Source organism: Pelobates fuscus, chromosome 2 (genome assembly GCF_036172605.1).
Source record: "Pelobates fuscus isolate aPelFus1 chromosome 2, aPelFus1.pri, whole genome shotgun sequence".
Lineage (NCBI taxonomy): Eukaryota > Metazoa > Chordata > Amphibia > Anura > Pelobatidae > Pelobates > Pelobates fuscus.
In genome coordinates, this window is record NC_086318.1 from 408,721,297 (window position 1) to 408,853,996 (window position 132,700).

Consider the following 132,700-nt stretch of genomic DNA (forward strand, 5'->3'; position numbering starts at 1 on the left):
GCTCTTCATATCTGGTCTATAATACATTCTGTACATGATGGCAAACGTTGCTACTATGCATAGATTTGTATTTTGATTTTATAGAGATCACCATGAATTTTAGTTCGTGCCATTACACTGCGTGCTAAAGCTTTCAGCTATTTACAGGTGTAATAATACTGTTCAGTATATTATTTCACCAGTCATATGGTTAACCTCTCTTGGATAAACCTATACATTTTGTCCAGAGCACTTTTTATATTTTGGAATTTTAGGAAAGGCAAATTGGTTCTTTTTATGAGGATCAAAGTCATTGAGTCTTGATATTTTACCTTTATGTTGAAGGCCCGCATTATTGAATAAAATGAATTTACAAGTTTTTAAGTTGTTTTTATATTTAAAAAAAAAAAAAAAAAAAAAAAAAAATATATATATATATATATATATTTTTAAATGAAATGGAAATAGGAAGTGAGGCTTTGTAAGAGGTTAGAATTTAGCATGACTGGATGGAAATGGTGAACGAGTGTTTGAAAACATTCGGTTCCTATGGCAATAAAAGTACAAATAATTTGTAATCTACACATTGCCAAATAGAGCATGAGAAAATATGCAAGTCATCTCTTCATTAGTGAGATTGTAAACTCATTTGGGCAGGGCCCTTTAAACATACTGTTCCTGTATGCGAAACGTGCTCATCAGAATTCATTCTTTGTCTTTTTTTAACGATCGTGCAGCACTGTGGACTATGTTGGTGCTATATTAATAATTATAATAATTATAACCGCACTAGCAGAGGAGGAACAAATAAGTGACTTGTTGGCACCATTCAATAAATTACATTTTGCAGTTCCAGTAATGTATGTAAAGGAAATGCATAAAATGGGCTTTAAAAAAAGAAAAATTATCTAGAATTTAGGAATAGAATGATAATTCAACAACGTGTGCACCATGTAAATCAGTGGGGGATAATGTTTGGTACTCTGATGCTTATGAACTAAATCTCCCACAATCCGTAGCTAGACTAAGCATCACCAGAAATGCCATATGCAGGATAGTCTGGGTTGCCAAGGTTAGCAATTGCTGCCATATACAAAATACCTAATGCTTGCCTATGAAAGCATGTAATTGTATAAGTAAAGTTCCACCGTTGATTGCAAGATCTATTATTCTCTCTTTCAGATTCTGACATTGATGCTGCCACTGCAATGATGCTGTTAAACAGTTCCATCAAGCAAGAAGCTTTAGATTGTAAGAACTTGACCTTCTATGTTCATTTCGCATTCAGTCACTTCATGGGAACAGAACGAGAACAGTTAAACCTAAGCAGCATTATGCTTCAGTTTAGTTGCGCTTGTTTGGGAATTTGCCATGTCTTGACATACAGTCTCCAGTTGCATGGAACCATTATTACACTGCTGCTGCTACCGATGTGTGCATAGTTGTAGTGTTGCATTTGTGCCTAATCATATGTCACGTTGAGTCGCCTCTTCAAGGTGAGGAGAGAAGTGCCTATATAATACCTGCCCGCATTCTATGACCTTATTACTCGAGATTTATCATTTGCTGTCTTTGTAGAATGTTTTACATAACACTCCACTGCTCAAGTACAAGAACAAAAAAAAGCTCAAATAAAAATGACTGTTTAGTAGATATACCCCATTTGAAAACATGCATTATTTCATTGGAGTTATATCTAAAAAGAGCTTGCAAAACCTGAAGATTACTTTTATGAAGCTTTTGCAAGCCCTCCCATTCTAACCCCGCCCAGACTTTCTGTGGTTGTCCAATCATAGAGTTCATAAAGCAGTGCAATGAGAAGTCTTGGCAAGGAAGCATCAGGATCAGTTGTCTACTTTGAAGCCAGGATGGTGTACCAGGTTTTATTTATAAAAGTGCAAATTTCTTTTGAAATATGCACTTTTTGTAAAATGTGACATTCAAGTCAAAGTGCTTTAGATGTGGCAGAAAAAAAAATTACTTGGTGCCACTTTATAGGTAGTTTGATTTCATCTACACATTGTACTAACCTGCTTGCATGAATAATAACGGCATACAGATTAAAATGTATATCATTATCTGCTTGGCAGATATTACCAATATGGAGTCAATGCTTGGCATGTATGTAGCCGTTGTCATTATGGGGCAGCAAAACCACTCAATTAGACAATACATTTACTGGTGATTGTGCTAGAAAAAGATATGTAAATGTGTTAAATACTGATTACAGGCATCTCGCGTGTCAGGGCCCCTAACTGCGTTGCAGTTCAGAACTTGAAGCTGCTGTGTATCTTGGAGGCAGCACGGCTTGCCCACAACCTGTGCTCTCCATATCTCGGCAAAACGTTAAATGGAATAAAGTTGCATTTCACAGCACTACAGAATATTTAGAAACCTTTATTGATTTAGACAAACATGCAAGTACTGAGGTACGTTGTGTAGAAAATGAATTCCATCGGTGGCTACTTTATTCATAAAATAGTCTGTGACCTTTTGTTAAGTGTAGATGTATTCTTTTATAGCTCGGCTTTATGTGGTTATTTTATTTTATTTGCTAATGTTGGTTCTTGCATAAGTGCTTGGAAATTCCCAATATGCCATGACTTTAGTATGGAGATTGCTGGGACAGATACTGTACTCCCAAGGACTGGTTATCCTGCATACTGAAAGCGTTTGTTTTTTTAGGTGTTTGCTGCAGTATCAGAGAAGATGTTAAGATGAGTGTTATTGATGGTGAGTTGACTTCTTTATAGTTAGATTAGTGTATACTTGAAATACAATATAGCTAGTGCGCTGTCTGTATAGTCTGTCAGATAGAAAGGTCCCCAAATAAAGGTAAAGTAAATTACAGATTTGGGTGTCTGTTCATAAACCATATTATGTAATTTGAAAGCAGTAGATGTTCTAAAAAGATGTTGGATGGCTTCCAGTGACAACCTAACCACTAAATTGCATGTCCCATAAATCTCTGCTGATTTTCACATATGCACATAATGTCTGTTGGAAGCAAAGAGAAAACCAGGTGTAACTAACAAAGCTCAGCCTCATTCTATCCTCTCTGTGTTGTTCACAATTCAGCTATATGTTATGTAATTATGGGTGAATTACATAATTTTTTGTTATTATTTTTATTTTTTTTTTAAATAAGTTTTCAATAGATGTGATAAAAGAACAAAAAATTACAACTTGGAGTAGCAAATAATAATCTACTGGCAGGCAATAAATGTATTGTATAAGTTACAGATGTTGCTTGGGAACAGAAATTAAATTTAGGTCAGAGCAGTGGTTTCATTGGAAGTCCATCAGCCAAGGCTCCTTTGAGGGCAAAAAAAACGTGATCCCGGCTTAGACGAAAGAGGAAGAATTAGAAGGGTGTAGTGGTGGGTTCAACTGTTGTGGCATAAGTCTAAGGGGAACTACTCTGCACTCTAGATAGGGAGGTACATTGTATATTTAAAACATTTTTTATCATGTTGATATTTTCAGTTTGAAATATTACTGTTTGACGCTGTTTATTTATTTTTTTTTTTTTATATACTTGATTAGGCCCTAAACCTCAGCCTCTGAAAGTGATGTTGCCCAAGAAACGCAGCTATGCTGGCGCATTCAAACATTGCGCTTCTCTAACTTTTCAAGAAAATGATTCTGTGGCCATTAATATTGATCCCAAGGAGGATCACAATTACAGTGCAAGTGGCGCAGACTCTCAGCGTTGCGAATCCCGGTCAAGCGTGTCTTCCTTGTCATCCGTCGATGAGGTGTACGAATTTATTCCAAAGAACAGCCGGGCAGGAAGCGACGGCAGCGAAGGTTTCCACAGTGAGGACGATACGGATATGGACTATGAAGAAGATGCCCTTGGCGATAGCGGCTATGCATCCCAGCCATGCAAGAAAACCTCAAGCAAACATCTGCATGGTAAAAAGCTTCGGAACGAGGCGTGCCAAGATATTGACGAAGAGCTGAAGGAAGCAGCCGGTTCTCTTCTCCACCTGGCTGGAATACGCACATGCTTAGATTCACTTTTAAAAACTGCTAAAGCCCAGTCACAGAAACACAGAAAATAGTAACTCTGTCAGCCTGTAACATTTTGCTATATATATTTTCTCCTTCCCACTGCCCCACTGCCACAAAGCGTGGCAATATTTTTGACTATTGTTCTTCGTGTAGGAGATCAAAGCCATAAAAGACTTGTGAGGCATATATATAATATTATAGTTTTCCCCAATTTGATCTGTTTTATTTTGTTGTCTCTCTACATTACTGCCTTAGCTTAATACACAGAATTTATTTCAACACAGTGGGAATGCATGAAAGGCTAATTTCCCCAAAATAAGCTATTTAAATCCCTCTGTAAAAATCTTTCCAGGGCAAAGGAGTCCTTGAATTGTTACCCAACCTTTACTGAAAGCTGCTGACAAAACGCTGACTGCTGTATGTCCGTCTTTTTGCCATGTTGTGACAAAGTGATAAAAATAGCAGTATTCACAATCCATTTGCCAACTATTTATATGCAGGGCAGGTTAATAATAGGTGCCGAAAGCACACTCGAAATGTAATATTTGTAAGGATTTCTTTTATTTTTATTTATTTAAAAAAAAAAATTAAAAAAAAATGTGTACATCTCCCCCACCTCCTCCTTTTAAAAGTGGTTTGGAAAATGTACACATAGAGAATGAAGCTGCCCATATCATTATCTTAAATTCTTCTTGCGGAACTTGAACCTACCACTGCCATAAACCACGATACACAATGATGTTCCTTTGTAGTCCATTTTTTAACTTTGTAGGTGACTGTACTATTGCTCATTTCAGTGTTTCCCATTGTCCCATTGTGTGTCTTTAATTTTGTGTATGGTTTTGTTTATTTTTGTTGTTTGTTTTTTGGCTTTGTATTTCCTGTTAGCGGAGTGAGAGTGAATGAAACACATTTTACCGCATGTATCTTAAGATGTCTCAAAAGATATTCTCTATTTATGAATGCAATACAAAATGTCTGCATGCATATTAGAATAAGGTTTTGTTATCTTACATCTCAGCACTTAGAATCCAGTACATAGTTTGTGAGCTATTGGAGACCATTCTTTATATTGATGTATGTGATTTTATAATGCTGACTGTTTGACAGGTTAACTTATTCAACATCAGATTGCTGTAGTGCAGCAGACAAGCTGCCTCTTATATGTTGAACAGGGTATTTTCTTCATTTAGAAACCAAGGGCATATGCTTCTTTTGCCCTCAATGTCATCTGTGTGGCTTGCTATTGGGAAATAAAATGCTTAATTATACCCCTGCACAATGCATAGCAAATACTCAAATCCTTCTTAAAACACCACTGCCTTGAGTACCGTAATAGTAACCTATTTTGCACATTCTGTATCCTTGTGCGGTCTGCAATTATCAGTCATTTGGAAAATTATTTGTAGTGAAAATCAATTTAGTTATTTTGTCCTCCCATACTGTTAATGATATTTTATATTTATGTTTTGTATTTTGACAAAATCATACAATGTTTACAGTCACTGTCAGCATTCAGAGTTTGTAGTCAATATACCAAGTGTAACCACAGCACAGATTTTTCATACTGCTGCCCAAACCTGGTCTGTTAAAAAGAAATTGCGCCTCCTGTTGACTTTTATCATTATTTGAGTAGTTCTGATATATATATATATATATTTTTTGGTTTTGTTATATTTTTCTTTTTAATTGTTTGGGGAACCAGGAATTGCAACAGTCTGCCATTTGTACAGTTTATAATTCTTGAGATTTTTCCTTTGTAAAGATTAAAGGGGCACTCCAAATGCATATTTGGTGCAATATATAGTTGAGACCACCGTTAGTTATGATAAATGGACTTGTGGTTGTTTTATTTTATTTTTTGATTTTGTTTTTGGGGAGGGCGGTTAACGGTTTGCTTTTTAATCCCGCTCTTCTGTGTCTCCCCTCCAACCCACAATAGTTCTGATTCGTTGCTCCAATGTTACATCTGTCTGTTGTGATTTCCTATAGCTTTACAATCCTGAGAGACTGCACAAGTAGGAGTTACAGTGAATTGCAGTTTACTTGTCAGATTTCTAATGTAGAATGATAAAAGCTGAACGAACACTCCTAAAATCACCTGCTCTATACACCTTTTATGGGCTATGCTCGGCAATCCCATAACAAATCATGAGAGCATCAGGCTAGGACGAGCCACTTATTGAATTTTCTGCAAGTCTCTAGGATCTACAGTTTCTGCAGTGTGTTCTCATTTTATATATTGTTCCTTATTTTAATACATTATTATATACATATTAACAATAATATGTAAACTCCAGCTTTTATCTAATGTGCTGGCCACTTGCTATCAGTCCAGTAAGTGTTTACATATGTGTGCTTACAGATCTCTTAACAAAAAAAAACCTTTAACACACAATTTGCCCACCCAAAAGCCTTTTGCCTAACCTAGTATGCAGGCAAATCAGGCAGCCCTGGAATGTGGCCTCTATTCCATCTTGGAACCCTGTCTTTACTGGGTGTACCTGGGTGTCTACTGAAAAGCAAGAATCATTTTCCCCACCTATTGGCAAAAAAGACCACGACAAGGGGTCACTTTACTTTTTGGGGTCCTAGGTGATAATCCGCAATCAAGGGACCACTTTCCCAGGTTGTCCGAGTTGCTTTAGGTGAGAAGTTCACTTTCCCAGGTTGCCTGGGGGCAAATGACTTGGAAATCTGAAAGGAAATAAAACAAACTGTAAAACTATTTGCCTGAATACTAGTTAGGCAAAAGGTTAGTGCCTTGGCAAATGGTGTTTAAAGGTCAATTAACTATTCACCTAGATCCATAGACAAATATTTATTTGTTTTTGCTTGAAATTACTGTTTGCCTACTACATACATCCTTTTCATATCAGATTGGCTTACGCTTGTGCAGTTCAGGTCTATTGTGCTTTTAAGGGATGTTTTATAGTACACATGTTATTGTCTGGCAATGTTCCGTTGATTGGCTTGCCTCTTATTGCAGAACTATTTGTGTCCTGCTATTACAATAATATTCAGAATGGATATCGCAGTCCTCCTGTCAAGGCTAAATATCTAAAAAACTACATAATATCCAACATTAAGAATGCAGTTTTTGTCTAGTGTGCTGGATATTGTGCATACTAGATTTTTAGTGATAATTGCATATTCTTTTGCCATGTAATTGTGTGTTGGTAGGAATCCTTTGTAAATGCTCTGTGTATCCACTCCTGCTAAACCCTATGTAGGTTGTTTCCTTGGTGACTAGTGCAAGCATCTCCTCTGTCCCTCTGTCTGGAGAGATTTCTCCTTCCTCGTTCAACATCTCCGTGTGTAGAATTGGTTTTCAAGTCCTTTCAAATGTTTTTCTAAGTATTATTAGGATGTGGATGTTAATAATGCAATATCTTTTAATTTTTTATATCATACCAGGTTGTAATCAGAGTTGGGCAACATAATTTGATAGATTATAGGAAGTGTGACAAAGAAGACATGGATATAGTAGATCTGTATTATGGTTCTTCTTTGTTCCAGTCATGTATGTAATCACTCAAAACTTTTTATTTTAGATTCAAATGGGTAGCTTTTAATGTTTGATTTCTGGCAGGGGCTGTTTTTTGTTTGTTTGTTTTTTTAAGTTTTTTTTTTTTTTCTTTTTTAAATCATCTTTGATAGTCTGATTAGTAACTTAAGAGTTGTTGGGCTTATGAGATCTTTAAGCGGGGGGAACTGCCACTTTTTGGGATTTTTAGTACTATTTGTACTTATCTCCTATATTTAGCAAATGTGTTTGTGAGGTCTAAAAATAAATCCAATCATTTTTGCCGTATTCTGCCATTGAACAGTTGGTAAAAGAGGTGTTTTGTGCCCCGGCTGTGCATAGGCCAAACTGGATGGCGATGTTAATTGCTAGATCTTAAAAGGGTTACTCCAAGCAAAAAAAAAGTGTTTTCATAAAACGCTGTTTTTGGTTAAAGTAATCCTGCCCCTCCCCCTTCATCCACACACCAATAAAATACAAACTAAAAAAACAAAATGCTAAAACTCATTGCTATTCCATTGTCGATTCCAGGCTGTCCACTTAGCCCGGTACTCCATTGCTGTCATCACTGCCCCTTGCGGGAGAGTACGGAGATTGGTGGCAGCATGAAGTGGGGGGTGGAAGCATGCCATTGTCTGTCTGGCCAGAATGCTGTACGTGCTGGCATCAGACACCAGTTTTCAACTTTGTTCTGGGCTGGCTACACCTCTGGCAGATATGGGATAAATATGTGCGGCCTTTTAAAGCAAAATGCTGAACGTATAGGCTTCAGGCACCATGACCACTTCAAATCACTGAAGTGGTCATGGTGCTTGGAATAACCCTTTAATATGAACATAACAGAAAACTGAACATCACATAAAGGAGAACAGGGGTTATGTGATATTTAGTGTTTGTGTTTGTTTTTGAAATGGTGGTATTTCCAGATGAGACATTTCCCCTATTAGTATAATTGGACTTTTGCAATGTGAACAAGTTTTCTGCCTAATTGAGATTGTATTAAGTACAGTACAACGCTAGATGAATTAAGCAGTGGTGGACTAACTCTTTGTGGTGCTATGAGAGTTAAATGGTTTGCTGGCCATCATCAAAATGTAGACCACAACAGCTCCTGTAACTGTTGTTTAATGGGCTAGGTGTTGGGTGCCCAAAAGGTAGATTCCCAAATGTTTAAGTACCAGAATTTACATGATGCGCTGCCTCTCTAAAGTCTCACAAATCATCATAGGATTTGTAGTTCAACAGCATACGGGAATCTACGTTGTGGGCCCCCTATATTGGTAATTAAAGTTTGCACCATGTCGACCGTCTGTTACAAAGTCTGCATTGTTAATACAATTTATAGAACAGCCAGTAAACATGTGTGCATCTATATTCTCAAAAATAGTTTTAAAAAATTCCTGAAGTACTGGTAAACTACATCTAGACACTGTGTGTCGTGATATCCATCAGATTATGAATGAAATGTTGCTGTGAGTGCTACTACTATGTAACAAACTTTTTAGACACAATCTTCACATGAGACACTTGGCCCAAATAAGAAATTGCTAAATCAGGCTAATTCTCTGCATAGTTCCTCCCAAAATCCTTTACAACTCCTGTCCTTTGTAACAAAATCCATTAATCATTCTTAGTTTGGCATCTTACAATCTCAAAAAATATCTTTGACATAGAAGAGTGTTTAAACAGGGTCTGTATTCAAGTGACAAAAGGGTTTTGTTCTTTTCCTGTTTTAGAATTGTGTCACCTGCTTTTTGTTTCTGTTTTTTTGGGAGTTTGTTTTGGGTTTTTTTTCATTTTATTTTTTTCATTTTTTTTTTCTTTACATCTGTTGATCAATGTAACTGTCATATTTAAAAGTACCTTGGTATATTATGTTATCTTTAATCCTGATAAATACCTGTTGTATACTTTGTAGGGTCTGTACAAGTATTGTACCCAAACAAAATCTTTTTTGTTTTTTTTGTTTTGTTTTTTGTTTTTCCTTTGTTTACTTGAGTGTCTGTTTACAGCTGGAATTAACTTATCTTTCCAGCTGTGCGGTGGGTTGTCTTAATATGAGTCTGCAAATTCTAGATCAAGTTGATAATGTCTCTAAATGGAGAATTATTGGAGGAAATTTGGTTTTACATTTATTGGAACAAGAAATCGTCTGATGCTACATATACAGGCACTTATGAAGCCTCTTCCTGTATTTTACTGCAATGTTTATGTTTCTACAAACTTGTTATTGCGCATGTATATAGTGTAACTATTATAACTGGGAATTATCTAAATAATTTTAAAGGGATCCTATTCTGTGATTGACTATTAAACAAAGTACATTTTGGTAACCTCTCAACTATGAACTGTTTTTGGTATGCAACCAAATCAGTTGGACGTATCAAGGGATGTCCTTCCGGAGGAACATTTAAAAAGAAAAAAGAAAAAAAAATATTTGAGAAAAAAAAAAAAATGTTGAGTAACATTTTGTAAACATTGACCTATTAATGTTTCAGAATTGTTGAAAATGTACTAAATATTTATTGTCGAATTGTGTTTTAACGGATCTCTTAAAATGCTTTATACAAAGGCAAGCCCTTCAAATGGGCGGCTAAACACTTTTCTTTCCAATTACTGCCAGTGCCATTATTTCTGTTTATCATAATTTTTTTGATCTAAATAAGTGCTTATGTTAAAAAATATAAAGTATTATGTTGCCATTCCCTAGTGATATCAAACCATTTGTGATTGCCAATTCATTGTATCTACTATTTATTTGAAGTGTAAACAAAAATAATTTCTGATTAAAGTGAGACAATTGTTAAAATATTCTTAGTTTTATTTTAGTTAAAAAAGGTGGATAGATTTATTTAGACTACCCATAGAACCCCCTATTTTTTTTGTTTTTTGTTCAAAGTTAAACTTTTGTCCCCAACTAATGATAGTTTACAGATGTTTAGTTTTTTGTATGCTAACCTCTGTTAATGGAAAGGTTTATAAAGTTTATTTTTACCAAAGATATGCAATTCATTCTGATAAAGTATTGCAAAATAAACTTTTGTTTTATAACATTTTAAGAGTTGTGTTTTTATTTTTAAGATCTATATTGCCTCTGGTTATATAATTAAGCATCACTTATGCTACAATAACTAAATTCCATCCCAAATTATTTGTCCGTATTTCCCTTAACACACAACATTTCTAACCGCATACTTTCATCATTTAAAGAACATTTACGAAAACTCTTCAACATTATTTTTTGCATAACCGTATACAAAGAAGTAGGTCATTGAACTCCGTTACCAAAGCGACACTGGATTCTGGTCTACAAACATTTGTTTCTCACTACAAACCTGCTTAGACAAATCTATCCACAAAACCTCTCCAAACTACCTCTCCTTATTCATCTACTGCAAAGCACCTACTTGTTCTGTCTGTTCCCCGTCTGCCATTTTAATTAACTTATTTTGGGCACCTTTCTCGTTTTTTTTTGTTTTTTTTAACTTCTGAAAACTGTTCTTTTCAGAATTAATTTTCTTGACCTTTTAAAATTCAAACATCTAACTGTTTCTAATCTACTGACTTGTCTTCAGCCTAAATGATCTGACTTTATTGCTTTCTTCCATTAGTTCAGCGTCATGGTACTAACAAATATGAACACCGTAACTTTCCTTCCTAAAACTGCTTACACTGCTCTGATTTCACCTGATTCTTGTACTCTGTTCCGATGATTGTGCTCCCTTGTTCAATGTATAATATGCTTAGTGTGTTCCTAAACTTTGACAAATTCCTGGGATAAAAACACTATGTGAGAAATGTTACAAATATATGTATCGAAAAACTAAAATACTATATATATATATATTGGGGTTTAGAGAAACGGCGCATTCAGGGTGCTCACAGGTCTGTATAGGTGTTGCGTGGTGTGTATATATATAAAAAAAAAAAGAGCGAGAGGTAGAATATAGCGTAATATTTCTTTAGACTGGTGAATATAAGAGTAAAGGAAAAACACAATTTTCTGGAGCTTATGATCCGCTCCAGATGTATACGCCTGAACAGTATGATCCCGGCCTGTGGATATATGGGTGCTTCTGGTACTTTGAGGGTGGGTGTCCGAGGAAAGTGGGTATATTTATCTTAAATAGCAGCATGAAATTCTCCAGAATAGAAATGAAAGTTAAACCGGATATACTGCTGTTATATAGAAAATAATAAAAGGAGGTATACTTGCATAGGGAGAGCAAGCCAGATTTTGCTCAATCCCATTCAGCATAGGTGGTATCTTCCCCACCAAGGAAATTAAGGGTGAATCCTCCAGATAAAATCATCAATGGTAAAATCAGAAAAGTCAATTTTTTGTGAAAACTATTTTCACTTAAAGACCACTCAATAAAACCAAAATACAGCTAAAGGCACTTATAAATACAATAACGCATTTCGCTGATACATTGAATTTATTTTTTTAATTATGTATTTCCTTGGTTTATATAACTGACTCAGACTTTTGATTTTGGATAAAGTTCCTTGCTACTGTGCTGCTCATCCTGTCAACATCTGACACGTGCAGAGGGATTATAGGATATTGTGACGCCAATGTGTTGACTTTGAAACTAGTGTTTTGACATCATTAGTGAGGATTTGCTTGTGGGAAGTGACCACAAGCCCGATCAATAGCTAAACAGAGGGGGCAATAGCGGAGTGTGGGTGCTAAAGCCATAGAAGACCTACATCTATGGAAATGGCTGCGTTGGAGCAAAGGGCACCAGGTAAGTTAAACAAGAACAGTTCCAAAAGTAAATGTATCATTTCTCTTTATAATAAATGGTATATTCACTACCTTGGTAACTATGTATATGCTAATTTAAACCTGAAATGACCGGGTATATATCTATATGAAGCCTTTACCAAACCTTTTCAATCTGTCTATACTTTTATTTCTATGTTTGTTCAAGATAGTTTTGTCTCTTTACTTTATGTGGATATTGTAAACCTGTTTTAAAGCAGTGGCTCTCCGCCCCGGGTCTCCATGCTGTTTTTCATTGGGTCCCAATGGTTGAAACAGGTGCTCTGTCTTAACTGGCAGCAAGCAACTGCCCACAACAAATGTTTTCCTGTAGCAGTTCTGACATCCCCTGTGTAATGGGAGACCTGTGAAACTGGGGAGATTCTATGAAGGAATGCGGTTACGATGTATTATATTACAGCTGACTGATGCCACTGATAAAATGTGATTAACTGTCAGTAAGACTCAACCCCTGAATGACATTGGGTGTACAACGTACGTCTGTCATTATCAATTTAGTGACCCATTCTTACAATGTATGTCTGTGGCAAAAAGTACTTTTCAAAAGTCAATCTCAATGTGATCAGTAGGGAAGATAGGGCTCATCATGGTGCCATTGATGGTGCTCCTTCACCAAATAGCATCTCTGGAAAGAAAGCACAGAGGTAGGTCAAAATTAAAGGCTCCCATACCACTTCATCTCAAGTTTGTATTCCTAATAGCGTTCCTTTAAGGTGTGTCTCGTATTTGACAATATAAATTCCTCAAAATATGGCAAAGGTGTACATGTGGGGTCTTGCTGTACTCTGAGCAGTAGCAGAGTACAAATCTGGGGTTTCATGGAAGGGGAAATACACACAGCGTTGTTCTCTAAACTGCGAATTGTTGGGAATTGAAACAAAATTAAAAATTTACAGCACAAATGGCTGAACTGTAAAAAATAAGTGAACTGTAAAAATTCACTTTGCCTTCCCAACAAATCTCATTTTAGTAAGTTACTAAAGTTAAAAGGATCTCAAACCCTTTGTATATTCTATTATTAGCCCTGACCTGCCACTCATGGATGAGAACTGAGGGAGGGACATTGGGTACCCCCTTGTTATTATAAATAAATCCTCCACACACTTATCCTATGGGTGGGGACACTTGGTCTCCCCCGTCCACCCCCTATTCTCTTTATTTAAAAGCCCATGCCCACTATGTCCCCCCTGCTTGATTATTTATTTGTAGACCTATTTTGGGTACCCCTTTTTATTTCACACTCTGTTCTCTCCTGAACTAAGCGTGCAAAGTTATTTTAACCCATTTTTAAATTATCTGCTTACAAGGAGGGAGCCTGTACCTCCCTCCATGCAGTTGAATATATACTGAATGTATGGACCGCATGGATGTTTTTTGGGTTTTGTTTTGTCCATGTTCACTTGCTCGCTTGATTTGTCTGTAATGAACGAATATCCAAGTCTAAGAATATCCCAAAAGCCCAAATACTCTACCCTGTTACAACTTTACTTTCAGGCACACTTATGATCCTAAATGTCTATCTTCTGCCCCGACCTCTGGACACTGTCACTTACCTTTGATATCTACTTGTTTCTACCTCTGATAGCGAAGACCTTTAATTCTCTGTTTAAGACTTATATATATTTGCACCAGATTCTTCCTCTTGTATCTGTCTGCAGAAGTTCTCATTTGTAAGTACTGGATCTCCATGACCCTCATCACCCGACACACAGATTAAAGGCTGGATTAGTCTGCTGTTTAAGTGTATTTTGAACATGTTTGATCTTGTCATCGACTCTATACTAATTTACATAATTTAAACAGAATTCCCACGTGTTCCTCTGCTGTTGTTAATTATACTTCCTTTCCGTTAGCTAGCTGTGACATTTTATGGAGCCCCATTGCATAATGTAGGACCATCTGTTGCCTGCATCTCCTCTTTGCCTTGTCACCTACAAGGCCGGTGCCACCATGGGGTGAATAAGGAATTCACCTGGGCTGCTGTGGTTTTCCTGGTGGGCTGCTCTTGGTGGAGCGCTGGGCGAGCAGCTTTTCAGCCGCAGCCCTTTCCTGTGCTGGGTTCCCACTGCCTCGATGGTTACCGCAGATTTCGTGCTCGGGAAGCGGGGGTTTACTGTAACCCCAGAGCCCCAGCAAAATCCAATATTTTCTGCAGGCAGGTCAAGTCAGGACGTGACATGGTATCCCAGCTGCCCCGTGCCTGTGGACACTGAATGGGGAGCTCCAATGGGAGCAGGAAGCAGCCTGTGCTCACAGTGCATGGCTCTCCTGCTCCCCTAAAGGAAACAACACTTCCTACAGACTGGAGGCTGGACCCCTCCACCTCCGGTACTTGGATGTAGGTATCGGGCAGTATGTGTGTATGGATGCAGGTTTTAGACAGTGTGTGTGTGTATATGTGTATATATATATATATATATATATATATATGTGTGTGTGTGTGTGTATTGGTCAGTAGGCGTGTATGGATTCAGGTTTTAGACAGTATGTGTATGTTTTGGGCAGTATGCGTGTATGGATGCAGGTATTAGGCATTGTGTGTGTGTATATGGATGTATGTATTGGGAAGTATGTGTGTATGGATATGTGTTGGGCAGTATGTGTGTACGGATGCATGCGTTGGGCAGTATGTGTGTATGGATGCACGCATTGGGCGGTATGTGTGTATGAATGCAGTGGCGTCACAAGCGGGATGCGGACCACACAAGCAGCCGCCTTAGGGTGCACCGGCCCAGGGAGATGCAAGATTGGAGTAACCGGCAGGAGGTGGGCGCACAGCGCTCCATCCTGCCAGTCACTCAGTGTAGCGTGGCTGAGCACAGCAGACTGCGGTCCTGTACCCGGTCAGACTGAAAGGAAGTGCTCACTGAGAGAGCATTTCCTGCCAGTCTGGTTGGCTGCAGGAAACTGAAGCTCCTGTGCCGCGGTCTGCTCCTGCTGGCCACGCTACCAGAAAGGTAGAAGACACACCAGGGATGGGGGAAAAAACACTATGGGACGGGGAGGGGTGGGGTGGAAAGAATACTATGGGGGAGGGGAGGGGAGGGGTGGAAAGAATACTATGGGGGAGGGGAGGGGTGGAAAGAATACTATGGGGGAGGGGAAGGGTGGGGTGGAAAGAATACTATGGGGGAGGGGAAGGGTGGGGTGGAAAGAATACTATGGCGCAGGGGAGGGGTGGGGTGGAAAGAATACTATGGGACGGGGGTGGTGGAAAGAATACTATGGGACAGGGGAGGGGGGAGGGGTGGGGTGGAAAGAATACTATGGGACAGGGGGGTGGTGGAAAGAATACTATGGGACAGGGGAGGGAGGAGGAGGAAAGAATACTATGGGACGGGGGGGCAGGAAAGAATACTATGGGACAGGGGAGGGGGTGAGGAACGAATACTTCTACTAATAATTCTTCCATTGCGCCATGGTCCAGTTCTGTTGCTCACATCCCCATTGAAGGCGCTTTCGACAGTGGACAGGGGTCATCATGGGCACTCTGACAGATCTGTGGTTACATAGCCCCATACGCAGCAAACTGCAATGGACTGTGCATTCTGACACCTTTCTATCATGGCAAGTTTGAGCTATAGTAGCTATTCTGTGTGATTGAACCAGACAGGTTAGCCTTCACTCCCGACATACATCAATGAGTCATTGGCGTCCATGACCCTGATGCTGGTTCACCAGTTATCATTGCACTTGACTTTACGTGTGAAGGAGCAGTGAGGAGCAGGAAGGGAGACGCCAGGGAGAAGCCCCACACCAGCTCCCAAAGATAGAGAGCAATAAATAAAATGATTTGAGAGTGTGTGCAAGCAGGGCCGACGCGAACATTAGGCCACTGGCTCACTTGGGGTGCCGCAGGAGAGGCGAGCGCATGAGTGGTACTGCCAGAGAGCCGGCTGCAGAATAAGCCACCTGACAGGGAAATGAAAAAGCCCATTTTCTCAGTGAGCCTCACCCTTCCGAAGCCGTGTTCCGCGGTCACAGGCCGCCCCTGGTACAGAGTGGGAGGAGGGAGGACTTGGTCTGTACTTCCTGGCCAAGTTCCCGCTCCTCCTACTATATTAGAGAGTTGCCATGGGATACCGCAGCAACGCTCTAATACAGTTCCTGGCGCTGGCCAGAAGGAGCTGCATTTCCCACCAGGGAACAAGGTAAGGTAAAGGGAGGGAGGAAGAAACCTTTTTTTTTTTTTGTTTAATTAAGAAATATATATTAACCCACTACATCCTCTAACTCCCACTATTACCCCTATCCCCACACCATTGCTCCTAACCCCCATTATTGCTCCTAACCACCCCACTACTGTCTCTATCTCCCCCACTAATGCCCCTTACACCCCAATACTGCCCATATTTCCCCACTACAGCCCTTATCCCCTCATTACTGCCCCTATCCCCCTAGTACTGCTCCAAACCCCCACTACAGGTCCTAACACCCCCCACTACTGCCCCTATTTCCTCCACTATGGCCCTACCCCCCACTATTGCCCCAACCCCCACTACAGGTCCTAACATTTTCAAGAGAGATCAAGAGCTCCAAAGGAGAAGACCATTACCAACTATTTTCAGCCATGAGAGAAACGGTGGGATCATCCCAATCGCTTCTCCCATTTGTACAAGGAATCTCCACCCAAAAGAAAAAGAGCAGAGGATCAGGAGAGAAACTTAGGGAGGGATTAGAAATATCAGGGGACGAACTAAAAAGAGGGATTGTCAATCTATCTGGAATTAATGTGACAGAACAGGAAATGCAGCTTTTAGAGAAGGGAATGAAATTCGCCCCTAACCAAGAGGCGGATGATTTTCAATTATACATTGACTTTAAAAAGTTCATTAGATCAATGACAGTCACCAGACATTTTTTTAAATTCCCTAATCCGATTGAGAATAAAGATGACTATGAGCCCAATGATATACAGAGAAAATTTAAGCCTAAGTCCAAATTTTGTCCTGTACACAGTAAAGGGTCACATTTAGAAACTTTTGAAAACCTGGTCGAAAAAGATTTTGAAAAATGGGTAGGTAAGAGGAAGAGAGGAGGAAACCAAGTACAAAATCTCACTAAGCAGCACTAAAAGATTTGATTTCTAGGGAGGATATTGTCATAAAGGAAGCGGACAAAGGGGGAGCAATAGTTATTATGTCAGAGCAATATTACCGCCAAAAAGCTTCCAATATCTTAGCAGATGGTAAAACTTATAAAAAACTTAAAAACGATCCCTCTCAGGTGTTTAATATAGAACTAAAAACTCTTTTAGAAGAGGCTAGAAATGAAAACATCATTACAAAAAGAAATTTTGATTATCTTTGGAATCCCCACCCGGTTATCCCCATTTTTTATTTTATTCCAAAGATCCATAAAAATCTAACAAACCCTCCAGGGCGTCCGATAATTAGCGGGATCGAATCAATCACGGCTAATTTGTCTGCCTTCTTAGATTCCTTTTTACAAAAATATGCACAAATGGCATGGTCATACACTAAGGATACAAAATCTTTTCTACAGGAAATCGAGAGTTTGGAATGGCAGGAAGATTACAGTTGGGCTACACTAGATGTAACCTCATTGTATACGGTCATTAGCCACAATCTTGGACTCAAGGCAGTGGCCTTTTATATACATCAGGATGAAAACATCTCCTTTGGTCTTAGATCTTTTATTTTGTGGGGCATCCAGTTCATACTGGAACACAATTTTTTCCTTTTTGACCAATCTTTCTATCTACAGTTGGTAGGAACCACCATGGGTACCAGGTTCGCCCCCAGTTATGCCAACATATACATGCGCAGATGGGAAGACCTCTGCGTACGTCTGGGGCATGACTGGGTGGTGAACCTGGTCCTATGGCGGTGATATATCGATGACATGATCATCATTTGGAAGGGTTCAGATTCTGAATTCATGACTTTTGTTGATCATCTAAACCAGAATGAATATAATTTAAAATTTTCCCCAGTGTGGAACCGCAGAGAAATTAATTTCCCAGATCTTACCCTATTCTGTAAAGATGATGATGATAATGAGATAAAATCTAAATGCTTCTTCAAACCAACTGATGGGAATAGCTACGTTCATAAACGTAGTTGTCACCACCAGCCTTGGTTGAAGGGCATTACCAAGGGGCAACTCACTCGAGTAAGAAGAAACTGCTCACATACTGAATACTTTCAGATACAGGCCCAACACATAGCTGATAAGTTGGTTTAAAAAGGTTACAATCAAAAACAGATAAACAGAGAAATCCACATGATGTCCAAAAGAAATAGGAATGAGTTTTTAGCGGACAGCCCTAGTAATAAGAAGAAAACAGGGGAAAATTTCAAACAGGCCTTTTTTACACAATATAATGTGGACCATCCAAAAATAAAGAGTAGTTTATATAAATTCTGGCCCATATTGCTGGAGGATCCCATTCTGGGGGAACATCTATCCAACAGGCCAAAAATTATTTATAGGAAAAAACAAAACCTCAAGAATTTATTAGCACCCAGTTATGCTCTAAGAAATGGATCTATAAGTAATAATAAAAAAGGGCTAAAAGGTTTTAAGAGTTGCAAAAGTTGCAAAGCCTGTTCACAAGTGAATACGGATAAAGCTACATCATATAGCAGCTTTGTGACAGGGAAACATTTTTCCATTAAATCAGAGATTGGCTGCCGCACGACCTGTGTGGTATATCTTCTTCAGTGTCCTTGCGGTAGCCAATACATTGGCCGTACAAAAAGATGTCTAAAAGTAAGACTTTTAGAACATATAAATAATATAAAGAAAAAATTGGAGACCCACTCAGTTCCCCTCCATTGTAACAGCAGGTTTGCGTTGTATAGGGATAGAACAAATCCAACCCCATTGGAGAGGGGGTAACAGAGAGAAAAGATTGGCACAAAGAGAATCGTATTGGATTCACAGACTACGCACTCTCACCCCTAGGGGTTTGAATGTGGATATGGATATTGTCTGTTTTTTGAATTAACTGAATGTATGTCTCCAAACAAATACACAGTATAATATAATATAATTTAAACACTTAATAAAAACACAATACTGGTTGAGCAGTTAAAGTGTATAATTTCTATGTCACTTGTTTTGGAACAAATATCGAGTGTTTAATTACTTATGCCACCTTACACAATATGGATATGTAATTGAATATACAAATAGATATTCATGTCACTTCATACAAAATGGATTTGCAATTGAGATATGGTCACTCATGTTACTTTAATGATTATTATGATAAAAATATTGTTGCTAATATATGAATCTATTATCATTATTATTAATAATTAATTATCACTCTTTTGCAAATTTATAATAGATATTATGAATGATCAACTTGGATGGGAAGTTTTTTCATTCATCTTAATAAGGTTTCAAAACTGGTTATTATTATTATTATTATTTTTAGAGGACATATTATTATTCGTATTATTTTTCATTAGATTATTTTTATTAGGATATTTCATGTGAATACAGAACGAATTCTAACAGTTTTTTATTCCTAGCGGCTTGCATACAAACATCAGGTACGAAAGAATGCTTCTTTAGGCTGTTATTAACGCTGTGGAACGCACAGCCATGTTCTTTTCCCGAGCTTAGAACGCTCGGCGATCATGTGCTCAGTAACTACACACGTGACGCAGACGTGGCGTATGACGAATGCGGAAGCGGCTGGTGCTCTGAATGGATCCGGCTTTTTTCATCACGGCAAAACAGCTACAGCTGAGAGGAAAACCTTGACGAATTGGAACTACGAAATTAGAAGACACCCACTATTCCACCAATGACTTGAAGGGTTTAGCCCTATATAAGATCTTTTGAATGTTAGCGTTTTAGGATGCTGTTGTGATTTTATGTACCTGCTGAATGTCATTTGTTGAAAGAGGTCCCTGAGGAAGTCCTTCTTGTATAAGGACGAAACGCGTAGGACCAGCATCTCTTTCCAAAGTTTGTTTTTATGATATTTTATTTTATTTATACCTTTTTCAAGTGAATAAATCGCCTTTAAAGTATTCCTTTTGGTTGCTGCCTCTGAAATTTCGTGCTGACCTGGATACCCTATTGGCTATCTCTTGAGGAGGGAATTTTAAAGGAACATACCCCCCATTTCCATCAAGGGGAGGCACCCATAATACGCTTTATTTTCCTGGAATATGTGAGTGCATCCTGATCATTGGAAGTTTCATTATAGTTTATTAGTAATATTTGCACTATGTTTTGTCCTCTATTATAGGTACACTAGCAATACCCCAAAACATCCCATCAATTATTCAGTCCTGTTATATGGTTATCAGCTGGGAGATAACCTTGGGAAGCCGTGTACCTATCAGTTACGTTTTTTCTTGTGTTTTATCACTTCTTCACGGGTGTCCGTGTGTTTGTTATTTGGGGGTATACCAGAGGCTGGACTCCGGAGTCGCATACTGGCAGTGGCAATGTGATTGGAGTCTGCATGCCGGCTAATGGGTTTTTTTTAACCCCTTAAGGACCAAACTTCTGGAATAAAAGGGAATAACGACATGTCACACACGTCATGTGTCCTTAAGGGGTTAAACAGGGTCCGGGGTTTAGTAGAGGAGGGACTGGGATTTAGTAGAGCGGGCGCTGGGGTTTAGAAGAGGGGGATGCTGTTTTTTTCTTTATGCTCAAAATAAACCTACATTTCTATGAAAATGTAAGCTTTTTTGCGGCTCACAGAAACTTAACCTTGTTTATTTGGCCCGTGCTAGCCTTTGAGTTTGACATGCTTGCTGTAAGGTTTCCACTCATTTGGCTTTTCAACAAGAAGAAGCCACAGACCTTTCCTCTGCTGTTGCATTGGATTGCATTGCTGACTTTACCAGACCTCTCCTCTTCGGGCGTTTGCTGGGGCAGCATTTGTATAATTTCTTATTAGATCTGTTCTTTCTATGTGTAACTTATTGCCTGTCTGTGGAACATCTTTATAATGTTATTGATAGTCCCGTACATTTATTCATGTATATTGGTAGTGTTCATTGTGATTAAAACATTTTCCCTTTTACATATTAAATAGCCCTGTTAATCTTTAGTCTTTCTGCTGAACTTGGAGATTTAGTCACATGCATTTGTCCATACATCAAGTTCTGGTCATTAGTAGACTTGTGCATTCAGATTCGAAAGAAAATTGGTCGATTCGACAATATGTTAAAAAAAATTAAGGAGCGTCCAGAGTCGCATTATGATGGATACAATTCTTCCATGCCACTTGGTCATTCATTGATTCTGAATGTTGAAAGATCAAAATTAAGTAAAGACCTTTTCTTAATTTCGATCGTTTAACAGTTTAGTAGATAGCTCCCTAATTTGGTATCCTTACATGGGATTGCCATATTTAAGGACACCAAATAAAGTAGCTTTTTTTTTTTTTACTACAGCTCCCTTATTTGGTTTTCCTTATAATGACTATCTTACATAAAGGTACCAAATTAAAGAGCTATCTACTAAATAGCTGGAGTTTGAGAATGCGTAATTTGATTTGTCTAAATAAAAAACAACTCTATTTGTTGATCGATATTTAGATGAACTGAGCAACTCAATGGACGTAATTCAGTTTGGATTAATTTTTTAAAATTTGAACAAAAAACTAATTTTACGCCCGTCTAGTCATTACTACTACGCTTAGCCTGTCAATTAATTCATAACACTCACTCTTGGCAGGTTGTAACCCAATTGAATTACATTAATAGGTGTTAAATCTATAAACATTTAGTCTGTCTTGCAATTCTTTGTTTGCATTGGAGACTAATCAGCATATTAACAGATGGCAAAGAAGGGAGCACTCGCCAGCCTTTTTTACACCCCTATGTGCCACAGATGCCCATGTGAACAGTCCGGCTCTCTACATTATGGGTGGCATAAGCCACAGTGGCCATTATTTTGCGCATGCACATCACATTGTAAATCCACCATGGCAATCTGGGTAGAACACACTGAAACATGTATCGTGTTTGCACACACTGCTTGCCAGCAACATGTTTTGGCTCTTCTTCTAAATGTATAGAATTAGTTACTAAGAATAAACCATTGTATACAACTGCATGTGATATTAACTCATTCATAGCCCCAAACTAAAATCAACAAACAATGAATAAAATATAATGTCAGTGCTTTTGAATTATTTAGTACAACAGTAAATACTTATTATTCAGATCACATTAATAAAAGATTACATCAGCTTTGTCCAATCAGATACATTTTTGAAAAAAAAAAAAAGACTTCGCTTCTGGACACAAACCAAATGAATGACAGCATCCTACAAGGAGTTGTCACTAGGCAACAAGAGTCAGTGCTTGGCATCTGATTTTTTTTAATCATTAACCCCTACAGACACCCCGTGTTATTTTTATTCACTGGCAAAACTGCATTCTAAAATTAGTCATAACATTATGTATTAAAAGCTGGTTAAGAAGCAATTAATATTGCATTAAAATGACATCAGTTCCTGCATCTTCCTCTCTATATTAGATGGCTCACTTAGCCGTTTTGAAATTCCTTTGTTCTTACAAAACTATTCTTTTGTTTTCCCAAGGCACGACTGAAATGGCTGTCAGTGTGCGGCTTCTTGTATAACATTATCAACCTTTTGTTCTTCTGGTACTAACACCTCTACACAATGCTTGTAAACAATAGCAGAAATGCTAGGGGACCCGCATTAAAAATAATTTGCTGAACTCTAAATAGCAGTAGAAGTTAGTGGGTTCAACCATTGGGTTTATTGATTGCGCATATATGTTTTCATATATTTCATATACAGGAACCATTGTGAAGTATGAGTGATGGAAGACTTTGCAACACTGCATAGATTTGTGAATGAAATAGCGTAAAAGAGGGATCCTTAAAAAAATAATAATAAAAAAAAATATATATATTTTTAAAATTAATTTATTAGTTGTTCCTTTTGAACTTTAGATGACTGGCCTCAACGTTAAATACATAAATAGCTATTAAATTAACCTTTATTCCAGGGAGGGTAGAGTCTCCTTGCCTGTTCCTCCCCTCTGGTGAAACCATCACGATTGATTATGATTGTCATTGGCATGAAGGACACATTGCGCATGCACAGCAGGGGCCACAACCAGCCAGTCCTAAGCTTCTCTATGAGTGGCACTGAATCTAATGTTTCCTACATAAGAGGCACTGGATGTACACAGCGTCCGGTGTCAGCATACATTTGTATGCTAATGGTGGACATCAGATAGATGTTATTACAATAACTGATTCTATTTCTGTGTCGGAACCCTAGTGGCTGTCTGAATGATAGCCACCAGTAAAGGTAAAAACTGAGACGTTAAAAAGTTTCTCAGAAAAAAAACAAAAAAACTGTATGGCTTATGAATTTCTCCATATATATATTTTCTTGAGATTATACAATATAAAACCAAACAACATTGTCTCTAAATTTTCCTCCTATACAATTTTCATGCACTTGGGCTCTGGGAACTGACAAAGTCAATAGTTCAGGTTTTTTACTTCCCCATATAGTTTTTGACCACTGACTTGCTACTCTGTCAGGGTTTTTCACCAAACTGGAAAGGAATTGACTAATTGCAAATTGGAATCCACAATTGCCCCAAAATACACAGTTTGCGGGTCAATTTCTGACAATAATTATTAGTGAATAACCACATTTTTTATACACGTGTTATATACTTTTATACTTTTATGCTTCCAATTTACAAGTAATTTGAAGAGAGACGTGTAATGTAAATTATTGACAATCATAAACAAACATAGTTCTAGCAAACATACTCACATTTCTGGATGGTAATGAAAATGAACTTTAACCCCTTAAGGACACATGACATGTGTGACATGTCATGATTCCCTTTTATTCCAGAAGTGTGGTCCTTAAGGGGTTAAAGGGTCAGTCTAGGCTCCAAAATGACCTTAGCTTTCCGATATTGCACGTTTAGTATGACTGGCTAGCTTGCAGTCGTTTCTGTTAAATTACACTTTATTAAGTTTGCCCTTTCCACGCCCCCTAGACTGTCAATCAGACAGCTACACTAATACTTCCCTACAAATTACATCAATTTTGTCCAATGCTGTCTTTAGGACACATGAGCCCTTTCTCAGGGATTTAGCAAGTCTTATTAATCCCCAAGTTCAGATGAAGTGATGGAATGGGCTAACAGCCCTGTTTAATGCTGTTGCAGTGATACCAATGGTCATTCTAATAGTTCTTTACGAAAATAACTGGATTAGCCAATCACAGGGTTCATCACTCAAGATGCACGTGCAGAATCCAGTTCTGTAACGAATGACGTATTTTTTTATTACGTGGAAAATAGTTTTTTTTATTTTTAATGTGAATTTTTTTATTTTATTATTATTAAATGTGCTAACAATATGCATTTTCAAGCACAGAATTATTTTTTTAAAGTCTTGAAAAATAATGAAGTGTTTAATTTGGACAGCTGATGGTGAGTTCTCATAGAGTAAAACACAAAGCAATGTATGGGGTAGATAGCTCCCTCTAGTGGATATTGATAGACCTCTCATTTATTTTTCATTGAAATAATTCAGTCATATATTTTTAGCCCAAACCTCCCATGGATCTTCATGAATTCCAGTTTCACATCACTCTCGGATCTATTCGCTGGACACTGAGTGGTCAACTGTGTTTAGAATGACGTTTAATTGACAACACCCAGAACAAGGGAATTCAAGTTGACTCCTTAAAATTAGCCAAATCTCAAGTCATCAACTTAAATTAAAGAATTCCCAGAGGGGAACCCCAAAATGGTTCTTCTTTCCTCTCATTACGAGATGTAAAACCACAGTATCTGTGTGGTGGGTGCATTCTATTGGAAAAATACCATCAAAAGCAATATCCGTTCTTGTAGAATAAATGCAACGTTGCATGATTAAAGTAGGCAGCCGTTAGCGATTATATTAACTAAGCTTATATATAAAATAGGAGTCTTAGCAGATTATACTAAGTGGACACAAAGAATGCATGCTATAAATAGGCACATTATGTACAGAGTCATTCTTAAAGTGTTAGTTTAAATGAAAGGGTGAGGAATATTTAATAATTCCAACCCTATTACACAATCAGTGGACTAAGAGGTTGGGTAAAGCCTCTATGAATCCAATTTAAGGATAATTTTTCATTCCTTTTGAGATAATGTGTCTAGATTCAATAATACCTTTTGCAGTAATAATTTGCCTCTATCGCCACCTCTTGGACTTGATCGGAATGTGTGAATTGATGTAAAGCATGAGTTTAATTAATGAAGATGGCCATAAGTATGTTTTTCCGATATAAATAAGGTCACAAGGTCAAAATATTTTGTTAGCTGCACAGTCTGTGAAACAGGAAATCCTGTGCTATATATTACATTTCCTTCCTGTGATAAAAACCCTCTCTTGCAGGAGTCATATGATTGTAAGTGAGAAAGCCATTGGGATTTATGTCTATTATGCTTTGTCCCTTTTTATATCTGTACTTAATATGTATACCTAGACATCGCTTGGATTTATATATCTGTACTTAATATGTATACCTAGACATCGCTTGGATTTATATATCTGTACTTAATATGTATACCTAAACATCGCTTGGATTTATATATCTGTACTTAATATGTATACCTAAACATCGCTTGGATTTATATATCTGTACTTAATATGTATACCTAAACATCGCTTGGATTTTAAGTTCATGGCACTGTGTCTGTGACGGTCTAACTCATTAGGAACAAACCCTTGCCAGGAGTTTCCTGTGTGATCGGTCTTCTGGCTTCAAAACATCCACAGAAAAGTCAAAAAGAATATTAATTGCACTGAGACTTGTTGGAGACACTTTCTACTAGCTAATAAGAGAAGAAATTGGGGGTAAAATATTATCCCATTTAGTGCCATTAAATAATAATAATAATAATGATAAAAGAACAAGAAGGGTAGAAGTGGTGTAAGGTTAAACTAGGACCCAGAATATACCATGGTTTGCTCTATTTACAATACGGTAACTGTTAGTACAACATGGATTTCAGAAGGAAGGGTGGCAAGGGTGCTCTTAAGGTGGTCTGTAGCTAATAATTATATTGGTACAGACCATGACCCGTCAACAAAGTGAGGGAGTGCAGGACTTTGCAGGGAGATCTTTAGATCTCCCAGGCAGTTCCATAACGGCATGCTCAGAGCCAAAGCTCCAAGCCCATACAGTGGCCCTGGGCTTCTAGTGGCTGCCTGGCAGCCTAATACTTTATAGGTCTGGAGCAGAGCCGGATTACCCAGTTTACTTTACTTGTGAAGAGTGTGTCCTCTTTTTTTTTCATTTTACATAAAAGTGCAGATTTCTATATAAATTGTTTTTCTTTTTTTTTTTATATATTAACCTGGTTACATCCCCTGGCTGTCAATCAGAAAATCGGTCGTGTTACTTCCTGGTTTGTTTAGCTCAGTGGAGCTAAATTTAAGAGGCAGTAATTGCCCAGAGCACTTGCCTTGCAAATATTTGTCATTGAGCTGCATTGGGAGGTCTGTGATTGGACAGCCACAGAAAGTCTGGGCGGGGTTAGGACAGGAGGGCTTGCAAAGGCAAGCAAGAGCTCTGCAACATTTGTGAACTGTTTTTATATATACCCTTATTGAAAAAAAAATCATAATTAAATACATGCATTATTTCATTGGGGGTATCATATAAAAAAAAGTGATTTTCATTTTATAAGCTCGCAACAGAACAGCAGTCCAAGATTAAGGATACAAGAAAGGTCAAGAAATAAGCCAGGATGTTGGTGTGCAACAAAGGCATGTAAATGGTTAAACTACTGCAGAGAATAGTTAGCATTACACCAACACAAACTAAACACAACCAACGGTGTCCGTAGGAATGGTCCTCAGCTCTCAATAATAGTAATACTTGGATCATACAGAACAAGAGTGAATGTTAAGCATTGCACAATAGTGCACACAATGAGGGAGCCATATAAAGCGAAACCAGGTAAGAAGCAGTTCCACAATATCCAGAGCAGGTAATGGGTGGAGGTTAGAGCAAAATGACTTAGCATAGATAACAGTACAATAAATGTGTGTTTCAACTTTGCCATCAATTTTCTTCCTTAGTTGGCTGAAGTGTTAATGGGGACCTGTCATGCCCAAAACATCTTATGCTAATTAGATTGAGCGTACAATTCTATTTATACATTGTGGTACGGTACCAGTTTTCCTGTCAAATGTATAGATTAGGACAAAAACCTATTTAAATAAATAAGCTGTTCTCTCAGCTGTTAATCGATGCTTCGACGTGCCAAGGCAGTGACTGACCAGGGAGAGCAGAAACGATCTTCCCTTCTGTTCTCCTAAGCATAGCAGCCACCACGCATGCGCTGTGAGTTCTATGGAAACTCCCTAGTTGGCTTTTTAGGGGCAGGAAAGATTGGCAGGTTTATGTCAAACCATTTCTAAAAGGCATATGCACTAAAGTGAGAATTGTTGGGAATTGAAAGTGAATTTAAAATGTATTGCCAAAAAATAGCTGAATTCTTCAAAACAGCTATGTTTCCAGTTATGCTACCCTGGCCTTAAATTTTAAATACCCTTTTAATGCCTCCAAATTCTCACTTTACTGAACAACCCTTAACATGTCAGGAATACAACGTTAACTGATTATGAATTGCTTACAATAAAGTAAGTTTAATTAAGGTCTTTTAAAAATAAAATTTTTACATTTATTACATGACGCCTTGAAACAATGCGTTACTGGACTTATTTTTAAACTAAAGAATGAGTTGCTAAACTTATTTACCAAGTTTAGGTCCCTGGACAAAAATTGGTTAAAACCACTGCTCTAATACCGTATTTTTCGGACCATAAGGCGCACCGGGTTATAAGGCGCAATATCATTGATCGACTGCTAACGGGTTTATTTTCATACATAAGGCGCACCGGGTTATAAGGCGCACGCATTAAATGAAACAAAACAAAATGATTGGAGACTGTGCAGGGAGACTGACAGGTCTCCCTGCAGCTGCTGGCAGCCCCACCAGCCCCCAGCTCCTCCCTCCCCTCGGACTGACAGGTTGGCACAGTCCGAGGGGAGGATTTAATATAATAATCATTAGGGCTGTCAGCCCGGCCCCAGCTTAATGCGGCCCACCGGGAAATTTCCCGGTATCCTGGTGGGCCAGTCCGGACCTGCAAGCAGTGCAGCTTCGTAGCTTACCAAGGCCGTGCTAAAACATGTTGACAGATTTTTGAGCGCCGTGTACCACATAAAATCAGTTCTAGGACAGAAAGCACAACCATACATTAGGCGCACCGCATTATAAGGCGCACTGTCGATTTTTGAGAAAATGAAAGGATTTTAAGTGCGCCTTATGGTCCGAAAAATACGGTAAATTGGCTTGTAAACCTTTTACACATTTGGGACCTATTTAAAAAGCCACAAACAAGAACACTGTCATTGCATGGAGAGTCAACATTCAGGAAACTGCACCTTTATGATAATGTTTTCATATTTATTGTAATTTTCATATATTTATTATAGTGTTCACATATTGTACATTTAAAATGCACAGGCAAGTGTTCAGATGGTATAGAACTACAGTTCCCGTGATGCTTTGCAATCATATGTGACGCACAAGGCATGCGTCGCCCTTCTACATCAATAATTTCCATCCGCATGCGTATTATCCGTAGAGTCTTGCGCACGCGCAGTTTTACCTTGTGTTCAGGCTTGCCCTTCCGCGGGTTGACGCGCATGCGCAGAGTTCCCCGCCGCTCTGCGCATGTGCGGCAATTTAAACCTATTTGCACTGAGGAACTGGGTAGCAGTTCACAAAATAGAGATTGTTCCGGGTAAATCGGGACAGCTGTCACTGCCAACTATGCACTCACTGACAGGGGCCCCCAGTCTCCATGACTGAGTATGACATTTCATCCCCATCCTTACCATCATCCAGGAAGCAGAGGGATCCTCCATTCTACACAGTGTATACATTGTATCCATAATCTGCCTCCACCCTTCCTACAGCCTCCAGGCACAGAGGGAGCCTCCAACATACACAAGGTATACATTGTATCCATAATCTGACTCCACCCTTCCTACAGCCTCCATTCTACACAGTATACATTGTATCCATAATCTGTCTCCTGGAGCCTCCACCCTTCCTACAGCCTCCATTCTACACAGTGTATATATTGTATCCATAATCTGCCTCCACCCTTCCTACAGCCTCCAGCCACAGAGGGAGACTCCATCATACACAAGGTATCCATTGTATCCATAATCTGCCTCCACCCTTCCTACAGCCTCCATTCTACACAGTATACATTGTATCCATAATCTGTCTCCACCCTTCCTACAGCCTCCAGCCACAGAGGGAGCCTCCATCATACACAAGGTATCCATAATCTGCCTCCACCCTTCCTACAGCCTCCATTCTACACAGTGTATACATTGTATCCATAATCTGTCTCCTGGAGCCTCCACCCTTCCTACAGCCTCCATTCTACACAGTGTATACATTGTATCCATAATCTGTCTCCTGGAGCCTCCACCCTTCCTACAGCCTCCAGGCACAGAGGGAGCCTCCATCATACACAAGGTATACATTGTATCCATAATCTGCCTCCACCCTTCCTACAGCATCCATTCTACACAGTGTATACATTGTATCCATGATCTGTCTCCTGGAACCTCCACCCTTCCTATAGCCTCCATTCTACACAGTGTATACGTTGTATCTATAATCTGTCCCTTGGAGCCTCCACCCTTCCTACAGCCACAGAGGGAGCCTCCATCATACACAAGACATACATTGTATCCATAATCTGTCTGTGTTTTGTCATACCACAACCTCCACCCTTCATACAGCCTCCATTCTACACAGTGCATACATTGTATTCATAATCTGTCTCTTGGAGCCTCCACCCTTCCTACAACCACAGAGGTAGCCTCCATCATACACAGTGTATACATTGTATCCATAATCTGTCTGTGTTCTGTCATACAGAAGCCTGGTGCCTCCACCCTTCCTGCATCCATAGAGGGAGCCTTCACCAGGCAGGGATCCAGATTTCATTCAGCACTAGAACCTCGAGCTGTATCCCAGTATGGCCAGTGCTGAGCTACAGGGCAAGTACCAGAAACTGGCACAGGAATATTCCAAGGTAATTCATAATATGCACTTTATTCATATAATAATAAAATATTAATAATAATTAAATTTGATAGCATGGTTTTTGGCTGATTGCTGTTATTACAGAGGGTGTCCACTGCGCTGTTTTATTAGTGCACGTATCAGATTTGTAATTCGTAAAATGTAGATGGGCATCTTCGTGTCACCTAAAGCATCTTTCAATTTATTATTCTTTTATTATTTTTAAAATCACTGCTGAATAAAACCTTTGTTTTTTAAAACACTTCCTGTTGTATGTTTATGTTAATTTGTTGATCTATGTGCATTAAAGACTGCCAATCTGATTAAAATTTGAATATGTAACAAACCAGTTTTATATAACCTTGTTGTATTATTCAGATTATACTGCTAAACTACAATATGTTTGTTTGTAAATGGAAAAACCGAGGCAAAAATAGCTAAGTTGGACAATTTTTCCACGTCGGCTATTTTTGCCACCGTTTTGACATCTGAATTTACTTCACAAAGATTCGGTGAGTAACCCTGTAGGTGTTTAGTGGTCACTATGTTTAACATTGATATATTGTAAACTTCGGCTATAATTTATATGTATGTTTTTATATATTCTAAGAATATAAAATTTAGGTCCTTGTCTATTAATCTCTGCAACTGTATTCCGTTCTGTCTGATCACAGTGTTGTGATGTTCTGTTTAACAGAATGGAGTGCAGTGACTGAAGTTTAGACAGATGTATTTTTTTTTTTTTTAAATGAAAAATCTCAATACAGTAACAGTGGTTGTAGCACTGTGCAAATGTTGCCATTGGTATGTTACACATTCAAAAATTCAAACGGCCTCATGGGGGAAATAAAAATCCCTTGCCTCCCCCCCCCACCCCCCAAAGCACAATTGTACAATAAATACCCATAATCACTTTTAATTTGTGGATAAATAACAAGGGATTTGGAAGAATTAAAAACAAAATCAAAAATACATACATCATTTACAAAAAAAAAAAAAAATCATTACGTGTAATAAACAGTTAATAAATTTAAAAGTGACAATTTGATGACAGTTCTTTAATTTCCAAGACATCATTATTCTGTGAACGAGCATGATGATGGCACAAAAGTGAAGCAATTGTTACATCCTTGTTGTATAATGCTAAAGTTTTGTTTTATTTATTTGTTTATGTTTGTGTCAATCAAATGTTTCTCAAAGAATCTTGCAACTAATGCTTCTCTATCAGAAACTCTCACTTAAAGGGACACTATGGGCACCCAGACCTCTTCAGCTCATTGAAGTGGTCTGGGTGCAGTGTCCCAGGTCACTTTACCCTGCAAAGGTAATTATTGCAGTTTTTAAGAAACTGCACTAATTATCTTTCAGGGTTAATTCCACCCCTAGTGGCTGTCTACCACACAGCCGCTAGAGGGACTAATGTGCTGTTAGGTGACTTTGGCCCAGAACCCTATAGGAAGGCATTGTATAATGCTTTCCCATGGGGAAATCCTAATATGAGTGCGGCTATTGCCACACATGCACATTAGGTCTCCCCCTTCAACACCAGGAGCAAAGGTGGGCCCGAGCCAGCGCCGACCCAGGTTAGTGACAGAAGGGGTTTTTAACGTGAGGGAGGGGGAAGCAAGGTTGTTTTCCTGCCACTATAATTTCCCTTTAATCTTTGAATGAAACTTAAAAACGGTTATTGGAAGAATTCCCCTGGTTGTCTGCTTGGCATCAGAGATGCGTTACTAAGGAGATTTATAATGCAAGCTTAAGTGATTTAGAGTACTGGAGTATCCCTTTCAATGAGGACCTTTCCTGTGTAAAATGCCCTTTTAGGCACTATAGAGAAGGTCTCCTCCTCGATTTTCAGTAAAACCGGCAAAAGAAAGTTTTCACTTACCTGTAATCCAGCTTTTGTCACAAGGGCGGTGCGTGGTCCAATCAAAGGCTTCTATATGAGAAGCCTGTAATTGGACCATTTTGTCGGCTCAGAGTGCACTCTGGGTCGGGAGTGGAGATTAAAACAATGTGCAATGGGGGAAGGCAGGAGGAAACATAATGTGGGTGGGAGGGGATAGCAATCTTCCGCTTGCAGGCGCTTTGTCATGTCTGTTGGCAGAGTGCAGTGCGTGCTGATGACAGACTTATTTTATGCGGTGCGACTGTCACCTGTACTGGGGTGTAACTAGCCCCCAGCGCCCAATTACAAATATCTCCGTATGTGCAGTGTTTCAAGCTGAAGTGGTCATGGATGGCTGGAGTAACTCTTTAAGTTTGATATTGTGGCTTTGTAACAATGGAGGGTGGCACCATGCCATTTTTGGCACCCTAATCACTGTTACTTTTTTGTGTAGATGTTACCAATTTACACAAACATGTCCATTTTTAATCTAAGCCATGAGATGCCCATGTAAAGGCACATTTTGTACATCTGGGAGCCTTGGGTTCTGTTTATATTTTACTAAGCTGAATACCAAAGTCCATCGTAGCGTAGCTTTTACTGCTACCCTGACTAGTAAAGCATTAAACAACTTTAACCATTCGAGTGTGAGTGCTTGTTGTTACTAAACACAGTTGACTAGGACAAAGGAATAGAGAGAACACAGGTGTATACCATGGTATGTATAGCTGCTTCCTGTAACGATATAATGCAACAGAAAATGCTGATGAAATGATGGATGAAAGCATATAGTGTGTGAACCAAAGAGAGAGGGGATTATTTGCCTCAGAGATTTAAATGGAAAGTGGTATGTGATGTGGATCTATCTATCTATCTACCTACCTATGTAATGTGAATAGCTGGAGGTAGGGGAATGCAAACAATGTGGGTAATAGATGTACGAGAACGCATGAAATATGGGTAACTAGATGATGGGAAATGCATGTTTTTTGGATAACTGGATGGATATCAATATATGGATTACAAGAAACTACATTGAAGAGAATGCACGGGAAATGGATTAATGAAAGGAAGGTATTTGTTACACCCAGACAATAGGGCCAAGTAAAAATAATAATCACATCATAACTTATGGGTTCCAGATATTATTATTATTATTTCCTCGTTGTTTTAGAATAGGAAGATATGTTAATAAAGTCTGTTTTTTGTTTCAGTTACGAGCTCAGAACCAAGTGTTAAAAAAGGCAGTTGTTGATGAGCAAGCAAATTCATCTGGTTTGAAGGTAAGCGTTCTAAATGTCTCTCACCTACTTGATACTTGTGTACATTTGTATTTCTGTAAATAAGTCAATGAAAAATAGCCACACAAGATAAAGTAAATAAACTGAACTTAAAGGAACACTTTGGGCACCATAACCACAGAGCACCAAGCTGGTGTAGTGTTTTTTGTGTCTTGGCTTCTCCGGCACCGCCTTACCAACCTTTTTTCAAATGGTTTAAAAACTGAAGTGATTGACACATTGTCTGTCACTGCCGCACGAGCAGATACGATCGCATTTGCTGAACAGATCCAGAGGGAAAGTCAGATTGGCACTTGGGGAACTTCACTTTAGTGTTAAACCATTAATGAAGTGGTTATGGTACCCAGAGAATTCCTTTACAGGGACACTCTAGGCACCATAACCTCTTCAACCAATTGAAGTGGTTATGGTGCCTGCGGTTCCCAGGTGCAATACTGGAAGGAATGCAGGAAGTGTTTATCTCCAAGGTTGGGCTCTGTGCCTTCCTTGAAGTGTATTATATTTGATTTTCAACACATCTATTGATATTGTCTTAACTGTTGTTTTTTTTTTTTTTTTTTTTTTTATTATTTAAATTGTAAATGTAAGGTTGTTTGTTCCCTAATACCAATGTACACATTGAGATATTGCCTTGTTAACATACTTGGTACATAAACGCAGGAGGATTGGAACTTGGTTTATCTACTTGACCGTGTTCTGTTGTCCAAGTGCTTCCTGTATTATAAGTCAACATGTTCCTCTGGTTCCAGGAGCAGCTGAAGATGAAGGACCAATCTCTGAGAAAGCAGCAGCAGGAGATGGACAGTCTAACATTCAGAAACCAGCAGCTTGCTAAGAGGGTGGAACTCCTGCAGGAAGAGCTATCACTGATGGAATCCAAGGGCAAGAAGACCAAGGTAAGTCTTATGCCATCCATACAGGATCTTGTTCCTCAGCGCTGCACAATTAATAAACTCCAAATGGAGTTTCCATTGCTATTAAACCTGGCAATGAATGTATCCACATATTAGTAGTGTGAAGCTTTGTAAGCGCGGTTTGGCCACGGTGTTGGTAACCCACCCAATCTGTAAGATCTTTACTTGCACACACCTGAGATCTTGTATGATAACCTAAAGTGGGAAATTCTTGGCTTTTGAAAGGATTTATTTATCCCTCACACTTTATTAGGTGCAACCAAAAACCAGAACTCCTCTCTACAGTGTGTGTGTGTGTAGGCAGCTGTAAATGCTTTTATTCTATAGGAGTGTGTGCCTAAAGTCCCAAATTAAAGCATAAATTGCTTAAAGCGGCACGGTCATGGCCGCATCCGTATTTGTATTTTTTATTTTTTTTTAACCCCCCCATCCCGACTACATTACATTTTATTGTCCCCCCCAGTCATCCCCAAATGCTTCTTGGTCCCCCATTTCACTCTTTTTTTACATTTAAATTTCATGCCTGGCGCTAGGTCTTGGGTGCCACCATCTTAGTGTGGGCAGATGAAGGCCCTATGGGACACGTCATCTGCCCACACTAAATAGCGCAGTGAAATTCCTGTGCGTGTAACCAGTTTAACATTCACTATTGTCCGAAATTCAGACAGGAATTTCGGCTATTCGTTCATTCGTCAGAAAGACGAATGAACGAATATAAATTACAAAGAACAAACTGTCTTCGAACGAACAAAAAACGTTTATTACAAGGAGGGAGCTACTGACCCACAGCTCCCTCCTTGCCCCTCCCAGAACCTCCTTACTCTATGGGGGTCAATATGACCATCATATTAGCATAAGGGAGGTTAAAATCTCACTAATGCCCCTACTCGCTATACTGCTTTTCAGTAGATGGCTCCCTAATACCTTGGGAATTAGGGATCTAACTACTAAGCGGCTGCGGAATGAATCGGATTAAAATGTAATTAATGTGAATGAACGTCCAAACTGTAGAAAAAGTACCGAATTTGGTCCTAACACGAATGGACAAACTGTTCTCATTCTTTTTGGTCAATTCACCGTCGCCCAGTCTATCGTTCAAAAAGCGAATGAAGCAACACGAGAACACAGGAGGAGAGGTGAGTATTGTGGAAAAATTTCTTTGATCACAGGAAATGGAGCTAACTTAAGCTCCCCCTTCGATCAAAGAAGGTCAAGCGTAGGAAAAATACTTAAGACAAAGTAGTCTCTACTTTGTCTTATGTTTTAAGCTACATAACAGGTCATATTAAGAGGCTTGCACATTTCTTTTTTTTTTTTGTATGAGTCATTCAAGAGGATGTAGCAAGCGTGTTATGCATGTCAAGAAGAATGCTCATTTTGATAGTGTACTAAACATGTTGTCGCTTACGCTAAGGCCATTGTAAGGAAATTACAAGAGAATCCCAGCAATGCTGCAAGATTATCAGAGGCCTGACTAGAAAGACCGCCAGCACATCTATATGGTGACATTTTTGTATCTATGCTAGGCAATATTCATGCTAGGCAGTGTCAAACAAGTATTAATGGATGGAAACTGAGACTAGCAAATTATAAACAAAAGGGAGCTGGTATTAACCAATAGTAATCGGTATGGCAACTCTTAAAAGCTAAGGAGCTTAATGTATTCTTAAATACAAGATTTAACAAAATGACAGCCTATGCATAGACAGGATGAACTCAGTGGGCTGCGGGGTCCGACCAGAGACAGGTCCAAGGAGATGATCAGCGTAGCTAGTGGGGATTCTCTGGTCTCACACTCCCAGCACCAGGTGTGATAAGGAAGCGGCTCGCCATGTTTAGCAGCCTCTCTTCGCCATTTGTGTATGGAGAGCTCCCCGAGGGTCACCTTCCTGGTACTCTCCCCCCACACCACGCTGTTACGGGAGCTGATGTCCGGTTGATGAGCAGAGGCGCTGGAGCCCTTCAGGATCTGGAAGCGCCAGATCAATGGTCGGTAAGTTGAGCTGCATGGCTCTTTCCTCCAGCTTTCTCCAGTGTGCAGATCCCCAGAAGCCCGGCAAGAGACCTCTTTCTACCTCGGGTGCATCTCTGCTGCCTTGTTCTGTTTCGGAGTGGAAGTTGCCGCCATCTTAGATGTGGTTGGCGGTTGGCCCAGTAGAGAAGTGTGCTGGCGGGCAACGGGATGACCCCCACCGGTCCAAAGGGGGGAGAAACGGGACCACTCAGCCGCGCCTTTGAAGAGCCAGCGTGGGGCAGTGAACAAGGAAGCAAGGTGGCGGCCGTCCACCTCACTCCTCACTCGATTAGGCCTCAGTTTCCGAGGTCTCGTTGTATGGATTCAGGTTTAGAATTCCCGGATTTGGGCTTTGCACCAGCTGTCTTCCAAGTTGCAGTTCCCCACTTTTTGGCTCCAGATAGGGTCAGGCTCTGCTGATTTTCAGCTGTGCAAGTCGAAGACCCCAGGAGCTGCTCGGGCATGCGACCTGTCTGCAGGGCAGTCCGGTCCGACCCCCCCCCATAAGATAATATATTAAAACAAAAACACAAAGCAACTAATTAAAAATGGAAAAACAACAACAAAATTCACATTTGAAGTCCTTGCATTTTCTTTACAAATTATCTGGCTTTGCTGCTTCTGCATTAGGCTTTGTCCAGCCCAGGCAGTAACCTATCCAGGTATGATGCTCACTGCTATAGCAATGTTGAATTTATCTGCTGCTAGATTCCTGCACACAAGTGCTTTAGGAACAACGCAGCATTTTTACGAGTTCAGGTGTAGTAGTGTCATATTTATACCATAAAATGCTAACAGCTGAACTACATCTTCCAAAAAACCTTTTCTGCAGCCACATAAACTTGTAATATTGGAGTAGAAAGGTAAACTCTGCAGGTTGGGAAGTAACTGCAGAAACTGAGTGTTTTTGGAGCAACACTATTAAAACTACCCAGCATAACCCGTTCTAAACTAACCCATGTGTTGCACCCAATATGTGTGCACCACTGTGTACCATTCAAGTTATACGGTAACATTATTAATGCCACCAAGCACGATACAATGATTGTATACAGGTTGACGGAATAAGAAAAGATAATGCAAAAATCCATGAACATTGTACTCGCAAGTGCAAAAAATAGTTAATTGAAGAAGTAAAACCTGAATGTAACCTTTCATATGTTTTCTCAGAAGAATGTGGACTCATCTCAGCTGAGTCAAGAGCAAAAGAATGTGTTTGATGAAGACCTTCAGAAAAAGATAGAAGAGAATGAGAGATTGCACATTCAGGTCAGTTATGGTTATAATTTTTAATAAACCTTATTTGAATATGACAAGATTTACAAGAACTACATAAGTTGTATCATTTGCCACAATAGGACAGCCACACATCTTGACCTGCTATTTTTTTAATGTATTAACAATTTACAAACCTCAATTTTAAAGAATAAAAAAGTTGCGCCCCCTTTACATTTCCTGCAGATAGGCAGGCCCCTCCCTCAGCAGGCAGAAACTCTCATCCCATAATCCTCTGTCCAGTTGGAATTTGTGGGATAAGTAGTGAATCTATTAAGATAGTTCCATAACCGCTCTGTAAGCTAAAAGTATTCACGCTGTTGGTGTTACCAGTTAACGCGCAGTCCATGGCCCTGTTTTTTTGTGTTTTCTTTTTTGGTTACGTCTGGGTGCAGATGTTCTGTATGTTTAACCCGTTAAGATAAAACATGCTTATCTTGAAGTGTTAACACTCCTCAAGTGCAGTGCTCCTCAATCCTCTCCTCAAGGCACACCTAATAGTCCAGGATTTAGGGATAACCTAGGTGTGTCTAAGGTTTAAAAAAAAAAAAAAAAAAACCCAAACAAACCTAAAAATACGTTGGACTCTAGGAAGTTTTTTTTCATCTATAATAAACATCTTAGACACGCTCGGGTAATCCCTAAATCCTGGAATGTTAGGTGTGCGTTGAGAGGGATGAGGATCACTGCTCTAGTGGCTGTCATACTGAAGTTGCAGCTCAGAAAAAGGCCCGTCTGTGTCATGTTTTGGTATGGTGCTAATCTCTCCTCAATTCCACTAGTATTCTTCATGGCATTTTGGCCTAAAAGTTTAAATTATCCTATCAATTATTCACTTTCGGGTTTAGTGACTAACCCTGTAAGTTTATCTGAGATGTTTTGTCAATCTGATAAAACAAGGTTCTCAACCACACCTGGTCGATTTGAGATTTTCGTGTATTCATTTTTTTGTTGTTGGTGTTGTTTGAGCAGATTGCCTTATTGTTTGTGACTTAAAATGTGTTTGAACGTTTAATTGAACGGCTTGTGTCTTGTGTAGTTTTTCGAGGCTAGTGAAAAACACAAACAAATCGAATCAGAAATGAAAAGCAGACTGCAAACACTGGAGAGTGAAAACACTCAGCACCAAGCAGTGGTGGATGGTCTGACCCAGAGATACATGGAAACAATTGAAAAACTACAGAGTGATAAAGCAAAGTTGGAGGTAAGCAAAAAATATCCTATTTTGCAGGAAACCTAATCCCACTTCCTTCCTAGGAATTGGATGCCTGGTTTAAAAAAATAAATTCAAAAAAATTTAATTTTCAATGTAAACTACATTTGTGACATAGCGCCCTCTACTGTGCAAATACTATGTACTTTATTTTCGAAAATGTCAACTTGCAAGATTAATGTAGAAAATTGATGGAAGTGCACTCCACCCCTTGCCAAGGAATCCAGGGTGCTTCACTGGAAATGTCCCAGTACCCAAATGGACCAAATATAATAGTAGAAATAGAAAAATGAATCCAAGCACTCCAAATGAATTCCAAGAAAAAGGCAATTTATTGGAACCAGCAGCTACAAAGCGACGTTTCAACCCCTAAGGGTCTTTATCAAGCCTTGATAAAGACCCTTAGGGGTTGAAACGTCGCTTTGTAGCTGCTGGTTCCAATAAATTGCCTTTTCCTTGGAATTCAACTTGCAAGATTAAAACAGGAAAGTAGTTTCAGTAATCCTGTTCTTTTTTTTTTTTTTTTTTTTTTTCAATTTGTATTTTATTGAAAGATTTTTCACAAAGTATGGAGTACAGAAAAGAGAGGGGGAAAAACGGGGGGAGCATTCGCAGATGTAAAGGGTTTTCATACATTGTACGTGTTGCTTAGAACTTCATATAATATAGCATTGGTCACAGTATAGCTTGTTACATTATAATGTACTTTGTGGTTTAGGTATACTCCATCTTCGACCTCATCGCCCTTGGTTTGCATTTAGTTCCAACTTTCCAGTTGGCTGTTTTTATTGTTATTGGGGGTAATCCTGTTCTTTTAAAGAAACTTGATTTGATAGATTAATCCTTTAATTATTAGAGATTTTTTGTCTTTGATGGTATCTGAGTTTTTTTCTAAAACACACATTGCATTGTGACAACTTATTCTACATTATCATCTTTCTTTTTTTCCTCAACTTTAATAAGTTCTCTTGTTTATATTACTGATACAAGTTGTTTTATTATGTGATGCATTTTATATTGGGTAACATAGCAGGGAGAACATAATGTGCTCAGTCAGTGTTCCACTTGTCAGCCAGAATTCCAAAGAGGAAAGATTGAAAAATCTCCAGAAGTATGCGTGCAGGTGGCCTTCAACTGCAGGCTCCGCCAACCCCTTCCCGCATCTGATTGTAGTTGCGGCGGGAGTGTTTAGCAAGTTCCTCAATTGAGGCGTCTACTACTGCTAGGCAAGTGCTCAAGTTGTTTGTCTGGGAAACCCGCATTAACCACACATTAGTTTCCAATTTGGCTGAGCTCTGTTCAATCTCACAAGCTAAATAAACCCTGTCCGTCTTTCTTAGCAAGGGTGTGTAGTCGGAGGCCCCATCCTCCCCGTCATGTCCAGCACCTGGCGGGCTTTCTGCAGTGCCATATTAATGATTGGCTGACTGTTGGTTAGTTGGGGAAAAAAAGCCACAGCTACTTCCTTTTAGATAAGCCTTTTCTGGTAGGTCTTTATTGGTAATGACAGAGCAGGGCAGGTAAGTAGCAGCGGAAAATCTCTGAAAAGCGATTTGGAATGTGCGACTTTAGTGGCAATGGTGCCAGAGCTCGCTGCCTAATGATCCATCCACCAACATGGTCAAGCCACGGCCCTTGCACAACCCATTCCTTTAGGTTTGTATTTTTTCTTTTTTTTATTCAAACTTTATTTCCCTTTTTTACAAAGTTACACAAAATAATTTAAGCAATAACAAACACTGAACAACTAGAAAGAAAAGGGAGGGTGGGGGGGGCAGGAACTCCACCACCCCTAACCCCCCTCTTTTACTCTCTCCCCAACCGCCACTTCAGACCTCCAGACGAAATTCCACACACTAAAAAAAGAATCCAGTATCCACTGATTAAATTAAATTAAATTAAATTAAATTATCCATCTTTTCCACCAACATCGTTGAAGGATTTCACCGGTATATCCCACATCTCCCACACTTCCCGTTTTTGGTCTTCCATTAAAAAAACTTTTTGCAAAATAAATTCCACATTCCTAAATTTTATTTAGCTTTGCTAATACATATCTCTATTGATGAACAGATATATTCTTTTTTTCCATAAGCTCACTATTAAAGATTTGGCAACATTAGTTATCCTAATAACTGTAGAGTGCTTCAAATAATTAAATGTAAGATCAGTATGAACATTTCTGATTAATTCTGGAGTCTAGTGAAAATCTGGAAGAATGTACTTGGTGATCAAACTCTCAGTTTTCCCCCAAAAAGGGGTAATTATTGGGCAACTCCAAAATATGTAGAATATCTCCAACATGTGTCATTAACTTGAGGGGCAAGTCTCCTTGTTCCTACTAGTGTTCAATAACTTAAAAATTAATTGTAAAAACTTGCTCTTGATATTTAACTGCTTTTGAGCAGTTTTGCTTTTTTTTTTTTAAATCAAAACACTTAATCCATTCCTGAGGATCCAAGACTAAACGTAAATGTATTTCCTATAATCTACAAAAAATAAAAACTCTGAGATTAGATGTGTATAAATGTTTTGAGAGAGGATGTATAGCTTTTCCTTTTGAACACACGCATTTTTACAAATTTGGACATTTTTTATTTCAAATTAGATTTTAATGAGTTCAGAAAATATTGTGACTGTAAATAGAAACATGAACCCCTCTCTATGAACAAAGTCACTGCTGATCATTGTTTCTTTAAGCACTAATTCACTAGTTACCAATTTAAAATCTCTAAAATGTAATATTGAAGTTTTCTAGTATTGGATGTGAAAAATAGCAAGCCAGGATGAAATAAAAATGATCTGTATTGGGTAAAAAGAGACTTGACAGGTTGTCTATCAATCCTTTTTTTTTTTTCAAGCTTCCAATTTCTAAAGAAGGTGTTATCGTAGGATGTTTAGTCCATTACATTTGATATTTTTTGAGTGTATCAAACAAAACAAAAAACAAATACCGGTACTTTGTTAGTGTGTGAGAGAATGTATGTGTGTCTGTCAATGTATTTGTGTGTAGACTCACACAGTAAGTTAGTGAGTGCTTGTCTGTGTGTCAGTGTGTGTGTGTGTGTGTGTCCCCGGATGTGTGTCAGTCAGTGTCTATGTTTAGGTGATGAGCACCCTTCTGATCGCATGAGAATGGTGTTTTTTACTCGCCTTTTTACAATGCCTTGCTGGTCTCGCCGCATCTGATCCACCTCCATGGCTGAGATTATTAAGCAAGGTGATCTCAGCCAATCCAATGCTTTACCATAGGAAAGCATTGGGAAGACATTGAACATGTGTGGCAAAATACTGTGCAGCCAATCAGCATCTAGAAATGCTTAAAATTCAATGCATCTCTATGGGGAACATTTAGTGCCTCCATGAAGAGCGTGGAGCCGCTGAATGTAGGTGCTGCACAGTGAGAAAGAAGTCACTTTAGTGGCCGTTTGATGCCTTTCTCTGAAATGACAGTGTTTACATGGAAAAGTCTGCAGGGATAGGCTATAGACACCAGACCCACTACATTAAGCTGTAGTGGTTCTGGTGACTATAGTGTCTCTTTAAGAATTGTATTTTTCATTGAAAATAAAACTTTGATAGTTTAAAAAAAATAACAGGCTAAGTTTTTTAGCTGACTCCAAGATTAAACGCAAATTTGTCAAGCCCTGCTGTAGCGCACACACACAGCTTCACCAGGCATCAATTACGATACAATTCAAATACCGAACATGCGTGTTCCACAAGCTCATTGCTGTCGTCCTTACACTTGTTCCTCTCTGTTAATCGCTGCACATGGCATCATTTCCACATCCAACACCATAACATTCCAAAGGACTGAGGCCTTTCTGCTCTGATATTACAGAGCTTCTCTGAGTAATACATTTCACAGATATCTGTTTGTGATTATCCTGTTATTCTAGCAGTTTCCTGTCTTTTGGCTGCATTATTAGTAACATCCCCTGGATGGTGGGTAAAAGTTAAATCCCAGGACGTACTTTGAAAGCAGACAGTCCGACCATTCCTGGTTAAATACTTTATTATTATTTTATCTCAACCGTTGCTGCTGGTCCTGACTCCTGGAACTGTTATACTAACTGAGAACCATTGCTGCCTGTTCTGATTTTATACTTCGTTTCACTACTCCCCTGTCTTGCCTGTCTGTACTGCGCTCTGTAAAACCTAATAACCTATCACATTATTACAAATTATGCGTTCAAGCTATCCATCTTCTTTGGTCCCAAATCAAAAGGACATGCTTGTCTTGCAGAGAGCATGGGTTGTTACTCAGCTTGGCAGCACAACTTACTGGACTGGAATGATAACTTTTCTGTGATAAGGTGACTGTGTGGTGGCAGCACCGACTTTATAATCTTAGGGTGTGTTCAAAAAGCGCCAGGTACTTAGTCCGGGACTTGGATGTGGTGCAGTTCTGGCAGCAAGGACCATTGCCAACTCAATTCCCATAATTAGATTTTCCTTTCCTTTTTAAAAAAAAAACATTTTATTTTTATTTTTCTATTATTGTATTGTAAAAATATCAGTTTTTTCTGTCTTTTAATGAGAAAAAAAATAAACCTAATGACGCACTAAATTCCAGTACTCATTTCTGTTATGGTGACTTGGAAATCTGATCAACACTGCATACAATAGAAACGATTTTTAAACCATATATTCTGTCATTCCAGCAATATATAGATGTTCTAATTATGGTGATTTTTAAGTTATTTACTGAGAGACTCTTCCTAATTTGTGAAACTTACTGACATACATTTACTTTGTTGTTGTTTAGGTAAAATCTCAGACACTGGAAAGAGAAGCAAAGGATTGCAGACAACGAACGGAAGATTGGTGAGTTTTGTCCTGGCAGATTCATTTCTTAGACATACCGTACTTTACTTTTACTAAAAATGGTGCTATGAAAAATCAAAAATCAGGAAATCTTTAACTCTTTCAATGTAGGGAATAGGGAAAGCTGTAATAGACTGTTCATTGCTCTGGCCCTAGAAGGACTAAGATGATATCTGTTTTAAATGGCTATAGCGTAGTATTTTAGCATGCTTTCTTATCATGTCACACACAGCAGGTGACTGCGGTCATCCTTAATACAAAGCAGTAATCATTTTATAATTGGAAAATCGCCTTACATAGTGCACATATTATTTACTGTGATGTCATCAAAAGTGGATTGGGTATGTGCACTGTAGCAGGCAACACATGCTGATTTTTCCTTGTCATAGGTAGATGTGCCAAAATGTATATCTCTGGAGAAGGTCACTTCACTTGTTAAGTCACTATTTATTTATTTCTTACTACTATGGTTTTATATTTTATGATTTAAGATTGTAATTAATGATCCTCCCAGTCTAGCGAACCTATCTCCAAAACTGGGCAGGAGTATTTATCTTTTCCCGTCATATTTTAAAAGTACAGGAGGGATGTTCAAACTGCAGCTGGACAAGTAGCCTCTAAATAAAAAAATAAAAAAATAGGTTAATCAATTAGGCCAACCCCACCACTTCATACCTTAAATAAGAAATCCAAACAAGAATCTACAGTTCGTACTTGTTCCGCTTGCTGGACCTACGGTAGTTCTCTCTTCTCTGCTTCTACCGATTTGGTGAGGTAGGCACAGGACGCATGATTGTCGTACCAATTTATTTCTTATGCACGTAGGAGGTGCATGGAAGGCTTTAAATGCTGGCTTTTGGTACTAAGTTTAAAATAATTTAGAGTTAGTTAAGTTGTGGAAGCCTGTCTGACAACAAGGGTACTTGTCAGTCCAGGATTTCTGCATCACCAGCTCCCCACACGGTTCTGAGGTTTTTTTTAAAGTTGGGAATGATTTTTATTTGACTTCTTTTTTGTTTCTTGTTATTCACCATATATATGTACAAGGCTTTAGTTTTCTGTTTCTATTATAAATCAAACAAAACTCCTTCACCTGCTTCAAGGCTGAAAGTGACATGGAAATCTAAACATTTAGCCTTTAGCAAATGTGCCACTCCTCTGCCTGATGGTTGAAAAAGAGATGCACTTTTCCTGAATTGGTTCCAGGATAAATTATCCCAAATTTTTGAGAATTTTAATGACAAGACTGTTAAGTCCATGGAACATGCCTCTGTTTCTGAAAAACCTATTCGAGAAGCAGAAGTAGGTTTTCTTCTTTCTCAGAGCTCTGATCAGGCTAATGGTTGAGAGAAAAAGGAGAGCAAGGAACACTGCCTATAAAGTATACGTGTGTCCAGAGAAATTAAATTAAAGTAAAAAAAAAAAATATATATTTATTAGTGAACAGGATACAAAGTGATTATTTCGTATATCCACTTCTAAACCGTCTGTATAAGTACATACAGGGGCATACGGAAGTGCTATGCAGAAATAAAAAAGGTTTAAAAACGAAAATCAACAGCACTTGAAACACAGCTATTCTTAGGTTAATCGTTGCAATGTCTCTATTGTCACGACTGGTAGTACTTTCGGCAGTTCGTACAACTGCAAAGAAATTGCTGTCTATAGCTGTGGTCAGACGGCAGGAGACAGTGCTATCAGAGTAATGTCTCTGCCGTTATGATTAGTCTCAATGCTGTCCTAGAGTTATAGAGTACTGTCTATAACTGTGGTCACAAAGCAAGAGACAGTGCTGTCTGAGTAGTGTCTCTGTCGTAGTGACTAGTAATGTCTCGATGTAGTTTGTCAGGTTGCAAAAAGTATTATCTATAGCAGTAGTTAGGACAGGAGACAGGTGCTGTCTAAATGCTGTCTTAGAGTTATACTGCACCGCAAGCTATGGTCGTGGTATCTCCTATTTCTGAGCTGCTGACTCCTCTGGGTAGTAAATATTGTGAGTCACCCTAAGGTTAGTAAGGAGAAAAGACAGATAGGAAGATATATCTATCTCTGTGCCTTCAAGGGCACCTACCAGATAGGAGAGCTAACTACAGAAAATAGAAAGGTACAGGAGGAGAGAGTTATAAATAAATCACAAGTTAGTCGGATAATAAATACTAACTGTGCCTTCAAGGGCACCTCCCTTGGAAACAACTCACTAGCTTGCGTCTAAATAGTTAAAGTATAACCAGAGTAAAGTCTTATCAGACGTACATTGCGTTAATCACGCAAAAGAAGTTATAACCACAATCCATATAGGTGGCTATAGCTCTAGTATCCCTCCCGATTCACCCACAGCCTATATATGGTTATCGTTAGGAATCCGAATATTCAGAAATATTAACTGCTAGTGCAGAGAGTGGAATATTAGGAGGGAACAGAAAACACCCCGACGCGCGTTTCGCCGGTAAGGCGGCTTCTCAAGGGGAACGAGATCGTTTTCCAGCGGGCTATTAAATAGGGCGCCCAAACCTTTAATTTAAGTCACAAGAACGTCGACGTCATCAATTAGTTCTGACGAAAGACGGTGGTCCGGAGGGGCCATTCCCCTCCGTCCTTATTGTGTTTGCAAAATTTCACAGAAAGTGAAACAAATATGTCGGCATGTATCCAGTGAATGGATACACAGTGTAGGAGGATAGGTGGCATGTTCAAAGTGAGTGACATGCAAAAGAAAATTTAATTACATGTACGTTTTACGGCCAGAGACAATTCAAATTATTGTTCTATTCTCCAAAAGGTCGACAAAATATTCATATTTGTTTAGCATGATAAACTATACTAAAAACTTAAACAGGGAATACTGGATCTGTTCCCTTATGTTAGATGCTATTATATATTGTAATGGACATATATATACGGATCTATGGTATATGTCCAGTATGTAACATGTATATGAATATATCAGTAGACGTTCTTATAGTATTGACGATTTCTGCAATATCTAGTGATTAGAAAAAGTATTAATACTCAAAAAGTCATTAAAGATAGTTGATAAACAATTATTATTATGATATGTATATGTATTTATTTTTGATTATGAAGTGCCAGCAATGATGACAGAGAGAGCTTTGGTTAGAAAAAGGAGAGAGAATCTCTGAGTATGGGAACTAGATGTAACTAATGTATGAAGGGTGTATAGTTAAACTCCTCGTTGAGTCCCTGGGGGGCGAGGGTTCTAAAGGAATATATCCATTTGGATTCTTTTTGTAGTAATTGTTGATTGAAGTTCCCTTTCCTAGGGTTAGGAATCAGCTTCTCAATAGCCTGGAATTTTAGATTATCAGTATTGCCCTGATGAAAATTTATGACATGTTTTGCCACAGGGGTTGGTGTGATGATATTCTTTACAGAGTTGATATGCTGAAGGATCCTTCGACGAAAAGGTTGGATGGTTTTGCCAATGTACTGGATGTCACATGTACATGTGATCAGATATATTAGACGGGTGGTACTGCAATTGACCAATGCATTGGTTTTAATGATAATCTTTGATTGCGTGGAGGTAGTTGACTTGGAAGGGGTAATGAACGGGCAGGCTTTACAGTGGCCACACCTGTATGTACCCTTTGTATTCGTGAGCCAATTAGGCTCAATTGGAATAGGAGCTAAAAAACTGTGAACTAGGAGATCTTTTAGGTTTCTTGACCTGCGGGCCGTGATAGATGGGTAGCTCGGTAATGATTTCTTCAACACAGGGTTGTGTGTAAGGATTGGCCAGTGGTTGGAAAAGGTCTGTATCATTTTTCCCCAGCCCCCGTCAAAGGTGGCAATACATCTCGGGGTCGAGGAACTAGTTTTTGGGCGTGTGGTCCTCAAACTTTCCAATCTGTTTGTCCCACTGGCCCGTTGGTATGCCTTTTTCAAAACCCTGTTTGGATACCCTAAGGCCTTAAACCGGAGTTTCAGTGATTGGCATTCTTGGTAGTACGCTGAGTCTTCAGAGCAATTTCTTCTTGCCCTTAAGTATTGTCCATATGGGATTGATGCTTTCAGCCTGTAAGGATGGTGACTCTCCCAATGTAGGAGGCTATTTGTTGAGGTTTGCTTTCTGAAGAGTGCAGTTTGGATAGTACCGTCCTCCATCAGGAGGATTTTAAGGTCAAGGAAGACCAGTTCTTTTTCATCAATAACATATGTGAGTGATAGGTTAATTGTGTTGTCATTCAGGGTCTTAACAAAATCTTCGAATACCTTAACTGAACCTGTCCAGAGTATAAACACATCGTCGATATATCTGTACCACTTTAGAATGTATTTGTGGTACAGACTATATTGTGGGTCTTTCCAGATTTTGTCCTCCCACCATCCCAGGAAGAGATTTGCGTAGGTGGGAGCACAAGTCGTACCCATCGCAGTTCCGGTCTCTTGCAAATAGTATTTACCATTAAATATGATATAGTTATGTGTCAAAATGAATTTCAATAGTGACATAATGAAGGAGATCTGTGCTTCATCGTATGCTACCGATTCGAGAAAGGAGCGACATGCTTCTATACCTATTTTGTATATAAAGATACGACGTCCAGGCTTGCCAATAGGGTGTACGGTGGTACCTGAAGTCCTTCCAAAATCAGTAAAGTAGACTTGGTGTCTTGTATATAGGATGGTAGGTCTATGACAAATGGGTGTAGGATTTTGTCAACATATTTACTAGCCCGCTCGGTCAGGCAATTATTGCCTGATATAATCGGTCTCCCTGGGGGTGTTCTGATGTCCTTGTGCACTTTCGGTAGGCAGTATAGAGTGGCTACTGTTGGGTGCTTATGTGGTAATAGGTACTTGTATTCCTCTATATTGATGATTTTGTCATCCAACGCTCTTTTGAGTAAGGAATCAAACTCTTTAATGTACCTTTCAGTAGGATCATCAGGGAGAACACTGTAGTTTAGTTTGTCATTCAGATGTGTCATGCACATATCGATGTACATCTCACGGTTAAGTAACACGATGTTCCCCCCTTTATCTGCTGGTTTTATGACAACGTTATTCAACATTGTCAATTCTTTTAGGGCTTTTCGTTCTGTGGTAGATAGATTGTTGTCCAGTGGGCGTTCAAAACGCATCTTTTGCAAATCGCTAGTGGTCATTTCTACGAACAGGTCTACATGTGGGGAATCATTCAAGTTGGGGGTAAACCAACTTTGTGGTTTTAGATTCGTCAGGGATCTGGATGGATTCTGTTCCTCCAGTAACCCTGTCAATATCTTTGAGAGTTCAAAATCCTCCACACTCAGACCTAGATCATTCGCCATTAGTGCATCTTTCTTGGAATGCATCAAATTTAATGCTAATTTCCTGCCAAACAAATTAATGTCCTTTGACCATTCAAATTTATTGTAACCTGGGGTTGGTACAAAGGTTAGGCCTTTACTCAGAAGCGAAATGTGATGAGGCTGTAACGGGAAATCAGAGAGATTGATAATCCTATTACATGTCAGAATCTCTGACCCCGTCCCTGTCGCTTGTAGGCCCAGCGATCCCTGTCCCTCAAACGTCCCCTCTGCTCTCGAGGGAGATCCTGCCCTAAAAAAGTCTTAGAGACAGTGGGGTTGGTGCTGTCTGAGGAGATAGGGGCATCTAAAAATGCAACTGATTTGTCAGTGCCCTTGAGGATGCCCCTGTTCGGTGAGTGACTTGGGACTGGATCGTTATTACGTGTACTCTTACTGTATGGTCTTTGTCTGGACCTAGAGGAGCTTACATCCGAGTCTGACCAATCTGTATCTGCGGATGTAGAGCCTCTCTGGCTACTGTTATATCTCCGTGTTTTTCGTTTTTTGCGAAATATATCACCTTGTTTGAAGTCGTTATAGTCTCTTTGGAATTTCGTGTGTTTTTTTATCTTTAGATTCTGTCTGAAATGTTCAATAATTTTTTGGAGTTTTGTTTCCATTGGGGAAAAAAGGTTATCTGTTTTAAACCTTTTTATTTGTACAATCTCATTTTGCAGGTTTGTCTTTGTTTCCTCTAGATGTATAGTTTCTAGTTTAACCAGAAAGGTCATTAATCTGGCAGAGCAGTCCAACAATATGGTATTCCATTCGTTTTGTTGCTCTTCAGTTTGGATTTTACCTTTTCGTCGAAGGATCCTTCAGCATATCAACTCTGTAAAGAATATCATCACACCAACCCCTGTGGCAAAACATGTCATAAATTTTCATCAGGGCAATACTGATAATCTAAAATTCCAGGCTATTGAGAAGCTGATTCCTAACCCTAGGAAAGGGAACTTCAATCAACAATTACTACAAAAAGAATCCAAATGGATATATTCCTTTAGAACCCTCGCCCCCCAGGGACTCAACGAGGAGTTTAACTATACACCCTTCATACATTAGTTACATCTAGTTCCCATACTCAGAGATTCTCTCTCTCTCCTTTTTCTAACCAAAGCTCTCTCTGTCATCATTGCTGGCACTTCATAATCAAAAATAAATACATGTACATATCATAATAATAATTGTTTATCTACTATCTTTAATGACTTTTTGAGTATTAATACTTTTTCTAATCACTAGATATTGCAGAAATCGTCAATACTATAAGAACGTCTACTGATATATTCATATACATGTTACATACTGGACATATACCAAAGATCCGTATATATATGTCCATTACAATATATAATAGCATCTAACATAAGGGAACAGATCCAGTATTCCCTGTTTAAGTTTTTAGTATCGTTTATCATGCTAAACAAATATGAATATTTTGTCGACCTTTTGGAGAATAGAACAATAATTTGAATTGTCTCTGGCCGTAAAACGTACATGTAATTAAATTTTCTTTTGCATGTCACTCACTTTGAACATGCCACCTATCCTCCTACACTGTGTATCCATTCACTGGATACATGCCGACATATTTGTTTCACTTTCTGTGAAATTTTGCAAACACAATAAGGACGGAGGGGAATGGCCCCTCCGGACCACCGTCTTTCGTCAGAACTAATTGATGACGTCGACGTTCTTGTGACTTAAATTAAAGGTTTGGGCGCCCTATTTAATAGCCCGCTGGAAAACGATCTCGTTCCCCTTGAGAAGCCGCCTTACCGGCGAAACGCGCGTCGGGGTGTTTTCTGTTCCCTCCTAATATTCCACTCTCTGCACTAGCAGTTAATATTTCTGAATATTCGGATTCCTAACGATAACCATATATAGGCTGTGGGTGAATCGGGAGGGATACTAGAGCTATAGCCACCTATATGGATTGTGGTTATAACTTCTTTTGCGTGATTAACGCAATGTACGTCTGATAAGACTTTACTCTGGTTATACTTTAACTATTTAGACGCAAGCTAGTGAGTTGTTTCCAAGGGAGGTGCCCTTGAAGGCACAGTTAGTATTTATTATCCGACTAACTTGTGATTTATTTATAACTCTCTCCTCCTGTACCTTTCTATTTTCTGTAGTTAGCTCTCCTATCTGGTAGGTGCCCTTGAAGGCACAGAGATAGATATATCTTCCTATCTGTCTTTTCTCCTTACTAACCTTAGGGTGACTCACAATATTTACTACCCAGAGGAGTCAGCAGCTCAGAAATAGGAGATACCACGACCATAGCTTGCGGTGCAGTATAACTCTAAGACAGCATTTAGACAGCACCTGTCTCCTGTCCTAACTACTGCTATAGATAATACTTTTTGCAACCTGACAAACTACATCGAGACATTACTAGTCACTACGACAGAGACACTACTCAGACAGCACTGTCTCTTGCTTTGTGACCACAGTTATAGACAGTACTCTATAACTCTAGGACAGCATTGAGACTAATCATAACGGCAGAGACATTACTCTGATAGCACTGTCTCCTGCCGTCTGACCACAGCTATAGACAGCAATTTCTTTGCAGTTGTACGAACTGCCGAAAGTACTACCAGTCGTGACAATAGAGACATTGCAACGATTAACCTAAGAATAGCTGTGTTTCAAGTGCTGTTGATTTTCGTTTTTAAACCTTTTTTATTTCTGCATAGCACTTCCGTATGCCCCTGTATGTACTTATACAGACGGTTTAGAAGTGGATATACGAAATAATCACTTTGTATCCTGTTCACTAATAAATATATATTTTTTATTTTTACTTTAATTTAATTTCTCTGGACACACGTATACTTTATAGGCAGTGTTCCTTGCTCTCCTTTTTCTCTCAACCAATTTCCATGTAGGGTTAACCCCTTCACTGCCTAGATATACTTTTACACCAGGCTCTCATTTCTGTAAAACTGATCAGGCTAATGTTTACACACTTCTGATTATGGTCTTCCTATGGAGGAATTGAATAGACGTGAGATTTAAAAGAAAAGCGAAAAGGCTTCACCCTAGAAATGTTTTAGTCTCATTAATAGAGATTGGAAAAATCCAGAGGAAAAAATCCTTGCATTTCTAAACATTTTCAACAAATATTTAAACTATAGGATTCTGAGAGTGGTAAGATCTCAGAGTGTCTGGTTACAGTCTTTGAAAGATTATCTTATAGGAAATTCAGGGAAGCAATCTGTTAAATAAGAATGACAATTTTTATGTGATTTGACTGAGGAAGTAATTAAACTGTTGGCTAGAAACAGGAGTTTTTAATCTGTAGCTAGAAGGGTGATATGGGCTCCTATAATAACACTATAACACTATAATGTAAGGAATACAAATATATTTTTTCAAGCTGTCTTTTGAAAGACACAAGTTGTTTGGTTCCCATCTTGAAAAACGTATTAAACAGATGTCAAACTAAAAGAGCTCTTCCTCAACACAGAAAGAGAAGATGGAATAACGTTTTGATGCTTAAGTAAAAGTTGAAAGAAGACTGTAAGCTTTTAGTCATCAATGGGAAGGGACTACTCAAAAACCTTGGGTGTTAAACACCATAAGAGAGACAAATATTAGATTATAATTCTGGAAACGTCTGCTTCTCAGTCCCTCTGTTCAATTTATTCCTCTCATATAAAGTGAAGGTTCTGCCGACAGAATCTGAAAACCATTTAATTAACCGACATCAGAGGAATAGACTCAGTTTTTGTAGGCAGAATGGTCTCTAGCTCCAAACATTTTCTCAAAAATCATGAGAAAATTTGGTCTGCCAGATATTGGTATTATGGCACTAAGATGAGACCGGAAAGTATCAATATTTGCCTCCCTGTTCACGAAGGTTCATCCAGATTTCTGTGATGGCCCCACTATTACTTGGGAATTCACGCTGTCCTATGTCTGCTCTTCTGTAACTCAACAGAATATCAGATCAAGGTAACCAAGGTAGCAATGATTCCGTATTGGCCATATCGAAGTTGGTTCTTGAAGTTAAACCAGATGGCCTTAGGAAATGGGAGCTCCTCTCTTGGAACAGATATCATAATATATAATCCCAGCAAAACACTGACAATGTTCAGATTGATGGCCTGGAGACGTTGAGGTACATTTTTCAAAATAAAGGTATGAAGTAAGGTATTATTGATCTTCTCTTGAGATCTACCTGAACATCTACTGCAAAATCTATTTGAAAATCTAGAACACATTTCTTATTTGGTACAGAGACCATTACTGTTCAGTTTATCGCCCCCTCTTCAAATTGTTATTTGATTTCTTCAATATGGATTTTTGGCAGGACTCAGTATGGCTACATGGAAGGTTTAATTGTCTGCTCTTGGTGTTTTCTCTTTCCGGATTTATCAGGAGATTTCTTAAAGCCATTTGGCGTTCTTGTCCATTTCAGAAATCCTTTTTTCCATCATGCGATCTATCATTGGTGCGTTTTTTTTTTTTGTTTTGTTTTTTTTACTCTGTTATCCTCCCTATGACCCCCTGGATTAGGTCTCCAGGGAGATGTTGTCTTTGAAAACAGTCTTTCTTCTTGCGGTTACATCTGAATGAATTGGTAAACTCTAAGCTCTTTCATCCTCTCTGGATTAAACAATTTTTTTTCAAAAGGACAGTGGTACTTCACTCTGAAGGTTTGTAACTATCCAACACTGGTCAAGCCATCATTCTCCCTTCTTTGTGCCACTTTCTATAATCTCCAAAGGAAGCCAGATTTCAATAGTTGAATGTCAAGAGAGCTCTGGAGATTTATCTTGTACAATAGGCAGCATACAGATATTCAGATCATCTTTTTGTAAATGCAAGTGGCTTTCAAAGCTATGATTTCAAGATGGTTCTCAGATTTCATTTAAATAGCTTTTGAAGTCAGCAAACGTGTTGGCTGTTCAAGAGGATATCTACAGGACAGTTACATGGTCATCATTCAATACCTTCATATATTGTTACAGGCTATTAGGGAGCTATCTACCAAAAGGCTGAAAGACCTATATTGGTCTTTCAGCCAAATTTACTAATACTAACTAAAGATTACTTAGTATTAGTAAATTCTGCCCCTATTTGCTATATCATGAGTAGGGGCATGTCTGCTAAACAGTGAGCAGCATGTAGCCCTCACCCAGGAGTGGCAGGTGGAAGCCCTAAATGAAAATAGGGGGAGGGGGACCTATTGTCGTCCCCCACCCATGAGTGGCAGTTAGGGGCTCTAAATGAAAATGGGGGGAGTGGGGGACCTATTGCCATCCCCCTCCTGGTGCCCACCCATGAGCTATTGGTCCCCCTATAGTAATTTAGGGCCCCCATCCACCGCTCATGGGTGGGGGCTGGGGGGAGGACAATAGGTCCCCCAACCTATTTTCATTTAGGGCCCCCACCCGCAGCTCATGGGTGAGGGCCGGGGGAGGACAATAGCGGACACAAGGCCAGTAGATTTATAACTTTAATAGCCCCCACTCGCAGGGCTTGGGAGGGGGCACACTAGAGGGCTTTTTTAAAAGAGAGCACTGGCTGCTCACTATTTAGTAGACATATCCCTACTCACGGCATAGCGAGTAGGGGCATTTGGGAGATTTTAATCTCCCTTATGCTATTATGGGGGTCATATTGACCCCTATAGAGTGAGGGGGGACATGGTGGGCTTAGGAAGTTGCGGGGAGCACAGCTCCCTGCCACTTCTACTTTTACATATTACAAGGAGGGAGCTGTGTGCCGGTAGCTCCCTCATTGTATTAATCCAAAGGAATGAATGAAGAGGTCTGCGTTCATTCATTTGAAATTTCTATTCATTTATTCGTCTTTCTGATGAATGTTTAACTGGGCATGCTCGGGAATTTCATAGCGCTATCTAGTGTGGGCAGATGACGTGTCCCACAGGTACTTCATCTACCCACACAAAAATGGCGGCGGCCAGGACCTAGGTCCTGGCAGAAAATAAAGATTAAAAAATAGGTAAGATGGGGGGGCTTAGGGGCATTTGGGGGTGACTAGGGGGACAATTAGATGTAGTGGAGTCGGGAGGGGGGTTAAAAACAAACAAACAGGATTCGGTCATGACAGTGCCACTTTAAAGAGATACTATAGTGCCCGGAATACAGAGTCTAACCATCAGGAAGTGCCTGTAGTCGCTGTACTTTGCATTATTGGACTCAGTGTGCATTCTTATTGCTATTACTGTGGAGTCCTGTTCGGATCCCTTATTTAACATATGAGGGGGTGAGGTTTGCTTAATAAATGACCCTATTTTTTTAGTTTGAACATCCCTGTATAAATGTGTGTCTGCCAGCTGTCAAGGAAACGGAAGCGTTGGTGATTTATTTGTGGTAGATGAGAATGAAGCTAAACTGCAGTTCAGAAAAATAACTCCAGCATTGGATATCCATTATTTCTAATGCATCTATTGTCACACGTACATGAATTGACTCTCAAGGTATTATTGAATGACCTCTCAAAATATCTGTGTAAACACGTCTGAAATATTTGCCTGTACTGACAATTTCTAATTGTTAAATAAGCACAAAAAAAAAGTAATAATGTGGAGTGGGAGAGTGCAGCCTTGATTCATTTTAGCCTTTACTGAAAATGTTTTTTTGTTTTTTTTAAATTGAATAGAAATTAATAATAGCCTGTGTCAAGCACTGTAATCCATCCAGTATATTTAGTATAAAGCCAGTAGATTTATAACTTAATCTGTACTACGTTATTTTGGAATTCCATAATATATTATTTTTATTCATTTCATTATTTTCTTTAACTATATTGGTATTTGGTTTCATTAAACCAAACCTTCAGGAGATCTTTCCCGTCTTACTCTACTTGCATGTAGCAGTCACTGCATATTGGTTACCTTCTTCCTGACTCGAATAAAAAAAAAAAAAAAAAAATAAAGATGGTCAAAAAAAACAACAACACAACATCTGGAGATAACAAGCTCAAAGATGGAAAAATAAAAAGGGAAAGACAGAAAATGCTCCACAGCAAAACATTATTAGAGAAGATTTACAAGAATATAGTGACTTGTAGCAGTTAATAATTTAGTACATAACATGTGAAAGTTACTGAGCAGTGTTCACTTTTCCGATTTAAAAGTAGAATGAAAACACACACAAATGTATTTTTATATGTCTCGGCCAGCTTACCCTCAACCCACAAAAAATGATTGAGGGGCATGAGTAGTAAATCCTACTCTATAGTCTGCACTCTCTTTTTTTTTTTTATAGAATACTTTTTTATGTAACACAGTTTTGCAAAGTGGCAAAAATGATGGGCTTCAGTCCAATGGTACATTTATGGCACGTCCCGAATATATACCGTGCCGAAAAACATTAACATACTCTATGAATCATTATAGTACAAAACTTTGAATAAATTCAGAGTAATATATAAACCTATATTTATTAACCACACACCAGGCTGTATTAAAGAGATACTATAGTGCTAGGAATACAAATTCGTCTAACAAGTAGGAAGTGCCTGAAGTCACTGTGTGATTGACAGCCACTAGAGGCAGTCTTAACCCTGTATGGTAAATATGGCAGTTTCTCAGAAACTGCAATTATTAACAATGCAGGGTTAAAGGACAGGGACATTGCACCCAGACCACGTCAATGAGATGAAGTGGTCTGGGTGCCTATAGTATCCCTTTAATCACAAATATACACCATTAAACCTGCATCCACCAACATAAGTCCTTCTCTACTTAAGATGGAGACTTGGGATTGAAACCACTTAGATCATTATGTAATCTGTAAATTAAATAATTAATCACTTATTATGTCTTGTGAATATCGTTAATGTATTTGGGGAGAAGGGGCATAGTTGGATGTGTGGATAAATAAATTTTTTGTTTGGTTTGAATTGACATTTTGAAATTAATGTTTGCCTCCTCAGCCAAAACCAGCTGCAGACCCTTCATGTAGATTTGTCCAGCAGATTGGAGGAGTCGCTTTGCATCATCAACGAAAAAGTACCCTTTAATGATACCAGTACGTACAGCTTTTAATATCGACATTGATTTTGTATGCATGTAATAGGTTTGTTGCAGTAAGAGGTTTAGCTCTCTGGCCTGGTGTCAGTTTTTTCCTAAAACATAATTGAAATGCAAGTAGCCCCAATGTAAAACAGAGCAATCAAACATGCATTATTACGATGCAGTACAAAACAATATGGCCATTCGCATGGCACATTGAAAGCATCAAAGACAAAGCCGAAAAGTAAAAAAAAAAAAAAAAAAAAAAAAATGGGAGGTGAACAGTCCTAATAAGAAATAGGAAAGTTTGAAGGCTTGGAAGCAAGTCCTACAGTAATGCTGAATATAGCATTCCATAGCCAGAGAGGTTTGGGCAGGTCTTCCAAATTTATATAATCTATATCATTCTGACTTTAAGTGAACAAGAGTGTACCAACCTAAATTTTACGTGAATTCAAATGTACCTTTTTCATTCTTACAAATGGACATTCAAGGCTGAAAATGGGTCTCCGTTTTTTTTCTTTTTTTTTTAAGCACATATACAGTGTGACCTCCAAGATGAGACTTACTGCAGCAGCAATTTTTGCATTGGTAAACCACCGAAGGAAAACATATGGGAGAACGCATTACACGTTAACCAATACAATGAACATTGGTTTTTATGTTGGTTGTTTTGTGTTTTTTGTTTAAATAATGAGAACTCAAAAAAACCTTCAAACATTTAAACCATTTGTGTGAGATGATTGTCATAGGATTTTCACAAAAAAAAGTCTTGCCTTGATAAAGGAACACTACAGTTTGTCAAAAAAGGACTGTTCAAAAACCTCTTACCTGAAGTCTGCTGGGTGCTCCCTGCCTCCACTACCATCTCCCAAGAGACATCATTTCTTCAAGAGGAGGAATGTGTTGCATTGTGAGATGGAGTGGTGACAGTGGCTGAAGTCCTCCTTTAATATACCTCTAAAGTCCTCCTTTAATATACCTCTAAAGTCACCAAGTCACCCAGACCACTTCATCTCAATAAAGTGGTGTGGGTGACTTCAGAAGTTCATCAGCATCAAACTGAAAGGTCTCTTCTTATCCTTCAGTGCCTTGAATTGTGAGTACAAGTTTTTTTTTTTTTTTATATTTTTGTATGATACCCCACAAGGTGCATTTTTTTTTGCCCCTTGTTCCATTAACCATTGGGTGACAGTTCAATTTTCGGTTCTGTTCCGTTCAGAAAAGTGGCTACAAGGTTGGACAATAAACTAATGTGAAAAATGAGACTTAACCTAAGATACAAAACCATGATCGTGAAAATAAATCCCACGCATGCTTAAACTCCCTCACTGTGTTAACCTCTACCACTTCAGCTGGAAGGCTATTCCATATGTCCACTACACTCTCAGTAAAGTAATACTTCCTGATATTATATTTAAACCTTTGCCCCTCTAATTTAAAGGACCACTATAGGCACCCAGACCACTTCAGCTCAATAAAGTGGTTTGGGTGCCAGGTCCCTGTAGGGTTAACCCTGCCTGCTGTAAACATAGCAGTTTCAGAGAAGCTGCTATGTTTACATATGAGTTAATCCAGCCTCTAGGACAGGGGTTCTCAACCCAGTCCTCAGGACCCCCTACCAGTCCAGGATTTGGGGATTACCTGGGTGTGTCTAAGGTGTTTAGAAAAAGACTCTAAGGTGTTTTTTTTTTCTTTTCTAAACACCTTAGACACACCCAGGTAATCCCTAAACCCTGGACTGGTAGGGGGTCCTTGAGGACATGGTTGAGAACCTCTGCTCTAGGGGCTGTCTCATTGACAGCCGCTAGAGGCGCTTCCGCGCTTCTCACTGTGATTTTCACGCCAGCGTCCATAGGAAAGCATTGAGAATGCTTTCCTATGGACTGACTGAATGCGCATGCGCATTCAGCCGATGACGTTGGAAGGAGGAGAGTCCCCAGCGCCTAAGGAGCCCGGCGCCGGAGAAAGTTAAGTGTTTTACTCCTTCCACCAACTTCAGCCCGGCGGGAGGGGGGCCATGAGGGTGGGGGCACCCTCAGGGCACTATAGTGCCAGGAAAACGAGTTTGTTTTCCTGGCACTATAGTGGTCCTTTAAGACTATGTCCTCTTGTTGTGGTAGTTTTTCTTATTTCAAATATAGTCTCCTCTTTTACTGTGTTGATTCCCTTTATGTATTTAAATGTTTCTATCATATCCCCCCTGTCTCGTCTTTCCTCCAAGCTATACATGTTAAGATCCTTTAACCTTTCCTGGTAAGTTTTATCCTGCAATCCATGAACCAGTTTAGTAGCCCTTCTCTGAAATCTCTCTATAGTACCAATATCCTTCTGGAGATACGGTCTCCAGTACTGCGTACAATACTCCAAGTGAGGTCTCACCAGTGTTCTGTACAATGGCATGAGCACTTCCCTCTTTCTACTGCTAATACCTCTCCCTATACAACCAAGCATTCTGCTAGCATTTCCTGCTGCTCTATTACATTGTCTGCCTACCTTTAAGTCCTCAGAAATAATCACCCCTAAATCCCTTTGCTCAGATGTTGAGGTTAGGACTCTATCAAATATTGTGTACTCTGCCCATGGGTTTTTACGTCCAAGATGCATTATCTTGCACTTATCCACATTAAATGTCAGCTGCCACAGCTCTGACCATTTTCTAGTTTACCTAAATAATTAGCCATTAGTAACGTAGCATTCAAAGGGTCTGCGTAAAAAAATATTTTGATTACCAAAATAATAAAAAATCAGACTCTGTTTCTAAACAGAACATGTGCAATCTAACTTGTCTACAAGGCACCCATCAATACAGACATAGAACTCACACATAGTAAACATTTTATTGGCAGAATGTTCATACATGCTTCCAGTATCTGCTCGCTCACGTCAGTTCCTTTTTTTTTTATTCCATAATTGATCTGCTGACCGCATTGCTTGATGTGCTCGATTCTGTTTTCAAAGTGTTAAGGTGACTTAGATTAACGTTGACCCTCCCCAAGTGACACTGGAAGTAGAGCACAGTTTAATGATTTATCAGCGACGTCACGTATAGTCTATACAAGGACAGAGGATGCTGTGAAATCTGAGGATAACAAACCATTAATCTACTGGTTCGATCTAGGGCTGTTTCTCCTACAAAAAAAAAGTAATATTTAATTATTCATGTGTTTGTCTTTTTAAAGTAATCTCAAGGCATACTTTTTCCGTTCCGTTTTATAGAAGCTCCTTGTCTTATGCATATTTTAATATTGCAAGGAGGGTGTTTTGGGGCCTGGGGTCCTACTGGTATTTGCGTGGTTAGCCCACTGACATTAGGCTGGCCTGCAGCATTACAATATGTGTTTACTCAACTGAAATGAAAGAGATCGAAGAAAGCAATACCAGATGAAATTACATGTTAATAATTCAGAAGGTTGAAGAATCAGCATTTCTCCAGCAGTCTTATCTCTCTCTGTTTATACTCTTTCTGCAGTCCAGGTGAGCAGATGTAGTGCAGACATCTCTGTTAGTGCTCTCTCCATCACAATAACAGGAGATAGATGTAGCTTTATTTCCAAACACCTATACTCATTACATCTTCAGACAAATGGCAATGGAGATATCTGGCGATTAGAAACTCAACATCTAAATCTGCAAGTACACTCTATAACCGCTCTAATGGGATCAAACTACTGTTCTGGATAAAACCACGCAGGCTACAGCATGTCCGTTGAGAGTTACTGCTCGTCCGTCAATGTGTTTTGGTTTTTGGAGTGTAGATAGTCTAGCACGTTAGCTAGCATTAGTTTGATCTTGGGCAACTCTTTTTGAATAGTAAGTCCAGCTGCCTATTAGTCATTTGCAGTAGGGTGGAAAAATAGACTATAGACGTGAGAAATCTGTTGTTGTTCTTTTCTTTTAATATAAATTAATAATGCACTGGATTTCCCTCACGGGGACATGCCAGAAGAGCTACTCCACCCTTCTCTTGACTGCTTTTCTTTCCTCTTTTTCCCCTTTTCTTGGGTATAAAAATCCCATATTCTATGCTGTTATTGTGAAAAGGTATTGGGAGGCCTTGGTGACCATCTCTGGCAATAAAGAATTTTAAAAATGCACCTTTTCAATACAGTTAATTGCTGGTCACATGGGTGGCTGTTTTAACCCCTTAAGGACCAAACTTCTGGAATAAAAGGGAATCATGACATGTCAGACATGTCATGTGTCCTTAAGGGGTTAAACCTCTTCTAGAAATGGTCAGCCTTAAAGGAACACTATTACATAGATTATTTTTAAAGTCAGATGTGTTCTTTAGATTGTTGGCTCCCTTCATAAAAGGAAAAACAAAACAAAAAATGTTAAACTTACCTGTAATCAGGGCCAGTGCCAGGATTTTTACCGCCCTAGGCAAAAAAAAAATTGTGCCCCCCCCCCCCAAATGTTCTGCCCACCATGTGACATCACAATGCCCCACCCATATGATCTGCCATATGGGCTAATGCCAGTGCTGCACACTGTTTGTAACAGTGCTCACAAAAAATCTACGAACAGGAAGCAGCTCCATTTTTTGGGGCCCCTTACACTTGTGTTATTGTAGAGGATGTAATGTGTGTGTGTGTGTGTGTGTGTGTGTTCTTATGGAATGTAGTGTATAGAGATACCAATTTGTGTAAGGTATGTAGTGTGTGTATTGGGGATGCAGTGTGTGTTTGTGTGTAAGGAATGCATTGTGTGTTTCTGTGTGTGTGTGTGTGTGTGTGTGTAAGTAATGTAATGCATTGTGTCTGTAAGGGGTGCATTTTGTTTATGTGTGTGTTTAAGTGAAGCTGTGTGTGTGTGTTCGCGCGTAAGGGATGCATTGTGTATGTGTGTAGTGTGAAAGAGAGGGTTTGTGGGGTGGGATAGGGGCTGAGAGGGGAGCAGCTCTTTAATTTTTTTTACAGTGCTCTCCCCTTCCCTCCTGTCAAGTAGTGATTTTCCCCTCCCCTCCCGTTCCTTTACTGCTCTCCCCTCCCCTCCTGTCCTTTAGTGCACTCCTTTGCCCCCCGTCCCTTAGTGATATCCCCTCCCCTCCATTTCATTAGTGCTCTCCCCACCTGTCCCTCAGAGCTCCCCCCTCCTGTCCCTTAGTAGTTCCCTACCCCTCTGTCCCTTAGTGCTCTCTCCTCCCCTCCCTTAGAGCTGTCCCCTCCGTCCTTATAGCTCTCCTCTGCCCCCTGTTACTTTGTGGTATCTCTCTTCTCTTCCCTGTCCCTCAGTGTTCCTCTCCCCTCCCTGTCCCTCTAGTGGTCTCATCCCCTCTTAGTGGTCCTCTCCAGTCCCCCCTCTCCCCACTTAGTGGTCCTCTCTACCCCGACTTAGTGGTCTTCTCTCCCCCTGCTTAGTGGTCCTCTCCCTCCCCCTTAGCGGTCCTCTCCCTTCCCCCCCTCTTAGTTGTCCTCTCCCTCCCCCTAGTGCTTAGTGGTCCTCCCCTCCCTCCCTCTCCCCCACTTGATGGTCCTCTCCCCTACCCCCTTAGTATTATCCCCCCTCCCTGTGTATTATTCCCTGTTGTGCCTCCTACCTATCTTTGTAGCATGGCCGGATGGCAGTACAGGAGCTTCTGTTTCCTGTACCCGGCTGGACTGACAGGAAGTGCTCTCTCAGTGAATTTGGCAGATTATGGTTATTGCTGCGTATGTACCATATGTCTAGCAAAGCATTAGTTGCGTTTGTAGGGGAGCTCCAATACCTAGCATAGGTATCTCCGCTGGGCAGTCCTTGTAGCTAGAAGAAACAGTAGAATAATCCAAGACAACTTTCCCCCAGTAACTGGACGACACACAGTTCTGAGAGTCAACTGAGTTTATTTGGTCACACGTGGCTTTTTATGCATTGACCCCTACATGGGGTCTCCCACACAAAATTACAGGGTTTTTCCTCCCAAGATCCTCTGTGCCTGAGAGCTAATTGCGTGAGAAAAATCTGTAACTTAATTATCTCTCAGGTACAGAAAAATCTACAATAATTTCAAACACCCCCAATTTTTTTTTAAATATTTCAGAACCCCACAAAAGTCACATCACCGAATAGCTTGGATCTGAGCACACACTTTGACGAAATATCATTTAGATCCCTAGAAGTTTTTACCGGTCGGCCACGAGGTAATGCCCCAAAACAGTTCCAGAGAAAATACGACAACGACCGGTCATCAACACCGATGAATGCTCCCCCTAGCTGTAAGCATACGAATGTTCCCCCTGTTCAGTAGTCTATGTCTCCTGAACGCCATTCTCATAACAGTTCGGGAAGTTGGATTTGCAGCGGTATCAGTTTACCGGGTGTTCGCGGGGTCGTGTAGCCGAAAACCATTCCATGCAGTCGACGACTGTGTACCGCTTCCCACGTTTGAGACACAAAATGGCCACCATTTGTTTGCACACGTGCGTCCGTTTATACGAACGGCGGCCACACAGGGGAAACACTTTCCTTAACAAGCAATCTGCGGTTAACAGCCAGGGGTGGTCGGTTGTTAAAATGTGCGAACACAGGGACAACATAGATGAGGGTTCAGTAAACGAACGTGGGGGTACGCACAGACAAACAAAGGGAATAAAAAGTACATAACAAGGATCAATTTCGCAACAGCGTTCAATGTCATCATGCGGTGCAAAATGCCGTGGAACATGAAGACCATTAAAAATCATAGGATCCATAGGAGGAAGTGGCTCTGGTGGTTGTCCAAGTGCCACTAGAGGCGTGTTTTCTGAATAATGCAAACATTACTGTTTCTCATTGTCAGACAAAAGGGGGCAGTGTATGAGCACTAATTACAGTGTAGTGGTTATTGTCCTGTTACCACACTGAAGGAATACTATTAAACACTACAATGCTCATATCTTTGCTAATTAATGTTTATCTTGCGAGAGAATGTCAAAATTTGCATAATTCCCAATCTGCAGGAAAACCGTGCTCTGTAATTTGGCATATTTGTTCTTCTTCTAGCTTTTATGTATCAATGATTATTTGAAGGTTGATGTTCTTTCTTTTTCAGGACAATATATTCATTGACTCATTAGCGCCAGCGACTCAAGGTTACAGATGGTTCCATGTACTTTACTAAACTTGGTGCATTTTCAATGCTGCGGAATTCCAAATAAATAAGCACTCAGAAAAAAAACCTATTGCTGCAGCAAATATTTTAGGTCATAGTGTCTTACCTTGGCAAGTAAGCCTGCGCTTAGTGAGTGTCCTTGTATATGTCACACGCAGAACAGTGCCATTATTACATTATTTATGCCTTTGTGAAAAATGTATGCATACACAACTTTTCTTTCTGTTTTGTCTGTTTTGTTAGGGACTAGCGAGTTGAATGCTCTGAATGTACCTTTACATAACAGAAGACGTCAGGTATGTACTAAACCTTCCTTATTATATGACTTATTGAACTTGAGTCACAAGAATTTGGGGTATATTACGTCTCTCATTGAAAACATGATTTTCTGGTGATTCTAGCTGTTGCATTATATATTTCGAGGCAAAAAAAAAGGTTGTTTTTGTTAAGATAGAAGGAATATTTTGTTCTGACTTAAAGTCACAATGAGTTGATTTTTTTTCTCAGACAATTTTCCAGTCTCTTCCGAAACCTAACTACGAAACGTAATATAGCGCGCATTTTTTAACTGGGAAGTGATTATAAACCATGAAACCCTCTGCAATTTTAGGAATGCTAATTCATAATTCAGACACTGATACTTAAAGTTGAAAGAAAGAAGATAAATTTAAGAGGGTTATACAAACTGATCTGTGAGACTTACAAACCTAAATTTTTGTCTTCTCCTACATGTAATGAAACCGTTTACACGTGAAATATTGTGTTATGCATCACCTGCAAATGCACTCTATGTTAGAGGTGTAGAATAGGTCCCCAAACTAATGAGTCATTAGACTATTTTTGGAGATAGTGCTAAGTGCAGTGTTTCTCAACCTTTTACGGAGAAGTACTTGAGTATAAAAGTAAAAAAAATTAAAATATAATAGTTACACACAGAGGACACTGACACACACACATTACACACAGAGGACGCTGACTTACACACAGAGGACACTGACTTACACATAGAGGACACTGACTTACACACAGAGGACACTGACACACATTAACACACAGAGGACACTGACACACATTCACATACATCTTTGGGAGTACACATATCACAGTTTGAGAGGATAAGGCTTAGTTTTCTTAGTGACTTAGGTTCCTGTGCATTTCTGATCCGAACGTTGCCCGTCTCTCCCTGCAGGCAGATTTCCCAATTACAACTGTGCTTAATTCAGGTGCGGAATATTGTTAATGATATCACGAAAAGGACAGGTCCTCTGCCTGTTTGTGCTTATTATTATTCTTCTTATTATTATTGGTATTTATATAGCGCCAGCATATTCCGTAGAGCTTTACAATTTGTATATGTTTGAGGTACAACAGATACTCTGATGTTACATTGTATTCAACTCACCAATGTTTATATTTCCTTCATTTATCATAACTGCGTGTGGATCTAATGTGTTGGTTTATGCCACCTGTGTCTGTGATTATATTCAGTATATTCATCACATTTCATGCACTCTGCAGTGTAATCCAATGCTGTAATATCGTGATCCCTTCGCTGTGTATTTTTGTTGCAATTTGTCATTGATGTGTTTGTATTTATATGAAGAGATATGGAAAGACATTCTGTGTATGTTTAGACAATCTATCCTGGTAAGCACACCTATTATATTGTGAAATATTTAGCAGCAATCCTTTTGGCAGAGGTCCCAGACTTTAATTATAGAATCTGCAGCCAGCATTAGATACATTTCTCCAATGCTAGTTCACAGGTGTAGGCTTGACATGCTGTTTGTTAGGATCAATTAAAATGACATAGGAGTTACATTGACAAACTGTTTAGTATATCAGTTGCGATCACACAGAATATCTCCAGAACATAAAAAAGGAGTCAACAACTTTATGGGCAGTAAACGACAATATGCCTCTTATTAAAAATGAATAATTAAGTATGTTGGTGTGTAAAAGATGCTGTTTTGATAATAGTGTTCTGTTCATCGTTAGCCCTCTGAAATTAAAGACGGCAGAAGATGCCATTTAGGGATTCCAACTGCAATCAGAAAATGCACCTGGAATGCTAGAACTAGATTTGATTTAAGCTATATTTCTTATTAATCTGCTTTTATCCCTTCCCCCTAATCATTTTTAGATAAATTATTAAAACAGACCCATGATATCCTTACTTGTGAATCTTTTATATTGTATATTTTTGCCATATCTCACTATTATGGATTAATTTTTTTTTTTATTAGCTGGTCGTTGTGTTTGTGTTTGTGTTTGTTTAGTGAGAGCGTACTTGCTTGTGCATTTTCCATGTAGCTTGTGCTCAGAACATTCTTATATTGAGAGCAAAGGGTAAAATAGAGATGCAGCGGCTACCTACGAAGCATAAGGGGTCGCCATAGGATCTCAGCTCCAATATGGAAGGTGGTCACCTAAACTGTGCTCCGTCAAAAAGGATAACCCTGACATAATCAATAAAAATAAGACAAATCCCAGTACACTCCCCTAATAGGTAGAGCGACAGGAGGGAACACAAATTAAATACTGGCAAAAAAAATCTTTTATTGAAACATAGTAAATAGAAAGTAAACAAAAAAGAGTTCGGCATAAAGTGATAGTCAAATTGTATCCAAGGGAACAGAGGTGGGGAACCAAGACAGATACATGGCAAAGAATAGTTACCACCCACCCCTGAGCAAGTCATCTCCCCAAAATAGTCCTGAGGTGCATAAACGGAAGCAAGGGAAATAAGGGGTGCAACGGAGCTCCTTTACTCCGACTGAGTAAGTCCATCAAATTTACTTCCTAGCTGCTATCAAGGCCCTTGAGAACTTCAGACCCAGTCACTGCAGCTTGACTGGGGTATCTGCCCAGCTCTGCTACCCTGGACCAAGCTGCTGTGGATATAGCTCTCACAGTGAGAGATCCTTTATTCTGTTAAAGGGACACTATAGTCACCTGAACAACTTTAGCTTAATGAAGCAGTTTTGGTGTATAGAACAAGCCCCTGCAGCCTCACTGCTCAATCCTCTGCCATTTAGGAGTTAAATCCCTTTGTTTATGAACCCTAGTCACACCTCCCTGCATGTGACTTGCACAGCCTTCCATAAACACTTCCTGTAAACAGAGCCCTATTTAGGCTTTCTTTATTGCAAGTTCTGTTTAATTAAGATTTTCTTATCCCCTGCTATGTTAATAGATTGCTAGACCCCGCAAGAGCCTCCTGTATGTGATTAAAGTTCAATTTAGAGATTGAGATACAATTATTTAAGGTAAATTACATCTGATGGAAAGTGAAACCATTTTTTTTTTTCCATGCAGGCTCTGTCAATCATAGCCAGGGGAGGTGTGGCTAGGGCTGCATAAACAGAAACAAAGTGATTTAACTCCTAAATGACAGTAAATTGAGCAGTGAAATTGCAGGGGAATGATCTATACACTAAAACTGCTTTATTTAGCTAAAGTAATTTAGGTGACTGTAGTGATTATGCATAGTTTTCCCCACACATGAACCGAGACTGAATAGGGGAATAGACAGTAGCTTTATTGAACACATATCTTTTTTATGCACAGAAATTTGGATTCACACACCAAGGGGTCCTACATGCAATGCAATGGCCCTCACCACCCCAGTGCCCATCTATCTGGGGTCTGGATAGCATCATCCCCAGCTAACCAGATAGCCTCCCTGCTGTGCCTTCCCAGACCAAGAAACAATATGTACAAAATGACCTTTTTGTAATATCGGTCCGTGACAAGGGGAATCTCAGACCACTACCCTATACTATTGAACCTTATGGATGCTAGAACGAGTGAGTCAAAAAAGGTTTAAACTCCACTGTATGTAAAGCAAAAACTAGTCCCAAAGTAACCCAAAATACAAGGAGGGAGAAGAAGAGGCGAATCTCTAAATAGATTTAATGGGAGTAACTAGAAGTAGCCAAAAAAGCATGGAGTAAAAAATAATAGAATTAAATAAATGGACCACTCTTAGCTTGATAAAGAAGCCCAAAGGGAATGATGGTTCTCAAATATGTAATCGCTACTAAATACAGCTGTCCCTATTTACCTCCGCAACGCATAAAGCTAGTGCAATATGAACCAAATCATCCTCGAACTGCAAAAGATGCATAACTTAAAGTGAAGTGCACAAAGTGCTACCCATCGTGTGTCAAAAAAAAAAAAAGGGGCAGCTAAACGCCTTATATTGACTTATGGGAGGTCGTCAGGCGTATGTAGTTTATAACCACAGGAGGAAACTTCCAGGATCACTGGAATTTTATGTGTTAAAGATCTATATCATATGATTTATATTAGATTTTCTTAGGATGTATTATATCCCATCCTACATTGTATCCCAGGAATAATCTGACCAGCAGTAATGCACAGTCCACAAATGTATTGAGGTAGATAAGGTACCTCCAAAAAATTATATATATATTTTTTGATTTAAATTAATTCAGAAACATATATTATCCTTGATATTACAGGGGCAGGATAAACACCGTAACCGATACTCCTCATTGTAGTGGTAGTGGCGCCATGAGTCTCTGGGTGCTCTCTCCACATTTTCTGTAGAAGCATTTTTCGGCCTACACCCTGTCCCCGTTGTTTTTTCTCGGCTAATGTGGGAGATTCACTTCTGCATTAACCTGTACAGCCTTGAATGGCAGTCGTAAGCTCTGAGCTGTAGGATCATGACACGAAAACAAATACAACAAGCTGTACTTCGTGGTTGTTGTACTTAGAGGGCACATTGGTAATGTTTTTTTGGTAGATTCCCTCAAATCCTTGTGCATACAGTGGGGTTGTGATGCCTCCTTTATATTTTTCTGTGCCATATTAATTCTACATTCTGTTACGAAGGGAGTGAAAGATTTATCAAATCAAAAATGTTATAAGGGAGGAGTCACCAATGGAATATATCAGCTAGTTCCACTGGTTTCCGTGGTAATTGCTTCGCGTTTAGAACCATAGACCACTCTTTAGAACTGAACACTTTGAGAAATACCTTTTTAGTGTGATCACTTCACAAATCACAGCAAGCTGACTTCCGTTGGGAGCTTGTGCACATTCAAGAAATAATGAGAGCAGGATGTGCAACATACAAACTTAGTTTCTTTACTTATTCAATTTGCTTATTTCATCATTGAAAACTCTGCAGCGTTAAATACACAAAGTGAAAATATTCCACTGTTTTTGGATAGAACTGCATAGGAGGTTAGACATTTAAACTAGGAATGTTGTAGGATTGACAAGAATTTGAAAGTTTTATGCCTACAGTGCTGAATTGGAGAATTTTCCAGATGTTTGCTATTTTGGTCTAAAATTTGAAATCCCCTCCTCTATTTTCTGCTATCATGTTCAGTCTATCGCCAAAACCTGCCGCTTCCATCTCAAAAACATTGCGCGCATCTGACCCTACTTAATGCCAGATACGACTACGGTGCTGGTCCATTCCACTGTCCTTTCTCGCCTTGACTACTGTAATCTGCTTCTCAGTGGTCTTACAGGCTCCCAACTTGCGCCGTTACAGTCCATGATGAATGCGGTGGCGAGGCTCATCTTCCTGTCCGCCCGCACCTCCCACACCTCACCCTTCTGTCAGTCCCTAAATTGGCTTCCCGTAAGATATAGGGCCCAATTTAAAATTCTGGTTCTTGCTTTCAAATCTCTTCATGATTTGCTCCCAGCTATCTATCCTCCCTAATACACAAGTAAGTCCCGTCTAGGCCCTTACACTCTGCTGAAGACTTACGTCTATCTTCTGTCCATACTCCCACCTCTGATGCTCGCCTTCAAGACTTCTCAAGGACTGCAGTGTTCCTGTGGAACTAACTTCCCTCCTCCGTTAGATGCTCACCCAGTCTCCACTCCTTCAAAAAATCATTAAAAACCCATTTCTTCATAAAAGCATATAAATTAAACTGTTAATAGCTCCCGACTGATTCCTCTCTTGCAACTGTCATTAGTCTAATACTATCCTTACCGTTTGTGTCCCTTTACCCTAGTCCCTCTAGTATGTAAGCTCATTGAGCAGGGCCCTCAACCCCACTGTTCCTGTGTGTCCAACTTGTCTGGTTACAACTACATGTCTGTTCGTCCACCCACTGTAAAGCGCTGCAGAATTTGTTGGCGCTATATAAATAATAAATGTAGTAATAATAATAATAATTTACTAAACTCAGATTGAATTTTGTCCTTAGTTTTGCACGAGCAATGCCTTTTATATGGAAACATTAGCTGCTTTGAAATGTGTATATATTATGCGATGCAATTATTTGATGCGTAGCCTTTATTTTTCAGCTCAAGGCCCGTGATTTAGCAGGGCAGGCTTTATCTTTCACCCAGGATCTGGTCACTGCTCTCCTGAATTTCCACACATACACGGAACAGAGAGTCCAAATTTTCCCCATCGACTCTGCCATCGATGTCATTACACCGTTAAATCAAAAGGTACAAGTTCAGTCTCAGAAACTAAAATTTCAATTTCTTTAGATAAAATGTGTTCTTTAAAATCGTTATTCTGTGTGACTTTTTTTTTTTTTTTTTATTACTCTTTTTTTCTTGGCCTGGTAATGTGGCAATGCACAATTTGGGACTTCTTCTCTAAACATCAAATTGTAGTGATTTGTGAAATTAATTTGGAAAATTTCTTCGACTCGGCTATAGTCGCACCTTGCCTGTTTTAATCTGGGCTTTGCAATTCGGTTTTCAGTTTGCTGCAGTTCATTGTTTAGTGAATAAACCGCCAGATTCTCTGCAAAGCTATGCAGTTAAATACGGGTTCACTGTATTGTGCCAGTGTTTCATTGTCTTCACTCTCACCGAACACAGGGGCCAAGGGTTCCACTTCCATTGGAAGAGGGTTTGCTAGCAATGGAAGATAATAATCTGATTCAATTTGTGCAAGATTTTTAAAGGTGATGGTGTAACTCTTTCAAAGCAAATTCTATAAGTGAATTTCCTGATCAGAAAATGATGCTGTGTCCATCATAGAATTTTCCTTATGGATCTTATATTTTTGAAGGCTATGTAAAACAAGGGACTGCGGTTGAAAGTCTTCTAAGTAGATCAATTAGCAGGAACATTCCATTGGTTTCCATGGTGATTGTTACATTTTAGAACATTTCCCAGATTTGCTCTTTGTACATAATATTCTTTGATTTGTGATCCTACATTAATGCTGGCAATCACGTGCAGAGTGTTAGAGTGATAGTCCCCAAGTACCCTCGGTAGTGCGGGATTTATACCTTCTAGTCGATTCATCTGTAAAATAGCCAAACTGTTTAAAACAAGTTACCCATCTCTGCTTTGTGGCCAAAAACTTGACGTTTCCTTTTCAGTACTCTGGAAACCCTAGTTAGTAAGCCCTTTTACCTTTCAGTGTTTGTGCATGTGTGACGTTATTTGCTAACCACATATTGTAGTAAACTGAATTTTAGATTTTATGCTACAATTGTTGAATTGGAAAAAAATTTTTTGCTGTTCTTTATTTTTTTTTTTTTAAATCATTTGGTGTCTAGTGAATAAACTATGTGAAACTAGTTTAATTGTTTCTAACTGTTTATATGAGCACCCAGCACCAAATATCTGATTTTAAAATGTTTAGCAGTCGAAGACCATTGTAGAAACTCAACATACTTTGTGAGATACAAAATATAATGAAAAACATTAATAATAATAAGCTACACAGACTCGACCAGTGACCATACAACACTAAAAACACAATAGAATACAATACGGGGTATATCTACAAAAAGTCTAAAAATAGATAAACTCTAGAGACGTGTTTTGTTTATCCTTTTTTTTATTTGTTTTTATTTTGTATTTTTTTTTTCTCTGGACTCCTTAGATGGTATTTCTGCCTCTCTATTTTTATAATTTTAACCGAATTTGTGAGATGTACAAAGAAAAAAAAAAAGCTTAAAACATTTTTTTTTTCACAGCAGTGCAATTTATTCCCACTGTATTTAATTTTCATGGTCCGAGCACGAAAAATGAAAATTAGGCAGAATGTTCATTTTTTAGATTTTTTTTTTTTTAATGCAATTCATTTTTAAGATAATTTTTTTCAAATAAATCTGCTTAATACACGTTCCATTTCTATGTTAAAGCCTTTCTATTGTAAAGAAGACATGTCTGATATATACAGAATTTTGCACTTCACTGTGGCTCGTGACATAACATGTAGTTCATCCTAATTGCCACTAGGTGGTAGCCTTTACTAACCGTATTGCTCTTGAAATTTTCCTATTTCATTCCCTTGCATTCGGAAGTGTCACAATGCCAATGTAGGCTGCCTATTTGTTTCAGCACTAAGGAAGCCTGTTACTAAAACGTACCTGATAAATAAGATTTTTTAAAAAAGAATTACTAGACTGTACCCCATTTAATTTTGCATGTAAAAATTGTAATTCAAGGATGAAAAATCCTTTCATTCTGCCATAATATCCGTTACATATGTTCTGCTATAATTGTGTGTTCCATGCCAATCTAATGGCCTCTGTTCGTTATATAGTTCTCACAGTATCTTCATGAAAATGCCTCTTACGTGCGTCCTCTCGAGGAAGGGATGCTGCAGTTGTTTGAGAGCATTACGGAAGACACGGTTACAGTGCTGGTAATATTTCTACCTCATTATTTCTTCTCTCTCTGGATTCAAATAAATCTCTGCCTGATTAAATGTCAGACTTCAAATTGTGTTCGCAGGAGACTAGCGTGAAACTGAAAATATTTTCGGAACACTTTGCATCTTATGTCCGATTTCTGCAGAAGATTCTTCCCTACCAGTTGAAAAGGTACGGATTTTTACTGTGTCAGTTACATTTTAATTGGCTTGCCCTGTTTAAGAGCCCGTGCAAATGTCTATTTTAAAATGTTATGGGTTTCAAGAATAAAATATTGCTATGGTCACCGCACTCCCTCGTGGTAATTTTAGGTTAAAAAAACAATCGAGTCAAGTTTAACTTTTCAGCTATTTAAAATAACTGCAGAAATACTCTTTTTTGGGGGGGGGGGAGGGAGGGGAGCGTTGAGATCTTACGCTAAAAAGACACTATAGTTACCAGAACTACAGTTTATGGTAAATGTTGTGGTGTCTATAGGCAGGCCCTGCAGACTTTTCATTGTAAACGCAGCCTTTTCTGAACATCCCCCATAAAGAGACATCCCCCCCATATGAGGAGATGCTGATTGGAGCAGCATTGCATTTTGCCGCATATGCACAATCATCAAGATTGAGAAAAATCACCTTTTCAACGTGATCGGAGTGTTATTGGTCACCTAAAATGCCTGGAATAGATAAGTAGCTCTCCGCCCCTCCTCAGATTGGAGGAACGTATCCATTCTTCCTTGACGTGCTGATCTCGCCGTGGATGTGCCCGCCTCTGTGGCTGAGATTGTCCTTTCCAATCTCAGCCATTCCAATGCTTTCCCATAGGAATGCAGTGTGAGGTTATTGTCGGCAAAACGTCGCCCTGGCCAATCAGCACTTCCTCATACAGATGCATTGTATCAATGCACCTCTATGGGAAACATTCATCACCTCCATGCTGAACGTGGAGATGCTGAACATGGGAAGCACTTCCAGTAGCCATCCGAGTCACTGTCACTTTAAGTGTTACACTAGGCAGCAATGTAGACACTGCCTTTTCTCTTTAAATGTTCAACGAATAAAATTAAAGGCTATCGTGAAATCTAAGGTAAAGCATATTTATTGACCAGCTATAGTTTGTTCATATTTTACCACCTTCTAGAGTCTAAGGGATTTAAGGCTTTTTTTTTTTTTTTTTTTTTTTTTTTTTACTTGGAGTCAAACCTACTGTATGAACAAATACTAGAGATGCTACAACCGGAGCACTCAACAGTAGGCTATCTCACTAACATAATGGCACCTGTGAGTAAAAAATATGATCCTCTTCATGGGAATCGAATCCCAACTAGATACAAAGTTTGACTTAACACTTGCACCAAACTTCCTATTTTTTTCCCCTTCTCTCTTTTTGTGTGTATTTATTTATTGTATATATTGGGGTTGCATTTTGTGCTTATCAAGGAGCTGTAGTTATAATATATATATATATATATATATATATTTTATATATATATATTATATGTGTATGAGATTTGGTGTGTACAGGGGAGGGTCATGAGATGAGAGTTCTGTCTCTTGGAGCTCAAGCACTTAGAGACTGACCCATACACACACACAGACTGACCCCACCACACACACAGACTGACCCCACCACACACACAGACTGACCCCCCCACACACACAGACTGACCCCCCCCCCACACACACTGCTCCCCCACACAGACTGACCCATTCACAGACTGACCCATACACACAGACTGACTGGCCAAACAAACAGACTGACTGACCTCCCCCTACACACAGACTGACCCATACACATACATAGGCTGACCCCCCCTCCACTATGCCCTCCCCACACACACAGAGTGAACCACACACACTGTGAAGCTGAGCTTCCTCTCCCTGTCTCTACCCTGCGCTGCTCTCAATGACCCAAGAGGAAGTCTTCCCAACACAGTGCCCCCTCTGGCTGCCCTTGGGAAAAGGGTGAGTGACAGTGCTGCTGCAGCTTGTGTAGTAGAGAGACGCAGTGCTCCCAACTTCAATTTCAATTGGGGGGGCCTTTGGGTTCTTCACATGAGTGTGTAGAGCAGTAAACGTCTGAAGACTGTCTCTTTGATTTGCCAATTAAAAAGAATTAAAGGGACACTACACACACCATAACACTTCACTTACTATAGTTATAGCACACAAACTCTACTGCATGTTCCCCCCTCCACCTACAAAAAAAACAGTGACTAAATCAGACCAGACTGTTCCACAGAATTAGACTTTATCCACTGATTAGGGTCTGCTGGCTCAGAATGTGTCTCGGTATAAGACTTCCCCTTCTAAAATATATATAAACAAAAAAAAATGTCACTTATTGATATTAGGTTGATACTGTTCGCATGTTAATATCCTGATTGTTTTTGCTTCTTACCACTGGATCATGTTACTACAGATTCTGTGCCTTGACAACCTCAGGAGTGAAATTTGTCCTCCTCTTCTGACTGCTAACATAAGCTCCGTTGCCCCAAAGTAATGGGGCCCGTTGATAAATCTAGAATGAGTTGCAGTGATTTGCTTTGGGAATACTGATCCCTGGCAATCCTAGCTGGATCAGGTATGCCGATGACCCGTATTTGTCATTTTATCTGTCAGAGCTATACACATTGTCCTGGCTTTGTGTATTAAATAAAATAAAACTATCTATTTTCCCTATGTGTGGCTTATTAAACAGTGACTTGTGGTTAATAGTTTGCTAACCAATGTATGAAGCCAAAGATGGCAACTTTGAAAAGAAATCTATTTTTTTTTTCCAGTCGTGTTTTTCTTAGTTTGCTATTATTGCATAGATTAAGTCAGTTGTGAGCTTCCCTGTGGTTTTTGGCAAAAAAAAAGTGCAATTTGCTTTTCACAGTAACTATATCAAGAAAGTACCGGTAATTGCATTAATTTGTCTAATGCTTTTCCCCATATCTACTCATTAGAAGTCACTAGCGATTTTTTTTTTTTTTTTTTGCAACTTGCCTTTTCAGTTCCCCTATGTATCCACAAATTCCTTCAGAGTAAGTAACATCCTGATTTTGTATCTGTAAACACGAACGGAAAAGGCCTTCTTCACTTCATTCTAAATTAAAGGATACAAGCAAGCAGCAGCTGTTGCAAATCGCACGGGCTCCCCTTAGTATTTGGCCCCGGTCACCACTGTAGCCCCTTTTAAAACAAAAACAATATTTTTGGTGCATTGGTGCGGTCAGCTGCGGTATAATTCTGCCTACAGCTTATCAGCTGTGACCTGGTCTGGGGGGAAAAACTCATTGGAAATTAAACAATATTTAGCGTTTATCCAAATCACAAATGCATACACAAGTAATGTTTTACTTCTATGAAAATATATAAAAAAACAGTTATGTTTAAATGCAATAGTCTATTTAAAGACAATTCCAAGAAGTCTGAATTTGAGCAGCTTTCATTGTTTTCTTTTTTTTAACCCATCATTTATATTTGATCTATTTTGTTTTTAAGTTTGGATTCCTATATTGTTGAATGGGTTAGGCTAAGTGACAGGCAACAGAGGGTTGTAGTACGGGGTACCTCAGGGATCTGTACTTGGACACAGTACTGGAGACCATATCTTCAGAAGGATATTGATACCTTAGAGAGAGTTCAAAGAAGGGCTACTAAACTGGTTCATGGATTACAGGATAAAACTTACCAGGAAAGGTTAAAGGATCTTAACATGTATAGCTTGGAGGAAAGATGAGACGGGGGGATATAATAGAAACATTTAAATACATAAAGGGAATCAACACAGTAAAGGAGGAGACTATATTTAAAAGAAAAAAAACTACCACATAGTCTTAAATTAGAGGGGCAAAGGTTTAAAAATAATACCAGGAAGTATTACTTTACTGAGAGGGTAGTGGATGCATGGAATAGCCTTCCAGCTGAAGTGGTAGAGGTTAACACAGTGAGAAAGTTTAAGCATGCATAGGATAGGCATAAGGCTAAGATAAGGCCAGGGACTAATGAAAGTATTTAGAAAATTGGGCAGACTAGATGGGCCGAATGGTTCTTATCTGCCGTCACATTCCATGTTTCTATAGTACATAGCATTTGCTGCAAAAAACCCTACAAGGGGACAGCCGCGTGTTTGGAGGTAGCAGATAGGGAAACATACCTTAAAGATGAACTGCCATTAAAGAGGATTTTTAACAGTGTGTCTACTTATCCATACGTTTAACAGATATGTATTTGTGAGATGTAAAAATAAAATTAAATGTATAAATCCACACGACTTTATCCGGCAAATGGATGCCTCCAACTTATAAGTTCCGTTCTGTGAACGTGGCAGTTGTCACATTTTCATTTGCAATGTTTGTCATGGGTTTTGCCTTATTTTAACTCTATTTGGTCATCTGCGAAATCTTTAAAGGACCACTATAGTCACCCAGACCACTTCATCTCAATGAAGGGCTCTGGGTGCCAGGCCCCTCAGGTTTTAACCCTGCAGCTGTAAACATCCAGCCTCTAGTGGCTGTCTTCCTGACAGCCGCTAGAGGCGCTTCCACGACGCTCAATGAGAAAATCGCATTGAGCACGCAGAACGTCCATAGGAAAGCATTGAGAAATGCTTTCCTATGGGCGGATTGAATGCGCGCACGGTCTGGCCGCGCATGCGCATTCAGCTCCAGCTGACGTCGGAGGGGGAGGAGAGATTGCCAGTGCTGAGGGAGCCCTGCGCTGGATAAAGGTAAGTGGCTGAAAGGGTTTTAACCCCTTCAGCCCAGGGTGAGGGGGACCTAACGACTATATAGTGCCAGGAAAACCAGTTTGTTTTCCTGGAACTATAGTGGTCCTTTAATGTAAATTTAAAAGAAAATGATGCACAAAAAATGTTTTTTGTTTTTTTTTTTTGTTTTTTCAAATTGTTTTATTTAATGGCATCATCTTGCTGTCATTAATTTTCTGATTCTGGCAACTTCTTCTGCCAGAAATTGATGTCACTGCTGTACTCTGCATGTGCGAGAGTATAAGACATGGCCTGTCGAAGATTCTGCAATGCCACAGGGTCTTCCATAGATAATTTTAAATTACGCAATGATTCCTGTTGCAGTCAGTCCTTGCAAGTGACTGACGATAGGAAACCTCCACCTTTTTGCCAAACTTTGGTAATTACATGAGACAAATTAGTTCTTCTGTTTTGTCTTGTGAATATCTTTGTGTTGGCATTTTAAAGAAGTTCAAATAATTTTTCATAAAGATTATTTCTATGTGAAACACTCAAAAGTGACAGTGCTGTGCGGTGCCCACATTGTGTGTGTTTATTTGCCAGTAGCGAAATGCATAATTATGGCTATTACCGAGCAGTTTATATAAGTTTCCTTTGCCAAATAGTCATTTTGTCTGAAAATGAATTGCTGCTATCTTCCAAGACTTCAGAAATTAACATTTATCCGTTAAGTCTTTAAGACTATTATACTAAGGAATCGGGTAACAACAAATAACTGAAATTGCCAAGTATCCTGGTGATTGGCGAGAGTATTAGTATAATGGCCGAGACAATAGAGTTAAGAGAGAATTGAAAAAGAGATTAAAGTGAAATGGGTGCGTTTTAAAAAGGCTTGCTTTTAGACATTTAGTACGTGCAAGCAAAATATGGATCGAAAGAACTTTTATGTCTTTTTTTGCCACTTGCTTTGGTGAGTAGTTTGCATTCGGAATGACTTTGTCTCAATTATGTGGTGACCTTCAAAATGTTTAGCATTTATTTTAATCTATGTATTTGTAGTCATATAGTTGTAATATATAGATAATTATAGTCTATCAATAGGATAGGCGCTACAATGAGCTGCGTTGATTACAGTGCTAAGAGTACCCCTTAAACAAACACTTCAAGCCCACTATCTCTCTGCAGTCTAAGTAGGTCAATAGTGGACTGTGCTCATTGGCTGAGATCACTCAGCTGATGCTCTTAGTCGATGAGTGAAGTCCTGTATAGACCAGAAGAGAATCCAGAAACAGTGGCTGAAGCATCAGGCGATGGGCAGTTCTCTGATGATTATGAAACTGTTCTAGAACAGATTGACAAATTACACTGAGATAGCATCAGAACTTTCCTGGCACCATAACCACTGCTATGGTGCTTGGTGGGTTCCTTTAACCCCTTAAGGACACAACTTCTGGAATAAAAGGGAATCATGATGGAATATTTCCGTTGTGTTTCCTTAAGGGGTTAAACAAAGGATAAATAAAGGAGAAAGTTGCTTGAAATTGTTTGTTTTAAGGAAGATTTACTTTGTATCTGTGAAACGGGAGCCTGATCAGTGAGGTCATGGTATAACGCCACTTATGTAGAAATAAAACTCTCACACAGCTGTGGTCTTTCCAAGATAATTGTATCCAAAAATAAAAAAATAAAAGCACACACTATAAAAATTATTATATACATGCACGAGTAGCATATTTTGTAGACCATGTACTTTCGATTTATTTTACAGAGATTAAAAAATCCGCAATAGCTGTCATTTTATTCAATTTATTCCCCCTTCATTTTCACATATGTAGCTTGGAGGAGGAATCCGAGTTCTCACTTTGCACATCTCCTCTGCGGGCACGGAATCTAGAAATCCACAGGGACGTGAAAAGAATGACTGCAGTCTTTGACAAGCTGAAAACGTACATCACTCTCCTCGCCTTACCCAGTGAGTCTGTATTCCACAGCAAGTATGAACAGATTCTGAGAAATCCTGCTTGGGCATAGAAAGTATAGCCAAATCCATAAATAGCGGTGTATACTCTCAAAATGTGTGAATCGCACATGTACTTGCTTGATTGAAGATTTCACCTTGTCATTCGTGGTTTCGTCTGAAATGCTCTTAAATCGTCACTTTAACAGATAATAATAATTTTCTGCTGATCTCACACTGCTAGAAAAGTCCAGTTTTGTTTAATGAGTTTTGCTTTTTTTTTTTGTAAAGCAGGGTCAGTACATTATTAAAGGGAACAAAAAAATCGCCATCTTATCAAAGTTACTATGGAGCAGAGTGTGTTTGAATGCCATCCCTTCTGTCAAACTATTTTTGAGTGTGGAAGTCCAAATAAATGCTAAATTAAAAAAATCAAGTTTCACTGCATCGACCTAGTTGGCTACATCTCTAATGACATTTTTATTTTATTTTTTTTATTTTATGATGTCACAGCTTTCAGGATCAAAAAGGAACTAATAAATTGGCTTTAAATGCAGTATGGTCACCACAGCTACCACGTAGTAAAATGGACAGTACCACTTTTTCAATTGCCTTTTGCCCCCTGTTTTGTAGGAGATCTAAATGCTTGGTGTGCATGATTTAATCCCAGAGCTACACAGCAGTAATATTGGCCATCAAACTTGCCTGAAATCTCCACCAGCACCCACTAAAATGTAAACATCCCTCTCTCTGGCCTTTCGAATGTCAGGAAGGATGGTATCCAACAGTGTAGTATTCAATGAAAAGCAGGCTGAGATTTTATTGCTACATTAACCCCTTAAGGACACATGACATGTGTGACATGTCATGATTCCCTTTTATTCCAGAAGTTTGGTCCTTAAGGGGTTAAACATTTCTGCTGACTTAATTTCAGGGTTTTTGTTCTTCTCAAAGCCAAAAAAGAAACCTTTTTGTATTTTTTATTTTTATTTCTGCTGCATTAAACCACTTCTATTGGCAGGATACTACACCTATTTCAGGAGCTTCAGCCCAAGGGTATTCTAATTCTAATGCCCCTCTCACAACTCCATGTCATGTCCATGTCCAACCTGAGACTGACACTCCGCACAGGTAGAGCACTTCATTTCCGTCTGCATACTAGCCCTGAACAAAATGAGGCCTTCTGTCCTGTAAGGCCAATATACATGTTTATTGGGCTTCCATTCTCTTCCAATGTTTATTTCCAATACATGTTAGTAGTTAGCATTAAAAAAAACAAAACATACATTTATTTCTGTCTATATTCATGTGTGAACGTGTTTGCTTGTATTGTAATGCCTGCTTTTGTGTGTGTCATTGTGAACATAGCTGTATTATTCTGTCTGTGTGACAGCGTGGTTGTATATATGTATGTCTGTATCAGTTTGCGTACATTTGGTGCATCTGTGTGTCCACGTGAGAGTGTCTCTGGATATGTGAGTGTAGTATCAGACCACGTTTGTGTTGAATGTCCTCATGCCACATACTATCCACATTACTTCATGCCGCATATCCCCACAACCCTTACTATCCTCCCCACTTCCCCTTCTGACTCATACACCCCCTGACCCTCATAGCACACATTCCTTACTCCAATCCTCTCATGCCACGCATTCCCTCTCTCTAGGTCGTTCTACCCCTTAGCTTCTCATGTCTTCTTCAACAGCTCCTTCCTAGTGGCAGTCCTCGTCCTACCTCCCTTATTGACCTGACACCCAGCATTTGGCTGTGTGAGAGAGGGCAAGACTGACCCTGACCCTTCCATAGTGCCTCTTTATGATGGCATTTTAGTGCCACTAATTAAAGTGTGGGCAGTGAGCAGGCTGTCAGTGTAATGATAACGTCACTGAAATTCCAGCTCAGCTCTGCCGAGTGCTTGAACTTCAGTGATTCATTCAGACCCCCACAGCCTCAGAGTACCTATCCAGCTGTGGTTGGGGCCATATAAATTCTAATAATGATAATAATCACAGGGGACTCTGGGCTTATAATATACCAGCTAAACATTTAGAACCTGTGATTAATATCAGCATTGTAGCATTTTGCTGAAATCTGTAAATGTCTATTAATTGTCCTAGTCCAATTGTGAGAATGGGAAAGAAAACTATAATTTAAAACGGTTTTAATCACATTTTTTATTTTATTCAACCCCCATCGAAAATCAGGTTTATTGTCAAAATTTTGAGACGTTCAGCTGTTTGCAATTATTAAATCAAACAAAAGCAATCGAAGTAGCTCAATACAACAAACGCTTCAAGTGGTTTCCTCAAATTCAACAGAATATGCACCTTATAGTGAGGTCATTATAATGACCTCCAGTCTCAAAATGATTCTCCAACTGTAGTAAATATAATAATAATACTATTATCCAGGTTGTGTATATTCAGCTGTGGTGCTGGTGTTGGTGTATAGCACAATTTAGATCACTTTTATTTATTTTTTTCTGCAATAATTTTCAATAACTTGTTTTCAATCATTGTAAGAATGTAATTTGTTTAATTTAGGAGAAGCATTGCATCATTCTAAAACTCTATTGGTGATATCAATACATGATACTTCCTCACACGTAATGATTCAGGGCTTTAAACAACTTCTGCCTGTGTAATAGATATCCGCACCAGAAAGCCTATGGAGGATAACTTATTATGGGATCTTCCTTACACACCTGTTTCATATTCCCACACGTGTGTGACAGTATACCTGTGACTCCGTTCCTAGTATCTTTGATTGCCAGGAGCTAAAAATGAACATAAATTAGAAGATGGAGGGAGAGGCTCAAGTATACTTGCTCACTCTCCTTCCTCTGGACACCACCTCCCAAGAGGACATATCACCTTGGTGTGGTTCTTTTAGACTGGCGTAGCATCATGGGAGTTGTAGTTCAACAGCTGATTATACACTTTTGGCCATCCTTGCTTTAAGGGTTTGCCTCCTGTATTCATGTTGTTTGTTAATCTATTTCACTGATCTCCTTAGGCACCAAACCAGAGGGTTTATCAAGAGCCAACTATAGCTCTATATTGACAAAGATTTCTGCTGATCTTCGGAAACTTCATGAAATTATGAAAGGTAACGTGAAGGAATTTTTTCTTTCATTTTTATTTTTTTTAATTGGCATCTGTGAACATACTTTGTGATTACAAGAAAAAGGGAGAAAATATTTACTGGCGCTAGGTATAAAGTAGGTAGTAACAATGGTATATACCAGTATACATACAATAGCTGCTGTAACACCAAGTGTAATCTTTCCACTTACACCAACCACATAAACCAAAATACAAAAAAGGTGTAGCGCTACATACACGTAAAAGAGTTTGTTCCACAGACTGAAGGAGTATTCACACAATAGACACAGCGGAGCTGGTATATTCTGTTTGAGATGTGCCTAAAATATGGATTTAAACTCCAATAGTGTGATACTGTTATATATTAAAATTCATATGTGTATTTAAAGGAATCACTCACATTCTCCTGAGCTATAAACCAAGCTCAGGGATAGAAAGCTCACAGGTCCATAAAGGCGACCTTCCCCTTCTTCAAGTTAGGTGGTCTTGCAAGATGTAAACTAGAGCTTAAACAGAAAAGTATATATGGTGCAGTATATTCTGAACCCAGTAATCAAAATTCAGTAGTAATATATATACTCACAAGGATGGAACCATAAATCGGCTCTGTCACAACACGTTGTGTAGTTCAGAACTACATGCCCATATGCAGGAACCAATAGCCCAAAAATTATTAATAAAATACTTTTATTGGTGATCTCATTTAAAATTCTAATGGCCAATTAGAAAATCAAAAAAAGGAATTATATAAAAAACAATATAAGGAATATACAAACTTAAAATACTATCAGTTAGGGCATAAAGGTGATGTGTAGAGTCCCCAGAACGCATTTTGCCGAATTCCTTTTGGCTTCCTCAGCTAGGTTAGTCTCACTTTGTGATTAGTTTACTTGTGATTTTATTTTATCTTTTTTATTTTCCTGCAATAGTCTTAAACATTTGTTGCCATACTGTAATTACTAGTGCAGCTTTATTGATCTTGTTAGCTGATCACACGATTATTGAGAAAATGCCATGTGCTCTGTATAGTTTTTGAGAAAAAAAAAATTAAAAAAATGAAATCGTTTTAATACTTGTGACGGTCTTCATATCATGCAAACCCAGCTAATCTTTGTCTAGTGCCAAAGAAAAATACTTGTTATAGATTTAATAAGATGTTTCTTAATAATTCATATTTTTAATCAGTTCTGCTTACCTGCCTTGCAGGCATTATGCTCGTGTTTCTTACCATTCTACTTACATGAATCAGAGGTCACTTAAGTTTATTATTCCAATAAAGTTTAACATGTTCTAATATATTTTTAATAGTGGTGCAGGAGTCATCGAAAGGATTTCGGGAGGGGTGAGGGTACCGTAATATAAAAGCAACCTGACAAATGTCCTTTCTGGCGAGGGTTCAGAATCTTTTCCATATTATTAAAGTTTGTTTTTTAGTAGTCTGAAAAGTGTCACCTCTTTTCTTGCACCTCTTTAATTAAGGGGTCGCTAACTAAGAATACTGTGCTAATATATTCCATACTAATTAACTCTCTTACTTTTTATGTGATAATGAAGGTTTCTTGAAAGAACACCCGCAATTATAGTATTTTTTTTATTTCATATTTTTTTGTAGATAAAAAATTTTTTTTCTGTACATTAATACTTTCTATGTGTACTCCATTTAACACAAAAAATGACAGAAAAATGCAAATGCAATAAACGTGGAAAAACCATCTGAATTGATTATTTACACTGGAGCATGCTCCCAAAAATAGTGCACACTATTCATCAACACGTGTATATAAATCTCCCCCATTATTTCCAAATTAGTAGTTAAATGGACAGGCTAGAGTAGTCTGTTGTTTAGTTCTATATATAGATAATACCTTAATAATTTTCAAAAAGAGAACTCTTCTTTTCAAAGTTGTTTGCTGCACATCCTCTTCAGATTAGAAAATGTTTTTTGGATTTTTAAAAAATTCTAAAACTCTTACTGTTATTAAAAGGAACACCGAGAATATCTCAGGAACACCAATAGTTTAAGGAAATCGTAGTTTAGATGACAGCCGAGTGGCTGTGTGTCTGTGGCAGAGTGTAGATCTCTAGATGAGGGGCTGTTGCATTTACAAATTTGGTTTGTACTTTTGGTACCAAGCATGCACACCATTTGGTCCCACTAAGAAGGAAGGAGAAGGTAATGTCGATGTAATTGTACTACCAGCCTTCTATGGGAAGGGTTTTTCTTAAAGGACCACTCTAGTGCCAGGAAAGCATACTCGTTTTCCTGGCACTATAGTGCCCTGAGGGTGCCCCCCTCAGGGACCCCCTCCCGCCCGGCTCTGGAAAGGGGAAAGGGGTTAAATCTTACCTTTTCCCAGCGCTGGGCGGAGAGATCTCCTCCTGCTCTCCTCCTCCGATCCGCCTCTTCTCCTCCCCGTCGGCTGAATGCGCACGCGCGGCAAGAGCTGCGCGCGCATTCAGCCGGTCACATAGGAAAGCATTCATAATGCTTTCCTATGGACGCTGGCGTGCTCTCACTGTGAAAATCACAGTGAGAAGCACGCAAGCGCCTCTAGCGGCTGTCAATGAGACAGCCACTAGAGGATTTGGGGGAAGGCTTAACCCATTTATAAACATAGCAGTTTCTCTGAAACTGCTATGTTTATGAAAAAATGGGTTAACCCTAGAAGGACCTGGCACCCAGACCACCTCATTAAGCTGAAGTGGTCTGGGTGCCTAGAGTGGTCCTTTAATCCACAGAATATGTCAAAACACTAAACACCTATTACAGATAGCATATTTTGCTTTGTAGAATATTGTAACATGTTTATTACTTTGACCCAAACTTTAAAAAGGAACACTATAGTCACCTAAACAATTTTAGCTTAACAAAGCAGTTTTAGTGTATATGTCATGCTTCTCGGGTTTCACTGCTCAATTCACCGCCATTTAGGAGTGAAATCGCCTTTTCTGTTTACGCAGCCCTTTTCACACCTCCCATGGCTCTGAATGACACAGTCTGCATTAAAAAAAACTGGTTTCACTTTCAATCAGATGTAATTTACCTTAATTAAAGGGATACTATAGTCACCCAGACCACTTCAGCTTAATAAAGTGGTCTGGGTGCCAGGTCCCTCTAGGGTTAACCCTTCCTGATGTAAACATAGCAGTTTCAGAGAAACTGCTATGTTTACATTTGGGGTTAAGCCAGCCTCTAGTGGCTGTCTTCCGGACAGCCACTAGAGGCGCATCTGCAATGATTGAGGCATATAATGCCTCAATCACGCAGAGCGTCCGTAGGAAAGAGCGTCCGCGTGCGCATTTGGTTCCTGTGACGTTGGACAAGGATGCTGATATCGGCGGGGAAGGAGAGGTAAGGGAGCTGGAATTAGGTGAGCTACTGAAGGGGTTTTAATCCCTTCAGCGCCGAGGGTGGGGGCACCCTCAGGGTACTATAGTGTCAGGAAAACCGATTTGTTTTCCTGACACTATAGTGTCCCTTTAAACAATTGTATCTCTTTCTCTGTAAATTGAACTTTAATCACATACAGGAGGCTCTTTCAGGGTCTAGCAAGCTATTAACATAGCAGGGGGTAAGAAAATCTAAATTAAACAGAACTTGCAATAAACGAAGGATAAACTTTAGATGACTCTTTACAGGAAGTGTTTATGGAAGGCTGTGCAAGTCACATGCAGGGAGGTGTGACTAGGGTTCATAAACAAAGTGATTTAACTCCTAAATGGCAGAGAATTGAGCAGTGAGACTGCAGGAACATGATTTGTACACCAAAACTGCTTCACTGAGCTAAAGTTGTTTTGGTGACTATAGTGTCCCTTTAACTTCCTGTCTTGTGTTTTGGATTGGCTCCTTAGTTTTAGTGATTCTTCTTAGCTTTATGTGCACGAAAGTAATGAGTTTGTCACGAATGCAACAGGTTAAAATCTAAAAATCTAACGTCTGAACCTCGCGCGCGTGTGTGTGTGTGTGTGTGTGTGTGTGTGTGTACACATCACATAGTTTAATATATTTGATTATTTTCCCATTAACAGAATAGAATAGTGAACAAAGTCTCCTATCAAAATCCATTGTTTTAGGATATTATATTTTTCCAAAATACTTGCTTACCTTAATATTGCAAAGACCTTTTTGGATAAGTTCACAAACTTTGGACCATTGCTCATTTCCTATGAAACCTGGTGTGGCACTCATTTGTAGCTGTACCATTTTATGATGATTATGGTTTTAGTGAATGCGCCTCTCGGACAGTTTCTCAAGGAAAACATGTTTACTCTGTGCCATTTCTGTATTTTTAATTTCAGAGCTCTCCAAACACTACAGTCATAAAGCTGCTTTGGAACAGGAGTTGCCGGCAGCCACTGATAAACTTAAAACAACAAATGATTGCGTCTTGTCCTCTTTGGTAGCGTTGGCAAATGGAACTAACAAGGTAAACAAATATCTTTCTCTGGGGATAAGGTATTTGCTCTTTCTGCAGTTCGTTTGTTTGTTGTTGTTCGTGTGTTGTGATTGTTTGGAAATAACAGCTTTGTCTGAATTGATGTGATTTGTCTGAGATGTCCATTTATGTGAGCCTTAATGCCCAAAAAGCGACTGCATTTTAATTAAAATGAATGTCAAGTTTGAGATAAAACTTCTCCCTGCCAATTGTTTTTCCCAACTTGAAGCCTTTTCGAAAGATTCATTGTTGTGTTTTAAACAAATCTTAAATAACTTGAATTTTCGTACAAACTGAAAAATATTATTATTCTGTAGATGTTTTAGGAGTCTTTTTCTCAGAAATTATACTCTGAAATGTATGGCATTTAGCAAATGGAGAGAAAGAAGAAAAAACATTTTGGAACATACATATGCTCTTATTTTTTATTTTTTTTTCATTTAGCCCGCCGATTTCAGTTTTTTAATGTTTTTTTTTTTTAATAAAGTCAATATATTTTTCTTTAAAGAGTTTTAAACTTTAGAATAATAAATGACAAGCTGTTGCAATGTTTTATGGTGCCATTACGCACAGCCAAGCATTGAGTCGGCAGAAATATGAACAATTAAAAAAAAAAAAATGCAGGCAAATTAATGCACGCACGCACACACGAACACTCTGTCTCTGTCTCTCTCTCTCTCTTTCTGTCTCTCTGTCTCACTCTCTCTTTCTGTCTCTCTCTTTCTCTCTCTCTCTCTCATCTTTTTGTGCAGGAATTAAGTGTTTGTTCAGTGGCACAAACACTAAACACAAGGTTTGTAGATTTACCTCTGAAGTACAGCATATTGGATTTTAAATTAAATCTTGACTGTCCACTTTCATTTGTGGTTATTAACTTTTGTAAACGTGCCGTTCAGGAACACAGGTATTGGTATCCGTAATGAACTCTAATTTGTAGCTACCTTTAACATGTTTAATTTAGATTTACTCTGATTCAGGTTTTTTTGTGTGTGTGTGTGCAGATTGCAACATTCTTCAGTAACAACCTCAACTACTTCATTTCCACGCTAAGTTACAGACCGAAAGAGGGACTTGGTTTTACAAATCCTCTGTCTGCTGAAATGATGCTCCAATATAAGCAGAAAGCAGCCCACTACATAAAAGCTTTAAAAAAGGTCAGTATGCAGATTTAGAACGGCTGGGTTCCAGCGAGTGGTTAACTGGAATTTCTTTCTGATCAAAGAAAAAATATTGTGTCTCATAAGTAGGCACAGCTTCTCAGTTTTTTATCACGAAAGCCCAATACTGAGGCATCCACCGCAGACCATTAAATATTTAGATGTTAAGTAGCAGAGCGGATACCACTGACAATATGTGCTGAATCAAATCTACAGAGGTAATTTGTTTTCATGGGAGTTAAATGTCTGCAACAGAGCTGTATGCAGCATTGTGACATTTGGAGAGAAGATACAATAACGAAGTCTTAACAGAAAGTCTATTTATTTACTTTGGAGTAATGTATTCACATACCTTCCAATATTCCAAATTCAGTGTCCGTACGGGTGTGTGTGTCTGTGTGTAGGAGGAGGGGAGAGTCTGGGGCAGTTAATGTGCCTTTATGACCTATTTATGTAAGTGAACATGAAATGTAGACTAGTAAATATAAAAGATCTTATTTACAGTAGACTAATTTCTGCTAATTTCAATATGCATATCAACCAGGATTTCTTTAAGCATTATGTTTACTTATCCCCTACATTACATATATGTGTTTGCAGTATATGAACAATAAATTGGGCTGCTGTGGGCCTGAATTTACTAATGCAGTAAATTGACGGTAAAAGTACTATTCTTGTTCATTGCAAGTAAGAGAGTGTCTACTTTTTGAAATTTAGAAACAATGTTCTCTTTAGGATAAGTGATGAAGTAGTGGTACAGCTACATTATGATTGGATGAATGGGGATCCTGCTAAGGAAGTAATGTCACACTCCTTGTGTTGCTGGATACCATCTCCAGTCTAAATTTCTGCATTCCTTTGGATGTCCGAGAATGATTGTAGTTGTAGTCCAACAATACCCTAGCGGCTGCAGTTTATCACCTCTCTGCAAGGACTAAAGACCAAAATGAAAAACCCAATGGAGGAATGTCTGCTGTAACACTTCTGCTGGTTACCTAGACTGTGCATTATCAAACATCTCAGAATTAGGAAATACTGGTTTATCGCAAATATTTATTTTCCGAAATTAAAGGGGTTCTCAGTTTAGTTTCTATGGTAGAGACATCTAAGAACGACGGCACACTAGAGACTTTGTTGCAAATGGAATGTGTGGACAAAAATGAATGACAAATTAAGCGGAACCTTTAGCTCTCTTTTGGTTCGCCAAAGTAAGGTTAAATTGTTGCACTGATTAGACTTTGCTATCAAAATACGGCCAGTAATTGGACTCTAGAGTTACATGACCGAAGGAGAAACTGAATTCATTTTCTTCATCATTCGACCATTGGATCGGTTAGAGCTGGGCAAATGGACAAAGACTTGGAAAACATATACTATGAAGGAGATTTGTAGCTTTAATTTCAGAGCTTTCCTACACTACCGTCTTTTTAAGCTGCTCTGAAAAGCAACTGCCAACTGCAACTGATGACCGTAAAACAAGAAAATATTGCAGCTTTTCCTCTAGAGATACCTTTTTCTTTTTTCTTTTTTTTTTGTCCTTTCTTTTCTTGGGCAGTTTTTGTTACTATTTGGACAAGCAAGGTCGGCCAGAAATAGTGAAACTACAAAAAGGTATATTATTTGGAGTGACCAAAAATGTATTTTGGCTGGTACCTGAAGTTCAAGACTCGAAATCCGCCTTTTTTGACATCTGAGACCCACCTATTCATTTCAAATTAAGGAAACATAAATTAATTCACTGGTTGTATGTAGTAAAGTGATACAACAGGCTGCAATAGACCTGTTCTCTCTCTTTTTAACATGTAGTGTACTATGAATAATTAAACATAGATCTGAAAACAATCACATATAAAATAGCGGCTTACAAGTTGCTGCATCTACAATAGTTTTGTAGACTGTACATAAAACCCTTACCACTGCCAAAATAGTGATCATCCAATCACAATGTACTATTGCTTTTTTGTTTGCATCTTCAAAGTCTTGACTTTATCCCCTATATACCTGCACAGTAGAACTTTGTCAGAGCATGGTGGATTTCTTGTACTCCAGCACAGTTTAATGTGGTGTTTGCTATGTGATTGCGTATTTTATGTCCTTTAGAGTGATGTTGGCCAGATTGTTACACCCGTAAGGGTCTTGAGTAGTGCCACACACAGCAAAGTGTAAATAGTTACATTAAATAATATCATATGAACCACCACCAGTCACACATAGAATGTGACGGCAGATAAGAACCATTAGGTCCATCTAGCCTGCCCAGTTTTCTAAATTCTTTCATTAGTCCCTTCTCTTATAGCTAGGATAGCCTTATGCCTATCCCACGCATGCTTAAACTCCTTCACTTTGTTAGCCTCTACCACTTCAGCTGGAAGGCTTCTCCATGCATCCAGTAAGTAAATAAATAATTAACCATTTATATGCTTACCTTAATCCAGCGCCGGGCTCCCTCGGCACCGGTGACCTCTCCTCCTCCATCTGCGTAACCTGAGTGGAGGCGAATGCACATGCACGGCTAGAGGCGCGCGCATTCAAACCCGCCCATAGGAAAGCATTTCTCAATGCTTTCCCATAGGGATCTTTTTTGACACTAGAGGTCCGTGAGGACGTCCAGCGTCAAATAAATGTGATTTACTCCGTGTAAATCGCGGAAGCGCCCTATAGTGGCTGTCAGGAAGACAGCTTCTAGAGGCTGGATTAACTCTGCAGTGTAAACTGCTATGTTTTCGGCTGCAGGGTTAAAACTAGGGGGACCTGGCACCCAGACCACTTCATTGAGCTGAAGTGGTGTGGGTGCCTAGAGTGGTCCTTTAAGGGTACACATGAAGGTTCATTCAGACAGGAACCTTGAATTATACAAAATTGACAAATTTGCAAAGAAAAAGTTGAAGAAAGTAAATTGCATGCGACAATACAATCAGATACTTTATGTCCTTTGTATAACCTCTGTGTTCCTTCCCTTTGTGTCATACCTGTTCCCTTAACTAATTTGCTTTCCATCTCTTTATTGCTCATTGTTTCCTGTGATGTTCCCTCTTGTATACTTTGAGTTATAGTCAGTATTATTATTATGTAGAAAAAATAGTTAGAGGAGGGCTAATTATGCCTATCCTTCCAATTAACTAGACAATAAATAATACACTAAAAATTCTGCAGTCGTCCAGATGCTTCATACCCACTCCTATCTCGCTTCCCTTTCTGAAAACCATTATAAAGTGTTAGTATTGGCATTATCTTGCAATAATTTTTTGTTTTTTTAGAAAATGCTTATCCCGCTTTTTCTGGTGTCCCTATTTTAATCTAGTCTTTTTCTGTTTTGTATCTATAATTCCACAGTGCAAATTTTCAGATGGCACTAAACCCATCAGTATGTGACGGGTGTGTTGACTATGGTGTACTTAATTAAAAATGATAGAAAATGTAATTAAAGGGGCACCATAGACACTATTGTGTGCTGTAGTCGTTATGATGCTTGTATGCCTCTTCCGCCTTCCTTAGTTATTCGTCAGACTGTTTACTTAGTGGTCTGGACTAGCCCGCTGCTGTCCATGTAGCTGATGCACAAGTGACACAGTTTTTGGAGATTTCCTCTGGTGTCCCCTGCAAGCAATGTGGGTTGTATTCTAGCATGAAGGACAGATAGAGGTCATGGCAACGGGTAGGCTGATGGAATATGTAAAATAAGGTGGACGTGCATTTAGGTAAATTTTACTGCAAGGGACTTGTATTTTGGGAAGGAAATGTATCTTTTTATTACTGGCATTGATTAAGCGCCAACATATTCCGCTGCGCTGTACAATTAGGGTAGAGCATACAATATGCACAGAAAGATACAAAAGGTAAAGAAGGCCTTGTACGTCATCTAAGATCAAGCACTTTTATGCAAAGTGATTAGATAGGCAGCCCGGGAGCTTACAATCTAAAGGATTTAAAGGGGGTTTGAGATCTGGACCCGTTAGACATGACTAACATCTATGAATTGTGTTGAAATGTTACCGTATTTCTGTGACTCAATCCAGAAGTGGCTTAAAACACACTGTTGTGAATCGCTTCTCTGTTTTTAAATACAAGCAGTTTACACATTACAAAATGTGGGCTTCATCAAATAATACGTGAAGTGGAAATTATTATCTTAAAGGGAACATATGAATCAAATTAAAAATGGCTGCCCGTTAAAAATGGCTCACATGCATTTCTGGAAGCCATCTTTGTTTTTCTGTGCTGATTTTTATCGGCACAGGAAGTGTACTGGTAAGTACTCTAGGTAAAATCTGATTTTACATCCATACATTTACTACTTGTTTGATTATTGCAATTTATAGGTAACATTAGCATCTCTGCAATTTGAATTATAATTGTCTGATTCTCCTTGTATTCTGTGCACCATGTAGCCACGAAGTGATGAAACATGGCAGGAAGCGGAGATGATTGCCGTCTGTGTCTAGATAACGGGACACACCGGTTTTTACCTTGCTAAACACCGCAGTGTGCCGATCAGGAGAGATCATATTATTTCCTTAAACAGCACACTGCAAAGACTTGAAAAAGCTTGTAACACATTAAATTAACACTGTGGCGTTAGGAATACATATCTGTATTCCTAAAGCAACAGTCCTGATGTGATTGTTTAGTTTTTGGCGCCCAGAGGCATAAACAAAAAAAAAAAAAAAAAAATCAATATAAAACAAATTGCTCACCTTTTCTGAGACTCTGCACTGCAGTGACCACCTGTTTGAGTGATGTCATCCTGGATCCTCATAAAGGAGCATAATTGGGGACTTTAGGTGCATGCACGACTCCCGCCACAATGCGCCTGCGATTCTGGCATAGAGAATCACTGAATACAATGATTCTCTATGTCAGACTATGACGGCACTGTGCATGTGTGCATACTGTCATTGTTTTTTATAGTATGATAGCTGGAAATGAAGATTCCTGGCTCTCATACAATCAAACTGTGTTTCCAAACCTTCTATGTAGTGAATGAAGAGTTTTGGGGTGTAGTAGAGGTGGGCAGGACTGCAGGCACTATACCAACTTCAATAAGATGAAGTTTTTAAAGTGCCCACAGTGTTCCTTTAACACATACAGGCCAAGTCATTTTTTTTGTCCTCTATTGGCTTAATGTAAACCTGACGTGATGCAAAGGTCAGTGATGATCATTTTTTATTTTTACAGTTTAGTAGATATACCTCTACTAAACATCTCTAACCTCTAAAAAAACATGTGTGTATTTTTTTGGGCTATATAAGAAGCCCGCAAAAGTGGCAGACCTGATGTCTGCAGTCAATGCAATTCCCCTGCTCTTTCTTAGGCACAGACTCTTAGTGCTGCATACACAAAGCCAAGTGCTTTGTCTGTACTGTTCCTTTAAGTAATCTTTTTATATGCAATTCATATTCTAATCTAAAACCAAATTTATTGCGTAATCGATGAACTAACAATAAAAATGCTGCGTTTAGGCCAAAATAGCTGAGCTTGAAAATTAATTTTACCTGAAACTGTCTCGTTACCATGAATAGTTATGGGGATCCTTGTTGTGACCTGTGTTTTTACAGAGCTTTTCTGTATTGCAGCCATGCCCAGACTCTGTGCCTTATCAGGAGGGTCTCCGCAATCGCAGAGTTCTCCTGAGTTCCACTGAAAGCAGAGAAGGTCTTATGCAGCAGGTACGTCACCCAAACGCCAGATCTGATCGCATTATATTTCACAGGATAATGGACTTTGAGAAAGGGGAGGTGGTTGGTGATTTCAGAGTTCCCACCTACCTGTTTTATATCTGATCTGCTAATTTCTAAACGTGGCTTTCACGTTTAAAGCCCCAAGGAAGGAATGTATGCACTCGTATGGTATTTCTCTTAATGAATATTATTATTTATTAAAAGCGCCAACAAATTCCACAGTGCTGTACAATAGGTTAGCTGTTAGTGCACACAAGGGCCCAGTCAGCCCCTGTTAATGCTTCATTAATGTTTACTGGGCTGTGAGAATGCAAGATAGTTCCACATAAATGTGTTATTTAGATAATTACTAAATGCATAAAAAGGAAATATCTAATTATATATTCATATATTTAAATGTTTAAGTTTCTGCTACTTCTACTAATACACTGTTAGCAGAGGTCTCAGGCAGACCCCCTTCCCAGACCAGGGTGACACACTGACCGAAAACCCCAATGCACTATTACCTATGCAATGAATGTAAGTCGTCGTAGGGCTTCGAGCGACCTGTTAATATTCCCAGAGCATCACTCTGTCACAGAGAAAAAACTGTGATTTCACGGCCACGTTTCACCTGACCCCCTTTCCTCCCCGGGGGCCTGTTCGTGCTTCGTACGTCCAACAAGATAACGCTCTGTGATGTTTTGGCAGGTGCAGCAGAGTTTGGAGAAGATTGGGAAACTGGAGCAGGAAAAAGAGCACTGGATGCTAGAGGCACAGCTATCGAAGATAAAATTTGAGAACGAGGCACATAGAATGGCCGAAATCTTGAAAAACACTGACAAAGGTCAATTGGTTGAGTTCTCACAAGACAATGCATTGATATTAAAGGCAGCAGAGCACGAAAAAGGCAACTCCATCAATTCAAAAAGTACCAGCTTGGTAAGAAACTATTAAATCCTACTTCCAAAGCTGTAAATGGTTATCTTCTCTCTCATTCACTTCCCTTCGTCTCCCTCACTAATTCTTCTCTCTTCTGTCAACTAAGCTACATTCTCAGTGTAGAGGTTAAAGTGTAGTTATTCTTCTGATTTCTCTCTCTCCTTCCATCTCTACAGACTTATGGGATTCTGGCAAAATGACTCTAATTTGCAGGCTTAACTCATATTCTAGGTATTAGTATTCAGTTGTATACCACAATGCCTCTAGAAGGTAAAATGAAATGTATCAAGCAGTTAGGTTGTGCAATAAAACGCTTGCTACTTCCTCTCATGGTCAGGGCATCTTAAGAATTATACGTATAATAACGAAGGTATCGGGGAGCGCTGCAATAAATAAACAATATAAAGCTATATTAAGTAATAAAAACAAATACATACAATAAAATAAAAACATGAGGACACTCAATACACCATTTGAAGGGAAAATATATTTACCAGAACAACTACAGCTTATTGTAGTTGTTCTGGTGTCCATAGCCTGTTCCTGCGGGCATTTTACTGTAAACACTATCTTTTTAGAAAAAGCAGTGTTTACATTGCTCTCTAAGGACACCTCCAGTGGCAGTCACTCAGATGGCCACTAGAAGTGCTTCCTGGGTCAGTGCTTCCACGCTCAATTCTGATGATCTCAACGAAGGAGGTGGTGCGGGGGTGGGGCCAGCTCAGGTAGACCTGTGTGGCACTGTAATAAAGGTATGTTTTTAACTTATTTAATGGGAGTTAAGGAGGGTCTGGGACTTAAATAGTGTTTTTAACACTATAGAGTCAGGAATACACTTTTGTATTCCTGACTGAATTGTCTTCCTTTAAAGGACTTGCCCCCTAATAGTATGTGGAGTAAAAGCGCAAATAGCAAGTGAGACAAACACACAACCAAAAGTCCGGATAGAGCTACCTGAAGAGTCCTCACAAAATGCCCTCTTACCCACAAGATGCTACTCATGGGTAGCACCCAAACTCGGATACCTGACAATAGCAGGGAAGGAGGGGCCCATGGCAAATGAAGTAATCTGTGAACCAGAAGGGAGTGCTCCGAAGATGAATGTTTTAGTGTATTGAACGGTAAGAATGCTGGATGGAAGTGCAGGGAAACACTGTGTGTGGCTGAAAACTCCTCTGTAGGGGTGCCACAGCAAACTGGGATACAGGGTGTAATAAAGCTCTATGTTGTTTATTGCTGTGCTCCCTGATTCCATGATTATTACCTCCTAATCTGCATACATACAACTGTGCCTAGGTGACTCTGTACCTTTAAGAGAACTGATGGCAGTGTTTTTGCACAAACTCTATTGCAGTAGTGTTTAAGTTTTACTTTAAAAAGCATTAGCTTTTTGACACAATTCTTCAATTGCAAAATTCTCTTGATGACCCATTCCACAATGGTAACTTAATAAAACTAAAATATGTCCTGGGACGGCAGTGCTGCTACCGTATATTAGTATTGTAGGCAGTTGCTTTATGTTTCCTGAATCAGATTTGCCTGCTCCAACCAATTTGAGAACGTAAGCCGAAAAAAAAAAAAAAAAGTGTAATTAATGTCTTGACTTTACAATAAATCTTTTATCTATGTAATTTTTGATGAATCTAATTCTAAATATCTATTTTTAATGCTTTCAAAGTTATAGTGTTACTGTTCCATTAAAGGGTTACTACAAGCACCATGACCACTGCACTAATTTGAAGTGGTAATGGTGCCAGGAGTCTGTGCAGTGTTTCACTATGAAACATAAAGATTTTAACTCCTCTGCTACCAGAGGTATAACTCCAGCTCTGGCAACATCATTGAGGCGTCATTAGCCAGCCCGGAACGTGAGTACTAGTCAGGCTAATGTCAGTTCTGTGCATATTTGGTGTCTGTTGTCTGCATGCTGGATACCCAAACAATGGGGGCACCCCATGCCGCCAGGCTAGGAAAGGTTACAAGGTTACTCTGACCAAACATGCTTTCTGCATGTTATCACTGGTACGTATTATTTTTAAATCTGTTTATTTAAAAATAATACGTACTTCTATTAGTATTTCTATTATTTTTAATACATTTGCTTGTAACATTCACAACACTGAGAAACAATCCTGCAAGATTGATATTACAAAATGGAAATTTTATTTAGTATTTTTCAGACAATAACGTGGATGAAACAATTGCATAATATAGCAATTCAGTACAATTTAGAGCTATTTTCATGAATGCAATGAAAGAATTGGTTATTTTCTCTGTAATATCTCACACTGTATACAGACCTTGCACAGCCTCTCTCCAGTAGCTCCTACATACATTTTATTGATTTTTGAAGCTGGTCTTGCGCTGTTTGCTTGCCGTCAGCCAAGGCTTTAAGGACCACTGGGAGAAGAAACTCTCTTGACGTTCGTAAGAAGAAGCAGCAGCAGCCGCCGCCGCCAGGGCAGCTAAAAGAGATCTGTAAAATATGTGAAGAGAGAAAGTTACCTTGCACATTGTATGTGAGCCACACACAAGATTAAACAAACCTTCTTTATGTGAAAATATTATCAGAACTGCATTGCTGTTTACCAAACAAAGGATAAAATATTATTTACAGTGCTCTGTCTTTTTTAGATCGGCATGCTTACAAGTACAGAAAACCTACAGGTATGGTATACACGGTCGGTCTATTGAATATTTTATTTCCCTTATCTGTGTTTGCTTGATGTTAATGAAATCTGACTCTGTATTTCTTCACTGGACAGTCTGATATATAGTGAAAAAAAAAAAAAACAACAACAACAAAAAAACTTTACTATCCTTTATTACTGCATGAAAAATGCTAGCACATTTGACGTTAAGATCCAATAACACATTTTGGGAACATCATTGTCACCAGACCTGTTCCTTCATTTGTGTTGTTTGGTGTGCTATGCACGGATTAAACAGATCTGTTTGGAGGGGACAATTCACTGTTTCTGTCCTGTGTATGTTACTGTTTGTGTAATATAGTTAGGATAACCCGTGGCATTCACTGTGTCAGGTAATGAGAATATTCTGAGGCTCTTTCACCAACCTACCTTACCTTATCTCAAGTTCTCACTATGCCTTACCTCATTTCTGGAGCGGGGGCCATGGTACTCCATTGGCTGCAATGTGAGGTGTGTGTATTTACCTGCTGTACACCTCTTTTCCCCTTACCTTGAGATCCTGAGTGGTCATGAGAGACATGGGTTCAGAGCAGATCCAAGCAATTCGCATTGTCCCACCAGGGAACCCAGAAAGGCAATCTATATCCTTTCACAATGGGTTCTAGAACGCTATAGTATCCCAGCCAACCCCTATCTAATGGCAGCTCTGAAAGTTAAACTTTGGTTGCCAATACTTAGACTTGTAATGGCGAAGGTACAGAAATATTGGCTGCGGGCTGTTTGAGTGCTGTGTCCCTGACACTAAGAGAAAAACCTGCCAAAACTCTTGCTTTTCCACATTACTGCAGCCATTAGCAATGTAATTAAAGGTAAAATGGACAAGGGCGCTATTTGCAAATTAATTTGAGTGTGGAGGGTCCCTTTAATAAAAAGTGAATAAACTCACATTTTCATTCCCGTTTTCTTTCTTTAATACTTTTTCTGACGATCTGCCTCTAGGCATTTTCTACTTGCTGCTTTTTCCTTGCATTTTTGTCTTTTTGTTTGTAATTGCTTTAAGTACATGTGCACGTTTATTTATTGTTCCCATTGCTTATTGTTCCTGGAAAAATGAGTAGACACAATAATTAGAAAAGATGGGCCTTTAATCTTGCGTTCCTAATACACACGTATCAGGTTTGTGATGGCTCGGATAAATTGGTGAATATGGTAAAGAAGTAAGTTGAGCAAATCATGACCCAACATCAATGTGACATCTCAATAGGAAAACCTATTTCACGCTACGATTCTCCTGAATGATCACAATTAAATACAAGAATAACAATGTGGTTGATTGAATGAAATATGTAACTCCGTTTTAACAGGCCGTTCAGTTTCACTGCGTTTTGTGGCATCTGTATAAAAAACCTAATACAATGTTTTATTTTTCTCATAAATTATTATAAAACATTTACATGGTTTTAACATATGCATTATAGTAAAATCATATGCTAAGTTTAGCAGCCCTGATGTCTCCGAGTCGGAACCACTTTTTTCAAGAATTATCTTTTGAAATCTAGCTCAGAAACATCTGTGGCGCCAAGATTGGATGTCATTGTTCTAATATAAGTGTGTATGTATCCAGAAAGCAGCCCTCGGTCTAACACAGCCTGCACGCGAAGTGTTTGGTTCCATAACGTGCAAACGGTGACAGTGCTAAATAATTTGCCATTAAGAAGACTGGGTGTTTAGTACTGTAAACTTGCAAGGTCATTGTTTGGTCTGTGACCTAATTGAAAGAGCACTGACCCATCAAGGTGAACAAGCGTTCACACTAAAAGATGGTGTCAGTCTTAGACACTGAATAATGTACAAGTGACAGACACATGAATGCAAAGACGACATTTCTTCCAAGCAAACATTGTGGCCACGCATTGTGAACACTCCGTTGCAGTGAATTGAAAACCAAATTACAAGATTTAGCCTGATCTAGCCAGGCTGTGATTTATAAATACAAAATGTATTTCGGCCTATGTTTTACAATTTGGTTTTCGGTTCACTAGAATTCCTCTTTTAGCAAATAAACTGCATTACGTTTAATATGTCCTTGCAGCACTTTTTATTTTCTGTCTCCGAAGAGAGAATGCCGAATGAACATTAGACATGTGCAAGCTTGTACCTCTCAATTTTTGTAATTGCCTGGCAGCCATCATTCGGCACCCCCCTGCTCTATTCTGGTGTACGAATAATGCGTACGCATAGAGTTGGAGGGGTTGGAATGTTAGTGAATATAGCAGATCTTTGTTGTAACTGTCTTTTCCTAACCTGGCACTTGGTCCCTGACCACCGACATAACATTATAGGTCACAGGGCTTGCAGTTGCAACACGGCCAAATAGTCTCATGGGCACATGCTGAATTTGCATTTTAAATCACCTGTTCTAATATTAATTCTTTGGCGGCAACGTTAAATGAGTGTATGTACGACTAAATTAGTATGTATAGTTATGTGTGGGGGTGTCCAGGCATATGCAGCTAATAAAGTGTGTGAACATATGCTTTGTATGTGGTGTGTAAGTACATGTTCTGTGTGTAGATGTGTGATGGGGAGACAACTAAGCATTCATGTGACTCCTGATGTATTTCCATGGATGGGGCCCCCACCTGTTTTTTTGTTTTGTTTGTTTTTTGGTCTCTGTGCAAATTAAATTTGGCTAGACAGACATTAATAACTGCCTTTATGTGGTATCTCTCTGCTTTTGTACTTACTTGTACAATTAAAGGATTGATTGTAGAGATCTGAAGTGGCCATTCTAAAAAAAATAATTTGGTTATTGTCATGAACAGGCAGCACATCTTGAATCAAGAGAAAGCTTGATAAAAAACCATTACATGACGCGGATAGCGGATCTCACAACGCAACTACAGCTCGCAGACAGTAAGGCTGTACAATTCCATGCAGAGGTAGGTTTATTTATTCAGTGTTATCTAGCCTGTATTGTGTTATTTGTGGGTGAAGGGGAATCATAGTTTCTGTTTTGAAAATTTCTCTACCTTTTCTGAGTAATAGTCTAGCGGTGTCTGCAGATCAAATTTTCCCCCCATATTTGCCGCAAAAGTAGGTGAGATTTCTCAGCCTATCCCGGCCCTCCCATATTTATCGGGATCACTGAGCATGTCCCACGAAACCCTGTCTGGATTGGGTATAAAACTGATATGAGAGTGTGTATACCATTCATATACTGCAAGGGTGAACAGCGCTCAGGAAATAAAATTTTCACCAACAGTGACCCAGGTTGATAAAATATACTTTGGTAATAACCAAAAATAAGTACATAATGTCAAGGTGGCTTTTTATACACATCGCACATTGCCAGTATTATCCTGTATGAATTAGCATTTGTGCTGGACTTTTATAATGTTTTTTATTTTTGCTTTCGACCTGCAGTGTCGTGCTCTTGCTAAAAGATTAACGTTGTCGGATCAATCGAATCAAAGTCTCACCGAAGATGCAAAATCTGCAAATCAGAACATCAGCAGATTACAGGTGAGTGCAGCCACTTGGCAAACATTTTATTCATTTATTTATTTTTAATCTAACCCACCAGATCTCTCTCAATTGATCCTGCCCGTCAGTGATCGATCTGATGTATCATTATTATGGGCTGACCATTAGCTCCCAGGAGCCTGCAGGCATGTATTATTCAAAACGGCTGCTAATCTTCTTATCTCCTTCGATGCAAATTTGATGCGTACGAGGAAGATCCCAGTCCTAACTATGCTCCGTGCGAGCAGAGGACCTTGTCAGCTCAAACCTGATTAAATGGAGATGGCGGTTATTTATATCTGCTAATTAAAGTGTAAAGTGCTTTTTCCTTATTATCTTTACTTAGCCGGGGATGGAAAAGGCAGTTTATCAAACAAAAGACTTCACACAAGTGAATTATGGTTAAACCATTTTGCTGCAATGCATTCTTTTTTTTCTCCTGTAACTGTCTGCGGTGGCCTGCCAACCTCTATTTTCTACCCTGTCACTCTCCTTATATACAGGACGGAACAGAGATCCATCTACGGAGAGAGGGATGCAGTAAAACATCCACTGGTGGGCTGGCCTTGAAATATCAAGTTATTATATTGTGCTATTGTGCTCTGTACGGGCAACTTCTGTAACTGGCACAACCTACGTTTTTCTTTGTGGCATCTTAAAGATACTCGCATTTCATCAGTTCATCATGTTAGTAAACGTAGAAGAAGCTTTTTTTGGAAGGTGGAGGGGGGATTATTTTATTTGTATAAAGCTTGTTCTCATACCTCTCATACACATTAAGGCTAATTTTCAAATATGATTATTGAATCCCATAAGGCTTATTGCTGAATTCCGCAATGCTTTTATTGTAGAAGTCTGCATTGCGGTAGCACTGAGAGGAAGCTCTCTTTAGACAAGTAACATTTAACCTGTTAAAGGGACACTATAGACACCCAGACCACTTCATCTCATTGAAGTGGTTTGAGTGCAGTGTCCCAGTCCCACTTAGTCCTGCAATGTAAATCATTGCAGTTTTTGAGAAACTGCAATAATTACATTGATAGCCAGAAGAGGCAGTCTTAGTCCTGCAGTCAGACAGCCACTAGAGGCACTTCCTGGTGGCTAAACGACTATTGATCACCTGACGCTGGAAGTGCGTGAGGACATCCAGCATCTGTAAAATCCCAATAGGAAAGTATTGAAGCAATCCTTTCCCATGGGGAGGGCCTAATGTGCTTGTGACATTCTCTGTCATGTGCAACAGCCCCCCTGTCTGATGATGTCAGAGAAGGGCGAGCGCCTCTGCCTTTGTTAAATTTGTAGGCCATTTTAATATATAATCTTTAACCCCTTAAGGACCAAACTTCTGGAATAAAAAGGAATCGTGACATGTCATGTGTATTCAAGGGGTTAAAGGTTGGTTAGTTATGACAAAATTACTCCATCACTAGTCCTTGGGGATTAATTTGTAAATTTGCTGTCAATCTCATGCACAACGTATAGATTACATTAAAAAAAGTAACAAAAGAAGACTGCATTTTTTTTAACCTATATTATTTTTATATATATAAAAAAAAAAATGTTTAAGCAAAATAAACCATTCTTTTACAATGTGAATCTTTAACATTGTGACATGCAGCACCTCCCAACCGATGTTCATATACAACTGTTAAAACCTCATCTGTCATTGGCAGTTGTAAGTCTGTATGTAAAATAATATATGTTGAAATCCTTCTATCTTGTTACACAATCAATTAAGCAATTCTTCCAGCTTCGATAAGAATTCTTTTAATTTAACCTATCCCATTGCACACAAACAATGCGGCAAGTTCACAGGTGCATCTTAACACCATCTATTAAGTTTTAGCATGAAATCGTGTCGTGTCACCCACGTTCCCCAAAGCTGTTAATGCATTTTATCAAATCTGGAGAGATGAAAGACATATGCAAATCGCGGATCACTAGCTCATCTGCAAATTCCAATTCTTTGAATATTTCCATAAATCATAGTAATAATTATTTTACTGGATAGTTGTAACAAGCAGCGCAAAGCCTGTTTGCCACTAATGATAATCGCAGTCGTAATGAAGATAGGAAACTTGTGAAATATATTCCCTCCTACAAAATGGGTCTGTTTACCCGTACCGCTCTGAAAAGCCACTTGATCACTGTGGGGCGTAAAGCAGAAGGCTTTGTGCAGATACGTTTTGATCTCACGCTAATTTCATTGCCATGCAGTAAAGTCTATTAGAAGGCTTTGCTGATTTTCCTCTCTGTTCTCACATCAGGCTCTATCACTTTGGAAATGTTTTCCACTGTGTATTAATGCCTTTCATCCCATTTTCTACCCTCTTCTTATCTCCTCTCGGTCCCAGCGCTCCTCTATTCCTTGATGACCTTTTTGTTGAAGAATACGGATTGCCATCAGCGGTGCCTTATTCTTCTGTTTCGGACATGAATAATGTAGTTTCCATTTGTGTGCACTGTCAAAAAAATACACAGGCATTTTAATAAAAGCACATTCTACTAGAATTTAAGCTATTTATCTTTTTTTTTTCTCTTCCTATCCTTATTGTTAGGTATGTGATTTTGTTTTCCATTTTTTTTTTCCATTCATATTCTAATGTACTAATGAAAAATTTGCCTGTGTTCTGTGTTCTGTTTTATTCAGACACTTTGGTAAAGAGTTGATGAAATTCAGAAAGTGTTTTAGGTCTCTTATTTTATTTTTTATTTTTTCGTATAAGTTTTCTTTTCAAAATAAAAAAAATGCTGCTAACACGTAAAAGGGGATGAGTCCCTAATAAAAAGTGTCTGCTGGTTCCCCCGGTTTCCATGTTGACTGCGCCACTTAGTACAAGTGTTTTAGAAGAGAACACTTTGATAAATCTCCATAATTTCAGGAGGTTTTATGAAGATTTCTGCCTCTTCCTGACGTTTCATTTTGTTTTAACATGAATCAATTTATACTAGAAGGTTCTTGATTTGTGGCCATTTGGTATGCAGAGTATGGGTACCTATAGAAAACGTGGTGATTAAAAATGGCATAAACACTGGCTGAAGCCTTGTATAATGCCAGGCAGTTTAAACTGTAGTGGGGATGTGTGTATTTAAAGTCAGTGAACTTTAAATTTAGTGAACGGTTGTGCCATCCTTCTTGCGGACTACACTTTACACTTCGTGATTACTTTTAGCCCATAAAGAGTTGGTTATGGAAATTTACCATTTTGATGTTGAGGAAACAGGATCTTGTTTCTACTTGTGGAATCAACGTATAAGTTGTGTCATAAATGATAACATCTAAGATGGCTGGCTTGTGTTACATTGGTTACATATTTGTGCTTTAGGTTCCTTTTGGTAATACCTTTCCTGATTACCTTTTTAGGACGAGCTGATCACCACCAAGCGGAGTTATGAAGATCAGTTGAGCATGATGAGCGACCATCTTTGCATTATGAATGAAACGTTATCCAAACAAAGAGAAGAGATAGACACTCTAAAGATGACTGGCAAGGTGAGGTTTTTATTGTAGTCTTCATCTCTAAGGTAAACCACAAAGGTAGACATCTCAAGATGGTCTTTAAATATCACATGATCACCTTCAATATTGCATCCTATAAAACACTGTGTACATGAAACGGAATCGAACTCTGAAGTGCAAACGACTGAGTAAATTAAATCAAAGATAATAAATTAGAAAAATCAATGTGTTTACAGCACGAAGATAAATTTAAATTTCCTTATTACTCTATGACCACAGGGAAATTCTAAGAAGACCAAAAATCGATAGTTCAACAAAGCCAAAGTGGACGAAGTTGCTGCTACTTAACAGCATTCAATGACCTCTGTCTGACTCCGTGAGGACGTCCGGTTTGTGTTTATCCCTGTGATGTATGTGAACCAACTTTCTCTTGCTGTGAATGGGACTCACTAAGCTGTAGGTGTATTGTTACCCTTAGCAGAAGCATTCTTTACCCACTTGTGACATTATTGGAAAGTGATGGAATATACCGTTGAAAAATAATATACACTCCAAAATTTACCGTTGAATTCCGAATGGAATATGGTTTTATTTTGCTATATATTTTTTTTTTTATGATTTTTAATTTTGTTACACAACAGCTTTATCCTTTTTGTACTCTGGGCTTCATTTATAATAATCCATTTACTATGTCCATTTTTGTTATGTTTTTGTATTTTATTTGTTTGTTTTTGTTTGTTTACTCGAAAGACTTCAATTAATTTGCAGTACCATCTGCAAAAGGGAATTTATTCTTCCATTCGATTTAAGGTCTGTTTACTCTGTATTTAAAGATTGCCTCCACTAAACCTTAATGTCTGTAAAATGAAAGAAAAACTAAAATGAATATGTTTAACAATAAATTCTTATAAAATTGTCTCAGATTTTTTAAGTGTGCGCAGGTCCTGGAGCTGTAGAGAACACTTATTTGCCTTTTTTTGTGGTTGTTTACTAAATAAACACATTATTTTCATGAATTTTTCCGAAATATGTGGGTGACAAGGTCATCTTTAGGTAGGTGTGCAAGTTTTACGAAACCTTACGTTAGCATCATTGCCAATAGATCAAATATATCTGAAGCCTTCTGCTTCACCAGTATGTCTACAAAATGGATAGAAGTTGATGTATCCATATCCGCCTCAAAATAACTCGGTATTCATATGCAATATTCCTCAATGCCAAGCGAATGGCTGCACAGTAGGCATTGTGGGATGTTTTGTCTGGCAGCAGTATAGGGATAAATGGCTAATTAGCAAACATATACAACGTTTCAAGAATACTTGGATGGTGGAGGGATGAAGCAGCTCTGCTAACGTTTTGACCTGCCCATTATTCTCTAATTATTTTTCTTGAATAAGAATGCTCTTTGTGTTTTTACCTGAAACTGACTTCTTAATTTGTATTTATTTATTGTTATATTAATCAGATGTTCGGTTATGTAACCTGGCACCCACCATGCTTTATTATTATTATTATTATTATGTTATTATTTATATAGTGCCAACAAATTCCGCAGCGCTTTTACAGTGGGTGGACGAACAAATCTTACCTAAAATCTAATAAAATGTTTTGGACAAAAAAAAAAATAATATAGAAAGAAAAAAATATAGTTACAGTGTAATACAGGCTGAAAAAAGACTCCGGTTTCAGATATAATTACGCATATGGTAGAAATATGGCTATCACAATATACAGGTGAAATTGTATCGTATGTAAAGTGACACCATGTAATATTTGTTTGACACCTGTACTTTTTCCAGAAAATATATAATGCATCTCAATTCAAAACCGGTCGCATTATATATTTTATATCAGATTAAAATCACATCTGTACCTTAAATTCCAGTTCATAATTTTATAGTTTACTGCTGCTTCTGACTCTAAACTGCCCGAGGAAAGAATATAAAAATCACAATGTTGTTAAAACTCCAAGCTCTCACATTTCCCAATGGGGCACACATTTTAACCCCTTCACAACCGATTCTGTTCTATGCCATTATAGCAGAGTGTTCTGCAAGAATCCTAACCTAAATGGAATGCCCACTTATTAAAATGTCATCATGGCTGTGCAGAGCTAACCGTGCTTATTAAACAGTGTTAATGAATGCAAGGTTTGGTCAATGGGACGTGTAAAGGTAAAAGCATGTCTTCCTTCAACAAGTCTGTTATATGAACAGAAAGCTATGCTCACTATAACAACTTCATCTAAATAATGTGAGCAGTGCATTATTAGTAGATTACTCCGTGATGACTTGCTGTCATACTACACTATAGTATATTCTTTCTTTTTTCTCGATTTTTAATTACCTGGGAACAATACATGCTGGTGCATTGGCAGTAAAGGTGCAGAAGGATTTGTGTTTAGAGCCAACTTTAATAAGCTCTGTATGGGCGTGTGAATGTTTGTACCTTAAGCACTGTATATTTCAGATAACTTACAATATTGCACTATATTTGTTTTTTTATCTGATTTTCTTTTTGGGAGGGTTATAACCAAATGTCTCTTCATTGAGGAAGGGTGAGTCTTTTACCTATTAGTACTCTGAGCTTCACAATAGCTTGTGGAATCTCACTATTTATTACACATTTTGTTTTCACAAGGCTTGGGTTGTGGTGGTTCAGGAAGCAGATTTTTAAAAATGTATTTATATAATTTATATACTCTGAACCAGTGCCTTGTTTTCACAGATTTATTTGCAGTTTTTTTTTATATAAACTAATGTTATTAGTCATTAGAGCAGACCCTAGTCTGAGGTTTAGTGAGGAGTCTGAGGACTGTTATTCTTTCTTTGTATACACAGTTGAATTTGAAGAAATGTGTTCTATCAATATGTTCTATCACACCATCAATTATAAGTTTAAACAATGCTTAGTAGAGTAAAGCCATTGTGAATAATTAAACTGATGGATAAAGCTGAATGATAAATGAACCTTTATTACAATGAAAACTGCATTGATGGCATAATTTTTAAAGAGGACCTATCGTGAGAAATGACCCCTAGCCACATTATTGTGAATAATATTCCATCGATATGTTGGACTAGCCAAATTACTAGCAAAGGTATAGATGAATGTAAGACTCTGCCTGTACTGTTAAATCAGTATCATGGCAATCAGGGTTACAAATGTAGCATCCACTGATGATCCCTCTGCCTATAGCCCACAGGGAAATCGAGGGGAGAGGGCTAATGCATGTGGCTACTTTTTTCCAGTGACTTTGTTCAAGGTGTAAAAAGAGATTTTAAAGGGGCACTCCAGGCACCAAAACAACTTCATCATAATGAAGTTGTTATGGAGCCAGGAGGCCCCCGGTGCACTCGTACCTTCAGAATTTCCTCTAGCAATGTTCTCAAGTCCTCCCCGTCCTCCCCCGATGACATTCCTAAATTTCAGATTTAGGAAGCGAGGGGTGCCTCTGATGGGTTGAGAGCGTTTAGCTGATGCTCTCTGCCAATCAATGACTCCCCATTCAAAAAACTGGCTTGAAAAAAAGGTTTTGTGAGTGGGGAGTCACTGACTAGCTATGAACATCAGCTGACTACTATCCAATCAGCTGCGTCCTTGCCCAGAGGAACTTTGAGCTTCCTGAAACTGAAATTTCAGAATACGGATGCTGCCTGGAGGGAAGGAGTTGTGATCGGCACTGGAAGCAACTTTGGGATTAAACCATTTAAGAATGGCTTCCCTGAAGGTCAGAGTGCACCTCGGGACATTTTGGCACCATAACAACTTAATTTAGATGACGCTGTTATTGTGACTTATGCTGCCTAACCTGTCCCTGTGTAATAAGTTTATCTTGATCATCCACAGCCTTATAAATGCCTGCTTAATATGAAAACTGTTGTTTTAACTATATTCGTGGCCACCACCCAGACTAACCTTACAGCCGATAGCTTTGTATGCTACTTTACTGACAAGATTGAACAGCTAAGGAAATTCTCCCCACCCTGCCTTTCTCTTTCTCAACCACACGTAGATCATGCCTATCCTACCCTTCAGACTTTCTCCCCGGCTACTGAACAAGAGATGGCTGCGCTTCTTCTTTCCTCTCGCCCCACCACTTGCCCGATAAATTCTGTCCCATCTAACCTTATCAGATCTCTCTCCCTTGCCTTGTGCCTTCCTTAACAGAAATCTTCCACTGCTCTCTCTTCTGGCATTGTCCCTGCTGACCTTAAACAAGTCACTGTAGTACCTATCCTGAAAAAACATCTCTCGACCCGTCCTCCCCTAACTATCTATCATCCCATATCCCTGCTCCCTTTTTCCTCAAAGCTTCTGGAAAGACTTGTCATTACCTATATTTCTCAGCTCTCTCCTTGACCGTCTTCAATCTGGCTACCGCCCCCTCCACTCTACTGAGACTGCTCTTATCAAAGTTACTAACAACCTAATCGCAGCTAAATCCAAAGGCCACTACTCTATACTAATTCTTCTTGACCTCTCTGCTGCCTTTGACACCATTGATCATGCTATCCTTCTTCAAATTCTTCAATCACTCGATCTCTGTCACTGTGTCCTCTTGTGGTTTTCTTTTTCTCTCTCCCAATGCTCATTCAGTGTCTCCTTTTCTAATGATACCTACTCCCTTTGTTGGAATCCCCCAAGGCTCTGTCCTTGGTCCCCTTCTATTTTCTCTTTATACTGCCTCTCTTGGCAAGCTTATTGACTCTTTTTTGGATTCCACTATCACCTGTACGCTAATGACACCCAGATATATCTCTCCTTCCCAGACCTCTCCCCTGACGTCCTGCAACGTGGCACTGCTTGTCTTTTTTCCCATCTCTGACTGGATGTCCTCCAGCTTTCTGAAACTCAATCTCTCTAAAACTGAGCTCCTTGTCTTTCCTCTTCCTAATACTGATCCTCCTCTTTTTGATCTCCCTTCAAGTTAGTGATATCCACATAATTCCATCCTTGCAAGTGCAAAGTCTTGGCGTCATACTTGATTCTGGCCTCACCTTTGATCATCACATCCAGTATGTTACCAAATCCTGTAGATTCCATTTTAAAAAACGCTTTCATCCGCCCCTTTCTTACGCAAGATTCTACTAAGGAGCTTGTCCATGCTCTAGTTATTTCCCACATGGATTATTGTAACTCTCTCCTAATTGGTCTTCCCAAAAACCGTATTGCCCCGCTACAGTCTGTAATGAATGCTGCCGCCAGACTGATTTTCCTCTCTAGTCAGTCCTCTCACACCTCATCCCTCTGTCAGTCCTTACATTCACTTCCTGTATCCTATATGAGTCAATTCAAAGTACTAACCCATACCTATAAAGCATTTAACAATTCTAGCTCCTCTTATATCTCTCCACAAATCCATAGGTATGCCCCTTCTCGGTCTCTCCGCTCTGCTCTGTGTGTGTTTGTGTATGTGTGTCTGTATGAATGTATGTATGTGTGGGGGGAACGTATGGGAGGGAGAGGGGTAGACATATGGGGGGGGCCCAGGGCAATTTTTACACCGGTGCCCCGTGGTATCTAGTTACGCCTCTGGATGCACTGTGTATATTGGAGGCATTGTGTCTAGTGGATACAGTATCTGTGTAGTGCATTTAGTATGTGTACTGTTTGATACGTGCTTAGGGGGTGAGTAGTTTAAATAAAATTGGGTTTATCCCTCTCACCTGTGGGCTGGAAGAGGGGTGTAGTGTACAGGAAGTGACAGTATAGCGGGGCAGTCTGTAGGAAGGTGACAATATGAGGGGAAGCGCGTAGGATGGTGACAGTATGGGGGCAGTGTGTAGGAAGGTGATAGTGTTGGGGGCCAGGTATGAAGACGACAGTGTGGGCAGCAGACTGACAGACAACATGCCCTCGCTGATACACATACACTGAAATAAACTTACTGACAGACAGTCATTGTCTCACGCACTGACACAAACACACTGACATACACACACACATACACACTTTCACTGACACACTTACTGACAGACAAACACACACTGACAGTAACACACACACATTCAATGACAAACATGCAGGTGTCACTGACAGATACAGACTCACTGATTTGACACACATTCACTTGTTTACTGACAGATACTCCAACACTCAATGACAAACACAGGCTCTCACTGCTTTGACAGATTCTCACAGACAGACACACACATACAAATTTACTGACAGACACACACATTCACTGAAGTTTTTTCATGGCAAAAGGTCTGGACAATTGTTGCCTCTTGAGCTTAGCTCGACTGAGGTATCAGTAGACGGCGCGCGATGGAGCAGAGCAGAAGGATTACAGCTCCCTCGCTCCCGCACCACCTAAAATGCACTTACAGCTTACTGCCTCACAGCAGCCCCACTGGACCCCAGGAACAAGGGGAGCTCCGGCTGCATATATAGATATGCGCGCTATATATATATATATATATATATATATATATATATATATATATATATATATATATATATACACACACATATACAGATAGCCAGCCTGGGCCTCTAACGGCAGACACAGGGCTAGCAAAATGCCACCGAGGTCTATGGACGGGCTTGCCCTGAGTGTAGCTCTTCTGTGTGATCAGACCAGATGTGCTTCCCACGTGCATTAATAAGCATTGGATGCCCATGGTCCTGATACCGGTTCTTACAACTCTTTTAGTAGGTACTGACCACTGCATACTGGGAACACCTCACAAGACTTGCTGTTTTGGAGATGATCTGACCCAATCATCTAGCCATCACTATTTGGTCTGAGATTTAAAGAAAGTCTTTGCATACCAGCATTCTTCCTCACCGTATTTCGGTCTGCCTCTCTTAGCTGAAAAGGCAGCGTTTACTATTCAGACAGCAACTGGTCCCTCTGTTTGGAGCACTGGTAGTCTCTGTTATATGCCGCTTAACATCTAACCAGTGCTGCCAGTGTTTCAACACAGGCTTTGCTGTGGCAAATTACAAAAAGTTTAAAAATTACGAAAATTTTTTAATAAATAATAATAATAATTAAAACAAATAATGGGTATCGTGTGCAATGTGACTTGCCTGTCTGAGTGCTTTCTCTGTGGTTGGTGTCATGGATTAGGTACGTGTAAGTACTGGTTGGACCCAGAAGGTGGCATAAGAAGGCCTTCCATACCAGCAGTGAAAATTGTTCTATCCTTGGGATGAAAAAAGGGACAAGATATTTCCATTACAGCGAGCAATCAAACATTAATGCCATTCAATCATTTCAAGGGAGCCTTTTTGCGTAAATTGAAGTAAAATAAACATATTGCTTTCAAACCAATATGAAAAAGACCGGAAATATCTCTGTGAATATACTTTAATTTAATCATTTTTATTTTATCATGTCTATTTTTTTGCGTATGCTTGCAACACATGCTTTTTAAAAGCCATTTAAAAATATAGGTGAACCCATTTTTCAAGGTACAGAAGATTTACACATTAGAGGTCAGGTATGTGCTATTTTTCCGTGGTACTGATTTTTTACTGTATATAAAGTGGACATTATGTATCTGTACATGACCTGAATTAACTACTTATTGCAAATGTGTATCAGGAGGATTAACAAGGAACCTGTGCATCAGAGATTGGGAGAGATCATTTGAATTGAAAGAAATCTTCCTTCAACCTCCTTAAGGAATGAAACATAATTAAGATATTCCTGTTAAAATGAGGGATCTCCTTGAACAGTGGTCTATGATTTGAAGGTTGAGGGTTGAAGACTAATGGGACATTTGAGGAATCACTACTTTCCAGAAAGGCGAGTAGAAACCTAGAACAGTCTTCCAATGGAGATGTAAAATCTAACAAAGAATACATCCAGCCCTAGAACAGGTTTACGGTTATCTTGATGTACATTGAGTAAACGTTATCCAGAGATTCTGAGAGGGAAATGCTAGATTGTTTACTGGTCCAGTACGCTTCTGTATGTTTTGCATCAACATTGAAAGAAATAAGTTATCTGCTTGAATACAAAAAAAAAGTTAAATAAAATTACAAATGAATATATATACCCCAAATGAAAACAGGTATGCATTTAAAAAAAATGATGCATTTTTTTCAGTTCTTCTCCACCTCTTGTCTGCAGTTTTTGCAATACCTCCCCTTCTTCCCTAGCCCAGACTTTCTGTGGCTGTCCCTTTACAGACTTCCCAGTGTAGCTCAATGAGAAAATTTGTCACGGCAAAAGGTCTGGGCAATTGTTGCCTCTTAAGTTTTGCTCGACTGAGCTAACCAAACCAGGAAGAAACAGGAACGTGGCTGGGGTTTATGAGATATGTTTTGGCTCCACAGAATTTATGAAGAGTTTCGTGATTGGTTGAGTCAATTCCTAGTGTTACCAGAGCTCAATGCAAAAGCTAGGAGCAGGCAAACACACACATTTTAAAAATGAGTATTTTTTATTGTTATTTTTGTTTTCATTTTTTATATCATCTATTGGACGGTTATGAGATTTTTATTAACACGTGTTTTTGTAAGTGAACTAAATATACATGTTTTTGTTGACCATACCTTTTACAAAACACGTGCTTTTTTCCCCTTTCCTGTTCTATATCGTTGTGAAATTGCTTGTTTGCAGGTAATATCTCTGTTGTGTCAGGGCCATCAGTACAGCAGATTTATTCATATGATTAGATCTGAAAAGCCATTAATACGGTTTCAGAAGAAGCCTTGCCATTTCAGCATTATTCCTATTGCCAAGGACATCCTACAACAGCAGACATTGCTGTGATTAACACGATTAACACGTGAGTAGCACGGGCACATTGTGTGATATCTGTACAGTGGGTACGTACCCACACAATGTATTATTTTACTTTTTCTTTAATTCTCTGTTCCCCTTATCATTCGCAAGCAATTGTTTTCTCATTAAATTGAACAATCCATTGTGTCTTCTTGCCCTGTGATTTTCTCCATTGTAACCCTTTTACAGCAGTGATGACATAAAGACTGGCTGAGAATTGTGGGAGATGTAGTCCACAAAGGGAACTTCATATCTTAAGCCAATTATAAAGTTTTGGTTACTATAAAATCCCCAAAATCCTCACGTCCTCGTTGCATGTTGTTTCCAAGGCCTGCTTATTTTTTTATATTAACCCTTTGTTCATTAGGATTCTTCTTTTTTTTAAATTTTTTATAATCAGATCTATAAGACATTTATTCCAACAAACGGTACTCTAAAGGCACCCTGGCCACGTCATCTGAATGATGTAGTGTGGGTTCTGTGTCCCTGGCATTAGCATTGCCATATCTACACATTTGTTTTTAGTAGATATTGCAATGTTCTGAATGCAGGGCTAAACACACACCTTGAGGCTAGATGGGGAAGCATTTAATTTAAAAGCATTGGATTGGACAAGAAGCAACGCATTTCAGATGATATTGCGGGAGGAGGAGTGGGTCTCTGTGCTTTGTTTAAATTTAATTCAGGGGCTGCGGAGTAGATACTATAGTGTTAATGCGATTCTATTGTGTTAGGAATACAAAGTTGTATTCCTTACATTATGCTTCCCTCCCCCCCCCCATCCAACCAATGCTGCAAGGGTTAAAAAATGCTTGTAACACTTACCCGTTTTCAGCGTTGATGTTCCTGGGCCCTGGGTCGGCCTCCTGCTTCCTCCGACGTCACCCAGTCCATGCTAATGCGCATGGACTGCACCCAGACCTCGTCAATGATGTAAAGAGGTCTGGGTGCCTATAGTGATGCTGAGAAAGTGCCAAGACAGGCACGAAATGTGTCCAGGACCTACTTGAAGGTTTGCTGGGACCCTCTCCAAGGTCTCTTTTTTTCCCCCTCCTATTAGATTTTGCTGTCTCCAGCTGCCTTTTGCTTTTCCCTGCTCCTATCCTTTTTATTTTTTCGAATTTTGGATGCAGGGTGTTTCATTTCCACCTGTTTGAACGTGCACATGAGCTGCACACTGGCTTTTGGTGCAAATATTGTAGATAACAACTTATTAGGTGGGCTAGTAGTTGCTGCCATGTTTGTTTTATTTTTTCCTTTATCTTTTAATAAATTGCACTTTTTCATTACTTACCTGTGGCATTATTTTGGAGGTACTACCGTGTGCGGACTTGAATGGAAATATTGGTGTACTACATAGTGTCCCTTTAAGATTACATGTTTGTCTTCCTAATGCTATACTGTTCCTTTAAGCAACAACATTTCCACAGACCTCTGCAGCTACAACACCATAGGATTGGTGTATAGACCATCAATGGTCCATAATGGGTTAAGGACTGTAATATATTGTAGAAACATTGATAATTGAATATTCTGTACTATTTGTTTAAAAGTTATATTATTTATTTTTTAGCAAATATAATCCAAGCAATTGTTTTCTTCAATCTACACTTGAGTTACAGAAAATGGTCACCTATTTTTTTTAAATCAGCCATGGTTTCTATTTTGAAAACAAGCCAGATAAAAGCAGAACCCAGGATAAGGTGATAACTTTATCAAACAGACAGGAAATCATTATGGCTTTAGAATTGTTCTAAAGCATTGTGCTGTTTTGTGCATGTTTGAAACATTCAGACTAACCTCTGCCTATTGTCACTGTTTGTGTAAATCGGCACTTTTTAAATAAAATGGTATAATAATCAAAATCCTATCTACTGCTTGCCTTATCTATATTTTTTTTCTAGAAAATGTACACAATAAAAATAAAATGAAGTGATATATATATATATACATACACATTGGGTGGTATGAAAGTGGGATGGGTGGGCAGGCACTCAGGGTGGCATTGCCAGTGATGTAACTTGTGCCACTGGCGTTACTTATAACAGGCATGCCTATTAGAAAAAAGGACAGGTCCGCCCACTGACGAGGTCTATCTTGCCGGCCCCCAACTTCAGGACCTTGTAAAGTGCGCTAGTGCCTATTCATTGCCCAAGCTCTGCAGCCCGAGCTTAGATCCCCAGTGTCCCTTGATACAGGATACCAGGGAACAAAATAAATACAAAGAAACAAAAAATACAACTTACGTCCAAAGTCTCATCACAATCTTTTCAGCTGCATTTAAAGGATCTGCTGCTAATGTCTTGGTGCCAGATACCACCGGACACGTTAGAGGTCTTGAGTCCATGCCTTGGCGCCTCACAGCTGTTTTGGCAGCACGAGGGGGACCTACGTGGTATTATGTATGTTGTGGCTAAACTTTGTATGTGAAGTTTATTTTCAATAACCAGGAGTTATGGAACATTGAGAAAAGAATTATAATTATTAGAACAAAATAGCACAGAGGAAAATTAGATACTAAACATGAATTCTTCCTACATACATCAACTGCAGAAATATATAGATATTTAATTTTAAATAATGGAAGAAAAGAATTAAATACAATTGACATTTTGTGTCTTTCTTCTGCATCATACCTGTTAATGAAGAATTAGACAGTAAAGAGCTACAAAAGCTGGGTATAACGTCCACAGCATTTATTTTTATTGCTGTGTCTCTCGGGCTAAGATTTATCTGGCAATAACTAGTGCCTAAAAGAAATATAGTTCTTCAATCAATATCTAATGACTGCATCTTCTTCTTAGAGCTATCCCTCCAATCAGAATTCTCCCGGAGTGCCGTACATAGCTGGGAAGTCTGCTGTGGGTGTAATTCATTCTTCATCCATTCTGATAATCAACCGCTTATTGCACTGAGCAAAGCACGATTATTGCTATTGGGTCAAAAGTCAAATCTCTGAAATCAATAGCTGAGCCTGCAACTGATTACCTTTCATATGGGTGTAGGAAGGGAATAAAATTGGAGCTCATCCCTGAGAGAGAGAGAGAACTTTATTGAGAAAAATAGCACTGATATATGAGGGTTGTACAGTAATGGTTAATTATTTTACTCCAGAGGCAGTTCCTTAACAGTAAGATGAGATGTGTGTGTAAACAGTGCACAGTTGGATATCTAGATCAATGGGACTTCCAAGCTCCAAAATGGAATGTTAGAAGCAATGGGAGGTACATCTGGGTGCAGTAAAAACATCAAAAGTTAAATTCGGTATCTGAAAATATTACCTGGGCTACAAAATAGTGGATTTTATTTTTTGTATTTTTAATTAAGGCTGGTTCACGCATTATGATTTAACTCCTTTGATTTCATTTAGCCATATTGTTTTTTTTTTTTTGTAAATCTGTTTATTAAAGAAATGATTGCATATGCAGCAAATAGAGACAATAATAGTAAGACACATACAACAAATCATGCTTAGAATAACTAAATAACACAAGTGTGAAAGCAAAGTTAGTGTCCTGAGAAAATACAGATATCTCGCAAGCATGTTTGAAAGCTCGTTATTCATCTAGGTGGAAACTTAAGAACATTACAACATTCGAGGGAGATGTTCCAATTGACTATATCCTACATCAAGTTACATGTGGGTATAATTCCGTTATAGCCTTGAAATTGACCGTAACAATGTATTATCATAGGAAATCCCCATATACCGAACTTCAATGGGAACCTGGCAGAGTACGTAACTTAGGTGTAGTGCTCGGGGTCTAGAGTATCCCCAGAACAATTACTTATGGCAGAGCGCGCGCGGCGTTCGGGTATCCCCCACTTCTCCATGGCGTCAAGAACCTCATCTACAGTCATTGTATGAAGAGTGTCGAGATACCCAGTAAACTAGATATTACTCTTGTATGTGAATGAAAGACGTTACGTTTCTATTTAAGTGTCAAGCCCTCGTCAAGCTCGGCATATCCCGTATAAGCATCGGGTGTCCAGGACACAGGATGCCCCGAGGTCTATGTCATTTAGCCATATTGTTGTCATTTTTTTTATCTTGTTTTGATTTTCTTGTCAATGACACATTAACAATGGTGCCAAATATGGGCATTGACATTGTACAATTGGGTGAGCACATCTCAGGGTACGAATAAGTCAGGATGTCATTGTATTCCTTTAATTGCTACGTGGTATTAACCATGACAACAAAAGCTAAACTTTACACATTTCAGGTGCATTTAAGAGAAATGGTAAGCAGCAACATTGATGTGGTCTTATTTTGTTTGCAGCCCAGCAATCACTGACAAGATAGTACAGAAATCATTATATGCTTAAAACCTTGGATCCTATCCCTGCATCATCTCACATCACATCCCTGGTTCTCACCTGGATGGTCTAGCACAGGTGTGAAAGAACAGTAGAGCTCTGGTGACTGCCCAGCTCCAAATCATGCCTGAATAGGACCACTGAGGCCTGACATTAGAATGTTCACAGCCAGGTCTCCACTAGACTTGTGTGTTCGGTTTCTCCCAAATGTATATTTTTCCTAATTTTGGGCAATCAGAAGGTCGTCCAAATTCCATATCTCCGAACCGCCATCTGACCAAATTACGAATAAAACAAACCGGACAAAGCACGAGCCGGTTGCCTGTGGCGCCAAAAAGAGATGAATCATAGTTAGGGAACATCCACTAAATAAAATTAATAGATAAAATAATCAATAAATCAATAAATCAACCACGGATCAGCTGAACCAAACGGGCCGCACTCCGAACGGGAAAGCCATTCGCATGGCCCGAATTCCAGAGGTGCAAATGCAACCTTAGACTTGTATTTGACTACGATTTCTATCTTTTGTATGTTAAGCCTGGTCACTGTAAGGTCCAGTAATACATCTGCTCTATCCGGTCATCTATTGTTACCCTAGACTCAAATTGTTAGGGTATATTTCCATGGCAACATAATATTACATAGAAATATAATGTATATATATATATATATATATATATATATATATTCATCATTGAAGTAGGATGGCATTCTCTGCAAATCAGTTTCAAGGATTGTCTGTAAAAAAAGGGGGAGCATGAAAGTACATACTAATGTACAGAATGCAAGATAAATAATATAATGATAGAGCTAAGTAATTAATTCACTATATGTGTTATCGTATGTGGTGCAGTTAAGGAAACGTAGAAAATAAATGTATTGTTAGTAATATAATTATATATAGCATTTTCCTTCTTTTCATTGGATTGTATTGTATGTTGGCAAAGTTCCAATAATGTCAAGTGAACAATAGATTTATCACATTCTTTATTAAGTCACAGAATAGTGAATGGCAGATATTTCAAATGCTTTTGTCAAATAGCCACAATCTCATTTCGGACATAAATTTGCTGTCCTATGAACTCCTCATGCAATAATCCAGACAATTCCATTGACACACGTCTGTACGGAATGCACAGTCCATCTTGATTAATTTATCCCATTTCATCTTTCGTAATAAGGATAAAATTAGCTATAAATACTCATACAGCTGTGTTTTAGCTTAGCGTTTAATAGATTGCATTATCAGAATTTTAGTTTTCCTTGGATTTGCACTTCTAATTTTACATGTGCTTTAATTATAAGTAATTAGCGTATTTAAAGTAGCTCTGTGACTATTTGGAGACTTTGCCGAATTCGCAAAGTTCCCTGATGGTGACATAGCAGCTGGTGGTCTGGTGGCCGTGAGGGGCAGGTAAGGGTGAGTCCCTCGCAGGTGCCGACATCTTGGTCCGGCGTGATCCTACTCGGTGCTGTTGTCACACCTCACACATGTGTAAGAGTACAGCATTGAGGTCTACCACAGAATCCTCCACAGACACAGCCAATACCCTCAGGCTCTGCCTTGTGTCAAGAAAAGCCATGCGGAGGAGAAATACAGCGACAAAATATTCCCTACTTTGTCTCGGTATATCTCTTGACTGGGTCGGAATTTCAGTGAAATTCCAACATAGTCATAATGAGTATTTCCTAACGATGCTATCTTTATGAAATACTCATTTTTATAGGGGGGGAGGGGATGATAGAGCTGCTTTAAGTCTGATATCAATTTGTTCAGGTTTCTATTAGAGGAGAATTGTCCCTTCTCTAGAACTTACAGCAGTAAATAAAACATTGAAATTCATCTATAACCTATGGTAATCATCATTCACTATATTCTCCTTTTTCTTTTAAATGTATTTTAAATATTTAGGAACTGACATCATAAATCGTTTTGACCCAGGCAAAGCTTGCAGTGGAGGAGTAAAAACCCAAACTATTTTTTGGCTTCTCCTCATCTCTTTGTGCTCTTTCAATGCTGGCTGTCAGATGTAAACAATGTTTTTCTTCAACACTAGAAAAGGGAAGAGCTTATAATGGTAATTGATAAGGAGCCAATATGGAAGTGCTCAGTTCCAGCATACAGCTAAACCAGCTGTGTGGATTTCTATATTTAAAGGGACATTCTAAGAACCACAACCTATTCTTGATAAAGACCCACAGTTGTTCCCCTCACGGATAGTGGAGCTGCTGGTTCTGGGAGGTCCAGGGGCTTTTAATCCACATTAGTGACTTTACACACCTGAAGTTATCAACAAAAATAGGCTCCCCTTAGAAGCCCCTAGAGGCGCCCATAACCCAAACGGGGATGTGGTTGACATTGTCAGGCTAGAGTGGTTGTTTGAAATAATTCATGTTCAACGTGGGAGAGGATATCAATGTCCTATTGCCAGTGGTGTATTCTGGTTTTGTGCTGCCCTAGGCATAACAAAAATCGGGCACCCCCCCCCCCCCTTCCAAATTTCTCTTCCTGACAGACACACGCCCTCACTGATGTATGCACTGACATACACTCACTTACAGATACACAGTAATTCTCACACAAACTGTTTAACCAACACACACTTTCACTGAGACATATACATTCAGAGACATAAGCACTCACTCATTCACAGTTACACTCACTCACATTCACTGACAGACACGCATTCACTGATAGACACATACACACTCATTGACAAGACACACATGCACACTCACTGACAGAAATGCATGCACACTCACTCAGTGTCAGCTTGGTTGCTTCATCTAAGTGTTGCTTCTAAGTGTGTGTCGTTGGAGATATTCTGGAGAGTTTTACAGAAGCTTCAACTGTCTAAGATTTGTGGTAAGAGTTTTCTTTTTTACTGTTACAGGTAAGATTCATCTGTAGGAAAAGGTTACTGATTGCACAAGGTTTGATTTCCTGTTGGTAATTATAAGGCATTTGATTTGATTAGTTAGCTACTTGCTATTGATTGATGTTTAAATTAGCTATTGTTTGCAAATAAGCAGAGGCCTACCCAGGTGTTAAACATTCCTAGTGGGTGGGGATTTTAGGAGTATATAAGGGTTGTTGTCATTAGCTTGGCTAATATAGCTTGGTTGCTTCATCTAAGTGTTGCTTCTAAGTGTGTGTGGTTGGAGATATTCTGGAGAGTGTTGCTTCTAAGTGTGTGTGGTTGGAGATATTCTGGAGAGTGTTGCTTCTAAGTGTGTGTGGTTGGAGATATTCTGGAGATAACCTGGAGGTAATCTGAGTTATTCAGGAGGATAAATAAAAAGTTAAAATTAGTTTGATTTAAATTAATTCACCTCATTGGAATGGCAGACTTTGTTCAGTGTAATAGTTGCTATGCATTTGTTTTACGTTCCACTTTTTGGAGGTTTGGTTGTTGTCTAATCTGTAGACAGTTCTCTGTCTTGTGGCAGGAGGTTGTATTTTTGAAGTCTGAGATTTGTAAATTATCTGGTAAACAAACTCAGGCTGGAATTGCTGCAAAGCCACTGCCGCAGAGACATAATAGGAATGGCAGATGGATCACTGTAGGATCTGGTAGACTTAGAGTTGTAGATAAAAGGCATATTGCACAGTCTGTCGCTCTACATAATTCATTTTCTGCACTTTCAAAGTGTAATGGTGTTATGGAGAGAGGCACTGAGGGTGGTGGTGTTGTGGAGAGAGGCACTGAGGCTAGTGGTGTTGTGGACAGAGGAACTGAGGCTAGTGGTGTTGTGGAGAGAGGAACTGAGGCTAGTGGTGTTGTGGAGAGAGGCACTGAGGCTAGTGGTGTTGTGCAGAGAGGCACTGAGGCTAGTGATGTTGTGGAGAGAGGCTTGGAGACTATGGTGAGGCCTAATAGAAAGCAGTTGTTGTTGGGGGATTCCATCATGAGAGGTGTGGAGATGGACAATGGTGGTCTTGTGAGGTGTCTTCCTGGAGCTACTGCTCACAGAGACAGGAGACGTATCTGTAATATTGTTAAGCGAGCAAAGCAGGAAGGGGAATTGGATGTACTTGTTTATCTCAGGACAAATGACTTGGCTTGCAATGAGGTTTCAGAGGATAAGGAAGTTTTTAGTGTTTTTGCCAATGATCTACGGCAGGTTGCTTCCACACTGTCATTCTCTGAAGTTCTGCCTGTGCATAACACTCAGAACGACAGGCGGATGCGTATTAGGGACTTTAACTTGTGGCTTGGTGAATGGTGTCAGGAGCAAGGTTTTAGCTTCACTTCTCATGGTAGCTCTGTTTGGAATGGAAATAAACTGTACAAAAAAGATGGTTTGCATCTTTCTCAAAAGGGAACAAATGTTCTCAGTGAGCAGTTCAGAGGTTTTGCTAGAATGTATTTAAACTAGGAGCGGGTGGGGGGGCAAAATGGTGATAAAACATCAATCCAATTGTCCCCCAAAACAAGGACAGAAGGTGCCTGTAGCAAGTGTGTTAAAAAATTAAAAGCTTAGAGTCATGTCTACAAATGCTCGCAGTTTAGGGAATAAGATCCACGAACTTGTGGCAATAATGGCAACTGATAGTGTAGATTTAGTCGCTGTTACTGAGACATGGTATAATGAGAAAAATGACTGGGGCATAGCAATACCAGGGTACTCTTTATATAGAAAAGACAGGGAAGGCAGGAAAGGGGGAGGGGTGGCCCTGTATGTGAAGGAGAGCATAAAATCTAGCCTAATAAAAGTTAGTGAGGTGAACATAGAGTCCGTTTGGGTTACGTTAGAATTTGGTAATCACACCGTAATTCGTGTAGGTGTGATTTATAGGCCCCCGGGACAAACTGAAGAGTTAGATAATCTACTAGTTGAGGAAATAGCTAAAATGACAATGAAGGGGGAAGTTATCATCATGGGTGACTTTAATCTTCCTGATGTGAATTGGAAAACAAAAATAGCTGCTTGTGCCAGGAGCACACATATTCTAAACTCACTACAGGGATTGTCTCTAAAACAAGTCGTTGAGGAGCCAACTCGTAAAGAGGCCATACTAGATTTAGTGTTAACAAATGGAGATTTGGTATCCGATATTACTGTAGGTGAAAGTTTAGGATCCAGTGATCATCAATCAGTGTGGTTTAATATAAGAACAGTGACTGAGTCACACCACACAAAAACAAAAGTTTTAGACTTGAGAAAAACAGACTTTTCTAAAATTAGAATATGTGTAAAGGAGTCATTATCAGACTGGAGCAATTTAAATGGCATCCAAGATAAATGGGATTATTTAAAAGTTGCACTACTGAAGGCAACAGAAAATTGCATTAGGCTTGTCAGTAAAAGCAAAAAATTCAAGAAACCACTGTGGTACTCCGCAGATGTGGCCAAAATAGTAAAAAACTAAAAGTTAGCATTTAGTAATTATAAAAAAAACAGAGTGAGGAAGACAGAATGATCTATAAGATTAGGCAGAAAGAGGCTAAGCAAGTTATAAGAGCTTCCAAATCACACACAGAAGAGAAAATAGCAAAGTCAGTAAAAAAGAGTGACAAAACTTTTTATAGATACATAAATGAGAAAAGAAAAGTAAAACAAGGATTAGTTAGATTAAAAACAATAGAAGGAAGGTATGTAGAAGAGGATAAAGGTCTAGCTGACTGCCTCAATTAATATTTTTGTTCGGTATTTACAGATGAAAATGAAGGAGAGGGACCTCAGTTAAGAAAAAGGATAAATGAGTTATTTATTACACGTGAGTTTAGAGAGGAAGAGGTTCTATTTCAATTGTCAAAAGTAAAGACAAATAAGTCAGTGGGACCTGATGGAATACACCCAAAGCTATTAAAAGAGCTTAGTGGTGTACTAGCAAAACCATTAACAGATTTATTTAACCAATCATTGATAACAGGAGTAGTCCCAGAAGATTGGAAGTTGGTGAATGTTGTGCCCATTCACAAGAAAGGTAATAGGGAGGAGTCGGGCAACTATAGGCCAGTAAGCCTTACTTCAGTAGTGGGGAAAGTGATGGAAACCATGTTAAAGGATAGGATTGTTGAACATCTAAAACACATGTTTTTTTAAGATCAGAGACAACATGGGTTTACTTCACGGAGATCATGCCAAACTAATCTTATTGATTTTTTTGATTGGGTAACTAAAATTATAGATCAGGGTGGTGCAGTAGACATTGCTTACCTAGATTTCAGTAAGGTTTTTGACACTGTTGCACATAGAAGGCTTATACATAAACTGCAATCTTTATGTTTGGATTCCAATATTGTTGAATGGGTGAGGCAGTGGCTGAGTGAGAGGCAACAGAGGGTTGTAGTTAATGGAGTATATTCGAAGCTTGGGCTTGTCACCAGTGGGGTACCTCAGGGATCTGTACTTGGACCCATTCTCTTTAATATTTTTATTAGTGATATTGCAGAAGGTCTTGATGGTAAGGCATGTCTTTTTGCTGATGATACTAAGATATGTAACAGGGTTGATGTTCCAGGAGGGATAAGCCAAATGGCTAATGATTTAGGTAAACTAGAAAAATGGTCAGAGTTGTGGCAAAAACTTTTTTCTGATTGGTTGTTTTTCTGTGCTGCTGTGGAGTTCTAGTAAAGAGAGACTTAACCCCTTAAGGACACATGTCATGTGTGACATGTCATGATTCCCTTTTATTCCAGAAGTTTGGTCCTTAAGGGGTTAAGCAAATACTCGCCTCCTGTCATTAATAAAATTAAGATTATAGGTACACTAAAGCTAGCATAATCTACAATTACTGTATTAATAGAATATTTTTAAGAAAGGATTTTTTTTAAGTGTTACAGAAATTATTTTGTTTGTTGAATGAACTGCTAGAGACCTATAATAGTTTAACAAATATATATTTTTATACAGATCATGAAGTATCTGATTTTTTTATTGTTTTTTGTGCATTGCAGAGAGACAGGCATCATTTTTCATCTCAAGCAAATGGTTATAAAAAAAAAAAGACTATCCTTGTCACCAAACAGAAAAATGAGAAGAGGATAACAAAGAAATGTTCTGAATTATTAAGCGCTGCAACAATGGAATGGCACATGATGTATTACGAAAACTTTTAGAGGAAGCAATGTTTTATTTTTTCCTGTAGACTTTGCATGTTGCAGCCTCGGGAAAAAAATCTGGCTAGGTGAAAATCCTTAACTCTTTAACCCCTTAAGGACCAAACTTCTGGAATAAAAGGGAATCATGACATGTCACACATGTCATGTGTCCTTAAGGGGTTAAAGGAAGACTCTAGGCATTATAGCTAGCTATTTCAATTCATTTAATTGGTTGTAGAGGCAAAGTCCCCTGGCGCTGTTCCTCCATTCACTGTTAAATCATTGTCGAGCATTTTCATTTAACACTGAATGAGGGTCCTTGGATATTCCAAATTGGTGGCTGTAATAATGTAAAAGTGGTCAGCACAGCAAAGGTTGACTGCTGGGAAATCTAATTTATATAAACTATATAATCTTTATGAAATACTAATACTGACTGCGTTGGAATTTTATTTAAATTGCAAAGCCACCTAAAGATTCCACAACAAAAAGTGGACATAGCTTGTCATATTGACAAACTTATGGACTTATTTATGGAGTTACTTATGGACATAGCTTGTTGTCATATTGACAAACATGATGTTGACTAAAGGGGAGCTGCTATGTCAACTTGTGTTCAATCCCAGCAGTTGTCAAAAATGATGGCGATGGAATTCAGGCATTGTCTCGCTCATCGTGAGCTGTTATCAGTTTTGCAGGATCCTCTATCGACCTCAATGTAGTACTTTTGCACATGCATGAGAGTACAGCACTAATGCTACCCATGGCAGATGAATTGTGAAGAGCTGTAGCGGGTCCTCCAGATGAAGACAGCAGTGACTGCAAGGGACAACGACAAGTGCGTAAAAAAAACTACCTTTGACGGCAACCCATAGCCAGGGACCCTAACCGGAAATGTCACCTTCAGAGATCTTTACAAAGATCCTCAAAAGTGACAAATCAGCTTTAAAACATAGAAAACTTGTAGCGGATTGGTACCGGGCTGTCCCACGACATGTATGAGAATAAGTGTATTTGGTCATATGGCTGGTTTAATGTGTATGTACATGTATAGAAAGCATGGTATCCGGGTATAATGACAGTTAAATGTATGTAAAGAATTGTATTCCTCTAGTTGTTCGGTAGAATCATTCAAATAAAACAAGGGAATGAAACTACCGAACAACCAGACCACCCAGGAATGAGTGTGCCTCCAATTACCGTTTGCAACAATGTTGCAAACAGGTAATTGGCAATCAGTGCAGTGTGGTCTTTGTCCTCTGGGTGGCCGCCATTCGGGAAACAAACACGTGGCGGCGGCCATCTTGAACTACCGAACAGCGGTGTTTTGCCGTCGAGTGTCTGGAACTAAAATCGGACACTTGACTAGGCAAACACCGCTGAGACCTCCATACTTCCAGAAATTCGTATGGAAACTACCGAATGACCCGCCGTTCGGTAGAAAGAGCCCCATAAACAAGGGAATTCATTCAAACCCTCTCCAGGCTCTATAACACAGGCAATTCGCCTGTTTTCATTCCCTTGTTTGTGACCGACCGCAGGGCCAAAATGCATGGAACTGTTTTCGGATGCTTTACCCATGCGGTCGGTCAAATCTTTGGAACCCCATATCTCACGAACCATTCATCCGAATGGGCTAATTTTTAAGTATGTTGGTCCCCCAGAATAGAGCTATCTGGGGATGTTGGATTTGTGGATGTACCCCAAGTATTTAGGGTACATCCAAAACTCGGGGAAAACTGTGTACACAATAAGGGGATTATGATGCTAGAGGAGGGGAGGAGATCTGTGGGAGGTTACTACTTAGAGATTGGATAATGTCTTAAGTGATAGAACCTCCTCCCTTGCATGGGAGAGGGCTTTATAAGGAACTGTGGAATAAAGCTTGTCAGTCTACTCCTGAAACGGTGTGTCGTCCAGTTATTGGGATTGCGATGGGGATACTGCTGTATTACTTTACCTGCTGGAAACCTTGCCTATGGACTTAACATCACCTTGTTCCTGAGCCTCACTGGAATCTCTAGTGGAGAATAGCTGTGCAAGATCGGCTCTCCGCTACATTGGTTGGCAGCGCTGGGATCCAAACTCACAGAGGAACAAGCGTAAATGGAGTACGGATGGAGATTGATTTTTCTGCGCTAAAACGCTCCACGCTAAAGGACCTCCTAGAGGCAAGGGGTATACAAGCCAGCAATAAGAAGAAAGCAGTACTTGTTACAGAACTCATGGCAGAGTACAGAATGGAGGGCGATTCAGTTCCGGCACAGAGGGAGCCGGGAGGAACACCACAAGGATCGGAATTCCAGAGGCAGGTTCAGTTCAGGCTATCCTTTTATGGGGAAAACCCCCCAACAGAAATTGTTACCAGGACAATGGCCGAGGTACAAGAATTCATCCTAAGGACACAGGCACCAGAACAAAGCTCTGCAATTAATGTGCCACAGGAAGGTAAGCCTAAAATACCATACCAGGCTTTTAAAACATATGTGGAGGCAGAGGAAGATATAGACGCTTTCCTGCAAGACTTTGAAAGACTGTGTGCACTGCATAAAATTAACGCAGAGGACTGGGTACCTATTTTGGCCGGAAGGTTAACCGGGAGGGCAGCAGAGGCATATCGGACTGTACCTAATGACGAAATAAGGAATTACAGTAAAGTGAAAGAAATTATACTCGCCAGGTATGCTTTAACACCCGAGGCATACCGGCGGAGGTTCCGGGATCTAAAGAAAACAGAGAAGGACTCGCACGCAGAGTGGGCATGCCGATTACAGGGGGCAGCGCTCGGGTGGGTGCAAGCTAGCAAGGCACGTTCTATGGAGGATGTAATACAAATGTTGCTGATGGAGCAGTTCTATGAGGGAGTAACCAATGAGGTCCAGGAATGGGTAAGGGACAGAAACCCTACTTCCCTTACCGAGGCGGCTAGGAAAGCGGATGACTACCTGGATGCACGCAGGTCACAAAAACCTGCAGCTCCAAAAGCAACCTTTAAAACATTCGGGGGAAACAACTACACCCCAGCTCCACCGAGACCGCTACCACCACCTCCACCACCCGCTGCACAGCCCCGGTTCCGACAACCCACCGCTGGCCCCTGTCATCACTGCCAGAAGTGGGGACATTATAAAAGGGAATGCCCACAGCTACGGGACCGTTCCACCTGGATTCGTCCAGGCCCACCTCCACCCAGGGCGGCCGCAGCCCACCACTACCAGGACCTAGTCACCACCCCATATGGTTCCGCAGTCCCCATTACTACTGTGGAACAATGGGAGGTACTGCACGAGGCAGATCCGGTCCAGGCCAATGTGGATAATCTACGGCACCATCGACAGACGGTATATCTGAATGGTACAGCAGTCCGGGGATTACGAGATTCGGGAGCCACCATCACTTTGGTACAGAGCCACCTGATTTCAGATCAGGCAAAACTGAACAAAACTGTTGCCGTCCGGGTAGCTGGGGGAGCAGTGTACCGGCTACCTACAGCAAGGGTACATTTACATTGGGGAGCGGGGGCAGGGGAAGTGGAGGTGGGGTTGATGCCACATTTACCGGCGGAGGTTTTATTGGGGAACGATCTGGGGAGGCTCACTTCTGCTTTTGAGCCCCAGTCACCCACCACAGGAGAGGTCAACCCTGTAGTCACCCGACAACAGGCCCGCACCCAGGACCACAACACACTGCCGGAGGTCCAGGTAAGCAACCCTACCCCCCCTCTAGAATGTGTCCCCTGGGCTCCACCTAATGAATTTGTAGCTGAAGTCGCAACAGACCCCACGCTTCAGGTGTATAGGGACAAGGTTGGCACGGGTTCCCCCGGGGCGGAGGGAGAGAAGTTTATCTGGGATAAACAACTTTTATACAGGGAAACAACCAAACAGATTACGGGGTTAGACCCGATAGCGAGGAGACAATTAGTGGTACCACAGCGGTACCGGGCTGAATCACTCCGGATAGCGCATGATATTCCGCTATCCGGACATCTAGGGGTTAGTCGCACCAGGTACAGACTAACCCAGAGTTTCTTCTGGCCAGGGATTAGCCAGGAAGTACGCAGATATTGCACGACTTGCGATACCTGCCAGAGAGTGGGAAAAAGGGGGGATCGCAGGAAGGCTAAACTTCACCCCTTACCCATAATAGAGGAACCTTTTAGCCGAATAGCGGTGGATCTGATAGGCCCCCTCAATAAAGTTAGCCCGTCAGGAAAACGGTATATTTTAACGGTCGTAGATTATGCCACCAGGTATCCAGAAGCAGTGGCTCTGACCAACATCCACGCTGAGACGGTCGCGGATGCCCTCATGCGGATATTCTCCCGGATGGGATTACCCAGGGAGATTATCTCGGATCAGGGTACCCAGTTTACCGCAGAATTCACCCAACACCTCTGGAGGATCTGTGGCATTAAGCCTATTATCAGCGCCCCTTACCACCCCCAGACGAACGGGCTCTGCGAACGATTCAATGGTACCTTGAAGCAGATGCTCCGAACCTTCGCAGAGACCCACAAGGACTGGGAACGATTCCTGCCGCACCTCCTATTTGCATACTGGGAGGTGCCGCAGGAATCCACAGGGTTCTCCCCGTTTGAATTATTGTTTGGAAGGAGGGTCCGAGGCCCATTGGATCTTATTAGAGAGCATTGGGAGGGAGACCGGAGCACAGATGGCACTCCCATCCTACCATATGTGTTGGCCTTTCGGGACCGCCTAGAAGCGTTGACCAAGACGGTACGGGAAAACCTTCAGGAGGCCCAGACCCGCCAGCGTACATGGTATGATCGGGGAGCCAGGGACCGTAGCTTTCAGGTCGGGCAGAAGGTACTAATTTTAAAACCTGTCCGACATGATAAGTTACAGGCCGCCTGGCAGGGCCCATATAAGGTGGTGGAGCAAAGATGCGATACCACCTATATTATCGGCCCCTGCACAGGGACTGGGGGGCGACGCATGCTCCATGTGAACATGCTGAAGCCCTACCACGAGCGTACTGAGGAGGTAACCGCCATCTGTGCCCCTAACACGGAAGAGTTTGACAGCTTACCCCTCCTCGATTTGCTGGGGGATGGGCAGCTGTCCGGAGATTTAGGGGAGGTTACGCTGGGAGATCGGCTGAGCCCACAGTAGCGGATCGAGGTACAGCAACTATTGGAAGAGAAACGCGACACGTTCTCTAATGTACCTGGATACACGCCTCTGGCAACTCACCGGGTCGAGACCCCAGGGCAACTACCCATGCGCCAGACGCCATACCGCATTCCAGAAGCGGTACGGGCAAACATGCGTAAGGAGATCGACGAAATGCTCCAACTGGGGGTGATTGAACCCTCAGACAGTCCTTGGGCATCTCTTGTAGTCCTCGTACCAAAGCGAGACGGTACGACCCGCTTCTGCGTGGACTATAGGAGATTGAACGAGAAGACTGTATCTGACGCCTATCCGATGCCCCGGATAGACGAGTTACTGGACAGAATGGCCAGGGGCCAATACCTCACCACTATTGACTTGTGTAAAGGGTATTGGCAAATCCCCCTGGCCCCAGACGCCATCCCGAAGTCGGCCTTTGTCACCCCATTTGGCTTGTACCAGTTTAAGGTCATGCCATTTGGGATGAAAAACGCCCCAGCCACCTTCCAAAGGATGGTGGATCGACTCCTAGATGGATTCCAGGACTATACATGTGCCTACCTGGACGATATTGCTATTTTTAGCAATACGTGGCAGGAACACTTAGCTCACATCGGAGCTGTACTAGATAGGATAAGGGAAGCAGGTCTGACCTTGAAGCCGGCCAAGTGTAGTATCGGCATGGCTGAGGTACAATACCTGGGACATAGAGTAGGGTGCGGTAAACAAAAACCCGAACCCGCCAAAGTAGAGGCTGTAGCCCAGTGGCCCACCCCTAGGACTAAGACCCAGGTTTTAGCGTTTCTAGGGACAGCAGGGTATTACCGGAAGTTTGTTCCCAATTATAGCGCCCTGGCCAAACCCCTCACTGACCTGACCCGTAAGAACCTTCCCCGCCAAGTAAACTGGACCCCGGAGTGTGAGCAGGCATTCCAACAATTGAAAAATGCACTGATAAATGCCCCTGTCTTGGCAGCTCCCAATCCAACTAAACGTTTTCTTGTTCACACAGACGCTTCTATGTTTGGATTGGGGGCAGTACTGAGTCAAGTCGGGGCCGATGGCGGGGAACATCCAGTGGCTTACATCAGTCGCAAACTGTTACCTCGAGAAGTAAGCTACGCCGCCATCGAAAAGGAATGCCTGGCTGTGGTGTGGGCCCTAAAGAAGCTACAACCCTATTTATATGGACAGCCCTTTTCCTTGCTCACGGATCACAACCCGTTAGTCTGGCTGAACCGGGTGGCTGGAGACAACGCCAGGCTGCTGCGCTGGAGTTTGGCGCTACAGCCTTTTGACTTTAATATCCAGTACCGGCCGGGTAAGCAGAATGGAAATGCTGACGGGTTGTCAAGACAAACTGACTTAGAGAAATGATCCGTGAGCCCCCGGACATCCCCAAGCCGATCCGTGTTGGATCCGACTGTGTATGCCGGCTTGTGGGCAAGGGGGAGCAGTGTAGCGGATTGGTACCGGGCTGTCCCACGACATGTATGAGAATAAGTGTATTTGGTCATATGGCTGGTTTAATGTGTATGTACATGTATAGAAAGCATGGTATCCGGGTATAATGACAGTTAAATGTATGTAAAGAATTGTATTCCTCTAGTTGTTCGGTAGAATCATTCAAATAAAACAAGGGAATGAAACTACCGAACAACCAGACCACCCAGGAATGAGTGTGCCTCCAATTACCGTTTGCAACAATGTTGCAAACAGGTAATTGGCAATCAGTGCAGTGTGGTCTTTGTCCTCTGGGTGGCCGCCATTCGGGAAACAAACACGTGGCGGCGGCCATCTTGAACTACCGAACAGCGGTGTTTTGCCGTCGAGTGTCTGGAACTAAAATCGGACACTTGACTAGGCAAACACCGCTGAGACCTCCATACTTCCAGAAATTCGTATGGAAACTACCGAATGACCCGCCGTTCGGTAGAAAGAGCCCCATAAACAAGGGAATTCATTCAAACCCTCTCCAGGCTCTATAACACAGGCAATTCGCCTGTTTTCATTCCCTTGTTTGTGACCGACCGCAGGGCCAAAATGCATGGAACTGTTTTCGGATGCTTTACCCATGCGGTCGGTCAAATCTTTGGAACCCCATATCTCACGAACCATTCATCCGAATGGGCTAATTTTTAAGTATGTTGGTCCCCCAGAATAGAGCTATCTGGGGATGTTGGATTTGTGGATGTACCCCAAGTATTTAGGGTACATCCAAAACTCGGGGAAAACTGTGTACACAATAAGGGGATTATGATGCTAGAGGAGGGGAGGAGATCTGTGGGAGGTTACTACTTAGAGATTGGATAATGTCTTAAGTGATAGAACCTCCTCCCTTGCATGGGAGAGGGCTTTATAAGGAACTGTGGAATAAAGCTTGTCAGTCTACTCCTGAAACTGTGTGTCGTCCAGTTATTGGGATTGCGATGGGGATACTGCTGTATTACTTTACCTGCTGGAAACCTTGCCTATGGACTTAACATCACCTTGTTCCTGAGCCTCACTGGAATCTCTAGTGGAGAATAGCTGTGCAAGATCGGCTCTCCGCTACAAAACTATTTAACAATGAATGGAAGGATGGACTGGAAACACTACAACAACTTCGATTAGCTGAAGCAGTTACAGTGTCTACAGTGTCCGTTTAAGTGCCAATGATCAATGACTGTACCAATGACCGATAACCTTTGCAAACAAACATCATGTTCCAGCTGAAGAAGTTTACATTTTAGCTATCATTACAACTTGGCCTTACTGACATTACACATTCTACTGGCTTGTTTTCTTTCTTGTTTTGGATGGGCACGGCAGATGCCCTTACAGCTACGACATTGCCATAGGTTTAGTGCTATGAGTCCTTTTCTGATAGTTTGACAAAGACCTGGGGCTCCTCCTGCTATCCAAACTGCAATCATTCAAACAATGTAATATATTCACTGTTGCCTTATTCATCCAAAATATTTCTGTATCAGACAGCATTGATGAGAG

The 132,700-nt window shown here is 39.6% G+C and overlaps 2 protein-coding genes across 4 annotated transcripts in view; both read left to right on the forward strand.

Moving 5' to 3' along the window:
• The window catches only part of FOXN2 (forkhead box N2), a 36,120-nt gene extending 30,785 nt beyond the window's left edge, over window positions 1-5,335 (forward strand). Inside the window, exons 5-7 of one of the 2 annotated variants that reach the window (XM_063443930.1) lie at window positions 1,162-1,230; window positions 2,665-2,712; window positions 3,526-5,335. In XM_063443930.1, the coding sequence (XP_063300000.1) occupies window positions 1,162-1,230; window positions 2,665-2,712; window positions 3,526-4,046 (638 nt within the window). In that variant the 3' untranslated portion in view covers window positions 4,047-5,335. The remainder of the gene's footprint in view (window positions 1-1,161; window positions 1,231-2,664; window positions 2,713-3,525) is intronic. The other variant, XM_063443931.1, reaches the window with a different exon arrangement.
• A 24,994-nt stretch (window positions 5,336-30,329) lies between these two features.
• Window positions 30,330-105,378, forward strand: PPP1R21 (protein phosphatase 1 regulatory subunit 21). Of its 2 annotated transcripts, none has more exons than XM_063443932.1 (22): window positions 30,330-30,449; window positions 33,542-33,610; window positions 34,378-34,524; window positions 37,727-37,825; window positions 38,871-39,035; window positions 43,816-43,874; window positions 57,113-57,207; window positions 64,507-64,559; window positions 70,567-70,716; window positions 72,782-72,883; window positions 72,973-73,061; window positions 79,409-79,545; window positions 82,546-82,638; window positions 86,934-87,061; window positions 88,072-88,224; window positions 93,801-93,893; window positions 94,596-94,826; window positions 97,461-97,493; window positions 100,303-100,419; window positions 100,904-101,002; window positions 104,367-104,495; window positions 104,742-105,378. In XM_063443932.1, exons 1-22 carry the CDS (start codon window positions 30,393-30,395, stop codon window positions 104,769-104,771), a joined length of 2,328 nt encoding a protein of 775 aa, XP_063300002.1. In that variant the 5' UTR covers window positions 30,330-30,392; the 3' UTR covers window positions 104,772-105,378. The 2 variants fall into 2 exon arrangements, with proteins under 2 accessions (XP_063300002.1, XP_063300003.1); XM_063443933.1 differs by having other exon boundaries at window positions 37,730-37,825.
• The last annotated feature ends 27,322 nt before the right edge of the window (window positions 105,379-132,700 follow it).

Coding starts and splice junctions, on each gene's coding strand:
- PPP1R21 (XM_063443932.1), top strand. CDS start 30,393: ATGGCCAGTGCTGAGCTACAGGGCAAGTACCAGAAACTGGCACAGGAA. Junction 33,611..34,377: donor CAAATTCATCTGGTTTGAAG/GTAAGCGTTCTA, acceptor CTCTGGTTCCAG/GAGCAGCTGAAGATGAAGGA. Junction 64,560..70,566: donor TACATAACAGAAGACGTCAG/GTATGTACTAAA, acceptor TTTATTTTTCAG/CTCAAGGCCCGTGATTTAGC.